Source organism: Rhipicephalus sanguineus, chromosome 2 (genome assembly GCF_013339695.2).
Source record: "Rhipicephalus sanguineus isolate Rsan-2018 chromosome 2, BIME_Rsan_1.4, whole genome shotgun sequence".
Taxonomy (NCBI): domain Eukaryota; kingdom Metazoa; phylum Arthropoda; class Arachnida; order Ixodida; family Ixodidae; genus Rhipicephalus; species Rhipicephalus sanguineus.
In genome coordinates this window covers 54337188-54441516 of record NC_051177.1, presented here as the reverse complement: position 1 = coordinate 54441516, position 104329 = coordinate 54337188, and the positions used below count along the sequence as shown (strand labels likewise).

Genomic DNA, 104329 nt, shown 5'->3' with positions numbered 1-104329 from the left:
CCTACTTGTACTCGTTCAAACAATTAGTCGTGACAGGACTGTAGTTTACATACCAATGTTTTTGTATCCGCTGAGCACTCCTCTACTTTCCCACTTGTAGGTGGTACAGAAGGTGGTACAGTTAGCCCGTCAGTCACAGGTTCGTCCTTATCAGCATAAAGTCCTACGTACGCCTCAGAAAACTTGTCGGTTTTAGAGGTAAGGACAACTGAAAGGAAGAGAAGGAAGAAGAAGTGCAAGATTATAGGGCACTCGACAACCAAATGACAGGTTCAATTCGTAATGCCCATTATCCCCAGGCCTTCATTTCATTTTTCAGGAATATCCCATTTTATGATGCATATGTAAACTGACCTCTCCGTAAACTGTTCACTCATATCTTACTATATTAGTGAAGTCTCTACACCCATGTATACTTCGAATGAACACCATAGGAACAGCAAGATCACAGCTATCGTAGAATAGCTACACGAATACAGTAACGGCACTGAAGGAGTGCCTTTTCGCTTGGGATGAGTAGCAAGAACGTTGACATTATACGGAGTGTTTCGAGAAATGTGTCCGAACATCATCAAAAATGAGCGAAATGGAATATTTGCTTGCTGCCTTCATAATTACATTTTCATAGGGTGTGAGATATCTAAAGGTGACCATGCACAGCACTTACGGAAGTATAATTAAACAAAATAAATTAATTACCTTTTTAATTAGCGGAGACAAGTGGTCGGGTCAAATAGGAGAATTGATGCACTTCCTGCGAAGAGGCCATTGCCGCTTTGAGATCTTGAAAAATCGGCCTCTGGTAAATATTGCGGAGCTATAAAATTCAACCAAATTTACCGGTGAAACCGAAACCGAAGCTGCGATGAGCGCAACTAGCAAACTACAAGAATTACGTCACTGTTCACGACGGCAATTGCAGTGGTGTTAATTGTGCATTTGTTAACGTACGTGTGCCGAATCCGCACAACCGCGAAGCAAAGTCGATCGATGGCTGGTACATCGACGCTCGCTGATTCTGGACGTCTCGAGAGAGTATGGCATTTGAGCTCTTTCGAGTTTCGGTTTCGGTTTCACCGGCGAAATTGGTCAGGTATTATTATTATTCGTTAATAATTGTCAGCAGCTGGTTTCACGAAATCTAAATGCGGTTACAGGCTCTTCGTAGAAAGGGCTGCGATTTTTCGATTTGACCCAACCACCTCTCCGCTAATTAAAAAGTTCAAATAACTTAATTTCTTTCATTACTGTCATGATTGAGGCCTATACTCACCTTAATACCGCCACAGAAAAAGTAATTATGAAGGCAGCATGAAAATATGTAATTTTCCTTGTTTCTGAGGATTTTCAGACACATTTCCTGAAACACTCTGTATAAGCGAAGTGCTGAGGCAGGGGCGTCCGTTGTCCCAGCTGTTATTCATGATGTACACCCACCCAACAGCGAGGGCTTGTGGAACGCGAAATTTTAGAAATGCCTGTATTCCCGCTTTGTCTGGTAACATAGCCTCCAATAAAATGTTCCGGCCTGTTGTAGTTATTACCCCGCTAGATTAGAAGGGTCGTTCACGAACAGCAGAAATTCCCATTTGTAGTGGAACCCACGTCCCGTAAACCTTTGCTGTAGGGCGTGCATGGCGAGGATGGAAAGAGCGCTAGAAAGAAGCAACATTGTTTTTAATCTGCCACACAAACTGGCCGGTGTGGTAGTAGGGTAACCGCTCCAAGGTTAATTTGTTTTATGCTGACGATATTTTCGCTGACAGGCGAAGAATCACAGAGTGTATGGTTGCTATATGCAGGCAAGAAGGGGGACGTTCTAGGATTTAGTGTGAAAATATACGGATTTATGTCTCCAATGACAGCAATGATCAGGCCTAACTAGAGCTGTGCACGGGCCGTATTTCCGAGCCCGAGCCCGGCCCGGGCCCACTGACTTTGTCGAAGGCCCGCCCGAGCCCGACGGCAAAGCGCTGCGAGCCCGCCCGGCCCGGCCCGACGTACGAAAACACAATCCCGGGCCCGGCCTGGCCCGGCTTTTGGAAGGTTCGCTGCGAAAACAAAACATCGTTTTCCGGCAATTTGGCATTTTATCGAGCATATCAAATATGATCAAACGACACACTACGAACAGTCTCTAACTATTGCTATACAAGTAGACGGCCTCATGCCAGCAACAATGGAGTTCGCTCGCCAAAGCCGCCACGTGTATGGGGTATGCCCATGCAAGCGTCAGCTTGCACGAAGGCGCTCTACGTCGGGTCGCTCGTCGCTGTCGCGTGCATTTTCACTCATATGGGATTTGGCCTTAAATCTAGCGCGAACAGTCGCGTGGCGCCGTCACTAGCTCAGGTGGTGTTACTTCTCTGTTTGTCGGAGTGCAACAGAGGCAGTGTTTTACCTGCTCCCCATTTGTTTAATGTAGCGAATGGAAAGGAAAAGCGGTAAAGGGCGGTCGCGGAAAAGGCGCTGTATGCGTGCTGGAAAACAATTCCCGCTCATTCTCTACATTTCGGGCTTGAGTCGGGCTTCGCGCCGGGCCCGAGCCCGGCCCGATAAAACTCCAAGTAGCCCGAGCCCGTCCCAGGCCCGAGGTGAAAATACGTCGGCCCGCCCGAGCCCGGCCCGCGGGCCGGGTCGGGCTTTCGGGCTACCCGGAGCCCGTGCACACCTCTAGGCCTAACATCTTTGTAATGCCAGGGAATATGTAGGGTAAGAAAATGCTTATTTGATTATAGCTTGTGCCTCTATTATCTCTCTCGTGCTTCTATCTTTACCGTGGCTGATTATGCGACAACTTGAAAATACGGGTAAGCAACCACAGTCTTTGCAATGTTTCCCAGAAAGAATGCGCCAACATAAGAACGACGTCAGAACGATGGAAGTGCTAGTCAGCGCTCTTGCAGAGCACTGTGAGAAGCACGACCATAATAAGATCGACTTCGACGGCGCTTCTGTTCTAGGAACAGAAAGGAATCTGTGAAGGAGGCTCTTGCTCGAGTCTTGGCACATTCAGAAAACACCTGCAAATGTGAACCGGTCCCTAGGAGCAATGCCCTCAGTATACGTTCACGGCCTCCGAAACGTGAGGGAAAGGGAAATGGGAGCCGTGGTGAAAAAGACGGGGACCCACGAAACACGAAACCTCTATAAAACGTTTTATAGAGGTTTTAAACGTTTTAAAGACGTTTTATAGAGGTTTTGTGTTCCATGGGGAGGTGCTTCCGTGACCAACCTAGTCACCCCCTGAGGAAGGGACCGAATCGGTCCCCAAACGTCGGGCTCTCTATAAACTTGGCTGGAGCCATTTCAACCCCCTAAATCTTCCACCCAGCCAGACAGATTTCTGTCGAAATGTTTACATTTAAGTCCCTTGTATAAATGTAATGCTCCAGTTAGTTGCTAGAGGGCCTTCTTTTGTGGTTTTGTGTGTGCCTCACTGTGTCCTTGTTTTTCGAGTCCGTCCAGAGAAATACAGTGTTTGCTATTACAGCTAACCCGAGAAACAGCACTTCGTGGAACGTTTTGCACTTACCGTCGTAGGGCGCAGCCGTGCCTGTGATTTCGATCTCGTATTTTTTCGCATCCGGACCGCCATCGGTGACGTGCGTTTTGCTGTTGGTGTTTAGGGCTCCCTTTTTGCAATCAAAAACATCACCGACACCTGCAGCTTGGCTCTGTGCTCCTCTGAGGCACATTAGTAGAAGCAGTTTCGTGTAGATGGCTGCCTGCGTCGGCAAAAAGAAATTCGCCACGCGACCGTTGTTGTATGCCCATGAAGTAACCTGCATAAAGGCAGGGTTTATTGATCTCCGCGACGATCTCTCGCCTTGAGAAATGGCTTGGATATGAATATAGGCTTGCGCAGGTTCTTTCAAAAGGGGGGGAGCAAGTTTCACCGCAGTGCCTCCGCCCCCATTGGTTGAGTCTGGACGAAAATGAGCTCCGCAATGGATGAAAAAATGACAATGAAGCGATGACGTGCTTCTCACAAAGACCTGCCATTAGTCGCCGACTTTTCGGGGTAAAGGTTCGAGTAAACATTTCCTTCAATGCAACATCATGGGTCCTACTGGTCGCCATCATCGTCAAAAGACATGCGTAGCCATAACGCTGCGCATTAAAAAATGACGTGAAAGGTCCGACTGATTAAAGTTATGGCGCAAAATTGGAACACCCCTTTGGATGATTAGGGGGTGCCCACCCACCCCCGGATATACACACTTCCGCACGCCTGCGGACATGACAACCCTTCGATTAAATTTTTTGTATATACATCTCATCATATTGATCGCGCAGTACTCCCACAGTGCTATACCGACGTAGCCATAGCAACGGAGGTTCATCACACAGTGCAGACTTCCCACATTAAATTCTATAGTGTATTATTTTTGTTATTAGACTGTGTCGCGGAGTGCACAATATATAGTTGAAGGGGTACTTACACTAAATTTCGCGGCCGAGATAGCCTGCGGGATTGATTCCCGTCAAAATGTGTATATCTACAAAATATAAACAGCGAATATAGCTTGGAAGGTATTTTAAATGAATTTTGAAGATTGCGTGAGCGACTGACACTCTCGAGCTATTGACACCCTCAAAGGTGACCCTTGGTGACCCCCTACTTCCCTCACGTGACCACGCTGCAACAAGTTATGATGGCGTGATATAGCCACCATGTTTCTTTGCCGCGTTCGCTTACTTCTCGGCGGCTGCTCATGAACCGCGCGGAAGTGCGTCACAGTTCTGTGTGCTGACATGATCGGACGCTGCACCTGCTAGGTGGTGATAGTCGCACCCGGTGGCCTGTCGTTTTTGAAACCGAAACTGACAGTGGTCGGTAATGAGGAGCTTGTAATTAATTATCTGCCGCGCGCTGCAGCAAACGATGTGCGTGTTATGACTAACAGGCCCCCAGCAACACATTGTATCAAAAAAGCGCGAGGCCAAAATTTTTGTGTCAGTACCCCTTCAAGGAGCTCATGTGTGCAAGTATAAACATGTTGGAACGAAGATGGAAAGCAAGAAAGAAAGAACAGAACCCATCTTATTCTTACCCCTATGCTTCGTTCAAAGCAAGCAACTGCTTATTCAAACCTTCAAATTGTTATTACAACGAAAGCTGTTATGAGATCATTTCACCGGCCGTTTTTGGCGCCGTAGTTGTCCGCCGCCGCCGCCGCTGCCGCCGCCGCCGCCGGTGTCCGTAACCAGTATCGCTCGAAATAAGAAAAAAAAAACGAAATAAGAAAAAAATTCCAGGATGGAACGAGGTTCGAACCTGGGCCTCCTGCGTGGGAGCCCAGTATTCAACCTCTGAGCCATGCCGGTGCTTGAAACTGCTTTGCAAAAAGGTCCTATACAGGCTTCATGTCGGGAACTAACCACATTAGCACATGCAATATAGCGTGGTAGAAGAGTAAAATAAGCACCAAGCGTCGCACAACGCGAATTCTGTAACCAGGCGTCACACAATGCGAATTGCGCAACGAGTAGGTTGTTGAATGCTTCCAACCCATTACAAAGGACTCTGCCATAATTCTTCATCGTCATCAGGCACAGCATCAACAAAGTGCGCATAATGCCTTACATGCGTATAGCAGGTACCAACGCTCTCCGTAGAATGACGAAAAATGGCACAGTGCCTGCTGCCCTACTTCTCAAAAATTACGATGATTTATAGCGTAGTGGGTTCCTCGCAAGTGCACTTGTATTGGTTGCCAAGGAAGCCCATAAGCGCATGATCCACTTCCTCGGGGTCTCAGTAAAATTACAATGATCTGGAGCGTAGTGGGTTCCTCGCAAGTGCACTTGTATTGGTTGCCAAGGAAGCCCATAAGCGCATGATCCATTTCCTTGGGGTCTCAGTGAAGTTCTTCGCCCCCCCCCCCCTCGCCGTCTCTCTCCCACGTCAACCATGTTATACAGCATGACGGGAGAGGGAAATAACGACCGGGCATCACCCAATGCAAATTACATAACTGGTGGGCCGTTTAAAGATTCTAACCCATTACAAAGGGCTGAGCCTTAATTCTTCATCGTCATCAGTCGTCGCGTCAACAAAGTGCACATAATGCCTTACAGACGTGTAGCTGGTGCCTCGCTTCTCCGCAGAATGACGAATAATGGCTTAGTAGGTGCTTCCCAACTTGACAAAAATTGTGATTTATGGCGTAGTGGGTACCTTCCTAGTGTACTTTATATTGTAGCACCAAGAGAGCTTAACGGGCTCTAGAAACGCCGCTCTTCCAGCTTTCGCTGTGACTGTGCTGCGGTTTCAGCGCAGGCCTGGCGTTTTTTTACTCCGTTGAACTACCTCCTTGACGTCAGGCGACACCTCATCATCACAAGCTCATCCTCCACATCTTCCCCACTAATCTTCGATCCTTCCTGTTGCCCAAGCCAGTGCCATGTTGAAGTCGCAGGATGCACAAAGACAAGTACACAGTAAAGCAGAGACGTACATAGCCAACACCACCTAGACTTGGTGGTGTTGATGTAGCTCTTAGATTTTCCCGCGTGGATGTGGGGGTCGGTGGAAGCTTATGCAACGGACTATTAAGGGAGGCACCCAAAATACATCATTGCTCTGATGAAATTTCGATGCAAGGATCTTTCCAGCGTTATACTGCATGTGTACAATAAATTTATCCGTGGAACGGAGATGTTAAAGCTCTCGATCTTTGTTAACTTCACTGTGTCCTCGTTCTTGGAGCACGCTCCGCGATATTGACATGAATAGTCGCCAATTCGCCCAGCCTTCAGTTCTACTCCAACGCCATCTATATAGGCACCGTGCGGTGTTTTCCATTGAGACTGCAGCACCAGAATGCACTGCTTAGCGGGGGAAAAAAATGAAGCTGTGGCCGGCCAAGGAGCGAACGCAACGCGCGCTTTTGTCACTGCCATTAGTGGGCGGGCCATGGCTGTCCCGTGCGCGCGTCTCATTTTCTCCATGCCCCTAGCGACAAATGCCAGCGACACTGGGCCGTCAGATGAGAGCTACGAGGTAGAGTAACTGAGCTGCGAAGCAGAGTTACCGTGTATGCTGCCTAAAGATAGTATATAGAGTCACTCTATACCGCGACGCATCGCGCACAACATTCGCAACGATGTGCGATCCCTGCAACTCCTAGGACGGCCACGTGGCTTCCGAATCAGCGCAGCACTCGCGGGCGAGCATAAAGAGACATCGCGGCGTCTTACCTTCATTGCGATCGAACAAGAAGGAATCAGCTTTGGAAGGAACCGTACGGCTCCGCACGATTCGGTAATCGCGCGTGATTATTTTGTGCTTCTTTTTCCTTTACAACCATGCCACAGTTGGTTGGTTGGTTGTTCCTAGAGGAATGGCACAACCCACCACGGGGGATCGGCCACGACTCGTGCCCTGGCCCACTGTGGCCGTGTGATTCCCGTTCAGATTGTCCTCTTTTCGCGCATCTGACGTGTTTCGTGATGCGCAGATATTATACAGTGGCGTAAATTCAGAAAAATCACTGTAGGGGGACACATCTTGCCATGGTGGCCATTTTGTTTTTATAAATATAGGTTTTATATTTAATCACATAAAAATAAAACCGCAATTCGAAATAAAATAAAAAACGAGCATTATTTTTTTTAAATAACATTATTATAGTCGAGCAATCGGGTTTATACTTCAGTGTCAATGGCTTCCGCCTAATAGTCGACATAAATGAATAACAGTGGATGATCGGGGATTCTTTAATTGCTTTACATCTTAAATTCCTGCATAATAAAACATTTGCGGCGTCGACCAGTAGCATTCATAAAGCTTGTGCTTTACAATGCCTTTTGAAACGAAAGGTAGCTTTCAATATTGTACTTCCTGTGTGCTCTTTGCAACGGCTTCAAAACTCAGAGTTTGTTTTACGGAGAGTGCGCTCTAATTAGCGATCAAAGAAATTAAATATGTTTGGAAAACAAATCTCAAGGGGGGCACACTTGCAAGAGGTGTCCCCCCCCCCCACAGCCTGAACATAAAGGGGATCAGGAACCCCCCCCCCCCCCCAATGATTTCCGCCAGTGTACATATACAGTAAAACCTCGGTTATACGATCACGACTCGTACGAATTTCGGGGTGATACGAACTCTCCTGTGGTCCCGGCCAAGGCCCATTAACCTGTTATATATTGGAGTACTGTTGCTGCGAACCGATTTTCACCCCAGGACGTTTGATACGAACGTACGCTAGCGTACAGGTGCGAACAGGTGCTGCTCGCGCTGTCGGGGCAGGCGCGGCAGTCGCGCGCGGGCGCGGGCATGCACGCTGCGCAACCATTAACCATGAGCGTAGGCAGGGGGGTGCAAAAGGGGCACTTGCCCGCCTCAAGCCACACCGGCACTTGCCCCCCACCCAAGCTATGCCAGCTCTCCTCCCCCCCTCCCCCAGCCGCGATGTAACACGGGTTTGCACCCCCAAGGCAAAATCCTGCCGACGCCCATGCCATCAACGGTGCGTCGTTGCCTCTGAGACAGTGCGCGCGAATCTTGGAGACCTTTATGCACCTTCTCGTTTAGATTACAGATGAGGTAGACGTCGGGTTTATAATTTTTTCCCGACACGTTGACGCGTGCTGCTGTGCTCGAGGCAGCAGCGTCTTTGTACTGTGTTAACACGGGCCTGCCACGTCGATGCAAGCCACGTCCACGCAGTCAAACGTTCTATGAAACAAGACTGAAACTTGGGCTACGGGCCCGTCATGAAGTCCTATGAGAGGTGGACGAAGACTCCAAGAGAAAAAGCGGACGGTCTTGGCGAAGGAGCTAGGCCTCGCAACATACGCGCACACCTGCCAACTCTCCGATTTGCACGGGAGACTCCCGAATTATGAGCAAACCTACCTATTGTTCGGGCACGGCCATAAATCCCCCGAAAAGCACCCCCAACACCACCGCGATAATAAAATAACAGCATCAAAGGACAGCGATTCTAAAATTTGCTTTCCTTCATCAATCGCGTGCAAAGCGCTTCTTAAGCCACTTTCGTAGCAGTACTCTGGTGTCATGCAGAAAAGCGTAGTATGATTAGGAAGGGGCTACTAGGGGTCACGGGTCACGACAAATCTGGTTTATTAATTACACACGCGCGCATGCACCATATATTTACCAGTACAAATATGATCGTTGACGTCTAAAAACTTTACTGGCAATCATTCAGCTGTTCATGACGTCGCTGCGGCCCTGAGAAACACTGAATCAAAACGCATGCCAACTTTCTTTTGTCGCATACTAATTTTCCATGTTTTCTGGTGATACGAATTTCGGATGACACGAATATTTTGGTCACCCCGCGAGATTCGTACCACCGAGGTTTTACTGTATATGAAAGGTTTGTCATCCGCCACTCGTCCTTTGAGAACTATATATGTACAAGGTGTCACTCGCTCAGCAGGCTTCGAGCTAGGTGTCGCGCTGCTAAGTTCCAGGTCGCGGGTTCGATTCCCGGCCGCATTTCGATGGGGGCGAAGTGCATGAACAACCATGCACTTATACTTTAGATGCACGTTAAAGAACCCCAGGTGGTCCAAATTAACCCGGAGCCGCCCGCTACGGCGTGCCTCATTATCATATCAATGCTTTGGTACGCGAAACCCCAGAATTTATTGTGAACAAGAAAGGAAGGAACAGGAGAGAGGGTGGGTATGTTAAACCGGTCAAGAAAAACTGGTGTGACAAAAGATGTCCTATCTACCAAGGAGTTCTATGCGAATGAAACCAAGCACATGTCGGTAGCAGCAACCTGAAGCAGCATATAGTATCGCTTATATTGTTCCCAATTAATTGAACTGTGATGATTCTTTAACCAACTCTTTATTACTGTATTTACGGCAGGTTGAGCTCATTGCATGGTGCGAATAAATGTAATGGTCAGGAAAAAAAATCACAGCATATCCACGAAATGAATGATGATGAAGGAGCTTGTTCCAGAGGTTAAATCCGGTAAACCCTGATTCCTCTGTACATCTGCTCAATCAACATCATATAAAGAAGTGACACGAGAGTTGTTGTGGTGTGATTGTATATACACAATGTTTATAATTTACATATCGATGCACTATATACATCAGTTTACATAGTGATGTGATGCAGTATATACATTTTTTTTTCATGAGCTTATTTACGGCTCAGATAAGCTCGGGGGAACGTTTTCCTTTTAGTATAATGGCTTCTTCTGCTTCGCGGGCTCTCAGCTCGGGTTCCGCTTGTGTTTGCGCCCGCTTTGCTGCGGCCTCGCGGGCCCGTGCCGCCTCCGGGTCCGCCTGTCGACAAGTTCGTTTAGCTTCGGCATCGCGAGCCCTCGCTGCTGACGCCGCCCCGGTGCTGATAGTGGCTTCTGCTTGCTGTCGGCGCTGGCGTCTCACTTCGGCCTCGCGAGCTCTCACCGCAAGGTCTTGGCGGCGAGCCCGCGATGCTGCTGCATTGCGAGCCCTACGTGCTGCTGCCTTGGCTTCTTCTTCTTCTCGGCGTCCTCCGCCGGGAGCGGAGCACGCGCCCTTGAATCGTGGACTTGAGCACGTGCTCCGGAGCACGCGGAGTACACGGCAGGAGGGACGAGAGACAACCTCCAGTAAAAGGAGCAAGCCCCTAAAAGAGGTGCCGTACCGCGTGAGGAGTCATCGTGCACGCGGCGAGGAGGTAGTGTATGTATAGCCTTCACAGTTTTCGGACATAACAGCCGGAAGGGAAAACACAAAAGCGTCGGAGAGCTATTTTTTCGATATGGATGGATGCTATGAGCGAGGCTTGGGCTGAAGCTAGCACCTCGCGGTGTGTTAAACGCAATTACACTTCTATTGGAAACGCGCTGAATGCGTTTTTGTTTCGTTTTTCGAGCCTGGTGGCACATATGCCACCACCCAGTTATAAAGGGGACGCTCATAACATCCATCCATGCAAGAGCACTGCGAGAGGAAAGTGTGAAAGATAAAAGGCGCGTTCATGTAGCCTCCGTTAGGCGGTAGCTCTGATCGTAAACCAGGGAACCAGGGATTAGTGTATGAAAATACTTTGTGAGGCAATAAAGAAAAAAAAAAGTTTGGCGGTAGCTCTGTGGGCTAAACGCCCGCTAGCCATTGTCGCGGACCGAGAGGTCATGGGTTCGGCTCGTGTGGACAGAATTTTTTTTTCCTTACCCTTTGATGGCGTTCATTTTGCTGACGTATTTCCGTGACGGAAATACGCCATGAAAATCTTGGCGTACCCCAGCATAAAACACTTTCGTGTAAAAAAAAAAAACGGTATGCTCATACACGTCACCTAGTTGGAATTAAACGGAACTGGCGTGCCGGGGCGTAAGAAGGCTGGAAAAGCGTAACAAACAGCAACGCATCAACGAGATTTGTAGTGAGATATTGGAACCGCAGACATAGAATTATTCGGCAGTGTTCGGGGTGTTCATTGCAAAAGCAGCGCAGCGGGGACGGCGAGACAAGGTATAAACTCACAGAATTGGCAGCTCCGGCGCCCATTACGAATACATCTTACTCTCATGCCCGGCACACTTGCGTCCTGCCCCTTGACACCTAACCAGTCCGCAGCAGTGGGAGGCTGCTTTGGCCAGCACCGAGTCGGATCTCCAACTGTGCCTGGTGACCTGGGCAGAGGACGTCGCGACAAGGCACGGCCTGGACGCCACAACCGGCAACCTGAAGGCCGCCCACAACGCTGCTTTTAACAGCGATGCCGTTTAGGTTGTCGGTAACTTGTGCTCCGTCATAAAAAACTATCAATATCATGAACGGGAACGCGCTCTCTTCATTCTCTTTACAGTGAAGCTGTTGAAGCTGTCGGTAACTTGTGCTCCGTCGTGCAAAACTCCACAGGTGGATATATGCACCACAAGAATCGGGCAAGCCCCATTACCGTGTGCAGCAGGTGGGAGTTTCAAACGAAAACGAACACGTGAAAAAGAGAGATGGATAGAAAGAGGTAGAAAATAGAGAGAAATAAAAGGAATAAAGATATGGGAACATAGAGAGAGAGAGAGAGGGAGAAAGAGAGAAAAAGAAAAAAATCGATAGAAAGAAAGAGGAAGAGAAAAATAGAGAGAAATAAAGGGAATAAAGCAGGCCCGTAGCCAGGAATTCTTTTCGGGGGGGGGGGGGGGCGGGGGGGGGGGCACTTGCTGAAAACCTTGACTATTTGAGAAAAACACCTATTTTCATTATTTATTTTCGGTAAAAACACCTATTTCACAAAAATTTCGGGGGGGGCCCGGGCCCCTAGCCCCCCCCCCCCCCCCTCCCCGGCTACGGGCCTGGATAAAGACATAAGAACATAGAGAGAGAGGGGGGGGGATGAAAGAGAGAAAGAGAAAAAAGCGATAGAAAGAAAAAGGAAGAGAGAGAGAGTGAGTGAAACAACTTTATTCGGTCCACAATAGACGCGAGTAAACTCAACGTCACCTGGCTAAGCCCACTCGGGGACCATCAGGTTAAACCTGACGGCCCTCGCGCGGGCCCTATGGACGGCCAGGATTTGAGAGGTCTGGTCCTGGGCCTTAATGAGCCTCTTCATTTCCGCTTGGGTGAAAGGGGGACCGGCAGAGGCGCAGCCCCACAGGACATGTTCGAAGTCCGCATAACCACCACACAGCGGGCAGTCCGGGCTTGGGAACCGTTCAGGGTACATTGTGTGCAGTGCCGCAGGGCTCGGGTAAGTGCTTGTTTGTAGCAGTCTGAGAGTAACAGCTTGGGCCCTGCATAGCGAGGAGTGTGGTAGAGGCAACACTCTTCTTGAGAGATAGTGGTGCTTGCATATCTCGATGTACGAGCAGAGAGGCTCGGGTCGCCCAGGAGATGACGCGTTACCCGGTACATGGTCAGTCGAACCTCGTGCAGCCGAGTGCGACTCCTCGTTGGGATTGAGCAAGGCACCCTCAATGGTTCCAAGGTGCGCAGGAAACCAGACCAATGAGTGATTTTTGAGGTATTTGACTTTGTGGATGATAGAGAGAAATAAAGAGAATAACGGCATCCACTGGTTACGGACGCCTGTAGATGCCGTTGCCCCCCCTCCCCCATCCCGAAAAAAGTTCCTGGCTACGGGCCTGTTCCCAGAATAGGGTAACCAGCGTGTATGGTCATGCATACAGTATCACACTGCGCTTCAGGAACGCGGGAGGCAGAGGTTCGTAACTTGAGCCCTGAACGCGCGAATGCGTTCCGCTGGCACGCGTCTCGCTCCACCAAGGCGCGCCATTCGCCTGTGGATGCCGTTGCCTTTCTGTGGCGCTTATTGAAGCGGTTCTGTTAGTCAATGCTATCGCACTCGTAGCAGTCGGCGGCGGAGAAACTCGGTTGGTGCATGTGGAAGCTGAAAATATTCTGACACAGCCGTCACACGATAACACGACGCGAAAGGCAAAGCACGTAACTTGAAGTGTACCGCGCATCCTCGATGCCAGCGCGGCCAGCGTTCCTTCGCTTACTCGCGCACACATCGAGGCAAACTACCTTCTCTGGCATCGAGGCGCCCGAACTGCGTCGTCACCGAATCGCTCCCTGTTGGCGCTCGTTAGTGTCACGACGCAGTACTTCACCGCTCACAGACGGCGACACCGCATCGCAAACCAAGAGAACCGTGCGAGAGAGGATGTGTGAGAGATACAAGGCGCGTTTGTAGAGCCTCGTATATGTGCGTCGGCAGCGCAGTGGGGACAGCGCCCAGCACTTATCGTCGAGGACCAAGAGGTTGTGGGCTCGATTCCCAGGTGAATCAAATCAATGAAACTTTTTCTTCTAGTTTTTCTTTATCACCCGTTAGTGTACATTTTGCCATCGTCATATCCGTGACGGAAATCCGTCAGTGAAGTCTTGGTGGACTCCGACATAAAACACTTTCGTGTTAAAATAAAGCAAAACGAGGAAGGCCACCCAGCTGCGCTCTTCCTTCAGTCTTGGCACCCCATGAGTGCGAAGCTGCCATAGTTTTTTTTATTTGCCCTTGGCCTTCTCATCACTAAGCTCTCCACCACCACCGCAGAATTGGCGGCAAGTGGATATCGAAGTGTGGCACGAAAAGATGACGACGACGACGGCGGCGGCGTCGCCGGGCGTGGCGGCAGAGGTCACAGTAGCTGCCCGCGAGAAGCAATGCCGGTGATCCCGCGGCCGTGTTCGCCGCGTCGCAAATCACGATCAGCGTCGGCGGATCGAGAAAAGGGGTCCCGTCTCGTGCAAGCTGCCGCCAAACCCCAGCATGCCGCCACCACGGGTCCCGTGCTCGTGTACCAGGTCGCAAAGCCCGCTAGCTGCGAGTCGTCGGGCCACAGTCCGGTGATCGTGTACCAGTACCCGCGAGGGCCCGACAGCCCGTCCAAATCGCCGTCGCGAACGGCCAGCAGGTACGGCAAACTGCGCCTCCTTTGAACGCGGAAGTCATCAGATGCGGCGTCGGGCGACGTCGTGAACACGAGTGTTACCAAAATTCTCGTGGTAATAGGTACAGATGTAATGGCACCAAATGGTTGGGGGTGCGAATTAAGAGGGACGCCCTCGTGGAAGGCTCCGGAAATTTTGATCATCTGGTGTTCTTTAACATGCATTTAAATCTATAGGTACACGGGTCTCGAGCATTTCGCCTCCATCGATATTTGGCTGCCACGTCCGGGATTCGATCCCGCGACCTTCGGGTCAGCAGTTGAGCACCATAACCCCTTGGCGGGTAAAAATGAATTTAAAGTGAATCAACGTACATTAGAGTGAACCAGGACTGAATCAACGTGCATGAAAATGAATAAAGCGATTCAGTGAATTAAGAGTGCCTCGCAGAGCGTCGGACACGTTATTCGACGGTTGCAGGTTCGGTCCCTGCTGGCGGCACTTATCGTCCACTTTAATTTATTCACATTTATGTCGTAATTACTACAAATAACGTCCCCTATACTCATAGGCATGCGCAAGTTCTTCATCGGGGGTGAGACGGGGGGGGGGGGCGAGGGTTCATCGCAGCGCCTCCCCCCTCCCTACTAAGTCAATGTATGGGGCAGGTTTCGCCCCGCGCACGCCTGTACTTTCCTTGGCTTGATTGTTTGTTAGTTGTTATAACTTTTGAGTTTAACAAAAAAAAAAACGAGCCCTTAAATTCCTCGTCTTTCGTTCACAGAGCATATAACGTTTGCTTGCGATCTCCTTAGCTTACGAACTAAGGGGATCGCAAACGAACGTCACAGATCGCAACGTCACAGATCGAGTCATTGATTCCAAAAGACCTAAAAAAAAGAAGACGAAAAGAAAGAAAACGGGACTTGTGCGAACATAAGCGTTCGCTGATCAAATACAGCTGAGCTATAGTGTTCCTATATTGTGCGATACTTCGGTTTCGGCGGCTCGATGTGCCTGATCTTTCTACACTGCTCGTATGTTACACCACCGGCTACCAGATGCTACGACTAGGGCCAGTGGCGTAGCCAGGGTCAGGGGAGGGGGGCACACCGGGCCCGTGCCCCCCCCCCCCCTTAATTTTTTTTTTTTTTGCCATAGCATATAGAGCGCAAAATTACACTCGACCTCATCTTCCTGCCCAGCCCCCACTTCAGATCAGGGAGGTGCCCCCCCCCCTCCCCGCGAAAAAAATTTCTGGCTACGCCCCTGACTAGGGCACGTAGCTTTCGGGCTGACTCAACGTCGCGTCGCCTTCAACTTTTCCGCATTGCCTTGTGCGCTTACGTACGCCAACGTCGTTCCGCGCCAGTACGATTCGTACGGCGTGGCGGCTCTGAGGTGCAGCCTATGGTACGACATACATTGACATTGCTTTAGGAATATTTTTAGAGGTGGGTGGGGGGTGAGATAGCGAGGGGCACCCGTCGTTTAGGCAGTGGACGCTGCGCAGTGAGTGGGTTTCCTGCGTGCATCGTTTTATGTGGTCTTATGGTGGACAGAAATTTTGGGGAGGGCACACGTGTCTGGTGGCGTATGACATGAGTGTTATCGTCATATTGTCGTCGTGCATCGCGCAGTTTTACGAGGAGGACTTGAAGCATGCGAGCGATGCTTCTTTTTCTGACCAGCAGGTCCTCGCGAAGCGGCCGCGCAAACGCTTCTCCTCACTCTCCTCCATCGCCGCCGAGCCCTCCGACGCCGCCGCGAAGACCGCCCGTTTCTCCGACCGAGGAGCAGCCGGAGCCGAAGTCGTGCTGCATCATGGACCGCATCGAGAAGAAGTACCAGGAGTCGTCGAGCCAGCTGGACGGGCAGCACCTGTACGTAGTGCTCTGCTTCCAGTCGGCCATAGCTACGCTGCTCTTCCTGCTGTTCCTGTGCGTGCCGGTCGCCATGATCACGGTGGGCGCGCTCAACCTGTCCAACTGCCGGCTGAGCTACGCGATACCGCTCTGCTTGACCGTGGCCGGCTGCGCCTACCTGCTCATACCGCTGCTGAGCGCTGCGCTCGACTGGAACGCTAGCAACAGCTACTGCCCGGTCATGATATCGGTGCTGGTAGTGGTGGCCATGGGAGCCTCGACCACGGGCTCTGTGTTCGTGTTTTCGGGCATGTGGCCCTCAGGGAAGCCGGACGACCCCCGGTACTGCCACCCGGCCGTCTACTACTTCTCGTTCGTCATGTGGTCCACCTTCATCGTGTTCATACCCGTCATGCTCGTCGTCTCCGTAGTGGTGTTCCGGAAGTACGGCAAGCACAACGTCCACGCGGCCACAATGCCGTCGTCTAGATATTGACATTCCGCTGCTCCACCCGTTTCATATAAAATGGTGGTTTGGTTTGATTGATGGAGTGGTCATAATTAATGCACAAATCACACATCTTCAGAGCGCAACACTGGCCGTGACAGCGACACTAAAGGCAAATAGGTCCCCCTAAAGCACCTCCGATACCTTATTTTTTTACCTTTCAAGTAAAGGCGCGCATCGAGCTTAGAGTGCCGTCACGATCAACAGTGCCAAACCGGGCGCGCCACACATACACACACGCGCGTGCGCACGCACACACAATCCCGTGCTGCTCATGCTGCTCTCCGGGCCTTTCTGTATCCCCCAGCGTTGGTGGTGACGTCACCAGGAGAATCTAGTGATAGCAGCAGATATAACCTGTTTGTTTGCCTGCAGCCAGGTGCGCGCACTTTCTGCTTATCATCCTCGCAAGGCGCCGAGGAACACTCGGCCAGGAGGAGTGACGAGCCAGCCAACGAACGGAACGTAGCGAAGGAAAGAGCGAAACGAGCGAGGGCCGCATTTCGATCAAGCGCGTTTAACTCCGCTATTACGGCAACATTTTGAAAAATTCTCGAGACTACGTGTTCGTTGTAGATTCGTGCACAACTACAATACAACTAAATTTAGACCTCCGCATTAGTAAGTCGGCGTGGATTGTTTAAACAGCGTTGCAGAAGCCTCGTATAGTGCTTGTTTCATGATAAGGAAATGCTTAGTTTGAAAGAAAATCGAGTATTACTGGTCCTCATACCGCTAGCGCAATTCAAACCGCCCGCCTCCGAGAACGGGCTGGTGACGTAGCATTTACCACGCGCACCCTTTCATGCCCAGCCGCCGGCGTGTACTAGAGCACTGTACCCTCTTCTAGTGCACTGTAGCATAACATGCCTTGGTAGGACGTGATGAAGCACAGCCCGGCGAAAACGGAACTTTTGGACCAGTCGTGTCGTCGGTGTCGTTCTCAAGCCAAGGGTAACGTCAAGAAGTTTCTTTTTCTTTCTTAAATGAAATGCACAAGTTGCATTTTAACGCGATAGCGTTAGAGGTCGTTTCGCAGAAATTCCGGCGTCACTGTCGGCGTGGTTGGTCGTGAGCGAAAAATTGAGAAAGATGCAAATAAAATAAATAATAAAAATCCTCGGTTCGAGTGAGAATCGAACCCAGGCCTTCAGCGAGGCAAGCAGGTAGATCTATACAGCGGAGCCACGTCATTGCTTGAAACTGCTTCGGAAAAAAAAAAAACGCTACATGGATGCCATGCAGTGGGAGTATCCTTAGCGCATGTAATATTGCGTGGCAGAAGCCTATTCGCAATGCCCACGAACTATAGGTGGCGCGCCGTGCTTTTCAAGATATTCAAGATGGCGCCAGGAGGAGGGTCAGTCCGTTTGTTAGCATAGGAACAGATAGGACGCGCGGGCGTACGGCCCGTGCCACTTTCACCGGATGATGTCATGAGCTGCGCTGAAATGGATATGAGACTAAAATACTTTCCGAAACCATGGAAAGTGCTAAGTACTCGCCACCTAATTATTTGCTGCGGTGTGAAAGGTTATATTTCAGCTCCGTTACCGTGCATAACGATGCTTTGCGAAATCCTGTGCGTGCTACATAAAACTGCATGAACTAGAATTGACGTATGAGCTTAACGGCACTCCGAGATAGTACGTACCGAGCCTGCCTGACGGATTTGCGGCAGTAGTAGGCCGCCAGCGAGCAGCAACATCGCTGCTGCACGGGACCGCACATTTAACGTAGTGATCGTTTGCAAACATAATACGCCGTCGTCATTACTTGCGCAGTCGGGAACGCGGAGTTACGTCTTCAACGGAACACAAGCATTTAACATCCCATTCAGTAGCGCTTGTGTCACAGCCATGCTCAGACTAGCCGTGTGCAATTCACTTCACTCGCATTGCAGGTTCGATCAGCACGATCGAAACATGAATATCGAAAATAATGCATATGTATGCTTTTCGCAACGTCGAAGAAGTTAGCCGAGAGGCGTGGATTGTGGCCGGGACTGCACGTTCCATCGCTCTAACCATTTCGCTTCGCTGGTCGAGCTCGAGCGTGTTGGCGGCATGCGGCGCTCCATAATATCCACAATAATTGTGATACATGCAATGCACAAGAGGAACTATGCTTTATTTTGATCTCGCTCAAGGATATTATACATTAAATACAATCAAAGTGACTTACGAGCGTGAAAGAACATTAACGCACGAGGAGACGTCAAGTGCAACTCGCTCTTCGTGAGTTAGCAGCTGATAGTTCATCGTCACTGTCACTCTCGGTGCTTTCACAGTCTTCTACGTCCAGCGCAAAATCCTCGTCGTCAGGATGGTTTCTTTCAACATCACTGCTGAAAGCAATCTGAAGAATTTCCTCCGCCGAAAGACTTCGACCACTCCTCGTCACCACGTTTACAATTACAGAGACGTCAGGGCGCGGAGAACAATTTGCTCTCAGACCACGGTGTACATCGCTTGCAGTGTGCTGCCACCTATCAACAAACGTACAAAAACAAGCGGCGCAGCGGTGGCTATGAAACCCAACACACTGGCGAAGGACGGCATGGAAAGGCGTTCGCTCCACGAAAGGCGTCGAGCAGACGCGTCCTCAATAGACCGATCCCACCAGACCATCTGCGCATGCGCGAGTTTCCGACAGTGGCACTGCCGCCATCTTAGTTGTAGTTCTCGGAGCGCTGCTGGTGCGGCTGCTTGCTGCGTGTTTCATGTATATTGGCGTTTTGCACCAATCCTCGACACGCAAGACGATGGAACGCGGTGGAAAACTGTGTCCGCACCTCCAATGTATGTTATTTTATTTCAGGTTAAACTGCATCCTAGTGCTAAGAGAAAAAAAGAACAATTGATACTGCTTACATGTGACGAGGTCTTCTCGTCGGGTTGATGAGCTTGCGTCGTTTTGCTGAATAAATATTAGTAATAAAAAAAAAGATATCACGTTCCCGTCGTCATGAGAGGAAATATCTTCTTCAGTGAAGGCGAGCACACAAGCGACACAAGCTACAGTATCCGGAAAATAACTTGCCCAAACTGCGTAGAGCTACAGGAGAAAAAATAAAGAAAAAAAGCCGAAGGAACGAAAAAAATAACCTTATTGCGCTTTTTTTTTTTTTTTTGTCGAGGCGACACTTTCCATGTAGACTGTGTTGTCAGCGCAGGACTTCGGTCACAGTAATAAGTCAAACGTGAATGAAGATAAAACGGTCGCAGTGAAGCAGGTTAGAGGCGCGTCCGCTGAACGGTGACTGGCCGCTGGTGCCGTTTGCCAAAGGTTAACATCACAAAAATCTCGTGAATGGCATAATATTTCCTGCGGTACAAGGGATGGATGAGTCAGTAAGAGATTTTGGCGACACACGCAATGCGGCGGATAAGCAGTAGCTCGCTCCGGCTAGCTGCGGCGGCCTCAGCCGGTGGCTCGGCGCCGGTATCGTCGCTAGGCCTACTGCTTCGAAACGGCAGTGTACGGTTAATAGCCCACGCTCATAAAGAAGTTCAGCTTTGCTACCGCTGTTGCCCGCTTTACGATGCGTTCACAATAATATAGGGAAATCACGGCGGCGGAGTTCGCTGCGATGCCGGCACGGCCGAGTTTTCGCCGTGCGCTCCACGGCGCGAGCTGTACACAGCATGCATTTATAATCTTGGCTTGTATTACAGGTCTAGTTCATACTAGACGCTTGACAGTCGTCGTCGCATTTGGTGAGAGGTCAGTGTAGGTCTCCCTATATATTAAAGCGATCTCTGTTGAGCCCGGAAAGGACGTTGTATCCAATCTGTCCTCGCCGGCGGCGATCGCCCCAGCAAGGGGATCGAGCTCGCGTTATATGAACTTTTGCTGTCGCTGATCGGTCCATAGTTCGCGCAGCAAGGTTATTATGACGCAATAGGGCACTGCTAAACCACGATGCATCATGCACAGGGAGTTCACAAACACGTTGAACAAGAAAGTGCACGGTAGTTGCCTCTCTGTCCGACTTCGTTGACTGTCGCACACATTCCTGTCGGAGCTTGAAATCCCTTGGGAACACGTAAAATCCGAGTCCTTTTGCTTCAGGCTCCTGTTGTAGCATCCCAGCACACAGCACGTCAACCCAACCATCGCAATTCATCGAAATAAGGCCGCTAAAGCTCGTTAATCCAGCTCGCCGATGCACCAGCTCTAGGCAGCTGAACGTACCGAGTACTACAAGTACCGGCATGCACTGCGGCAGCGGTGGCGTAGTGCAACTCGCGGTGAGATCGTCGTCGCTGGCACGATTCGTTACAGCGCTTTGCTGACAAAGGATAGAGGCCCTATTTTAAAGACGATAGTCTTTCTTGGGGAACTTAAACGCAGAAATTTTGGTCTGTCTTTCTGTCTGTCTTTCTGTTTGTCGGCACGTCCCTCGATTCAGCCACTCGGCCAAAGTTGAACCACTTGCACAAGGGCCAGCCATCGTGAACGGCTCACTAGGTTCAAACTTGTGTACATGGTTGATCAAAAAGCAAACATTACGCATATCTGAGGCGCAACATCACTAGGTAAGTATCAGGTGGTGTGTTCCTTTAATAGAAAATACATAGATACGTAATTCTAGAGCTGCGCTGAAAATGCGACTGCGCCGAAACTTGGCTTCCTCTGTGCCCTCTGCGCGAGCTCATTGTTGTCAAGGCGGTGATGCGGGCTAGTTGGTTTGAATCACTAGTAATCATATTTGTAGCGCAAGAAAAACCAGACGTAGACAAAAGTAAGGAACTTGTGTCTACGTCTGGTTTTTCTTGCGCTACAAATATGATTACTAGTGACTCATTGTTGTGTTTTGGTTTCAGTTCAGTATTGCACTGTACGAGTGCCATGGGCGCCGCTCTGGCATTCCTGCTTTACCCAGGCGACGTGAATACAAAAGAGTGTGTGGAGAGAACTCGTTGAGTGCGGACGTTTCTTCTGCTTCGGCGCTTCGCGCCAAACCGCGTGTTCGGGCTGGCTGGCGTCCCCGCCGGTCGCGTTGGTCACCGTCGGTCTTGCCTGCTGCTGCGCCGGGACTACCAGCCCGCAACACAGCATTCACGTTTCCCGACGTATTGCCAGATGGCGTTCATATCTCACGCAGCGCCTCTTCTATCGTCTTTAGACGACATTTGCAGCGAAGCGCGCAGATACGCGGCCAATTTTTTAATGTATCGCCAACTTGAGATCGCTCAGTTATACAAGAGCACATCGCGAGCCCGCGCGACCTCCCGCGTACAGTGTTATGGGACTCATGCACTACAAGAAACACTGACCAATGCTATATGCAAGTAAAACAGGGTGAGCTTCAACTGAATATGTCAGACGATAACATTTAACTAACCTACGTGGCTACAGAAAGCCTCGTGAAGCTGATAGTATGTGTACGCTCTGGGCTAGCATTGAAAGCGCGAGTTGCCACGTATTTTCATGAAAACTTCGCGTCTCGCAAGAACGAATCAGATTTCTCGTGTCACGGAGGGCCCGGTTTGTTTGGAACATGCAAAGTCGTAGTGTTCCTTTCTTGCTAACGCGTTAACACTGAGGCTAGCACAGCCGAACAAGGGAGCGACCGTGTAGTGCTGCCATTTTGTCGTCTAATAACCCTCCTCGAGAGGACGCTCCTGAATTCCGCTTGGCGGCGCGACAGTCTATGGGCATTGCGAATATGATCGCGCCAGGCGTCAAAACATGTGAATTACGCAACAGGTGGATGCTTTGAAGGGCCACCCACAAAGCGCTCGAACATATTTCATCGTTATTGTCAGCAAAAGCATCAACAAAGTGAGCAGCTGCGTATATATAGGTTCGCGTGTTGCCTTACGGATGCGTAGTGGGCACTTCGTAACTGTACTAGGAGTAGGTAGGCATTCTAAAATAGTTTGAAACGACAATGTTACGCGCACAGACGTACGTTTCCTTGCGGCGCGGTTGAGGCATCCACCGAGAACCGAAGACAGGCTAGCAATTGAGAAGGCGATGCGCATGGAGCAGGAGCCCGATTTCGCAATCGCGTTCTACTCTTGAAGTAGAAGCTCAAGCGTCCTCCAAGTTCTTTCATGCCGTCTTATATTGCACTACAATGTTATTTTTATTATATAGATAGTTTGGGTACGTGATCAATTGTACTCGAAGCATTTTATGTCATCGGGTTGTAGCAACAGAATGTCCCAATGGTGGCGCAAATCGTGTACCACATACTCAAATTTCTCGATTATTAAACCTGAAATATACTAAAGCGCTGCTGTGAATGATGTTGACGTTTTAGACGTTCTCAAGCACGCCTTTCACTCGGTCATAAGTTACTTGCCTCTATATTGTTCTAAAAGCGCACAGACACGAGCAGCTTTTTCTCTGCGTTTGCGCCACTGGTTTGCGCATGTCAGAATCTGGAAGGCGTGGCCGCCTGAATCTAACTCGCCTCCGACCAAACGGCTTCCTGCAATCTGGCGCTAGTGTCCACGCAAGAGCTGCAGTCAATACGGATCAGTCAACATTTACGTGATCATGAAGGAAGGAAAATGACTAGGAGGGAACACGACACCATCATCAGCGCAATCCAATTAACGCCTTCCCTTCCCTACATATTACGGAGTTTTCGAATGGGGGCCCCGAAGTCCTTTGCGCGCATGTGCTCGCTTTGGGTCAAACAGGAGCCAAGAGTTTTCGAATAGGGCCTGCGGCGCTTTGGATCGACACTCCCCCTATTCTAGGTTACTAGTCTTGGCCAAGATCCGTCGCTTCAGTGGGTGCCGTCATGTTTGCTTGCCGCGAAGCTAAATTCTAGAAATAGTGTCCCCAACGCAAAATCCAAACGCTGTGTGAGTCTCGCGCATGCGTAGTGGCCTGGCCTCGGCGCTATTTCTTTGGGGCCCAGACGTTTGGGGCGCCTATTCGAAAACTCCCCATTGTGTAGTCGTCCAAATCTTTAACTTTGGTGCGCGAGCGGCGAGTTCTTTGTCCGTCAGCGCCATATGATGGAGGCAAGTTGCAAAAGAGAGAAAAAGAAACGCCAGGTCTACGCAGAACGCTCAGCACAGCTGCAGCGTAAGCGGGAGGAGCGGTCTGAATCGTAAAGGCCGTTGTAAACTCTCAGGGCGCCCACTGCTGCAATAAATCATCACACTTTTGCTAAGTAACGAAACACCCACTATGCGTTTCTAACAGGGGCGTAGCCAAGGGGGAGGGGGGTTCAACCCCCCCCCCCGAAAATTTTCAGTTTTGCTTGCGTATATTGTACACGCACGAACATACATAAAGTATGGTTGACCCCCCCCCCCCCCCCCCCGAAAAAAGAAATTCTATCTACGCCCCTGGTTTTTAAGGCAATGATTAAGCGCACCTACGCAACTTGACATCTGCACATTGTCGCTGAGCATTATTAGCAAGCCAGCCCCACCGCAATGGACATTATTCCGACGAGTCGAGTTCCACTGAGTATGCGAACTCTGCGTCCTGCATGCAGCCTAAATTGCCTAAATCGCAGAAATCGCTGCCAGGGTCACGCACTAGACGATAATTCACTCATCGTTTTTTACGTGCACCACGAGCAGATGAAGGATCTGCCGACCGTACGTCGCGAGTTGCTGTCTCCCCGCGACGTCACACTGTGATGACACCTCACTGAGAAACCGCCCCCTCGATATCGAATCCGAAAGTCTGGACGCCGATACTGAAACAGTTTTCTTTTTTCACGGTTATGCTTAAACACATGGCGATCACATGGGGTTCCTCACGAAAACAATGCTTTAGAGCAGTCATGCCTGTGTAGCTCACGAACATACTTATTAAGAAAATAACATGTGGCACGAAGAGTCATGCGCAGGCTGCGTGTTTGAGACCCCTGATGTAACGAGTGGGCAAATTCAGTGACGGTAACACAGGATCGCATCAACTTTGTATTTTTCTATCATTCAAGAGTCTGTGATGATATATAATTGTACAAATGAGAAAGAAATACAGTGTCCAGTTGTATTTCTGCTCTGACATCAAATGCATTCTGAGGCATTATTGTGCCTCGAAAACTTTAAAGTTATATTCTTTGCATCCTATGCAACAACTGAAAATGTTCAAGAGCAAGATTCGTAGTCATGCAGCTCCTTTCATGATGAACATAATTAGAAGAAAAAAAAAGAAAGCTGCATCAAATTTATTTGTCGAAACAACCTGGTGAAAGTTCGTTAAGAGAAACGAGCATAACAATTTTTTTTTTTTTGGTAGGAAATAAAAGCTCAGAATGCTGAACTGTACAATACTACATTGATAACAAAAGCTCTGTGATGCTCTCATCATCGTAAACTTGTATTATCTCTACATTACTTCCACACAGAAAGGAGAGCAGGCAAACAAAAAAATGAATTTATTGAAAACAATACTACGCGGTAAAATAGATATGGAAAGGGGACAAAGTGCAGTGCCAAGCTTTAAGTGTTGCCATTATACTAAATAGCTGGAACTTGCAAATTATTTTCCAAATTAAAGGCGTGTCTCATCTTTCCAAGGAGCCTGTATTTTATGAAAAGCAACAGATGGGCTACAACCGTGATCAGAGGAGACAAATTGACAAGTTAAGTGACTTTGAAAAACAAAACAAAAAAAACATGTATCTAGTGATGAAATGCGGCTGCAATGCCATAAGATGTGACCTTATATATGTCACATGCTGCTGTCTAGAGGCCGGTTTTTATTAAAACAGACAACCCAATGCGCAACAAAATATTTATTGTGCAATATCACAGTGCGCTATAACAATATATTGAGCAATTAATTCAGTAAAATGAGTCTTTTACTGCTGAGACAGATGAGCTAACTAGTAATGTAATGCACCAACAGCATGTTCATATACTTTTTGTTCAATCTGTGCAAATAAGTAAACATTTGTCATGAACTAATGAATACAAGCTCATTGTATCTATTTAAAAAACAATTTCACATAATTGAAATGAGATTTCAAATGCATGGGTTTCCACTGCAATTCAAGAGGAATTGCAATTCAATGACGTTTAACGCACTTTGTTATATTGTCATCAACCGAAGTACCACTGGAAGCAAATTTTTGTGAGCACTTGCCAACGAAAGTGAGCACAGCAGTGTACTTCATCTCTGGCAAATTTTTCTTTCCTTTTGTTTAGACACCAGATTATTTGCACATGTGCACACCTCCATAGGAACATTCAGTTGGCTATGATGTGCGTGAAAGCTCTCCGCTTAACAAATCTTTGATACAAAAATACCCATTTTTTCAAGTAACATGTATTTCAAACACAATATGGGAGAAGTTAAGGTGCGCTGACAGAAACATAAGGGAAGAGAATGACATAAGTCAAACACTTTTAATTCCATTCTGTCACTTCCATGTTGGCGTACCTTACCTTCTTTCACGATGCATCCTTACCAGCTATGTAGCTCAACATTCTCTGTCGTTATCAATTTGAACACAGTGCACACTGCTTTTTAGACTATATCAAGGTCTGTTGCCATTGACATCAACTGTACAAACAGGGTGGCACAACTGTGGAAACAATGACACATGCACATTCCCATCTTCTAACAGGTACAAATATCAGGTAGCCATAATAAACGTGAATGAACTTTTGTACACATCACATTTACTAAGACGATGTAACACTCCTGAGGTAAGATAAAATTATGTAATGTCAGTTGATATCATGAATGCCTTTACATAATTTTATACCCTTTTCCCCCCAAAAATGCACAATGAATGATTTCCTTTCATTATTATTCCAGGGTTTATACGAGCTCAAAGACAAGTTCTTTGAGCTCAGATAAATGTCTGTATGAGCTTAAAGAACTTGTATTAAGTAAGTCTCCGGCAGTCTCAGCGTCGCTAGCGCTTACCAATAACTCCATTTAGGTTTGTATACAAGTTTTTCTGCTTCACACATGTGATGTAATGTTTACAATAAATAGTTTCATGAAACTAATGGCTAGCCTTTTTACCTACGGAAATCCTAAGTCACCAATCCATCCCCATTGGCCACAGGTTGGAGAGGTGGAGATGCTGTAGTAACCGAGGTGGCAGAGCCGACGTGTATGCCGGAGAATTGAGGTGGCGGGCATACTTGGCACGAAATGCTAGAGAGCACAGTCGCTGAAGCTTTGGAACACTGGAGAGCTCTGACGTCATGCTTTCGTTGAATTCGTCCGTAAGACTGTAGCTACCGCCACACAGCACCCGCCATGCATACCAGCGGGGTGCGCCCATAAATGGATTTGCACGGATCATCCACAGGGCCAGCGGCTTGTTTGTGCACATTGCGTATTGCATAACGGTCGTGCCCGTCCTGTCTTGGCCAAACGGGTTGCCCCCGTAGCGCACAAAAGTCTTGACCGACTCCCAGTCTCGACTATGGTTGGCAATGCATATGGCTCTGTGCAGAACCGTCTGATTCCAGCACTTGATGTAGAGGTTGCAGTCTGCTCCATTGCTCATGAGGCTCTGCACCACTGCGGGACTTGCATGCGCCAGCACAGCTAAGCTCAGGGCGGTCATGCCACGGTTATTTTTTTTATTCACCTGTGAACAATGAGCAAAGACGCAAAGACAAAAAAAAAACTGTTAAAAACTAATTTGATTTGTTATTACTGTAAACCCTGCCAGGCTATTGCAGAAGCGGAGACTGGCGCAGACATGGGAATTCAAACACTGCCGAAACTTTTCAGCTTGTATGTGTATGTATAGACCGTAAAATACCTCGGAAGAGCCCAGTAGCACACAAGTGCCCAGTATTAACATTTCCAAAACATGAGAATTCTGAAAATTTTCTGTTGACTCTCCAAAGCCCCACCATTAGCCAAAGTATTCATTCTGCTACGAGACTGCTAGGGTTAACAACAGTGATATTTGCTTCCTTGCAGTGGAAACGAAAAGAAAAACAGAAGTGAAAATAATGCAGAGTGAAAATGATCAGTCTTTGAAAGAGAACCAAGTGGTTGCAGGAATTCGTGAGACACATCTTGACAAAGCGTGCATGCAGCCTCTGTCCCACACTTCTCGTGCAATCCGCTAGCAACACAATGCACTTCTACACAGTCGCCAGGAAGACTGAAGTCGTCGAGTGGAGTAGCGCATCCGGAAAGAATATGACCTGCACCTCTTATAATTTCAAGATAGATAGAAAAAGAATCCGTGAGTGAGACTCCAAGATGATCAAGCGAAAACTCATGGATGGCGGGCTTCAATGAAGAGTTGGACTATGCCCTTTTTGATTACCTTCAAATGGAATGAAATGCTCATTGCGCAGCCAGTGTACGGCTCCTAAAAGAGGAAGCGCTGAGAATTGCTGGAAACCTGAACCTTGACTACTTCCAAGGCCTCAAGCATGTAAATCAACCGGCGGAAGAAGCTATTCAAAGTGACAGTGTGCGTGCCCACCAACAACATTCAGAAGGCCCCTGCTGACTGTAAGGAAGTTGTTGATACCTTTCACTCAAGAATCGCAACTTTGAAGATGTTTTGTGATTCCACAGCCTATAACATCTGAAACGGGGATCAGACTAGAATGGTTAGAATGAACAGTCCAGCGACTCTTACTATCAGCATCAAGGGGACACAGCAGCATACGGATCATCAGCACCGGCTGTACCCACTGCAGTTTCACCGTGGCCCTGGCATCTGGAGTTTGGGGATAAACTTCCGGCTCAGGCATTCATCGACCTTTGCATTCCATGTAAATACTAATGCCATTTAACATCTTTTGCATTACGTGACAATATGGAGGAACACTGGTCGCAAGGCTAGTCCAAAGAATGGCAGCACTGACACTGGGATGTAACACCCGCGACATGAGCACAATAATTGAAGCATACTCGGCAAAAGCCAAAAGCTGTTCACGGTTGTTTCTAATTCTTGTGCCCCTTGTCTTTGTTTTTACAGCAAATGCAACTTAGTCTGAAAATTGCTTGATAACAACCGAAAAATGCCTCGAGTGGTTCCGCCGTACTTGGTGTCCCAACACGGATTACATTCGCCGCTTACTCGTCATTGACCAAGCCCCCATGCAAAAAAAGAAGGTTGTTGTCGATCCAGCAGAAGCCAAGAGAACAGACATCGTATACATACCAGGAAGGTGCACAGGAATCTCGCAGCTTGCGGATATCTACTGGAATAAGTCGCTCATAGACGCCGTCTATATGCCGTAGGCTGAGTTCATGAGGAATGAAGAGAAGACTACTAAAGGGGACCTCCATTAGCCTTTGCGCAAGAAGTGCTGAACTTTGTGTCAACGGCTCGGGCTGCTATGTTTGAAGAGATGGTCGCGCGATCCTTCGAGGGTTGTGGAATCATTGTTGAGTTGGATGAGCACTTGCATAACTGAATTGCAAGCATCAAAGAGCCCGTGGCCTGTTCATGTTGTGCGAATGTCAGCGACGTATGCATTGACCTCATATTGCAACGATTCAGAAGAGCCGTTCACTAATTAAGGGACTATGAATAGGCACTAGTGTGCTCCATCCTTTATTATTTTAATATAAACATGCTTTCCTCGCTTCCATAGCCCTGCCTTATAGTTTTTTGTTGGCCACCATCTGAGTTTTCACTGCTTTGACAGCAGAAGTGCGCATATCAAGATTAAAACAATTTTCAGTGAAAGTGGGGTGGGCACTTCCATGGTATTTTACGGTACACACACACACATACAGACATTCATATGAAGGTGCTGGACACCCCTCGAAATTAGGTCCTGTATACACCCCTGGGACCAGTCATAACAATACAGTCGTCATCATTCATACGGCACCAAAGCAACACGATCTGCTTGTGTACATTCTTTTTAACATCATAAGAACAAACAATATGAGCAGATTTTCAAGATTAAAACCCTCTTATTAGACACATCAAGTAGCAGTACAGTGCACAAAAGTGAGCGTAAGAATAATCACTGAATGAGAATAATCTAAAGTTGGATACAACTTAAGAATAGAAGAGAGGCCTTGCCCGGATGACCGAAGTGGCATTACCGATTGCCTCCGCAACTAAGAAATTGTACCGCTCGTGAGCTGGACGGTGGAGTCACAAGTCGTCTGGCTCATGACACCAGTCTAGACTGTGTGCAAATTGGTGCAGACTGATATTCACCTGCCTTTGATGTGGAAATGTTGCTATCTTCCAAAGTTGTATAAAACTATAGAGCAGTGGTTCCCAAATAGGGGTCTGCAAATTGCACCCACATTGAATTCTAGTGTTGTGCATCTGCAGGCCTCTGCAAGAGTCCATCTGGACACAGAGGCTATTGAAACTTTGCAGCGTTACACAATGCAGCACTTGCCGCCACACTATTGCGTAAAATATATGCACGAACGTAAACATGCATTTTCAAGACTTGCGTACTTGAAAAGTAGGTGTTGTAACCAGCTAAATATCAGGGCCAACAAGCAGCTATGCTTAAATGCAACCATGCCATGAATTAAAGAGTTGGTAAAACCAATGTAAAAAGGCTGTTGGCAAAACACTGTTCCAAGTAATGAACAGGGTTTCTCGTAAAGTTTGACGAAACACTTATAAAACCTAAAAACAAGCCCAAGTTACTAAACTTCTCATAAAATTTGAAAGAGCTGGCAGGTATGCAGATGTGCATACCATGACTAAAACAGTTAAACAAACATGCAAAGTGAGTCTAAAAAACACAAAGAACCAACCATTAACAGATATTGGTGGCACAATTAGTTGAACGTCGTAACAGGTGACAGTAAACAGAACACTCACCCGCACTCCAGCAGCAAGCAACTGCATCACCAACTCCTCGTCATTTGGCAGTTTTGTGCATGCGTGGTGCAACGGTGTGTCTCCCTCATTATCAGCAGCACCGGCATTGGCGCCAAGCGACAGCAGGTACAAGGCCAAATCGCGGTGGCCTTGGCAGGCAAGTGCCAGGGGTGTTGCTCCGCTTCCATCCCTGTGCTCAGTCTTGCTGCCTTTCTGTACGAGTAGCTTTGCGATTTCTGAAAATTAATCGAGAAAATCACTTTTAAACCGAGTAATTTCTCTGATGTGCAGTGAAAATAATTAAAACTAACTAGCAATGCGTGCACGAGCCGCAGCATTACACTCACCTAGTACTCACGGACTGAAACGTGAGAATTTAGGGATAAGCATACACCCACCTACATAGCATAAATATGTACAGTACTCGTGGACTGAAAAATGGTAATTTAGCGATAAGCAACGTGCGTACTTTCGCTTCCCCCTTCTACAGTTTATGCTAAATCAGCGTAATCTCGGCTCGAATACTTATATCAGAGCAAACATTACCTTTAGTGGCAGATTTGTAGTGACATGACGTGCTTATCTCAAGCAATTGCACATACTAGCTGTTACACTAAAAGGTTTGATGCCGCGTTTCAATCCATGAGCGCTGTACATAGTGCAGTGTCCTTTCACCTATTGCTAGTTCCCCTTTCTCAACAGTCCCAAGTGCAGTTTTGAACACTAACCAAAACCTGTGCCCTCGGCATGTGTTGCTTAAGTTTCACCTCATTCAGACAAAACTCGTGGTCCCAGAAAATTGCTTTGCCTGGAACATACTGCATGTCACTCAGTAACAGTCACAGGTTGGTAGAATAAGCAAACCCTCAGAACTATTCACCAGTCCTTCTGTCAGCTGTTTAGTACTCACTCATACGCATGTGTCCTCGTACTCTTCGGTGTTCACTCACGTGCCTATTTGCATTCGCCTACACTTAGTGGCGTTCAGGTTGCCTCCAATCATGTGCACCGGCAGAACTCCAGCTCACCAATATGCATACTTGCTCACATCCACTCAAGCACACCATCAGTGCTTAAAGCGGCTAGCTGGGCTAGTTGAAATACTGACATCTGGAATACTGACTGGCACAGACTCTCTCTTTCTCCATTTCTTTTTCTATTTTTGTGAGGTGGTGGAAATGCATAAAACACCATCACTGACTCCTGTACATGCTTGCATTACCAACACTCAGTCTTGTTTAAACTGACGTCCATTCACTCTCTTTATCACTCATTAACAAGCACTGAAATACACAACAAAATTGAATGGGGGAAGGCTGCTGTCGTAGCACAATTCGTACAGCATTGGACGAGTAATATGAAGGTTGTGGGTTCAGTCTCCACCAATGTCAAGTTGTTTTTCTACTACATTACAGTAAAAAATGACAAATAATGTCCCTTGTGCGTTTCTTGGTTTCGTTAGGTTGTCTGGAACAAAAAAACAAGGTCGTCATTCTCTCTCACACATTTTGAATATAGTTACTTTCAAGACTATTTTTACTTTTGATGCACTGTTTTGCTCTGCGCAAGTGCGTGCACAGTGCCTAAAGAGGATATGTTGAAGCATGAGCAAAATGAATACCCAGGCTGCCGTCACTGTAGTTGCAGACAGCCAGATGATGCAGTGGCGTCCTTCCACTGCTGTCTCTGCAGGAAACACTGGCACCACTCTTGAGCAAAAGGTGCACCATGGCGATATTGTTGCGCATAACTGCTATGTGCAGAGGGGACAAGCCAGTGGGTGCAAATTGGTTCACGCTGCAGCCACGCATGATAAGAAGTTCAGCTGAAACAAATTTAAGTAGAAATGGTATGAGCGTTAGCAGTACAAATAGAATAGCCTGTAGATGAGCACATGTGCATATACAGATAGCTGCAGATTTATCGATCGCACGGCAAAAGCCAATGCACAAAGTGTGAAGAATATACACAAACTGGTGCACATATACACAACACAAATGCAGAAGAAAAGAAAGGACATCAAAGGTTTTAATGAAGCTATTCCCTTCCATGCTTCTTGAAATACCAACTAGGAAAGTAACAAAGTATTAACAAAGCAGTACCACTGGCTAATTCACAACGAACACTATAGTTGGCGTACATGGGAGAAAATAAAGGCCAACTGGCAGGCAATTTCAAGGGTGAATCTAACGGAATCCTCAAGTATGGCCTGTCTGCTAATTAGGTACAGTGTGCTACGATATTCATGAAAGTCAACAGCACTGTTAGGTTTGGTCTACAGCGGCAACAAGTGGCGCCACTGACAAGCTGAAATGCCGTGTAAAGGTGCATAGTCTTGGATTTACCAACAACAAAATGTAAGACGGCGAAGTGGTGTGCAGTATCTTAGTTTTACAATGTAAAAAGCAAACAAACGGATCAGAGAATGAACGTTAAACGTCCAGACGAATACCTCCTCTGCAAGACACATTGCTGCCCTAGGTGACGTCAAGTTAGTCGGCCCCCTTCCCCCCTTAGTGCTAGAGCGTCCCGATAAAGCAAAGTTTGCAGTGGCCTTCCTGGAATGCTGCCTGTTTTCCTATAGTACGAAACGCCATGCCAAAAGTAAAAAAAGTGAACGGAATACAAATTTTAGAAGTGCAGTGACTGCATAAGGCAAATGTAGACGTCAACGGAGACCAAAAGCTTTTCCTAGTGGTATCTGTACACTTATGCAGCACCAGTGGTGAGTGATCAGCACAAAGAATAAATACGCTGAAGATTCACTTTCTTCAGAATTTTTTGGAGCAATAAATTTAGTTAAGACAAAAGCACTAAATGTTTTGACACAGACCACCTCTAGCGTGAATTTTACGTTTATTTTTGGTATAGCGAAAACAAAAAGTTATTTCACATCAGCCGTATTGCAGACACTAGTGCTGTCACATCCATGCTGCACACCCATGTGCAGTCACATGCTGCCATACCTCAGTCAGTAGACCATGCACAAATCTTTTTTTGGCTGTAATCACTGCAAGTCCTGTAATTTGTGTATGATGGGAGTGTCAATGGCACTAAAATGTAACATGTTACTCGCACCACTAAAACATTACTTCTCCTGTGCCGCTCACGGTGCCAGGATCTATGAGTTCGCTCCCTGCATTAGTGCAAGTTTGTCAGCTTTCCAGTGAGATTCTTCACCTACCCTTCCTCGTTTTTTTTACAGCGAAAGCTGTTATGAGATCATTTCAACGGCCGTTTTTGGTGGCGTAGTTGTCCGCCGCCGCCGCCGGTGTCCGTAACCACTATCGCTCGAAATAAGAAAAAATTTCCAGGATGGAACGGGGTTCGAACCTGGGCCCTCTGCGTGGGAGCCCAGTGTTGTACCTCTGAGCCATGCCGGTGCTTGGAACTGCCTTGCAAAAAGACGCTATACAGGCTTCATGTCCAGAAGGAACCACATTAACATATGTAATTTAGTGTGGTAGAAGATTGAAATAACAACCACGCACCACACAACGCGAATTCTGTAACCAGGCGTCACACAATGCGAATTGCGCAACGAGTGGGCTGTTGGATGCCTCCGACCCACTACAAGGGGCTCTGCAATAATTCTTCATTGTCATCAGGCACAACACCAACAAAGTTCGCATAATGCCTAACATGTTTTTAGCGGGTACCACGGCTCTCCGTTGAATGACGAAAAATGGCATAGTGGCTGCTTCCCTACTTCAGAGAAATTATGATTTGTAGCATAGTGGGTTCCTCGCAAGTGCACTTGCGTTGGTTGCCAAGGAAGCCCATGAGCCCATCATCCATATCCTCAGGGTCTCAATAAAGTTTTTCCCCCTCTGCCTGTCTCTCTTTCTCACGTCAATGTATGCTATATTGCATGGTGGGAGCGACCGGGCGTCACACAATGCGAATTACGTAACTGGTGAGCCGTTTAAAGCTTCCAACCCATTATAAAGGGCTGAGCCACAATTCTTCGTCGTCATCAGTCGTCACGTAAACAAAGTGCACATAATGCCTTACATGTGTGTAGCTGGAACCTCGCTTCTGCGCACAATGACGAATAATGGCGTTGTAGGTGCTTCCCAATTTCACAAATATTGTGATTTATGGCGTAGTGGGTACATTGCTAGTGTGCTTGTATTAGTAGCCCCAAGAGAGTTTACAACAGGCTCTAGAAATGCCGCTTTTCCAGCTTTCGCTGTGACTGTGCTGCGCTTTCCGCGCAGGCCTGGCATTTTTTTCCTATTTGTGATTTTATGTAGTGAAGTAGGAAGTAATGAAGTAGATGCTACATTACATGAGAGTGCATTGCACTAAGAACATATAGAGTACCACATGCCATTAAATTCACAATAGCAAAATGCTACAAATCTACTACTGTCAGTTTTCCTGAGGACTCTTCGTAAACTTACCCATTTCTAAGAGGTCCCTCTCAACAGCAATGCATATTGCAGGCTTGTATTCCCCTCCTGTCATGATCCTTATATCTGGATCGACTGGAGGCCCTTCACGCCCACAGAGCAACGTCCAAGCCAGGGATACATTGTCGTCATTAAGGGCAGCCAGAAACCGGCAGTGTCGTTTCCATCTAGGTTCTGTGAAATGGAGTAAAATGTCTGCTGAACACAGAGCAACACAATATTTCGATTACAGCAGTTTCGGAGCAGTGACGAGCATGCCCGATAACTGTGCAAGTGAAGCTCGCAACTGACAGTACCATGAAATTAAACCTAATATGACTATCACGCACCGCTGTTTCAGTCGCAAGGCTACTATTTCAGTCACCAAGCAGTATTGAAAACAAATTTCCCAACAGCAGTTGGTTCCTTTGTGCAAACTGTAAATCATGCAGTGACCCTTTGTTCATATCCACATTTTAGTGTTGGTGTTAGTGTATGAACGAGCATTTTAAAAATGCATTAATCAATCTTTGGGAAATTCCACAAATCAATGCTCTTGAGTGCACAGCAACAGAGGAGAATACAACACAAGTGCTCTGTTCTCTGTTGCCATTGTCCATTCAAGCGCTTTGAATTGTCACTATGTTACACCAAGGCCGTACTTCAGTACCAGCGACAAAAGTCATTCACTAGCTTGGGCCACTATTTGTGCGGGCTGCTATCTTTCTAAGCAGACAACATTAGGTCACTAGTTAAGTCTAAATAACAGAACTTGGGGTTGCACCCCACAGCAATTCAAGTGGGATGCAATGATTACAAGAAATATTGGTTGCATCGTGGTATGTCCCAGAGCATTGTTGCTGCCAGCGGGACGCCTTTAACATATGCTGAATCACAGGTGATATACAGTAATAATCACAGTAATCACGGTAACATAAGCATATCGCCTAACATATTAAACAACGATCATAAAAGAATTGCTCGTTTCTAATTAGCATGGCCAATATGCTCTCAAGAAAAAAAAATCTTATAAATCGTGACCGTGGCTTGACAGTAGATTTTCCGTGCACTTCAAAAGATAAATATTTTCTTGATTACGCCGAACGCGCGCACGCTGTTGGTGCCACTGCATGAGATACAAGGCAGGACTGAAAATTACACGAGCTAAACAGCACAAGGCTCGACAAGCAAGGCGCGATCGCTTTGAATGACATGTTAAAAGCATGCGACACGGGTAAACACAAAAAAAAAACGCGCTGCGCGGATCGGGATTGCGAAGCACATCGCAAACGAACTGCATGGCAAGCGATCGTAGATATAAAGGATACTAAATCCTCGAACAGTACTTACCAGCTTTACTCATGGTCAAATAATCCTGTCTTGGCCTTTGGCTGCGCTAGCAAAGAGTGATCACGTGCAGAATGGTCCACTCCTTTGTCAGTCGGCGAGCCCGACGCGGATACAAATAAAGCCGCCAGCAGTATGCCCCTCGCAACATTCGGCGCAGTCAAGGTCACGGGAATGCCCAGGTAGGCTCCGCCTCGGCTCTCGTTTCGCACGAACCGCAAGGAAGTACCTTTTTTTTTAGTTTTCGTGAATTGAAGCTTTCCGCCAGATCGGCGCCAGCCAGCTGATCGAGTGAGCGAGAGAGAACAACAGACAAAACAGCTGAGTGGCTGAGTTGCATGCGGCATGGGAGAGCGAAAAAAAAAAAAAGAGAGTGAGCGGGATGCCGTGCATGGTTGCCAAACCGCAGCCGCTTAGGCGCTTTCCTTGGCCTCGTGCCGTAAACGGTCAAGGCGCGTCCTTTCATAGGGGCCCCATCAGGGGCGTAACGAGGACTTTATGAGTATTTTACTATAAGGGGATGGGGGACGGGGAGTGTTCTGCGCACTGATCTGTATACGTCTGCGAGTGTGTAAGTGTACACATACATACACGAGGGTGTAAAAGAAATTCTGGGGGTTTCAACCAAGGAGGTTATTCCTTGGTTTCAACCACGAACTGGTTTCGTCAATCTCCCGACATCCTGGTTGTTAGTACCATCCTGGTACGCCAATGGGCCTCAACGCCGTCCATCATATTTATTTCCAGTGATAACTTGAATTAGGACCTTCCAAAATATTCTTTACATCGCTATAGAAAATCGTGATTATACGACTTTCTTTGTGATCACGTAAAGCTCGTCTTTCGCAAATAGTTTCAAAATTGTGACTCACAAAAAACACATCTCTCGCTTTCTTTTTCTTTTTTTTTTGTCTTTTTGCGTGATATGAAGTCTCAGCCAATTCTAACGTTGGTTATATCATCGGCGAAGGTGTCCGAACAATAGTTACTTACGCACATAGGCGTGCGCACAGGGGGGGCGGGGGGGGGGGGGGGGCGACCGCCCCCCTAATCACCTAAGAGGGGCGCAAAATCTGCCCCATACATTGACTTAGTAGGGTGGGGGGCGCTGCGATGAACCTTTGCCCCCCCCCCTCCGATGGGGAACCCTGCGCACGCCCATGCTTACGCATGAATAGCTTTGATGTTCAGTTCATAATCTGTAACAACAAACACGAATCTTCCTTTCTGTTCATTATATATATATATATATATATATATATATATATATATATATATATATATATATATATATATATATATATATATATATATATATATATGGTTCAATGGGCCAGTTCTTCTCGGGTAATGGGTATAATACAACGGAGGCGTTGTCAACAGTGATATAAATATTTAATTAAATATTTATATCACTGTTGACAACGCCTCCGTTGTATTATACCCATATGTGTGTGTGTGTGTGTGTATATATATATATATATATATATATATATATATATATATATATATATATATATATATATATATATATATATATATATATATATATATATATATTGCATAGATTTTGATTTTGTATAGTTTTGTATGTGTATATACACGAACACACACACGAACATACACAAAGGGTAGTTGACACCCCCCTCCCCCCTGGAAAAAAATTCTATAAGCCCCTGGCACAGGAAGTAGTACGCATGCTTCTGTGCGCTTGCACTCAGCTGGGGTTGAAACTTTCGACTCACGCACGTTGCATGCCGCATGTGTTTACTTTAGGCTATGCACTAATGTGGCTAATGCATATTGAACCTTGTAAGAAAATCCAGCCAACGCCTACGATAAGCTTAATTATACTGAAGCTTACACGTGCCTAGGTTGGTGTGCATCCACGAAGGTATATATAAAGGCGAATGCGCTATACATGCATGGCGAAGCGAGCTTGGCCTGCGCCGGGCATTGTTTCTTCTTGTACTTTCTACCTTAATTTTACCCGCATATCAGAAAATATACCACATATGAGAAAATTTGCTGGGAGTACCGTTAACGTACCCTTTAGTTCCTCTATTTCAACATTTCGTGCATGGATTGATTCGTTCTGGCATCTGCAGCTGGCAATATCCTCCTGGGGCGAATGATCTTGTTTCCTGACCACGCTAAGTTCCAACTTGTTTCTGGTCTGATAAGTTGCATGACGTGTTTGCAACAAGGAGAGCGTTGGAAGTCACCGATCCAACGGGGCAAAAATAACGATAGCGCAACGACCGAAGAAACACACGATTAGCACTTTTTCCGCTTTCATTTTTTGAGCGCCTTACTATTAACTTTGCTAGATTTCTTCGAACTATGCGGAAGTATCGTCTCAAGCGACGAATACCACATCGAAGGACTTGCACACCTTCGTACGTGTTTCCAGAACGCCGTGCTCGAGAAGCGCAATTCGCGAACGAACACATTAACATGATCCGTGTACTATTTAATAGTGACGCCATAACACCCTCAACGCGGAAGGCTATCAATTAGATATAAACGGATATACTGCACGTGCACGGTTGGTACATATGCGCGTTTCTTTGTGGGGCTTGTGCGACACGTGCTGTCGGCGTAAGAGTGCATGCGGCTGCGCAATCTGTATTCAGTGCGGGAGAACACGTATCACACGGCTTCCACATATCACACGCATTACAAGTCGTCCGACGCCATATCAGCGCGATGTCCTCTCTCATTGCTCGATTCACGCAAGAGCCCTGAAAACGACGCGGACAATTCCGTGGCTTCGTGCCACGCGGGAGTACTATTACGCATGTCTTTGGTCGATTCGGCGTTTACTATTAATTTTTTTTTTTTTGGCATCAGCGCACAGGAGTACGCGCAGTGGTGGATGGAGGGCGATTGCTCATCGCTGGTGCAAGTTCCTTCTGGGAAACGAAAAAAAAAAAAAAAGGCGGGAGTTTATGTCGACCGGTTTGACGCATTCGCGCTGCGGCGACGCGCGCGGCAGCGCGGTCCCCCGCAGCGCAACGGGTGAACGTCGGTAAACAGTGCAAGCTCAGCGCGAGCGTTATCCTGGTGGTGTGTCCTGCTGGGACCATGCCGTCGATGTCGCCAGCGAGAGCAGCAGCCGTGGCCGCCACCATGGTCTTGATCTGGCTAGCGACTGCAGTAGACGCCGCGGTGAGAGGTGGGTGACCAACAGGGCGACATTTGCAAGCGTATCACGATCGTGCGCGTGCACACTGTGACGACAAGAGCTCGATGACTTAACGCCTCCCGCTGCAATCTCTGCAGAGACGGCGTCGTTAGCGCGACGTTTCCTGGAATACTCTTGGAATACACTGCCCGTTGCAGCACATCCGAGAACGTTTCTTTCGTCACATTCGCTCCCTAGATGAAAGAGCGTTCGAAGTTCATGTAGGATTAAAAAATAGAAGAAAGAATTTGCTTCTTCATTAAACGCAGCGGATATCTGTGTCCTGTCGAGTGTGTATTTTCTGAATAAGGATAGAAAATTGGGTGATATGGATTACGTTCACGGTCTACAGCGCGAATGACACGGACAAAGAGGAGACCAGCCGACGTGCGCGGCGCTGTCATTCAAGTGAATGTTTATTGAAAAGCACATGTATATAAATATGCCCATTCTTGATCACACTTAAGTTCACCACTCACGTGTCTTATGAATTCGTCATCGCTCTTTGGTTTTTGTAACTGCTGGTATATTTATTTCCATGCGCTTTTCAATAAACATATGTTTATATTCAGTTGAAAGGCAGCGCTCGCGTCGTCTGGTCTCCTCTTTGTCCGTTGACGTTCGCGCTGTGAGTCGTGCGTATTATCCGTAACCAAGGGCAGGTTTTATTTTTTTTTCTCGACATTTAATTTTTGTCAGTGTCATTTATGTTCTTGCCCCATATAGCTGCCGTATTCACACCTCTCACTGTTATCTGTTAAGCGATAAACGCGCGAGCGAGCAAGGTCTCGGTCACTGAGCGTGCGATTCCCACTGCTGCAGGACGCGTCACTCTTTGACAAAATAATGTAACTGTTCGAGGCAAAGGGGACACCGCTAGGCCTTACACGAATTTAGTCATGTTTACAAACACGAACACTGCTGAATCAAGGAGGACGCGAATAAAAGAGTAGAAATCGTCTTAAGTACGCATAATCTCGTTTTAATTCCCTCATCGATGCATATACAGATCGCTTCGCAAAATCTGTGCCATTGGAAGACCCGCATATCAAATGACTTAGCCGTTTCTCAACTACTACATAGGCTTCTACATATAGACTTTATGTCTCAGTGAAATAAACCTGTGGCAGCCGATAAACGCAACCGTGGGCTCAGTGCTCCTTCGTTGACCTCACGGAATTAACCTCACTGCGGTTCACCTCATGATCCCTTAGTCACATCCATGTTAGGTTTGTTAAGGCTAAAAGAAATTATTTTAGAGAACATCGAGAACAGGCTATTTACATTAGGTTTGTTCATTGATTTCACCAAGGCTTTCGATTCCATTGACCATAGCACGCTACTTCGTAAGTTAGAAATATATGGTGTTCGAGGCACTCACCTGGCTCTAATAAAATCAAATTTAGCAGAGCGATCACATTGTGTGTGTTTAGGTAACCATCACTCATCTTCATTGCCTGTCAGTAGAGGTGTCCCGCAAGGAAGTGTATATTAGGGCCTCTTCTTTTCAATGTTTTTATAAATGATATTGTTAATATCAACAAGTCGGTAAAATTTATAATATATGCTGATGATGCCACAGTCTCGTTTTCCGGCGCAGATACAGATGCGTTGGTAGAATGTTGTAATCGTTTCTTTTGTAATATTACATCATGGTCACTATCAAATAAACTTAATATTAACCCTAAGAAAACGAAGGTAATAATATTTAGAGCTAGAAATAAGATTCTGAACGTGAAACAAAATATTATGTGTGAAGACCAAAAAATAGATATTGTAGAAGAACATAAAATTCTCGGTGTAACATTTTCATCTCATCTAAGTTGGGACTCTCACGTAAGGCATTTATGCAAGAAACTTTCTTTTACTGCGGGAGCCCTGTCGCGTTGTCGAGAAATTCTCCCTACACAAATGAAAGTCAACATATATCAAGCACTGTTTCAATCACATATAAATTACTGCAGTCTGGTTTGACTTACTACAACTCAACGTAACATCAACAGAATATTGCTTTTGCAGAAGAAAGCTGCCCATCACATTGCCAACACTGGCTATTCATCACCGACATCGACATACTTTCGCAAGTACAGTATAATTAAAATGCAATATATGTACGAGTTCCGCATCCTGCGATCATTTTACATATGTTCTTCTTCATTTAAACAATTTAACGAGTTAACCGCTGTGCTGCAACGCAACAGTCACGCTTTCAATACTCGTAATGAAGGAGGCTGGCTTATACCGCGCTTTCGCACTGACTATAAACTCCAGTCATTGAAATATAACCTCCCATGTATTCTTAATAAGCATACACGTTTACATAAACCTGCGCTTAATACATTACGTGAAATATTTCTGAATTACTAATGTATTCATACATTTTAGTTATTTCATAATGTTGTACTATATTTCACTGTATATTGCAGTATATGATTAGCTACCATGCTTTTTTTATTATATTGTGTTGATATTATTCTTTCGTGTAGTTTAATGCCAGAAACAGGTGTACTATTGCTGTTTTTTTCTTCTTGTACTTGTATTACTACCATTTGTTTTCAGTAAATAAATTTGAGCATTCTGTTAGTGTCGTTTGTTGTTAGAAATGTGTTTATCCAAAAAATCATTCCCTGTTACGCTTACACGGGTATTGTTATATGCATTGTTTTTGTAAATTTTTTTTTCTGCCATGTGTGATATGACTTGTACATTTGGTGCAAATCTTTTTAGCTGTCACTTGTTGCCATGTGATTGGTCTTCCGGGCCCTAGTCAAGCTGTTTCATTACAGCTTTTAGCCCAGGAGACCATCCAGAATGTGATGTTTTCGTTTTATTCTAGAAAATAAAGAGAATGAATTAATGAATCTTTCGCCTTATTGGGAATGAAAAACGAGCTGTGCGTCTTCCGGTCGAATGTAAAAATTTCGAATCAGATTTTCGAAATCAAGTACTGAAATCTTAAAATACTCCAAAACAGATGTACCTTATTAGTGTTTAAATTCTGAATATTCGAAAGCTCTAGACAGTCTCACCTGTGCGTACTTCTGTACTTGAGGTGTATACAGTCCGATCTTACCTTGTTCAGGAAAGCTACCACGCTCATCATGATATTGAGGTAATACCTCGAAAGCATATAATCCTCCGATAGCTTCATTTGTAATGTATAGTGCATTATCTTTTTCTGTGGATAAACAATCAAATAAACCAGTGAAGACGCCTTCGAAATCCACGAGGTAACTGTAGCTGCAGGTGGGGAAATCCAGAGTGACTTCGCCATGTTGAATTATTTTTCCGTAATTTGTTTTTGTTGTCTTCTTCTAACGTGCCGAGCCTCCGCTAACTTCAAGAATGGTCACTTTCCTATTGGCAAATCTTAATTTATTAATACAGCCGAACGCAGTGTTCCTGTTTAGTGTCAGTTCTACAAACGTTGCCTGTAAAAAATAAAGTTGTATGGCACGAAGGCATTCTCAGTCTGCTTGCATTGTACAGGGCCCGTAATCGCAGAAAGTCTTACGCTAGAAGTATTTGTTAAGCAAAATTTCACCCAGTCGCGAGGCTGAACCCAAAGTAGTTCTACCAATGACAAGAAACGCTTACGAGGAAAACGATTTGTGACCTCGACGCATGGACCCATGTTCACGAAAAACCTCTTACTCTAGAACTGTTCATTAGTGCACGCTCCTTTTGCTCGTTAGAGAAAAGACACAGAAAGAGAGAGAGAGAAGTACATTTGCACCTAAACGGTAGCAGTGCCAATGAAATGGTAGAAATGGTGACCCATAGGCCAGTTTAACATGGGCTTCATAGAATATAATCCTCGAGTAAACAATCAGACTGTGGCTAAACGCCAACCCCAAAAAGAAAAAAAACAACAATGTGCAGAGCTTGCACAAGTACATTCGGTGGGGTAACATTGAGAGCTACACGTGCAAAACACAAAAATTAGATAATAGGGCATTTCGGTCGTTGCCTCCGGAGTGACATCTGTCGTCATTGGGCCTCCAAATATTGCAATTTGCAAATGTTTCACACCGAGTCGTGTAAACTGTAGTTTCTGGACAGTCACATAGCATGCGAGGACGCGTATGCTATGCCATACGTGGAGAACTTATTTCACGGGGCCTTAGCTCTGCTTATGATCAATCAATCAATCAATCAATCAATCAATCAATCAATCAATCAATCAATCAATCAATCAATCAATCAATCAATCAATCAATCAATCAATCAATCATTCATCATTGTTTCTGACAAGCATTACAATATGTACTTTCTTTTTATAGACAGGACCACAGAAACCTTGCAAGACACATAACGGCGCCAATAAATGCCATGCGGGAAATAATACAACCGTAACAGATACCATGCGCGAGAAGAAGGAAAAAGAAAGCGGCAGTGGCGTAGAGGTTACTTATCCTGCCAGCAACCCAAAGTCTCTGGCTCGATTCCAACTATGCTCATATCGCTGAGATTGACGGTAACGTTCGTGCCGGTACCACAGTGGAGGAGATCGCCGAGCGTTTGAGGTCCATTCCAAGACGACGAAAATGATCTCCCCAAAAATGGTTGTCTTGAATATAATGGTTTGAAAGCCAGTGGCATGGGTAAAATAAATGTTATATATGTTTCTTCTTTCTCGAGAAAAATGACACTTACGGGACGAAGTCGTATACTATATCCCTGTAAGTTAACATCGAGCACTGTGCTCTACCCGAAGGCATTAGGTTCAGATATGGCAGAATTACTCCTGAGATGTAATTAAATGACATTACTTAGTCGAGATGCGTTTTTGAACATCGGGTCAGAATTTTTCATTATTCTGCTGAACAAGTATATTGACGACGCATTACTTTTCTAAACCCAGTGAACCGTTGTATCTTGACAAGTTGTGAACGTCCGCAGTGAGGAGAGAGTCGTGTCGAGCGAGGCACCTAGTCCGCGTTGACGAGACGACGGACGGCCGCTGCATGCCCGTACACGAGTGCCTCGAGTCACTCAAGGACGTGGGCAGACTCAAGTTCCCCATGTTCTGCGGCGTACGCGGCCTGCTGCCCATCGTGTGCTGCCCGAACAAGGACCCTCCTCCGACGCCTGCCCCGCCACCAGGTTTGTTGCCGAAACGTCGCTCACACGCCTATACCTACCGTATAGCCAGTTATTATGGTTACTTCGTCATCACTGTAGATCATCGTTACTGAATCGAGTTCAAAGGCCTTTCAAGGAAGTACAGATGTCATCTTCATAAATTAAATAGCCAATGCATCGGCGCGTTTACGGTGTATGTATTCCTGACTAGCGGCTTCTGCCGTAATTCCACGGACAATAGTGGTAAGACCCAACCAAATTTGCATACAAGTGACGTTGGCTTCCGAGATTTCAAGGGCTGCGTTAGTGAATAGATTACTTCTTCTTTTTCTTTCTTTCTTTCTTTTTTGCGGCTTATCTTGAACAAGCAATGATGTTCTGTTTCTGTCGCGGTTTTCCCATCTGTTGTTGCAGAGCAAACTGCGAGAGTTTATAAGACCGCAATCAAACCGTCTAGGCGTGTTTCCCTTCAGGAATTCATTTAATTACTCGCTAATACGGTTATATTGTTTTCTGTATCGCGTCGGTTACTATGTAAATATCGCTATATTAGACATAACATTAATGACAACCAAATTCCCCTATCGTTATATTAGATCACACTAGCTTAACGACTTAATCTTTTCCTCCTTTTTCTGGGGGGAAGAGGGGGATAGTCTGTTTATTTGTATTTTGCTAACCACGAAACACTGCCGCAAATCAGCATCATGCCAGACGGACAGACGTACTATCAAGTCTTTGAAAAGAAAAGCAGCATGGGGTGCTTCCTCCGTATTTCGGAATGATGCCTGATGTTCAACAAATGGTAGCGAAAGACGAAACGTTCTGGACAGTTGCATATTCTATTCCACTGAATTCTCTATTTATATACCGCATGCAGCAACTCCTCCACCTCGTCCACAGCCGGTGGTCACCACAGCCCCTTCTCAACCAGTCGTCAGAGAACCACCTGCAGGTATCGTGCCAACTATTACTTTACGAAATATCATTTTACAATTTGACAAACCAAGTAGACACTGCCTTATAAATGGTTCAATACCGTAAACGCTTTTTAAAATCATGGTCACCTTTTTTTTTCGTTCAACCAAGATGCACGAAACTATCAGGGAAACGATACAATCCCTGGCTCCTAAGAATTTCGTCAGGATATAATTAAACGCACGGCCGTGGCCAGAAATGCGGGGACGTGACCAAGCGATCCGCAAAAAAAAAATGGGACATTTTTTTACGGATAGGTTTTAAGTCATATAACAGTGCACACTGGGAAAAACGAGCTTTAGTTATTCAAGTAAACGTTGAAACTGATTTCCTAACAGTTATTTTTTATTGTTAAATATTGTCTTTGACGACACAGAACATGTCATTTGAACACCATTTATTTTACAAACAGACCATATACAACATAAAGGCCTTACAAGCATACACACGGTACACCACACGGATGTATCGTTGTCTACGAGTGAGTGAGTGAGTGAGTGAGTGAGTGAGTGAGTGAGTGAGTGAGTGAGTGAGTGAGTGAGTGAGTGAGTGAGTGAGTGAGTGAGTGAGTGAGTGAGTGAGTGAGTGAGTGAGTGAGTGAGTGAGTGAGTGAGTGAGTGCGTGCGTGCGTGCGTGCGTGTGTGTGTGTGTGCACACCTTGTGAGGTGCGCGTGTTACACAAATCTGTGTGTATCGGCACTGCGCACGCAGTCGAACGTTGGCGACAACACGAAGAGCTATGTCTTATAATTCAGGATGTGAACCAGACTACAGCGAATCCTTGCACAGATTTCTCGGCTCCCAAAGGGATTTCAACACTTCCACAGTGTGTGCGTATGTGTCAACGTTTGGAAAAACTGAGCGCCTCCGCAGGGACTCCGTGCACGGTGTCCGAGTCCGGGCAGCCGGGCGCGTGCGTTCCCCTGAATGGCTGCGAGCCACTGCAGGAGCAGGTTCGCCAGAAGAAGTTCCCGTCCTTGTGCGACCTGAAAGGAGGCGTCGCGTACGCCTGCTGCCCTCGAGCCCAGCCACAGGTGCCCAGTACGACCACGAGACCCCCTCTGGACAGAGCCGTAAAGATCGCCGGACTCAAGTACGAGAACGGGAAATGTACGTCCCGGCACCAATGACGATGATCTACACGGTCGCGTGAATATGCCGCTCGATCGAGAGACTGAATTAATATAATTGTTGGGGTTTAACGTCCCAAAACCACGATTTGATAATGAGAGACGCCGTAGTGGAGGGCTGCGGAAATTTTGACCACCTGGTGTTCTTTAAGGTGCACCTAAGTCTAAGAACACGGGCCTTAAACATTTTCGCCTCCATCGAAGATGCAGCCGCCGCGGCTGGGATTCGATCCCGCGACCTTCGGGCGAGCGACTGAATTACGTCGTTCTTTGAGTGGATGAACCACATGGTCATTTTCAATAGACAATTTCCAGCTTGCTTCTATTCCTCAATTGCGCGATATATGCATTTACCCCCCCCCCCCCAAAAAAAAAAACAATCAAAAACAACAGCAACAAAAAGAGAATGAGAGGAGCCGCAAGTATAAAGCAAATCGGAAGAGGAAACTCAGGACCAAGAGTCACACATCTAGAGTACTTATACAGAAAGGTTCATGATTTATTTATTTATTTATTTATTTATTTATTTATTTATTTATTTATTTATTTATTTATTTATTTATTTATTTATTTATTTATTTAAAATACTTTCAAGCCATTACAGAATGGAGCGAAAGAAAAAAATGTAACGTGCAAATATCAATGAAAGTCTGTTACGAGATATTCTGTAAGCCGCTCTTGAATTGATGGTCATCAGTTAAGGCAGCAACGTAGGCGGTAGGGTTGTTACATGCGACGCCTGTTGCGGGAACGAAATAGTTATTACACAAGTTTGTGCAAATAGTTTACACAAGTGGTAGCAATGATTGGTCCTAGCTGTTACGTAACGATTTAAGGTTTCATTTTCTTTCATCAATTAATTAAGGTTTCACCAAAAGGAACACTGTATCAACCAACTGTACGCGTACGGGATCGACGCTTTTTTACTCTGTCGTGAAAATGTGAACGCTAAAGGCCGCCACCCCAATATGATGAAATTGTTAACTTCGATATTAGCACTTTTAACTAAACCTAGCAGAAAAATGCAACTTGGTGCAGTGAAAAGCACTGCTGTGAAATAGTGCAAGCAGTTGTCGAAAGGCAGGGTCTATTCAAGATTTTTTGCTTGTTTCAGACTGTGGCAAGACTCCTAGTAAACCCGGTCACATTGACTTCAGACCAGTCGTGAAAGGTGGAAAAGACGCCGAACTTGGGTCCTATCCATTTATGGTAAGCAGTTCCCGCAACTCAGAGTTCTGAAAATAACTCCATTTTATTTTTAATGAGATTCTGGTGTAGCGCTAACGCTAAAATTACGTCACTGGGCTTGTTGAATGCATTTCATTGAGAATTTTCTCTTCTCTATGGTGACACTGATTCGTAGAAAACCACGTCGCATTCACATGGCGAAATACTTATCCAATAAGTTCCCCACTTAGCTTCTCTGCGGTCCTTTTCATCTGCGGCAAGAATAGGGAAGCATCTGTAATTGTTCATTTTGTAATAGTTTTTAACTGCGCTATAACAATGCCAAAATAAGATGAAAAGACACCATATGTGCCGCAGTGCGCATGCGCTGTCTTCTCTTCTTCCGTTGCCCTTGTTACAGCGCAGTTAAAAACCGTTACAAAATGAACGTCAACCAACTAGCACAAATTGGCGCTCTCTTTCATCTGTAATTGCTTAGGAGATTGCCATGCAATGCTACAGCTGATGTATACGGTGGAGAGTTCAACGGAACAATGTTGCTTGTGTGAAGCATCTTTATAAAAACAAGGTTGCGGTTAGTCGAGTATTCAATCGAAATGCCATTTTTGTATCTGTGGTTTTATTTATTCGAGTGTGATCTGTGGTTCAAAAGCTATCAGTGGTCTCAAGGGCACTCCACTGGCCCACGTTATGAACGGAATCTGCAGGCTATGAACGGTTAATGAAAGGAGCAGAACAGAGGGTGAAGAAATCCTTATCTCGTATCACCCAGGTCACTGACCAACGTCAAAACAGGCATGCTCCAATTTTATGATAAACGGAGATCCCTTGCTGCAGGGACTTAGGAATCTGAGGAAGCAAATAAAGACATAATAAAACTTGTTTCTTTCGACATTAGCTGGTGAAGTGCCCTTTCAACTGTATAAATGCATGGCGTCAGACGACCAGTAGTCTTACTTCACTGGGCGTTTACTTATCGCTTGACACAATTTTAAAAGTCGAGTAATACTACAAGCTAGTGTGCCTCGTTCGCTGCCAGCTCCGCATGATAGCGTCGTTTGTTTTCACGAGAAGCAGTTTGCACACTGTCTGTGTTTACGAGGCTCGTCTCGTCCTCCACAACAAAAGAGAAAGCGCTAATTTCTGCGAGATACGTCCTTATTCCTGCTCTGTGTTTACGTGACCACGCATGTGCTTTGCCAAGCCACCTTGAAAGTCTCGTATACGAGAAGCTCGTATTGCGAGGGTGTGGTTGTCTCCTTTCGAGGTCACGTCGCGGGACGTCTGTACAAGATGGCAGTTTTGGTGAAACAAAAAAACAACAACATAAAACAACAACACCAGAAGCGAATAGACGGCGAGTGTTCTGTTTCGCGTACGCTCGTTTGTCTCGCCTAAGCGCCGCGCACGCAGGCAGAGGTGCAGCAGCCACTCTTGGTAGCGAAGAATTCTCCGAACAGCTAATGACCGACCGGTCGATTCTCCGCGCAGGCTGATTTTCCACATTGGTGTTCGCCTCCTCGGCATGACCCTATATCGCTATATAAGTACATTTCTTCAGAAAAAACCGATTGGGCCGGGTTATTCTCCTCTGGGTCGGCAAATGCTTCGCGCCAACACCGCTGCACGGTAACAACTACTGTACGCAGTTGTCGAAAGACACGGCCTATTCAAGATTCTTTGCTTGTTTCAGACCGTGGCAAGACTCCTAGTAAACCCAGTCACATTGACTTCAGACCAGTCGTGAAAGGTGTCAACATATCGGAATACCCAGTCTTTTAACTGGGTATTTAGGCTGTAGCACATAAGCAGTTGCGCCTGCTCCGTTTCTCACGCTTTACGTCTACAAGAACGACGAATAATTTTCATTTCTGAAGCTGAGTCTTCCTCTTGTGTGGAATACAGATTGTCGGGCGCTTGACCTTTTTGGTGACTGGCTTAGAGATAACTGGTGGTAGCACTGGCCGAGCTATTGAGCTGTATTGCTTCCTATGTCGGATATCAAATCAGCATACATATAGAAGTTTGTCCCATATCCACTGATTGTTGCATTTTAGGAATTAGAGCTTCCAAATACCTACTCCAATAAAAGTTTATACGTATTTTTGAGTTGGGACGCATCACGCAAGCTCTTCAGCCCATTCATCACTCCGTTTCTCTTCGCAGTAAGAATAGGAATTCGTCTTTCCACAATAAAACACAGATATAACATTCATCAAAGCTCTTCTTCTTTCAATTTTTTAAGGCGGATGAATCATTGATGCACTTATAACGTATTATGCATGAGACAGTCGTCGAAAGAAGACATTGGGGACATCGTGGAATCTATGTGCTCATAAATGAGAGTCAGAAACTAAAGACTGCACACATGATTCCACCATACATACTAAATGTCAGGAAATCTTTGTACGGCCTCTACTGGTCAACGTCTTCAATAATGTACTCGGCAAAAACTACTTATGATTCCTGTACCTATATATGTTTAATTATGTTCACGTTCCTTGTTACATTTCATAACTGGCGGAAAAAGCAGTAGCTATAACTTGAAGGAACGTGAACTTGGACATGTTGGTATTCAATACCAAGACGCTATTGGTTAGAACAGTATCTATAACTTGTAGTGAGGAGTGGGCGGAAAGTGTTTGGGTGTGTATCGGCAAGAAAACGAGTAGCCATGTTTCCGACCACGAAATATGTTTGAGGGTTTTTTTGTGCACTCCTGCGATGCGACTTGGGGATCACTGGAATAATCAATTGTAACACCTGTTAAAATACTCCGGCGTCGTGCTGCAGTGGACCCATCCGTGAGAAAACATTCATAACTGTTTTTGTTTCACAGGTGGCCGTATTCCGGGACAATGTGAGGGTACTGAACTTCTGGTGCGGTGGAGCATTAATTCTGAGAAGGGTGGTCCTGTCGGCCGCTCACTGCTACTATGACACCTTGTAAGTATATACGCCCACCCGCCGCGGTGTTCTAGTAGTTATGGTGCTCGACTGCTGACCCTAAGGTCGCGGGATCGAATCCCGGCCGTGGCGGCCGCATTTTCGTGGGAGGCGAAAATGCTTGAGGCCCGTGAACTTTAGGTGGAAGTTGAAGAACCCCACGTGGTCGAAATTTCCGAAGCCCTCCGCTACGCCGTCTTTCATAATCATATCGTGGTTTTGGGGCGTTAAACCGCAACATGTGTTATTATATTAAGTATATACGCTCGTCTCGAGCCCTTCCTCATTAAAGCTAGTTCTCTGCACACATGTGTGGGGAATGAGTTAGAACGATCGAAGTTTTTGATCGTCGCTGACGACACTTTTCCTTCAAGAACTAAAGAAGGGAAATTTTTTCATGGGGTTCGTTTCTTTGTTAGACGTAACCAAATTAATCCCACAGACAGTTAAGCCAAGAAAAGCAGATGACATTATTTGTTTTTTTTTAAACTGTGGAATAGTAATTATGACATAAATCGAAATGAACTAACGTGGACAAAAAAGCACCCTTTTACGTCGGTGGTATCCGAACCCACAACCTTCCAAGGTTTCGGGCTCGGATCCCATACTCGAGGCCCTATACTCGAGGTCCTTTAGTTCGGCACCATGCCATTGAATGTCACATTAAAGTGCCAGTGAATGTTTTGCATGTTATTGCGTTTTTTTTCTGTCGTTTTAATTGCAGGCATGACACGCGATACGTAGTCCGCGTCGGAGGCGTCAGCATATCGGATGGCAGCACAGAACCGGTCGTGGAGCGCCACGTGGAATCGGTTCACGTGCACCCGGATTACGACGAGCGGTTCCACTACAACGACGTGGCGCTTCTCTTCCTCAACCGATCGGCGCAGCAGTACATCAAGAAACCGGTCGCCTGCCTGCCCGAGCCCAACACCGCGCCCGATGCGCCACACGGCACAGTGCTCGGCTGGGGACACGACGATTTCGGTGAGTGCGCACTCGCATACGCTCAGCCTGTTGAAATTAGAGGGTGGCTGTTCGGACAAGTTGGGTGGCATTCAGTGACGTCTTATAGATGCCTCATTCACACGCGAGAAGTGACCGTCGGCGTCGGCGGCGTCAACACGAGTGATGCAAGAAATCATCGTCATGCGATGACGTCACCACATGGCGTTATCATTAAGTCACAGGCCGCGAATTTTCGTGACGTCATCGTGACGTTACTGTGACGTCATACCACGTCACTTCACATGATGACGTTATATCACATGACATGTTCCATGGTGAGCCGATCACAGAGGCACTGCAGAACGTTGTGAGGTGCAAAAAACTTCCAATTCTCCCGATCCCGGAGGCACTGCAAATCCACGTTGGGTGCGGAAAACTTTTTGGCGGGATCAGTACAATCGACTGAGAAGAGGAAGATGGCTTTCGTCTTCCAGTCGTCTTAGGCAAACGCATAAGAGACCATGTGACTTTCAATTAGTTCAAGTCAGAATGAGCGAAGGAAGAAAGAAATGACAACGACGACAACAACAAAATACGCGGAAGCGGACCCCTCTGTTCGGTCTCTTTTTCTGGCATTATTTCGTTCACTCGGTCTGAGTTGCGCTAATTCAAGGAAAACCTTCGAAAGCGCCCTGACACGTGATATGTTCTAAAAGAATCGCAAACGTCGTGGCTTGACGCGCCATTCATTTATGCAAACCGAATCCTTTCTAAAGTGAGCCTTGACGACGACACCAAGGGAACGCGAACACGAAAATCACCTTTTTTCCACTTTTACTCTTGGGTCACAGCGTGTTTCGTCTACGTAGGGTTGACAGAAATCCGGCAAGCTGCCTTTCCGACCATGGAAGAGCATGACAATCAATGCGAGTGTTTGCAATGCCTCTGATCTTGACGGTTCAGTTCTCTCTCCTTTGTATACATACACTAAGATCTCGGCCGTGTACAATTACGTATACTAGCGGGAAAACTCTCCTCGTTGAAGACAGTTGGGACATTAGCGCTGTCCATACGTCGTGCCACTTCCCTGTACTTCTTAGGTGCTGTTTATTCTGTGCAATATATTATGCAACTGCAATGGTTCTGCGAACTCTACTTGTTTCAGTAAAAAAAAAAATTCTACTCGGGAGAATATTGTTCGAACTTAAAGCGACACTAAAGTGAAACAGTGAATCGGTTTAGATTTATAGGTGTACTTCGTTAACTCTAATGCCGTTAATTTCACCATCATAGGTTTATTAATAGAGGATAAAATCAAGGTCAACGTTTCATTTTTTTAATTTCTCACCGAAATATTCACGCATGACTGCACAGATTTTAAAATGTTTTATTCGTACTTCGGCCACACTGGCTCAACGAAACTTCCTGAAACTTGGTATGCTAAGTCTCTGGCCGCCTCAGAAAGCAATGTACTTCATATTTACCGATTAAGAACTACGTCGGCACTAGCAGACACCGTCAAAATCTATGACGTCACGGCGTTTGGTGCGGGAATTTCAAGGCGGCGTCACCATCCGCATTTTCTTTTTTCTCATTTTCTCGCTTACCAAGAGTCTTCTCGCGGTAAGCGCGTTGTTTTTGATATTGTGAAAGAGTAATTTACTACTATGAGAAAAATCGTCTTTCTCTGTAGTGTCCCTGTAGTTTCCCTGTAGTGCGCACACTAAGGGTTCATTTTACCTTTATTGAGCAATATTGTTCCTAAAGTTCAAGCATATAGTGGCGGCGACACCTCCGATGGCCAATGTATAAGAAGCGCTACGTGCATACCGTGTGCAGGAGGACGGCTGCAGACGGTTCTCCAGGAGGCCATGATACCGTTGGTGGACAATCCGACTTGCGAACGTGCCTACACGAAGCTGAACTCGTTCGAGACCAAGTTCCCCCGTGGCATCAACGGAGACTTCCTCTGTGCCGGGAACATCACAGACGGTGGTGTCGACGCCTGCCAGGTATACACATACTCTGCTAGCTGTATCTTGCTCACTCTCTGAAACAGTGCGATCGCCAAATAGGTTCGCACCCATTAAAGGGGCCCTGCAACACCTTTCTTAGTTATATTGGAATAGTCTCATTATTGACGTATGACTCTTCACGAGTCATATGCCGCAAAAATTTTTCGAATCCGTCAAGTCTAAGTGGTGTTACCAAATTATAGAGATCACGTTCCGCAGCTTTCTCCCTCAACTCAACGCCGCGAGCGCGCGGAGATCTAGGCAGCGAGTCGAGGGAGGGAGCGCAGACGAGCGAGGCTCCGCCCAAGAGCGCCGGCGGAAATTTTTTCTTCATTTTTTTCTCTCTGACGTCTGGGCGCAACCACGTGGTCTGTGCCGCCACTTCCGGTCGGCTTGCGTCGTTCTCGTCGAGCGGAGCCGTATCGCGCGTGCTTGAAAACTGCGCGTCGGTTTGGTAATGTTGGGTGTGCACCTCGAACGCCGTAGTGTTTTCATCGCTTTGCCAACCATGGAAGCAAACCTGCGCGCTCGTTTGGAACGAATGACAGCTGAGATCGGTTTCGGCCCATACTCCGATACACCGCCTCGTAAGACGGCACTGGCAGACGACCCCGAAGCGCCGCCATTACCGGACGCCAGCATTGTTATCGGAGACATGCTGCACGGCTGCCTCGGTCGGTCGTGAGAACGTGCCGACGATGCAGTTCCCAGCTGACGAGGCAACACTCGAACGGCTGCCACTCTCAACGGCAACCGGCGATGGTCAAAAGCACAGAAATATTCACGTTTTCGGCACTGCGCATGGCGAAGAAAACGGAACCACGCAACTACGAGCAGACGAGCTGTCGGTGAGACCGGAAGTGCTAATATTAATGTTTGTTCGGTGTTTTTGACGCGATAACAGAATATAAACATACATATTATCTACTTATTGAACTCAAAATTAACAACGAAAGTAATAATGAGGGTGTTATCGTGATTATAACATCAGCCAATGGTGGAACTGCCGACAATCGCGTCATATTTTGCAGACTAATACATCATTTGTCGAGAGAAGAGGGAGCGATTTTCAGCTGACTTTGAGAATTTATAGTAAATTCCAGGCCGTGCGCATCGCTATAATATTTGGCTCGCGTGTTCTCGGGAGCCTCGACTACCGATCGGCAGCGCTTTTTGAGCATGCTCGAAAAGTGTTGCAGGGCCCCTTTAAAGAAAACTATCCACGAATTTTTTTTACAGCGAAATATCTTATGAGATCACAACAACAGCCGATTTTAGTGGCGTAGTTGTCCGTCGCCGCCACCGCTGATGTCTGTAGCCGCCATCGCGCTGAATGAGAAAAAATATCCAAGATCTAGTGGGACTTGAACTCAGGCACACTGCGTGGAAGTTTAGCGTTCTACCACTGGCACGCCGGTACTTCAATATCCCTCGCAAAAAGACTTTATACATTCAGTAAAGTGAAAAGTTGGGCGAGTTGGTATTTGTTCATGATGACTGAGGGGCGCAAGAAAATGGCGCACAACGAAAATACATTATACATTCGTCATGTCGGGCAAGGAAACACGTTAACGGATGTAATGTGGCGCTGCAAAAGAGTAAAATAGCCAGGCGTCACACAATGCGAATGCGTGACGAGTGGGTGGTTTAAAGCTTCCCAACCGTTACAAAGGGCTCAGCCATAATTATTCATCGTCATCAGTCGCAGCTAGAGCGTGTTCCGAGGGACCATAATAAAGTTTTCCCGTCCATCAGCGGGAGCATCAACTGAGTGCGCATAATGCCTTACAGACGCGTAGTGGGTACCTCGCTTCTCCGCAGGATGGTGAATAATGGCACAGTGGGTACTTCCTTACTTCGCAAAATTATGATTTATGGCGTAGTGGGTACCTTGCAACTGTATACTTGTACTATTCGCCCCGAGAGAGTTTACAACGGGCTCCAGGAAGACTGCTCCTTTAGCTTTCGCTGTGACTGCTGCGCATTCCGCGCGTCCTGACGTTTTTACGGTACAACTGTGTTCATTATTTCTATTATTTTTCCATTGCAGCAAGATTCTGGTGGACCGCTGGTGACGAACTCAACCCGGGACGGACGGAACTTCTTCGAAACCATCGGCATCGTCTCGTTCGGCGTTGGCTGCGGATCCGCCGCTTACCCTGGCGTCTACACGAGAGTCTCGAAATACGTCGACTGGATACTCAACGTCATGGCAGACGCAATACCGGACGAGCAAATATACACATAATTTAATAAAACCGAAGCCCCCGCTTGCTGTACATAGGAAAATAATGTTATGCTGTTTCTTTTTTATGTCCTCCTCAGCCTTTCAGCACAGCAGGTCCGTGCTCCAACCAATTTACCACAAACGCAACCAAAGTGCTATGGGTTTGGGGTTTATTTACAGAAGGCTTGGATGGCGAGACCGCACAGAACGAAGCTGCCGATGAAGATGATGAAATGAGAGATCTTCTTCCAACCTCCACTCTTTTATTACCTCTTCACAGTCCGGCACATACACGGTGTAATACTTCCCCCCTCGCAGACGAAGCGCACCGCGCGCTTTTTGCATCATAACGCCGACTAAAAGGTTTTAGGCGAGCCACATGGGTGACCTCTCTTGGTAGATCGTCTCCCACTAGCTGTCAGTCGTGCTATTCTATAGTCCACTGCACTGAGCCGGTCATGGACAACAACTGGGCCAGTGTAGTGGGCGAGGGGCTTTTGGCACAAGCGGAGGATTCGGAGGATGTAATTGGAATTACATCCTCCGAAGAAGGTTGGACCGCCAACCGAAACTGTTAGGATAAAATAAATATTTGTTTTGTTTCCTATATTGTAGTGCGAAGTTTTTCACTATATATATACATATATATATATATATATATATATATATATATATATATATATATATATATATATATATATATATATATATATATTGCCACGCCCGCTGATTCTTTTATTTTGATGTGTTCGAGTTTGACCAGCAAGGACGGTTATCAACGCTCGACACTGGCCGCGAAGCAGTGTTCGAGAAGCTTCACGATTTTAGTAGATCGTTTAGTAGATCGTTTTTAGTAGATTGCGCGCCGCACGCGAATGTTCCAGCTTTGTCGAGAGATAACGCCGCCACCAGCGATATTGCTGGAAAGTTCCATAGCGCCTGTATAAAAGCGGACGCGCTTGACCGCTTGTCAGTTGATCGACGGACGACGCCCTGTTCGCCGCTATCATTGTACAGCGTGTATTGCTGTAGTTCTAGTTCTCAGTTTCTCGGCCACAAGTTCGGCCAAATAAACAGTTTCATCTCGGACGTGCTGACTGTTGTGTTCGTCGACGTCACGACCACGTGACAATATATATATATATATATATATATATATATATATATATATATATATATATATATATATAATGCTCCCGTATTACAAAATTAAATACGGGTCGGTCTGTTAACCAAAGAATATTGGAACATAATGGATCGGTAACCCGAGGCTCACCACCTAATCTATCTTTACATTGTCGACGAGGGTGTAAGTGCACGCCAAAATTCGATGAAAGCGCGATTTAGTACCGACACAGGAATGAAACACGTTTAATGATTGAGGCCTGTCATATAGATAATAGAAGTAGCGCATGCATGAGCCAACGATCGATCAAACTGCATAAAAAAGAAACCAAGTGTCTGAATAGTTATCTCTCACGTAGACCACCACGCGTGCCAGATTGCATGGGCATGTGCAGATAATTTTTCGTGCCTTCTTTCATTTCCGCCGTTGTGCGCCTTTTCAGTTGTTAGTCGGCGTTTTTGGTGTCTTGACTTCTCTCTTGTGTCCGTGTTTGCACGCCCTGTCTCTTTAACATGTTCTTTAGAACAAAGCGACTGTAGGACAACACGCCCTTTATGTGAGCGGATATATCGGCCGACATAGCGATTCCGGACGTTCGAAGGGATCACTGGCTAAGGGATATATTAACCTGTTTTATCCACAACACGCTTTTTGCTCTTCTCGCTTGATGAAATCGTGCAAACCAGTAAATCGCGTTATATAAACGATTCGACTCAAAATGGTGCACGCCTCGAGATAGTGGTCTAGTGGTTATGGCGCTTCACTGCTGATCCTAAAGTCGCGGGATCGAATCCCTGCAGCGGCGGCTGTATTTTCGATGGAGGCGAAAATGTTTGAGCCCCGTGTACTTAGATTTAGGTGCACGTTAAAGAACCCCAGGTGGTCGAAATTTCTGGAGCCCTCCAATACGGCGTCCCTCATAATCATATTGTGGTTTTGGGACGTTAAACTCCAACAATTATTATTATTATTCAAAATGGTGCACCCATTTCGGGGATATATGACTGTGTTTTAACGTGTCATAACGTCCAATAAAAATAGGCAAATAATTCGTATCACTGAAACGTGCAACAGACATAAGGATGAAGAGCTCGACCCTAGAAAACTTGGCTCACAGATAATATTTCACAAAACAAAAGAGGGGGAACGAGAGTACTTTGAGTGCACCATGTAACGTGCCGTGATATACAATGTGCACTAGTTTCCCGGACCAGATTGCACGCCTAATATGTCTCATTCCTGAAAATTGCGAAACGTTGTGCAAATGAAATGTGCCGACAACGTCTGCAGCACACGCTGCCTTCTTGGCAAATTTCCTTTAATTGCTACGTAGATTCTTTCGTAATCACTATACTGCTACATGACCCCGCTTACATTACGAACCCCCAAGCCACGTTCAGCCTCATATTTCTACCGAGGTTACATCCGAGGACGACACCCTCGATCGTTAGTGACGTTAACAAAATGCTCTAAACGCGTCCACAAGTGCACTCATTCGTCGAAAGGTGTCGCCTGTTACTTTCGAGGCAGGCGAAGCAGATTGGGTAAGATGGGGTAAGAAGGGGCTCGTGACGCGAGGAAGTGGAAAGGAGGAGGCTCTTCCCGGTGCTTGATTACAGGGGCAAATCGTGAGCGCGTCAAAGTAGACGATCTGTTGCTGCTGCCTTGTTGTGCAAGGCCGCGCGCGCGCCTGCGGCCACGAAGTAGCGTCGAGCGTGCGTGGTTGCGGTTGCTCGGAGGGAAACCGTGAACGTTGCTGGTGGTGGTTGTTTAGACGCGGGCAGGCCGCACCTCTGTGTGTGTTCGGAACTGGATGAAACGGCAAGAGGAAACGGTGGAGACGCGATGCATACTGCGGCCTGGAGGATGCGGCGGCGAACCTTTTCCACTGTTTCGCTGATCGTCCTCCTCTCCCACTTGTTCCTGCACCAGGAGGCGGAAGCCGCCAGAGGTAAATGCGTTGATCGCTGCGCGTCTGATGTGACCGTGTGGCTTTGGTTTAGTCGGTATTACAAGTCACAAACTATTCACAATCGGAAACCTCTGAACGTGCTTGAGTGCAGTGCAGAGCGAACTCAATACAAAGAGAATGCTCAGTCAAACTCAAATACGCTTGACTTCAACTATAGATGCTCTCCCTATACGATTCAAACTAGGCGACTTCACTGCCTGTGATATTGGTGTAGCATGCTGTATAAAAGGTCATAATGGAAGCCTGATGGAGTTTTCACTGACAGTTATGTATTCTTCTAGTTCCCATTTCATCTTTATTATAATTTTATATGATAGTCTTTGAGTCCTATTTTAATACCCCCCCCCCTCCCGCTTCCCACTTATAGCCATGAAAGTGGCGTTCATTAGGTGAGCCGATAAACAGCTTTTGCATACCATCGTAAATCTCAGTATTTGTCGCACAGTCAAAAGGTCTACAAAATATATAGCAGTGGCTTTATTAACGGATCGCACCAACGGACATCGGGGCCCAAAGGCGAGCTTGCCCAACGCCGCAGAGTCCTTACGTCACTTCGACTCAACTCGATTAATCCTATATATTGCTGACGTTCGTCAAGTTAACCCTCCATTTTCTCTCGTTTCTAACACACCTCACATACTTCCGCTTGCACAGGAAACAGGGGTGGTGCGTGCCGCGCGAGGCACCCGACGCGCAACTTCGAGCTGACTGACGGTCGCTGCATGCCGCTACACCAGTGCCTGCAGTCTCTGAGGGACGTGGGTCGACTCAAGTTCCCCATCTTCTGCGGCGTCGACATCCTGCTGCCCATCGTGTGCTGTCCCCAGAGGCAGCGTCCGCCCACGCCCGCGACGACGGCGACTCCTGGTAAGGAAGCCGCCACTGTGATCGAATGCGGTGTAACGGGCAAGACCACGCTTGGCCATTTCAACCCTTTGAAGAACCCGCTAACAGAAAAAAAAGGTCATCCAGTTCTATGTCGTGAAAACCGGCACGGAACTAGTTGACAGCGACGTAACAGTGACGTAACACGGCGTGACAGTGCAGCTGTGAGCGCGCGAGTGTATGTTATTGGCTAGCCGCCGCTAAATTTGAAATACCCGCGAATAAACATTTCTAGCATCAACATGATTATCATCTAGCATTATCATCTTCATCATCATCATTCCTTTTTATTTATTATTTATTCACTGCCCCCCCCCCCCCCCCCCCGTTCACGTGACCTGCGGGACGCCTATTACTACTACAACAACGACGGCACAGGGTAGACTAAGACCCGCTTCGGTGTAAAAACTCACGGCAGAAATTGACGTGTCAGCTATCATTGCTAGTGCGACTGACATAAGCAGCGACTCTACGACACTCTGTCAGCGTTGTAAAAAACGCGCCAAGCGTGTGAACGCGATGATTTGCACGAAGGAAATTAAAAATTATTGATGAAACAATCGGCGTTGTGGAAAATTTACGAAGCGTCTGAATGCGCCTGCTTGCACGCAAGACGTTCTTAGAGGCGGTATACTTTGCCCGATGGGGAATCCCCTTTGTCGTATAGTGGTAAGAGCATAAAGATTTTGAGCTGGAGCCCCAGAGTTCAAATCCGGCCATCTGAATACTTTGAACATATTAATTTTCGTATATCCTGTGTACATATGTCCTGCACTGACGTCACTCGTCTGCATGTGACATCACACTTGAAGGTGGATAATCCACTCGTCCGGAATCCCATGGGCTATCCAAAAGGAATGTTATTTACATTTAAGCATCTAAGTGAATTCGTATAGAGTTATGCCGAACACATCACGTTTAGACTTAACTGTCCCCAAAAGTTATGTTTACATTGTATATACGAACAGTGCTTCACTTGTTCAGGCAACGCCTCCTCTAGAAGAGCGGCTGGTTCAGGTGTTCTGCGACCGTCTGCTCATGATATTAACTAGTTTGAGAACGAGGCAATTACAGCGGTTACGCCCGACCTGAGACGGCATTTCACGTATATGAGGAGTTTCTTTAAGTTTTAAAGTTTAAGTGCGAGTGCATTTCTTTTAGCGAAAGAAAATCCGGTAAATATATTTGCACATACGCTGAAGGTCCTCTTAAAAATAAGTTACTTGTAAAGCAGCGGATATATATACGGATTTCGCACAACAGTGCACCTATGTGATTGTCCCTGTTACTAGTATGCAATAAAGTCAATTTGATATGAAAGTAAGTCAAAAACTCGCTATATCGAAGGGAAAGCTCTGCGAAACCCAAAGCCATGCACACCAATAATAAAAAAAGAAGAAATAACAACAATAAAATTTTATAGCTTTCCGTTAAGACGATCCGAATATGCTTTTATAAATGAGCCAGACTCCTTTTTTCTTGCTCATTGGCCACGTTTTCGTACACCACAGATTATTTTTGTTCAGAAGCAGCTAGACCGGATAAACGTGAAGATTCGAGATGTGCCTGCAGCAAATGTGTCCAATCAGAATCTTAAGATAGAATTCGATGAGATTTTCCCCTCTAAGCCTAAATTTCAATAATACAGGGTGTTAAATAGTCGGCTGCAAGATTATCTTACACACGCGAAAACAAAAAATATAGTAGCCACAGATGCTTCAGTAATTGACGAAAAGGCAGGCGTAGGTATTTACTCCCCTTTGCTTGGCTGGTCATTTTCATTAAGACTGCCGGACTTCACCCCTGTGTTTGAAGCGGAACTCTCGGCAATTATACTGGCGCTGCGAAAACTAGATTTGAACGACCATTGCGCAATAATAATAACAGATTCCTTGTCAGTATGTACATCTCTAACAATGTCATCAAAATCAATTGCCTTAAAAACGCTCCTTACGCTAGTGCCTCCACAGTTGAAAATTTTGAAATTATTATGGGTACCTGGCCATTGTGGATTAGAAATAAATGAAATGGCCGACACACTAGCGAGAGCGGCATTGAACGGTCCAATAATTTCGGTCCTCCCTGTAGTAGCCAGCATAACTGCGATTAGGTATAGGAAATTTTCCCTTCGAGCAGACGCCATAGAATCAATAACTTCATGGATAGAATTTAGACATTTAAAATTTCCATGGAAAAGTCAGTGGTGTCAAACTAGACAATTAGAAGTATTATTAACTAGATTACGATGCCGAGTGCCCCCGTTGAATCTATTTGCACACAGGGCTGGTCTGGTGATATCTCCCCTCTGTCACTTTTGTTCAGAAATCGAATCGATAGAGCATTATTTTTATCGTGTCGCCGCTATATATTACAAAGAAAAAGACTTCTTGAAACTCATTGTGCTAAGCTGGGGATAATTTTAACAATAGACGCTATTCTCACCTTCGGTGCTTCGGATTTGGGCGTCAGCCACAGGAATGTTTTTGATGCCGTAATTGCTTTCCTTCAGGAAACAAAACGAATGTGTTTTTAAGTTCTTAAATGCAAACCTGTTCCGATAATAGCAATGAATCAATAAGAAAAAAAATCAATAAAAAAGAAGACGTTCGGTACCACAGTAATTTCATTATTCTAATTTCTAGTTAGGATGAGAAGTCTGGGCTGAATGTAGAAATAATTATTGCACTAGTTCTTTTTATGTGTGCTTGTCTTTTGTGTTAACTTAGTAGTTTTAAATCTTCATATCTACAATTCTTGGCCAATCCCCCAGAGTGGGTATGAGCCATGTGTAGAGGAACATCATCATCATCATCATCAAATCAAAATAAAAATTTTATTCGCAAAGATTCCTAGGCCGAATTCACAAAGCTTTTCGTTCGTGCTTTTCAACACAGCATGGTCGCATTTCGTGATATGGCCAGCATCAGAATTAGCTAAGATTTGTTCTTGGCACACACACATACAACCACGCACATTTCGTACTTTGCACGTTTACATACACGCACGCACCCAAACAAGCGTGTGTACACCGCGTACACAAATTTCTAACAACGTACTCCTTATTACGTCTCTACGGCTTGCTTGGCTACGGGGTTGCAATGAAAGCTCCACTGATGTCCACACCGAAATTTGATACCAGCAAGTGCGGCGATTAGAGTGTCGCGATAAGACACGTGCTCAAAAGTCGGGCTTGTTTTTCTCAGTTACTCTTGCAGGGCTTGCGTGTGGGAAAACACGCAGAAGAGATTTCGAAGTGGAAAAAATGTCAACATGCTTCTCTCTCTTTTTTTTGTATATACAGCCCAATGAGACCAAGAGACAATGAAGCCAAGGAAAACATATAGGGGACATTATCCGTACTATTTGACTCTAGTGAAGTTAATTATGATATCATCATAATCATCATCATCATCAGCCTGTCTACGCCCACTGCCGGGCAAAGGCCTCTCCCATGTTCCGCCAATCAACCCGGTTCTGTGCTTTCTGCTGCCACGTTATACCTACAAACTTCTTAATCTCATCTACCCACCTAATTTTCTATCTCCCCTTCACGCGTTTGACATCTCTTGGAATCCAGTCAGTTACCCTTAATGACCACCGGTTATCCTGCCGACGTGCTACGTGCCCGGCCCATATCCATTTCTTCTTGATTTCAACTATGATATCCTTAACCTCCGTTTGTTCTCTGACCCACTCTGCTCTCTTCCTGTCTCTTAAGGTTACACCTATCATTTTCCTTTCCATCGCTCGCTGCGTCGTCCTCAATTTAAGGTGAACCCTCTTTGTAAGTCTCCAGGTTTCTGCTCCGTAGGTAAGTACCGGCATAAGCGTGCGCAGGGTTCCCCTTCAGGGGGGCGAAGGTTCGACGCAGCGCCCCCCTCCCTATTATGTCAATGTATGCGGCTGCCTTTGCGCCCCTCTTCTCGCCCCCCCCTACAATGTATAGGGCTGACTTTGCGCCCCCCCCTTCTCGCCCCCTTGCCCCCCCCCCCCCCCCCCCTGCGCACGCCTATGAGTACCGGCAAGATGCAGCTGTTATATACCTTCCTCTTGAGGGATAGTGGTAGACTACCATTCATGATTTGATAATGCTTGCCGAATGAGCCCCATCCCATCCTTATTCGTCTAGTTATTTCACTCTCATGGTTCGGCTCCGTGGTTAATACCTGTCCTAATTAGACCTACTCCTTTACAACTTCCAGTGTCTCGCCCCCTATCGCAAAGCGCTACACGTGAATAAATTGTTTAATTTCTCTACTTGTTGGAACTGCCCATCCAACAAGTGGACGCGTAACTCGCGCGCTCACGTGACATTTTCTGTACTTCACGAGTCACAACGGGGCCTCAAAGCATGATATAAATAGGCTCTCGCCTAAGCAAAGTTTCATGGCTTGTGGAAGAGATTGGGGTTTCTATAAAGGACGAATTGCGAGGACTATACTGCCTTGTAGAGATGCGGAAATAATTAAAGCAAGAGGACTGTCAGTTCTTACCAAAGTGATTCGTGGGGAACTCGGAAAAGAACAAAAAATCTGCCCTGGAAGCATACGAGATTCTTGCATCCTCACTAAGAGACCGAGCTAACTGCTTAAACGAAAGGCAAAAACAGCCATTGAAGGCGATCTTGAGATGTGATACGAACGACTGTTCGCTTCACTATTTCGTTAGCTGTAGGTTACCTAAGTGTTGCAAACAATGCCTAGCAACTCACGCTGAGCGCTTTCGCCATTGTCGTACATCAGCAAGATCTGCGTCCATTTCTTTATAGTAGAGTGGGTTGTGACGTCACCTTTAGCGTTCAAAGGAAAAAAGAAATATACGCGAATACACGCGGCCGCTTCTTGGTGTATAAGCGCTCTATTTTTATGGTGTGCGCAGTGACACGTCCACCGGCGGTGCCAACACCGGACCGTTCTGCAGCATTTGTCGGAGGACCACCACAAGGTAGCGTATAAGAGCCGCTTGCTTTCTCTACTTTACGAGGGCGCTGATCGAATGCATGCCTTTGCAATTGCGCCACGTAGTATACAGTACAAGAACAGTGGCAATGGCGTTCTAATTAATAACGGGCAGTACTGTCGATTTAGCAAAAGCCTTTGATGAGCTCAGGCTTAGTCGAATCGTGATCGAAGCAGAATTCCCGAGGTAAACCTGCCTCATATGAGATGATTGCGGGAAAAAAAAGGGGGGGGGTGTATGAGGGAGGCAGAGGAAAGCGTAGGGGAACCAGGGTCCTTTAGCGGTGCCGGTGCCGGTTTACCGTACAGTTAATACGGAAATACCCTACCGCCGTGGTCGGCACGTAGCTTCTTCTTCTTCTTTTTTTTTTTTTAGTCTGCAAGACCTCTATTAGCCACTTTGATTATATCATCACGTTGCCGCACGCAGTGAACAACTCGCGCGGGTAAAAAGCTTTTTAAAAAGCTGCATGCTGACCCCGTAAGTACGGTAAACCGCCGTGCTAAATAACTCTCTTAACTGAGCCTTGGCGTTTGAATCGTTACGATTCTTTTGCAAAATAATGAACATTGGGTGCCAGGAATTTGCAAACCAGGACGCTCAGTCTTGGTACGCAAATAAGCCCGTCCGGGCTAAACTGCAGCACGACATCGCTTAGTAATAATGCTCAAGATGTAGCGCTCTTTGTCTGCTCACATCAAACAACTTGGGCCGTACAGTAATTCCTTTAGCTGAATTCTATTCTCTCGTAAGGGTTCAGTGTTCAAGGCAGTTTCATTCCGTTGATGACGTAGGCGTTACGTGGGTGTTATCACACTGATGACAAGATGGGTAAACTTGAAGCTTATCCGTGCTCTTGTATGTACAAACAAAAATGATGACGTATACGCTTTAACGTATATGTTTCCCCGGATACTTCGCTATCAAGAATTACCGATATGCGAAGAGGAATGCAGTATATGAACAGAACCATTACACTTGCGCAGACCGTGGTTTCTGATCAGTGCACAGGTCTTGATTTCTTATCAGCTGATTTCTTAACAGTTCGTGCGCGTACACGTTGTTAAGACCGCTTTGTTTTACATGTGTAGCGTACGAGTGCACAGTCGCGTCTTTCTTTCCGTGTCTTGCTATCGCTGGCAACAAATGGAGCCTAGCTTGACTGTTTATTTGCCTAAGTAGCTCTTAATAGTAACATATGTCGGCCGTCTTACGAGCAAAACGCCACTCTTTCGAACACTCTTGCTTTCAGAACCACAGCACCCAGCTCAAGATGGTCCACCAGCTATCCCTGTCGTCTTTTCCGAGTCGGATGGTAAGACCACGCATTTTTTTTAATTGCCTTCATAGTAGACACAGTAGACCCACCCTTCGCACGAACTTTGATCATGTTCACTATCTTGCAAGCACTCACGCGGAGGTAGGGAGGTGGCAAACACTTATTTGGGAACTGTCAGTTTTTTTCGTTTGGGATGTCATTAAACGGAAGGCCCAGTATTACCGCAGGAGAATTCTGACAGTTTGTCTGGGTGGTGTTTTCGCACCGTCCTGCTGACGTGTACAACAAGAGCTGCCAGACTCACAAATGTTCTTTTTTCGTAAAAAAGCCCTTTTTTTCCGACATTACTATGTTCGCTATTCATAATGGACATTTTTCATTCTTAGGAACTTAGCACGCGTAAAAAAAATTTCCTGAATGCGGATCCAGATTCACGCCTTTCAATTAAACCCGAGGGCAAGGCCGGCGCATGATACCACGTGCACTGTGTCGAAGTTTGTTCATAGTGCTGATTGTTTGCATATAACTGGTTGTTTGCATATGAGATTGTCATTACGCGATGACACAAACAAAGCTTTTGGAAGCGTTTCATATCAAAGCAAGGAGTAATGACTGTGTTAGTCAGACGTCTATTGTTTTGTTTCCCACGGAACATGCCTCTTTTTTTGGCCATTCATTTGACTTTGTCATGTCTGAGTAACACCCTGTGTAGCCTGCCGGATGTTACCTGTGCACCACCTGCTCGTTGGGAGCAGTATATATTTTGTTTCTCTTTGACCTCCCATTAGAAGTTATGGTAGCGTCTGTGTTGTACGTCTCCGTGTCTGTGTATTTGTGTCTTCGCGCTACGCTACGGCGATCAGCAAACACCAACTAGCCCAACAACAAGCCCTCCTTCAAAATATGTCTATGGGATAATCTTTTCAGACGCTGTCCCAGCTTAACTTATCGCTTCTTTTCGGTAACCATTTCTCAGCCACGGGCTCTTCGTTTGACATCGTATAACGTGCTCGTTGCGCAGAGCCGGCTGTTGAGTGCGAGACCCCCACTGGTCAGCCGGGTGCCTGCTTGCCGCTGGAGAGCTGCATGCCACTGCGCGAACAAGTTCGCCGCAAGGAATTCCCACCGCTGTGCGACCTGCGAGGCACAACGCCGTACGCCTGCTGCCCCGCGAGGCTGTTCCGCCAAGGCTCGCATCACATCCACGACGCGGAGACAACCACGGCACAGCCTGAGGACGATATGCCGAGGGAGGCTCTCAACAGGGCCATTCGCATGACTCAGATCGTGCTCGAGAACAATCGGTGTACGTTGCATGTATCCATTCTCAATGCACGCACTTTTACAGCGGAGCTGTTTATGCGGACCCTGTGCCGTCGATCGTGTGGTCACGCTTAAAGAAGGTCACGTGACCAGGACCGAGAGGATCGAGGGGTACTGATAAAAGGAGGATAGGAATATGTGGGCGATACGTAAGGCGGGTCCCGCCGTGGTATAGCTTAGCACGCAGGGTGTCGCGCTGCTAAGCTCGAGGGCGCAGGTTCGATTCCCGGCCACGGAGGCCGCATTTCGATGGGGACGATGCAAAGAACACCCGTGTGCTTAGATTTATATGCACGTTAAAGAACACCAGCTGGTCAAAATTTCCTGAGCCCCACCACTACGGTGACTCATAATCGTGGCTTTGGGACGTAAAACCCCGACAGTTCTTAATTATTATTACGTAAGGTGGGCGATTCAAAGAGGGAGTGAAAGTGGAGTCGCGTGATGAGGCTTGCGTAAGGCGGGCGATTAAAACAGTGGATTGAGAGGGAATCTGTTGCCACTGAAGTGGCAGAAGGTGAACCGGGGAGACAGAAAAAGACTTAGCAGAAAGAAAGAAGAGTCTAGGGTGACCCACGCCGACCAGAGCCGTCGACTAGAACTGAAGACGGCGTAGACTAAACAACGAAACAACAAAGAAGTGATTTAGGAGTAAGTAGGAAAAACGAAAGAAGAAACTTTCAAGGGACCGAATGAAAGGGGCAACACTGTCCGACGGCTTTCACGGCGTGGAAATGGCTAGGCTCTTTAGACGCTGGTTCCTAAGCGAGTGCTCATGCTCGTCCAGAAGCACCTCGAGAATATTCTTTCACAAATATTTACATGCAGCTTCTGCGACATATCCTAAGCTGAGCGTCACGTTGGGATAAATGAAGCTAAGCTGTGTGATCCTTATACTCTTCTAGCAGAGTACCTAGATTAGGAAGGCCCAAGCACAAAATGGATTTTGTAATTCGCGATGCTTTTCTTTTTCAATAACTACTTGCTTTAGGGTGTCCAGTTTCCTTAATGTATCCAACATTAGTATTTACTGATTAGTTCTTGCTAACAATTTGGCATAATATCTATTTATTTTGTTGTCGCTTATAAGACAAGGTTTTGCTGGTTTTACGCATATCTGTTGCTCGTTCCAATTTGTGAAATGAACGACCCTCTCCGCTTGTGCACTTTTCAAACTTTCACTTCGTGCACGCGTGCGCAGATTGTGGCAGGACCCCGAAGTCATTTCTTGGGCAAAAATTTAGGACCACGCCCACCGTTTTGGGAGGCCGCTCTGTAAACCTCGGAAAGTACCCCTTTGCTGTAAGTATGGTGTTTAATAATACTAACATTCGTTACCTTTCCACGTAGAACTTTGGTTCTTAGTTGTTTTGTTTTGTTCTGCGTAATATATATATATTTTTTTGACGACGTGTATGTACTTTGGCCTCTGGCTTTGTAAACCCCCTTATAACAAAGCCCCTGAGGGCGCTGTAGGCACATGTATAAATAAATAAATAAATAAATAAATAAATAAATAAATAAATAAATAAATAAATAAATAAATAAATGCGAAAAGATGAACAATACGATGCACTTGCCAGAATCTACATATTTAAAAAGACACAAAGAGAGAGATTTTTCTCGTCGAAATAAATTCTCTTTGGCCATACGAAGAGGAACGCCTTTGTTGCTAGAAGACACTTGGTAAGCGAAGAAACAAATAATACTAATAATAATAATTCAAGTACCGACGCCAGCTTGAGGTCCCCACACCGACTCACTGTGACGTCACAGTTTTTGACAGTGTCTACTGGGGCTACACGATTATCATCAAAACGAATGACATTGCGTTCTAAGGGAGCCACTGACTTGCTACGGCAAGTTTCAGGAAATATTATTCAGCCAATGGGGTAAAAATATCAAAAAGAGGTCGTTTGAAATCTGTGACGTCACACTGCGATTCATGGGCTGATGTTAATGGCACTAAATTCAACGATGAAATTTCCTTTTTTTTTCTTTTAGTAATGAACCTATGAATGGCAAATTAATAACACCAGCTTTCTCAAAGAATAATTCATTACTCTAAATTTATGTACCATTTTAATTTCTAATTTTTAAATAAATCAATGCTTTATTTCCGTTTTTCGTATACGAAAAACGAAAATAAACCAATAAAAGGACTCCGGCCATATGGTCAAATGCTTGCAGTGATGTGACTGGTTCTCTTCCACGGTCGAGTGGAAAAACGAAATTGCATTCATCCGACGGAAACCCTCGCAGTTATCCATGGTGGTCCACGAACGAAACGCGAAAGTTATCGCGCATGCCATTGACGTTGTCATGCCTCTGTCTTAAAAGAAAAAGAAAAAAAAAGGGAATCATTATTTACGCCCCGCAACTTTTCAGGTGGCCATATATCGAAATGAGGTGAACATTCTCAACTACTGGTGCGGCGGTACGCTCATCACTTCCCGGGTCGTACTGTCGGCGGCTCATTGCTTCGCCTATTCACTGTGAGTAGGCGGCAGCGATGGTTCAAACTGGTGATATTTTAAAATACTCATCATTTGCACTTGGCTACGCTTAGAGCGTCCGTTTATTTTGTTGTTCATACGTATAGCCACGACAAAACACACGATGTTTACATCCGACGCAACACCGTCTTTGTACTTATTTTGTTCCAATAACTAAAGACACATCGCAGATTTCGGTAGCGCCTCGAATATATCCGGCTGAAGTGTGGCATGCTCTTAGTGATGTTCGCGGTGCCCAGGACTTCGGGACAGGTATACGTAGAGGCATCTCTTGTTGGCGACTGCACGCCACACCGTATATGAATGGAATACAGGCGAAAAAAAATTACACTTAATGAAGAAAACTATCAACATCGACTGAAAGTTTTATATACTAGAAACCAACTGAAACATTCTGGCGAGGTTCTGGTATCATTCCATCATGCACCTAGGTACCCCCCCCCCCATAAAAAAAAATCCACCCCTGTGCACTTCGTCTCATTGCTACAGAAGGTTGTCTGCCAGCAAATCTCTCTCTCTCTTTCTCTCTCTCAGCATCCCGGCCACGGTGGCCGCATTTCGATGGAGGCGAAATGCTAGAGGCCCGTGCGCTTAGATTTAGGTGCACGTTAAAGAACCCCAGGTGGTCGAAATTTCCGGAGCCCTCCACTACGGCGTGTCTTAATTATATCGTGGATTTGTGAGGTAAAATCCCTACATTTATTATTAACGACTGGCCACTGCTGCAGGAACGGCACCAAGTACATCGCACGAATTGGCGGTGTCAACATCTCGGACACGAGCAATACCACGTTCGTGCAGAGGAACGTTGCCTCGGTGCTCGTGCACCCTGATTACAACGACAGGCGTCACTACAACGACGTCGCACTGTTGCTGCTGGATACACAAGCACGACAGAGAGGCGTGTCGCAGCCATTCGCCTGCTTGCCGGATGCCGATTCTGCCCTGACAGTGCAAGGAATTGCCACAGTGCTGGGCTGGGGACACAACTCTTTTGGTAAGTCATCGAGGACGAACAGTGACATAAGAGAAGACACGAAATCTGTTTTCAAGTATTACACGGATTCGAGCCTGACGTTCGACTGTGTCCTGCGCTAAGTTTCTCGTTGAATATATGAGGCTGAATTCGCAAACTTTTTGTTAATATAATAAAGGATTTGACGGAAAGCCGACTGGCCAGCAGGGGCGTAGCCAGAAACATTTTTGGGGAGCGGGCGGTCGAGGGGCGGGGGGGGGGGGGGTGGTAGTGTTCATGTACGTTCGTGCGTGTGTATATATCCACATGCAAAATTCAAAAACTTCGGGGGTAGGAGAAGGGGTTAACCCCCCCCCCCTTGGCGGCGCCAATGCTGGCCAGGTAGTTATTGCATAGGAAATATATATCTTGTTACTGATTAATAGGCGACAAATTTACACATTCTAAAAAAGACAGGCCGTGAAAACACGGACACAAGAAAGTAACGACACCACAAACAACATTTGTGGCGTTTGTGTCGGCGTTTGTGGTGGTGCGACTTCTTTCTTGTGTCCGTGTTTGCACGCCCTGTCTTTTTAGAATGAATACTTACCAACTAGCTCAGCTCTCTGTTATTCGAAGACGAATTTATATGTCGGCTATCAGTAATCGCTTGCATTTCCCCTCACAAGCATGCTGCGTTCAGCGAATAGCGTCCGTACTCACGAAAGGTTCTTACGCTAGAATTGTTCTTAGTAGGGAGAGGGTCTGGGCTATAGTATCGGTGATCCATGACTTCGTTTTGCGCAGAATTAAAGTAGACAGAACACAGAAAGACGCGCTGAGCACGTTTCGTCTTCGTGTACCTTAATTTGGCGCAAAGCGGAGTTAAGGATTAGAAGTTTCCGTAAAAGCACAACGTAAGGGAAAAATGTACCTTGCAGTCCTGTAGGAGGAAGCGCAGCTTTGTCTAACTAAAAGTCACAATAACGCGAGCCGTGACCAGGAAAGTTCTTTAAAAAGAACCCTTTGAGGACTGCAGAAGTCGCAACGCTGGTGCTTTACTCACCCAGGTGGCACCCTGCAGACCGTACTTCAGGAAGCACAGGTCCCTCTAGTGGACAACGCCGCGTGCGACAGAGCGTATCACTCGCTCGGTAGCTACGACCGCGAATTTCCGCAAGGCATCAACGAGCAGTTCGTCTGCGCCGGAAACATCACGGTCGGTGGTGTCGACGCTTGCCAGGTAAGACCAGACGGTGTCATTTTTTTTTTATTGTGTGCTTCTCGGACGATGCTAAAGATTTACTATAGTCCGTTACAACCCCAAGAATAAAAACAAGCTCCGCCCAAGAACTGCGGCGCGCCTGCCGTTCATCTGGGGAAGAGTGTCGTGCTAGGTGGTTTCCCTTCTAACCTTAGTAAGTACTCTTTCGCTGCTAGAGACACTACTACGCATACCTAGAATAAAAAGTTCATCGTCCCTAATTAAAATATTACGTTTGACTGAGCAGCTACGTCGGAATCTTTGCTGAAATTGGGCAGAATGTTCAAGATATCATCCGAGAACCAGCAACATGAACATGCGTCTGTTTGGGAAAATCACCTAATTGAAATCTGTGCAAATTGTTTGACGTCACGGAAATGAGCAAATGTGATTGGATAGAGCCCTACGGAATCTCCGCCCACAGCATCGCTGTGGGCGGAGAGAGAGAGGTAACCTATATTTTGGTTGCTGGCAGATTGTCGGAGGGGGAGGGGGGGGCAGAAGATGGCGGCCAGAAACCCTTGGCCTCTGGCGGCATCCTCGGCCTGCTGGACGGCCATGAGTTGGTCCTCAGGGGCCGTGCTGAGCAGCAAGGTCTCCCACTGCCTCCCATTCTGAACTTTTCGGCCCTCTCGGGGTGCCTGTGGGCATGCCCAAATAATATGTCCGCCATTTCTTGACAAAATTTACATTTGACCGAATATTGTTCTGGATTAAAGCTTACATTTATGCTGAGGTTGTGACCGACTATAGGAAAGAGACAAGCGATCACATGACGTGCACTATTGGTGCCTGAAAGCATACTGAAAAATAACTGCATTTTGTCCCCGCAGCACGACTCCGGTGGCCCGTTGGTTGTGAACGTGGATCGTCTAGGTCAAACTTACTACGAACTGGTCGGCGTCGTGTCCTTCGGTGTTGGCTGCGGCTCGGCTGCCTACCCAGGGGTGTACGCCAGCGTTTCACACTTCATGCACTGGATTCTCAACGCCACCGCCAGTATCGTTCCCGAAGACGCGTACGAGGGTACCAATTTCGTCTGACTGCTCCAATCACGTCTCACTAACTCGGATACTGGCCCTGTGCTGGACGCTGAAGAAATCACCCACAGGTGTCACAGAACCCGTTGCGGCAAGCCAGGAGTTCAGTTCGCCGCCGAATGCAAGACGCTCTTGAGGAAGCAAAAAGGACCTTGACTTTGACCGGTGTGCAAATGCGCGATTGAGTCTGGCTTCCCTGGTCACTGGTACTCGATAAGCGCTTTATATGCCTCGATATCACAGGGAATAAAATGCGTGTTGTCGCGAGCGCTGGCGCATAGCGCAAAAACGTGTGCATGTTTGTGCTAAGCCGTGCCATACGCTCGGCTTCATGTTTCTTGAAAATAAAAACTTGGAGGGCGCTTAAGTTTCGCACGGAATGCGATAGCTTTATTGCTCTGCAAACATACCAAGGCTCACGAACATATGTCCTGAGGGACAGATGATAAACGTTTTTTGAGAAGAAACCTTAACATCTGCGCTATCACCAGAGTTACGGCTGAGAGCACAGGATACCCAACCAGGTCGTGGGTGGCAGCAATGGATCACCCCCGCCTCTGACGGTGTCTGTGGTGCAGGTTAGGTTCGATTTCAGCTCGTACCCTGACACTTTATTCTTTGCATCCATCGGGATTTTTCATTCACAACCAACGCCACCGACGCCGCATTTGGTATGACACGGGCTCTTTAACGCTATTGCGTTAATACGGCCAGACATTCGCAGGACAGAGAGCCCTCTCTTTGTGCCCTCTCTCAGCTGCGCGTGTGTGCGCGCGAGCGCGTGTGTTGTAATACTGTTTTATCCCTATTTTTTTCAACTCAACAGGCCGGTGCTGCCTCCTTTAATCACATGGCACTTTACTGGTATGCGTGTGCGCTCAGGGTACCGCATATTTCACTCGCCAATCTATTCCATCATTTCACTTTCTCTCAGTGCGGTATGCGGTAGATGTTATGCTGCAATAGTTCACCATTTTATTGTTTTTAGACGCAATACGGATTCTCAGAGCGCGAACGTGCTGACTGAGGTATGGATACATTTCGGAAAACCAAATGGAAGTAAGCACTCTACAGTTCCCGAACTCGACTACGCCACGTCTTCGCTCTCCCGTTCAAATGATGCGTCACTGGACATCGAGTTCTTTAAGAAATTCGCAGTATTTCTTGCGACCGTCAAAAACGTTGTTTTCCTTTTTCCCTGAGCGGGCTACGTGAAAGCTGTATCGACCGAAGATGAGTCCGCTGATGTCAGGGATGTTCCTGCGGAAACAAATGGTCGTCAGTACTACCAGAGTCATTCAATGCTTCTTATGGTCACGAAACTGCCGCGTCAGTTTCATATGGAGCCAGCGGCCGCCGCCAGAAGCGCAGCTGTGCTTGAGAGGCGATGCGAACGCTGCTATCGCTGGGGTTGTGTGTGGGAAGCCTCGGTGTTTAAGCTTTCTAAACTTCCGCAACGGTCGCTTTGCTTTCACGCTTTTACTTCTAGCACTCAGCATGCATAAATACACTTCTGAACGCGTTTTCTGTTTTAAAATGAGCACCCGGGAGGAAAAAAAAACAGCTCAATTAAAACATGCAGCTCGCGGTGGTATCAGCAGAAAAAATAGGAAAATTCGGGGGTTAACGACAGAATATCAAGATATATAATTACGAACGCCGTAGCAGGGGACTTCTGTATGACTTTTGCCGCCTGCAGGCACAGCTGTTTCACCATGCTCGTAAGTCGCTCGCTGTACGCCGCCGGCCGCAAGTTGATTCGTCTCGCCTTTACGCTAGATGTTTGACAACAGTTGTGGCATGTAGAGAAGGACACAGTTTGACCTGTACTTTATTCCAGAAGACATTATTCTCTGTGAAGCATATCCTACGCAACGTTTCTTTCACCTGCACCGGCAACGCACTCACACCGGCCGCCGGCCCGCTTGGTGCCGACGACGTAGCGAAGCCTACTTCGTATCGCTTCGTAGTTGTGGCAGGTAACTCAACGGGAATATAACCGCTGACGAACAGTTTACTTTTGTTAACGCTGGTAGTGTTCTTCGTAGTTATTCCTCATTCGGCACATTGAAGCGAGTTATCCGTGGCGTCCGGGCTCGAAGGCTTGCTCTTGTTTGGGTCCGGAAGCTCGATAGTGAAGAAACGTGGGTGAGCGCGCTCGCTCGCTCGCTGCGTGCGCCGGCGACAGTTGCACTTGACTCTCATAACAGCTTGTACTCGTTGTAATAGTGTTTCGCTTTCACTCTGGCGCGCAACCGATATGACTTGTTTTCGTCTAGCCGACAGGGCCGAGCAGTGCAGCACTTAGCAGGTGATCGGCGCGCAGTTACACTCCCCGTTGGTCCCTTTCTTGCCAGGCGTTCCCGCACGACACGCACTACGGTGCGGTCTAAACAGGGCGTCGGCGACGCTCGGAGCTCTTCACAGGGTGACTCACGTGGTCCTTTGCATGGTGGTCGCACTGTAGATGAGCGAGATCGAGGTTTCTGCTTTGTGAGATACCAATGAAGTCCTTCAAAAATCCTTGGAACGGTGTCAGCCTTCAGCGTTCGTTTGTCGCGTTTCTGCGACACGGAGTCGCCGTTGATGTTAAAATCACACGCAGTGATAATGTCCAAGGCGTCGAAATGGTTCGCACACACACGTGTATACTTCGACTCAAAGTTCATTATCACCGCTTTCTTGCAGCGGTATGGCCCGCTTCCATTTCTCGCGCTGCTGCTTGTCTAACGGCAAACAAAACAACGACACCTTTTTGCTTCCCTTGTAGGCGGAACGGCACCCCGGCACGCAACATCTGTTAGGCATCCTAGTCCTGCGACAGCGTTTCCTCTAACTTGAACATATGATATCCAGCAGCTTGTCTCACACTGCGCGAGTATTTCAATACGCGGACGGCGCAGACGATCGCCTCTGTGGCGCAGCGGCGGCGCGTTGCGGCATTTTCGAGCAGCGTATGAAGCTCGCCCATAGCGTGACGGTGCAGTTTCGTGACCATAAAGAGAATTGAATGACTCTGGTACTACACATATATATGGTAACGATTAGACACACACCGAAACAGAGGAAACGATATATCGTACGGTCGTTAGTACATCTATCTGTTCGTTTTACTGTATTCGATATATATGATATAAGGGCTCCTGAAATCAGTGGGGATATCTGAAGCCAGATGCACAAAACGTTTTGATTTTAAACATACTCATTGCCTTGGCCGACCGCCTTGGCAAACGTTATTTGGTTGGTATTTGCGCTCACGAACAACTGTAGCTTAAATGCGTTTTGTGAAAGAAGAGTACTAGTAGCAGGTGTTTGTCTTCCTGGCGACAAAAATAAAATGCAAAAAAGGAAAATCATCTTTTGTGGAGAGTTACATCGTAAGTGTCAGCAGTGAGATATGGGGTTTCAGTGTTAATCTGTGCTAGAGCCTTTAATGGGCACTTCATTTCATATTGCCGCGCATAGTACAACCTTGAATTTTAACAGCAGAGGTGTTAAAGCTTGACAAAACTCCGGGATTGTCCGCACACACGAAATATATATATATATATATATATATATATATATATATATATATATATATATATATATATATATATATATATATATATATATATATATATATATGTATATATATATATATATATATATATATATATATATATATATATATATATATATACGCCAGCAAAACTGAAAATCTTCAGGGGAGGGGGTTGAACCCCCCCCCCCCCCCCTTGGCCACGCCCCTGATATTAAGCGCATCCATATGCAGGGGTCAGCGCTCGCGAGATATTACTTAAAAATAGCAAGGGTGTACATACGCACCTTGCTTTCAAATAGTGAGGTTTAATTTCGCGAACGAGGACACGTAATGGTCACAGCAATACACGCGTCAGGACGTACCCTGTCCTAGCGAAAATCGTCCAAAGGTTGATGACCTGCTCACTGGCGGCTCGCATGCTGTCGTGCTCGAGCGGGTGCAAGAAGGGCTTGCCAAACACCATCCGCAGCATGTCGCCCGCCTTGATCGCTAGACCATTGCCCGTGAACGAGATGAAGTAGCGGAAGACGCGATTATCGCCCGCCGAGTCCAGCAGCTTAGCGAAATCGCGAACAGGGCACGCGACCAGCAGGTCCCCCAGAATCCGCTGCAAAACCTCCGTCGACTCCCAGCGGTATGTCTGCACAAGCCGAATGTGGTGCCGTGAAACTGCGTTACACTAAGCCTGGAACTATACTGCACTGGCGAGATCATGAAATCATGGGTTACGTATGCATTGCCTCGCTCCGTCCAGTACAGTGAACCGGAAGGATATACGGTTCAAGAAAGCCAGTCAGTAATATATGTAATGAACATGTTCAGCGCAAAAAAGAACACGAAAACACAAGGAAGGGCACGACACAAGCGCTGTCTAAACAACTTAAATGTTGTTTTTCGCGCCGGCAAGAAGATAGGAAGCGTGTGCGCGAGAGTTGAAAAAAGAGCGCAGAAGGGGCAGGCCGCTGACAGCACTGAAGGTTGCTCTATAAAGCACTCAAAGCGTTTCACTGAATGCGCGAGCGGAGTGGTGTACTCCATCCCTTTGTCATGCGGCGGTGCGTACATTGGGCAGACGGGTCGTTGTCTTAACGTCCGTCTAAGAGAGCACGCTAGCTCTCTGAAAGGTACACAATCTACGCATCTTTCCCTCCATTGCCGGCAGTGCGGTTGCGCAGCCGAGCTAAACAAAACCGCTGTGCTGATGAGGCACAGGGACCAGCGCACGCGTGAAATCGCTGAAGCGTTTGAAATTATAAAAGCAAGAGACAGATGCGTGAGCCAGCCTTCAGTCGCTCTCACAGAAGCTGAGATTACATATCTACAGCATATGTGATTACATGCCTGGTGGGGGATAAGATTTTTTATTTTTTTCTTTATGCCTATATATGACATGTTTCTTCCATTAAACTTTCAGTTGTTAGACAGCGCTTGTGTCGTGGCCTTCCTTGTGTTTTCGAGTTCTCTTTTGCGCTGAACATGTTGAGTATGTTCCAACTAGCCCAATTCGCCACCTAACTTCAATATATGTAAGGATATTCACAATCAGGAGAGAGAATACCACTATATAACTGAGCTCCCCCTCCCCCCGCTTCCTAACGGTCTCAAAACAGCCGTTAAGCTGCGATCTGCTCTTGTGACTCACATAGCGTGGCGTAACATAATGACATTATTACATGATATCGTCGCTTGGTCAAAGGCGCGCCGATCTCGGGGGCACTGCAAAACCACGTAGGGTGCAGAAAGCTTTCGGACGGGGGGGAGGGGGAAGGGGGGGAGGAAATCAATAGAATCGACTGAGAAGAAAAAGAAGATGGCTTTCGCCTTCGGGTCGTCTTAGGCAAATGCATAAAAGACAGTGTGATTTTCTGTGGCTGAATTTGTTATCTAAGCATATATGTTTAGTCTATTTGTTAGTTCAATCTTGTGGAAGCAAATGCGTTGAAGTCTGAAATCGAAAACAAATAAAAACAGGTCAACAATGAGTTCTGTCTTCCATGCATAAAAAAATATTGCCTTTTTCGTCTTTACACTGTCTTTACACGAATGTGTAGCGTATGCCATACCTCTCCGTATCGCGCCATGACGGCGTCAATCTCAGAACTGTTGAGGCCAAGCGCGTCGAAGAGTTCGGCGGTTGCCACTCTTGCTTCGTTGGACGACGCGACACTGTCCGCAGCGGCGCGCACGGCGTGCACCGTTTCGTCGTTCATGTGGCCGAGCAGAACCTCCACGTCAGTTATACGCGTCTGGGGAGAAGAGACAAGCCGCGGGAGCTTGTGTGAAAAAGCAATATGGAATCCAAAGAACCCAAAGAACACAGAAGTTCGAATTGTTGTACAAAGAATGTAGCTGGCGCCATTGGTGGCGACACTCCGAACGAGAAGTGTGGATGGAAGAAATTGTGAAAACATAAGATCAGTGAGCGAAAGTTGTTTGCGTAAGTTCTTTCCGTGTTTTAGTGTGAGAGACACGGCGTCCCCGCAGTCGTGATAGACGACGTCACGTTTGTGAAACCATGGCCGGTCTGAAGAGACGCGTGAGGTTCCCTGGAGTGCCCGTGCGCCTCTTCAGTCAGGCCATGGTGGTGTTGGTGGAAAACTTTAATAATGAGAAGGTCCAGAGTAAAGGAAATTAAAAAGCTGCGTTGTGGGTGGCATTCAGGCTGCCGGTTGTGGCGTACAGGCAGTGCCTAGTTGCGACGTTCTCCGCCCAAGTCACCAGCCGAAGTTGGCCATGGTGAAACGAAATAGTAAAGCGTCCTTCGCACTCGGGACGCTTCCGGAGACGTTCTACAATTCGAACAGTTGATCTTGCTACAAGAACGTGTATGCCGGAAGAGGATTTTACACGATAACACGCTCTGCGAGACTGAGAGTTATTGCACCGCCATATCCTGCGACGCTCAGACCAAAAAAGCGAACTCGGCAACAACCTAAGAATTCGGTACAAGCTCAGCTCACAAGACCACATGCAGTTTTTGTGAGTTGAGCTTGTAGGCAGAAAGGGCAGATGGATAAGCCACCAAACGCAGCCATTTCAAAAAACGCATTTCCTATATCTGACATACATGGATCATTTCTAAAGGTGATTTCATTTGGTGTCAGAATTCGATAAACATATCAATACTGGTCTCCAGAATGGCTCAAATCTGGACGCCGATTGGGAAATATAGATCTTATGTTCCGCGGTTACATTTTAACCCATGGTGACCGCCTGGGGTGCCTCACAAAGAACAAATGCTTGCGAACAGTCCTGTCTCTGTAGCTCACCCGAATAAAGCGTTATAATCGCGATAGGGCGAGTAAATAATGCGAGTATCATTTAGCAAAGTTGCCAACATTTTATTCCTTGTCAAGCCGCGGGCCGCTTGTTTGAGACACCTGGCGTACACCATAGAGCGGGGGTATCACACTGACCTCAGTCAGCGTGCCCCATGCAGTTACTAAATGCAGTCCCGCAAGGGCCGGGGCAGTGAAAGTGAAGAAGGTTGAAGCATGGGCGGGGGGGGGGGGGGTGGAGGTGTCTTGTGCTAGATGTCAAGTTAACGTTGCCATTTGCAAGAAAGCCGTTCCCACATCTCATGTTATAAGCAATTTCTGAAGGGGACTTCGAATCAGGATTCGAGAAACACCGATACTGGTCTCCAGAATAGCTTAAATCTGGCCACCGACTCTGAAATAGTGTTTTTGTTCCACGGTTATGTTTCAACATATGGTGACCGCATGGGTTGCCTCACGAAAAGAATACTTGAGACCAGTCATGTCTGTGTAGCTCATGGACATACTTATTCAGAAAAAAAAAAAAAACATGAGATGAAGACAGTCATGTATGGGCCGGGCCTCGTGTTTGAGACTGCTGGCATTGAGCCTATAAGCACCAGATTATGTTTACATAAGCATGACGCGGACGTGACTCTGACGCTTGCAACGAAACATGCCGCGTCACCTGCTGTGCATCGATGCAGCGCTAATGTGAGAAGGAGATGGACTATAGATCGTCCTCGAGCATCGACGTGGCATTGTTTATAGTGTTAATTGTAATACTCGCCTCGTCTTTGTGCATCATATCTTGAGGAGGAAATTTAATGAGTCCCGTGAAAGTGGGGAAGAAGAGGGGAGGTAAGGCGGTCTTGACAAACAGCGACGCGCTCGCCTCGACCATGCACTTGAAGTTCGGCTCGCCGTCCTTTAGGCAGCGCATCCTCTTCGCTTGCTCAGCCACGCGAATGCCCGCGAACTCAGTGTTATCGGGATATCTGAAATGCAATTGAGTGAGAAGTTCGCAACTGAGCTGAATTATGGCGTTCTGACGCCGCGTTATGTAGTAACCGTTTTCATTTCCCATTCTTACTGTCGCTGGTCATTGGGGAACAGTAACGCCGCGCCTTACTTATAACGGGCATCGACCAGTCGCTGCGACGATTGTTAAGAAATGAATAGAATTCAACTAAAAACGTGTTACAGTCCACGAGATAGATTCACACTTTCGTTTAGTACTTCGTCTACTCCGTCCGTCCATCTATCAATCCATGCAAACATGCGTGTGTGTGGAACCATCACTGCAGAGCATACGCGGTTAACGAAATCAATACAGTGCAGTAGGTGTACTCGTGATGGAAATGCATTAGATTGGAGGCACGCGCTGTCAGAAAAGCGTCTGTTATATTCGTCCTTTACCCTGCTCCTAAGTTGGAAACAAAGTTTTGACAAAGGTGCGCAGAAAGGCACGGCTGTTTCATAACACACGTTGTATCTTACAATTCCCTCACAAGACTGCATTGTCCACGCGGAATACTGTATACATATCACACAATATTTTATAACCATGCCGTCTTCCCCTTCGCCCCCCCCCCCCCCCTACACCCAGCATCGGAAGATAAAAGTACTTCCTGTTTATTTGAAGCTCTGGAGGTTCCGTAGAGATTGAATCCCCCCCCCCCTTCCCCTCTAGCTTTCTCTGCGTACGAAATAAGCACTTTTTGACCTTTTAGCATGCAAAAGTAAAACTTGCTCGCACAGCATTAGAACGAAATTTTCTACCCGAACCAGCCGAAATATAGACATAATTTAAAGGGGGCAAAATAAGTTTTATGATTGCGTCCTCAGGTGACAACAAAACATTGTGGAGAACTCTTCTTGTACACGAATGTATGCGTCTTGTTTCACAAAGTGGCTTTTGCGGCTAGTTGGTTAAATGCATCAAAAGATGTCATAGTGATAGCAGACACGGACAAGAAAGGCACAATGGGACGAGCTGAAGGTTAGCGCTCGTCCCGTTGCGTCTTTCTCGTCCGTGTCTGCTAGTGCTTCGATACCTTTTGACGTTTCTTTGTTTGTGGCACTTCGACCTCGTCGCGCGCAAATGCCTAGACATATATACCTAGTCAGTGGGCTTCCGCTCATAAGGATAACGCGCCTGGGCACCACGCCTGCTTCACGCACGCCGGCTGCGTGGCTGACCAGAAGGTAGCCGGCCGCCGCCGCGCCGGAACCGTAGCCGACAAGCACCAAGTTTGAGGCGTTGCCGCCAAACCTGCCGATGTTGTGGCGCGTCCATTCCAGAGCCAACAGTTGGTCGTAGAGGCCGACGTTGCCGGGAGCTTCGGAGCTGCCGTTGTACAGGAAGCCCAGCGCACCCAGGCGGTAGTTGGGTACCACGACCACCACATCTCCAAGGCCGGACAGGTACCTGCAGAACTCGAAAGAAAAACAAGAATGCAAGCTCTTTCTTTGTAGCTGTTCATAAGAGAAAATGCTAAACGGTCGTTGAGCTAGAATGTTACAGCGAAGATTACCGGCCAATGGTGCGCAACACTTACGCGAAAACTTTTGTAAATTTCGTGGCCAGCCCTCTATACGCAAATCAGTGCCCACTCTTTCGAGTAATTTTTAAACACAGATGCAACGCACCCATAGCATTGAATGTACAGTGCTCCGCATTTTGCTTCTAAAGAACACCATCTAAATAAGATTTGGTCAGCGCCTATAGTTGGCTTTCTTTTCATTCAAATTTAGCAAAAAATATTGCATATCATACTTCTAGGCAATCATATAACATCGTTGTACTGTGTTCGCCGCCCTTTCTGTTCGTTGGTGCTTCTTGCCATTGGCTGGTCGTCCGCTACATTGACGCAATCAGAGGTTCAATAACGCACCTTCATAGAATTATGAACAGATTAGCCCAACAGGAGCTGTGCAATTGTGGCTCCTACGGCGTGATAAAGCATGTATAGAAATGCACACTCAAATGCTTGCTCTTGTTAGCCCGTCTCCAGCCTTCCGTCAGAACTTCGCAAAAAATGCTGGAAAAATCTTCATATGGCTAAGACTAACTGATAGCGCGAACCTTCGCGTAGCAAAAATAAAGGCGTTAACGTATTGTACCTTCCATCGTACAGCGGGTCCCTGTTGCCTCCTGCCTGGAAGGAACCGTCGTGTAGGAAGACAAGCACGGTCTTGACGGCGCACTCGGAAGAGAGACACTCTCGCGACGTCGTCCATATGTTGAGATGCAGGCAGTCCTCGGACATAACCGCCAGCGGATCGTCGTCAAGCACGCTCTGCTCACACGCGGGCTTGCTTGACATCGCATCAATCTCCAAGCCCTGGGAAGGTCGACACAACGTAACGTCAGATCGTGTCAATCATTCTATAACGCTGTCATAAACAAAAACTCACAGGGTCCCTTATGCATCCGCCTGAGACAACTCGAAAGCGAAAGCCACCTTCATCTGCTTCTTTTCGGCTTTTCAGTCGATCTATTGATGTCAGTGGCGTAGGCAGAAATTTTTGTCAAGGAAGGTGGGCACGCCCTTGGTCCGAAGTGGGGTCCGAGCAGGTAAATGTGGTCGAGTGTCATTGTGTGCTCTCTATCCCATGGCAGAAATAAATTACGGAGGGGGGGGGGCAGCCCTGGCTACGCCATTGATTGATGTCATGGACCTCTATAACACGATAGCATATATCGGCTGATTGGCTGCTACTGCCCTGCTTTGGTCCGTCCATGCGCCATTGATGCACTTAACTACCCCCCCCCCCCCCCACACACACACCCCTCCCTACAAAATGATTTCAGAAGATTTGATCTCCACGAGGAATCACACCTTGGTTATAAGCGAAGCAAATTAGTACCTTTACTCGGCACAACGCCGGCAGTTGAAAATTGCTGTGGAACAAATGGCGACAACAGATGCAATCTCTCTTGGAACCTTCATATTGAGAACACATGCTCTGCTGCATTCCGCAAACTAGCTTATCTGCGACACAAACTTAGAAATTCTCCTTCAAACGTTAAGTTACTCGCCTACCTAACCTATATCCGCCCAAAACTAGAATATGCCTGCGTAGCATGGGACCCGTACACTAAGCTCAATATCAACAAACTTGAGAGAATACAAAGAAAATCGGTTCGTTTTATTTATTCGAAATACAAACGTTCGGACTCCCCGTCACAGCTAATGTTGGCTAATGAGATTCCTTCTCTTGAATCAAGAAGACAGAAGTACCGCTTGGATTTTTTACATAATCTAATTGACCATAAGTTCATCCTCGATCCTTCCCTTTATGTAAGCCCTCTTTCCACAAGGCAAACACGGCACCATCGCTCTGATGCATTAACACCTATCTATGCTAGGACAGACACGTATAAGTTTTCCTTTTTTCCACGGACCATTTCAGGATGGAATTCTCTGCCCGCACCGTAGAACTTGTGACGATCTGGGTGACATGTACTTTTCTGTACCTTTTTTATGTGCATTCTATCGCAATTCTGTTACTTTCTTTTGAATATGTATGTATAGGCATTTATATATGTGTATATATGTGTGTATATATTTGTATGTGTATGTGTGTATGTATATACATATGTATATATTTAGTTGTGTGTACAATTATGTATGCCCGTCCTGCAAGGACCACAATGTGGTCTGCAGTATGTACTAAATAAAAAAAATAAAAAAAAAGCAACGCTCTCGCCGTTTGGTCACAACAGCCACGCGCATCTTGTGCGCACACCTGTCTTGTTGATCTCCAAAGAAGCGGTGTGCTCTCGGCTATAATGGCCACAATGTCAGACAAGCGCACCATCTTGCTCAACAGATCGCAATAGAAATTGAACGAAGGACGTGTGCTGTGTGAATGCTTTCGCATAATTTGGACAATCATGTAGTTTAAATTCTGCCAGAATTTGTTCAAGTTTGCTGTCTAATATTTGGGTTAAGTGAAGCATATGCGTACCTGGCCGATGGTGAAGTCGATTGTAGAGTAGGTCCGGCGGAATCGCAACTCTCCGAGGGGTGGGTACGCGTACGGCACGCCCAGGAAGGCGTACACGTCCGTGTGGCCAAGAACCTTATGGCTGAGTCCCTGGACGCGGCCAAAGCGGCCGCTAACGAATACTTTCTGCTCTCTGATGACGGATTGAGTGGTGAGCACTCCGACCAGGCTCAGGATGACCACTGCGGTGGCTAGGATGGTGGCCACGGCACATGCCAGGTCGGCCACTGTGAAGTATCTCCTGCGCAAAGAAAACACCAGCGCCGATGTACGCAATCGTACATGTTGGCCAGGGTTCACACGAGCCTTTTACGCTAGAATCGTTCGTAAAAGAAAATCTTAGCCAATCTTGATACTGGAGATTAGTGAGTTTTAGTGCTGCGTACGTAAGAACGCCACGGTTTGCATAGAGCGCGTGCGCAGAACTTATGCTCATGCGCATTATGTGGAACGCGGCGTTGTTGTGTAGGCAACGCCTTTACGTACGCTACGTAGGGAGCCCTAAAACTCGCTATCATGCAGGTTTAGAATAAGGCTCGTACGGTTGCATTGCAAGGGTGCGTACATAGGCATAGGGTGCGCACATAGGGGGGAGGGGGGGCGCTGCGATGAACCTTCGCCCCCCTTGAAGGGTAACCCTGCGCACGCCTATGGGTGCGTACAGTATATTCGAAATATAACGTGCATATTCAACTGGTTAGCGAATGGTGCATGCGCAGTAGCAACAAACGTTGGGTAAGCAATTCTAAAACTGCCTATTAGGTAGTTTTATGATTATTGTAGTTTATGATCAAGATACGAATCATATGTGTGTGTCTTTCGTTCCTGTGGTCTTCGCCAATACTTGGCAGCGTGTTATAAGATTATTTCATCCGTAAGTGCGTAAGCCATTCGTAAGCTTTTCTTCGCGATTGGCCGGTATAGCCTTCTCTGTGTAAAGCGTCAGGGCTGGCTTAAATTTTTCTCTTCGCTTTCAGAGTCTCACTGCCAGCATCACAAACGTTCGTAAACTTGCCTTCAGAAATACTAACGAAGCAAGTGGCGTTTATGGGCAGGCGCAATGGTGCTACATTGACCTTGTAAATGACACTGATTTAGCTATAGTGGAGGTGACCACTCACGTGGGTCTTACGTGCGCCGCGACGGAAGAGTACATGCTCCAGAAGCTGAGCGCCTGGGCCGAGCGCATCTGGGCCCCGACCGACTTGGACGAGTCGCGGGACAAGTCGGTTGACGAGGGCACGTTCTTGGCATCTAGCTTGACGTCTACTTTGGCGTTCGCCTTCGTTCTGTACGCAAGGCGACGCTTGTCTCGCCTGCGTGAAAGCGTTAATGTTCGCTGGTTGTAAGTACTGTCGCGGCTGATCACTAAAGGCTCCGATAATTCCACCATTGCTACATTACGTTGTGTATACCGTAAACTGTACGTTGTGTATACCGTAACCCCCCCCCCCCCAAATCACTTGGAGTGACGTCATTACTTCAATTTGCAACAATATGCAGCGTCATATATCAAATACCAGACTTATCATTCTTGGTTATTTATCATTCCAGAAGTAAATTCGAAATCCACGGATTTCAAGTCCCCGAATTTTCAATTCATATGAGATTTAATTATCAATTTCAATTTGCATGAGATAGGGACTCAGCAAACGCGAGTACAGTACTCACAGAGTGAAACGCGAATATTTAGGTCTAAGTAATGCACGTACTTTTGTTCCCGGCGTATACAGTTCGTGTCATATCGGCGTAATTTTGATATAAACACTTACATCAGAGCCAACATTATTTTCAGCGGCTATATTTGCAGCGACATGACGCGGTTATCATTTGCCATTGCTCATAGCAATCGTTATAATAATAATAGTAAAAAACAAACAAACGAAGTCTTGTTTCAATCCGAGAGTACTGTAGATTATATATCATCCAACTAGCGAAGTAAGCACAGTTGGCATGCAGGTTCAACGGCGTAACATTGACGCCGTAATACGTAGTGACTTAGCTAGCGGTGATGACCCCTCACATGTGTCTTAGGCGCGCCACGACCGAAGAGTACATGCTCCAGAAGCTTTGCGCCTGAGCCGAGCGCGTCTGGGTCCCGACAGACTTGGTAGAGTCGCGGGACAAGTCGGTTGCCGTGGGCACGTTCTTGGCATCTGGCTTGGCGTCCGACATCGCTGTTTGCGCAGGGCGACGCTTGTCTGGCCTGCGTGAAAGCGTTAGTGATCGCTGCTCGAAGGTAGAAGAATGGTCGCGGCTAAACACTAAAGGCTCCAATGATTCCGCCATTGCAAAACAAAAAGGGACACTTGATGATGATGATGATGATGATAACCTCTCACTAGTGGCGCTTACCCACAAAGGGGGATGGGCCAAGAACCGGGCGGCAGGATTTTGAGGTAAATACTTGAGGCTAAAGATAAACGTTGTAATTTTTTACTGAAATTGATAAAAAAAAAACCGAGCTAATACTTGAAAATTCTGCAGAGCACACAGTCAGTCTATCAGGTGTGAAGTTTGACGGATGTAACACCGGTTGGAATTAGTACTGAAAATAAGCCAATATAAACTAGCATGGTAATCTTTTGGTTTCCTGTATGTAAGCAAACACTGCAGAGTGGACCTCCCTGTGGCTATAACCTAATGCAATGCCACCAAATGATAAAATTTGCGGAACATTGATTTGTAATCCTAACTTTTGAAGGGGAGCGACGAGGCATCTTTTTCGCTGATTAGAATACCGGTGACAGAATAAAAAGAAATGCTCTATTGTCTCTATTTCACCGCAAAACTGACATAACGGAGACGCGCTGAGTCCAGCTTTGTGTAAATAATAATTCAACTTCGGAATTCTGCAGCGTAGTGTGGTGAAAGTAACTTCTACTTGCCGTGATACACACCACTGCTTATTCCAGCCAAATCTTAGATGTGCGAAGTCGCTGAATTGATCCCATGAAAATTTTCCTATTTCATTAAGCAGACACGCATTTCGAAATCTTATTGCTGTCGCGTAAGCAGTATCGGGTATAATCGGTGTAATGGGTCTTCGTCGTCGTCGTCGTCCACTGTTCATTCCTACTACCACTGTTTATTGCTAATGTTAATTGCTTTCATCGGCGCAACTTGATGATGATGATGACGCTCCTGGGATAATTGGCACATACCCACTCAAGGGATCGGCCAAGAGTGAGGCGGATCATATGGTCTTAAATTTTCAACGCGATAGCGTTAAAGAGCTCGTTTCGCAGAAATTCCCGTGTCGGCGTTATTGGTTGTGAGCGAAAAATCACCATCTTGTCCGTGACCGAAAAATCGGCAAAGATGCAAATAAAAGAAATAATAAAAGTCTTAGGTTCGAGTGAGAATCGATCTCAGGCCGTCTGCGTGGCAAGAAAGTGTTCTAACAAAGAGCGACGCTGTTGCTTGAAACTTTTCCGAAAAAGAAAAAAAAAACAATGTATGAATGTATTGCGTGGCAGCAGCGTGGAATCGCGCCAGGCATCAAAACGTGTGAATTGCACAACGAGTGGGTGTTTTAAAGGCCCGCCCATTACAAAGCGCTCAGACATATTTAATCATCATCAGCTGCAAAAACATCAACAAAATGAGCAGCTGCGTAGATTCGCGTGTTGCCTTACGGAGGCATAGTGGGCCCTTGATTCGCAAAACGAAGAATTATGGCGTAGTGGGCACTTAACAACTGTACTTGCAGTAGGCATTCTAGGATAGTTCGAAACGGCCAGTCATTCGTTTCCTTGCGGCACGGCTGAGGCATGCACCGAGAACCGAAGCCAGGGTAGCCATTGAGAAGGCGATGCGCACGGTGCCCGATTACGCTATTGCGTTCTACTCTTGAAGGCGAAGCTCAAGCGTCCTCCAAGTTTTTCAAGTGCTACTAGAGGTTACGGCGTCAATTAGTCAGAAGAGGGTTTCTGAATGAATTTAACAGCAATTTAGTAGAAACGTTGTTGTCGTTCTACTATAACGACTACTATAACGACGAGTGTGATTGGTCACACTAACGTTAATGAAAAGCGCAAAGTATAAAAAAACAGCAAAATTTCCCAAACAACACGTCAATAAGGAGACATTCAGGAACTGAAGCATGACAACACTTTGATAGGCTCTACTGACAAAACGAAAGAAATGATAACGCTACGGTCACAGCGCCTAGCAGCGTGTTGTTCCAGACGCTTCTAAGCACTTATGCTGAGGAGCTGTAATAGACCTGTTGCTAGGGCCTAACATCCGGGCGCCAAAGGACAATGGGTTTGAGAGTGATATGAATGGGAGCACGAGAAGCGTCCTGCGGGACGAAGCACCAGCAAGAGAAATTGTGAAAGAAAGAGATTATTCATTATTTCCAGAAAGGCCTGAAGGTGCCACTATGTACCTTGCACTAACGTGAAATGCATTCGCTCACGTTCCATGGGGACTTTAGGTGTTGGAAATTATTAAAGAAACTTGGAGAGTATTTATTGCGTTTTATAGAAATACGGTGCCTGAGCCCAGTTTCTTTAATGGACGGAAACTTGGGAAGAACATTAGGAATCGGGGCACTGAGTGTCAATGACGCAAGAGTGTCTACGGACTCACTGGGGATTCTTATGTGTCCGGGGACGCAAGCAAAGCAGACCTCTCAGGAAATACTTCGCTTTGGATACCACACCACATCAGAAAAATTCAATACTGAATTTACAGGGCAGATTTATATATCTTGACAGTCTCTTTGATGGTGCCAGCCGACACCATCGTAAGACACGCTGTCAGCTTTCACAAGACAAAAATTAAGATTGCCAGGAGAAGCCTTTGTCCTGCAGTGGGCGTAAATAAGATCATGAATATTCAGATGACGATTCTCTTTAGAATAATCTAGAATGAGTAAAGTGAAACCCAATACACACACAAATCTATTTCACTAGCGCAGTGTCTTCTTTGATAACACCACCATTAATGTTTAGGTTTTCCGCATACGTTGTCACTGGCTGCAGTTAACGGGGAAAAGACAAATGCGTGCTTGCCTGCACGTATTTTTGCAATACTCGTACCCTTATGCCTCTAAAAAAACATTAAGCGCTGTTGGCAATCTTTATACATACCCGACTTGTTTCAGGGCTTTTTCAATAATTTCACAGCGATGTCTAGTTACCCTGAAACCACACACGTTTTCAAAAGAAAAGCTCGTGAAGTCCAAGTTGTTGAACCTTTTTATTGGTATCTAACTGCGATCGGTGTGCTTTCGAAGATAAATCAGTACACTAATCACATGTCATGCATCTTGGCAAGAGTGAAAACCAATAAAGTTGTGACCGATATTCAATGGGGAAAGCTGCCGCGCATTTGTAAAGTTCGTGAACTTTTGGCACAGTATTGCGAGATGTAAGAATAATAGAATGATTAATGCGCCAAAGGAAGAAAAAGGAGGGGGGGGGAGGAATGACTCTTATAAAGGCTTTTTGCGGGTAAATGCGAGTAGTGTAAACAAAACAAAACAAAAAAAAGTGTCCGCGCGAGCTGTCTTCTGCGCAGGACACTTGAATCGTCAGATGCCAAGGCTGCTGAGCAGTCGGCACTGCTCCTCCCGGATGTCAAGGACGCTTGTTTCCCGTTCTTCAGCGATGCTGATGCTGAATCGGCCTTCTCCTTGCCCGTTCGAGTTCGGTACGTTCCTAGAGATAAAACAAGGCGATCATTATTGATGGCACGAGCAACGAGGGACACTCTTGTTTTTTTTTCCAAGCACTTCCGGTCGAGCGCTTACTTCCGGTTTTCCGAATATTCCGAAAATGAGTTTTGGAAAATAGAACTGGTACGAAATCGATGCTTCTGGTCGAAGTTAAAGGTTATACTGAATACACGTGATATCGGAGCATAAGTGTAAGATTGGGGCTAATTAACTGTCAGGATAATTAATGAGATTCAATTGAACGAGTTCACTGAAAGAGTAGAAGCTTTTCTCGTGAGCAGCTGGGATCGTTGAGGCATCTGGCGGAGCAGATCTCAACTACGCGCGTCTTTCTGCGTGGCCTCTGGGATCCGTTTCGGCAGCGCGACGAAAAACAAGGTTAACCCAGGGCATACACCAGGGCACACGAGAGCCGACGTGCGAGTGCCACTATTAGACACATAAGTCGAGGATTAGGGTCGCTTCCAAATTTATAGTCGGCGTAGGTTTGGGTGAGCTGACTTTGCATTATGACGAAATAGGAAATGCGAGACAAAAAAGAAATACACGAGCGACGTCAGTGATGCTACCGAGGACTTCTGATTTGGAGCAATTTTTGGAGCAGCAAAATTTCCGTTTTGGAGCACTTTGGAGCAGCAAAATTTTCATCTTGGAGCACTTTGGAGCAGATAATTTTGCATCTGGGAGCACTCTGGAGCAGCAAATTTTACATCCTGGAGTGCACTACAGAAGCATATTGCAATAACATTCAAGCACCGGAATATTACTATGGGGCTCTTATGAAGGCTAGAAATATTTCGATTCATTGCAAATCTCATGGAAAAAATAATCTCAAGAGAACTCCATACTTCACTCGCTAATGAAAAAATAAGGGCTCATGCAGTTGAGTGTTCTTGAATTAACCTCTTCGGCGATTCTTTTCGACACTAGCAAATAAACAGAATACCAGATCAATAAAATTTCACTTTATGAAATAACACTCTAAATACATCTATGTGGTTATCAGCAGACATTGTAGACAAACGCCGTGATGTACAGCAGTGCCTCAATGCCAAAGAGCCACACTGTCCCTAATGCATTCCCCTAAGAAAACTCCAAGGCGAAAGCCAGGTTCTTTTTCTTCTCTATCGACGGGTTGATCCTCCCCCACCTTCTCTGCAAGCTATCTGTACCTCACCTGCCTTTGCGCTAGCTCCATGATCGGCGCACCGATTACGGAAGCAGTGTAAAGCGACGATGTCGTGATGGCGTCATCACGTGACATCACGATATATGACGCAATAATGACGTCACAAGTTTTGACGATCTATGACGTGATGATGACGCCATCACATGATTATTTTTTGCATCAATCGATTGACGCCGCCGACGGTCAATTTTCGTGTTTGATAAAGCATCTGATGCTTTCGCATTAATATTGCGTATTGAACGTTAACAACCTGGCCTTAAATACCAAACTGTCCTCCACCATGTCGCCTCCTTGCCATGCGCGAAACAGCTTCGCTTATCATCCACTCCACAGAGTGAAATGGCTCCTCAACTTTTTTTGAATGTTTATTGTGATAACAATTATATGGACGCTCTCCGCGGATTTTTGCCGTCGCCATTGCCGTAATTTTCTGCATAAAAACCAAATTAATAACATCACCACGCGCATTCTAGCCGCGGGTAAAAGCTCGCGAGCGCTGGCGACGAACGCGGCTGAAGCTGAGATTAAGCTAGCCGGCCGTCTGTCTCCGTCGCACGGACAGCGCATGAGATAACACCTTCCTGCGTGCGGGCCTGCCGTTGATTGCTCATCAAACAGAGAGGAAACGCCCCGCCCGTCTTTCGTAAGGAGCATGAAAGGACGCCAGGGGAGCGGGGGGGGGGAGGGTACCGCATCGTTCGAAGGGCGCAGTCGCTTGCGCGCGCGCCATCACGAGGCATCAGGAGACGGCCCGTAAACTTGCTGTGCTCTCAACGCTTAGTTCGTGTTTAGAGAACTCAGAGCAAGAAAACGCTTGGGTTCCTGGAGCGCCCATATTCCCTTAAACCAGTATTTTGTTGAGTTACGCGTGATAGAATCCAAAAGAGTTAGCTGCTAGCCTTACTTCGTTTAACAATACAATTTGTTGGTATCGCATTCATTGTTTCGCCCTTAAGCGAAACTGAGTTTTTTTACCCGTCAGCTATTGACCCCCGAAAGCGAGGGGCGGAAGTGTAACATGGGGTAGCCGCTTCACTGTGGGCCGTCAGCGACGGGCCCGCTACTGACAGCTCCGTATTTGCGGCTGCTCCGACCAGGATATATGCTTTTATTAATGAGATGACATTTTTAAAAAGCAAGCAAAAAATTCGAATTGGAACCCTAGCACGTGAGCTCGAAAGGGCAGGGCCATTTAGGGGGTATTTACCGCAGAGTGATTAAACTCGGACGTGCTGGTATAAGCAATTACGAAAAAGCTCTTCCGAATGAAGATCCATGGATAAAGTATATCTGAGGAAAAGTGTGAACGCGTTTCCACCGTTCGCGTGCTCTTCCATAAACGCGAAGCAAGGAAAATTCGATATTGTTCCATATATATACTGCTAGCGATCCCAGATTTCATTCCGCGATGTCCGGAAACAGAAGTGACAGACATTTTAGCAGCACACATGTAGTAGTTATTACTGAACATTGCTTTCCTTACGTGCCGTGCGACGCTTGAAACGAGCTATCAGCAGCGTTTCTAGAACAGACGACGTCCGCCGATGAATCGCCGTCGCACTTTCTCGCTACCGATAGGCCTAGACGTCACGAGGCTCTGCGGAGAGCGCGTTTTGCTGTCGAGCCGACTTGCAGAACAGAAGCTGCGTCGGCACCGTGCATGGCATCGTGGCTTATTCGGGACGCACGCGCGAGGGCTATTTATTCAGCGGAATAATTCTTGGTCCATGGTTGTGACTTTGGCAGCCCCAAGATCAAGCTGCACATGTTCTGACGCGCCGGCCGTGCGATTGCCGGTGATAGAAGCCCCCAAACCCGAGACTTTGGCGCAGTTTGGCGCAATTTTCGTCGATATTATCAGGATGGCGCAGTAAATACAATTTGGCGCACTTTGGCGCATTTGGCGCAGGAGTGGAATCACTGGCGAGAAAAGGACACCAATCACCTATAACCTTCGTTGATACCTTCAATCGATAATACATACTTTACTTCATTCGAAACTAATGCCACATCTGTAGTAGTGACGAACAAACACTTGGAAGTCCTAATACTATTTCGTACTGTCTTTCCTGTGTGATTCACGTTAGACTCCGATTCGCCATTCGCAATTTGTCGAATATTCTCGATTGTGGCGTAAAATGCCGTTCGTTAAAAGGGGGATAGAAAAGAAAGAAAGACGTGCCAAACTAGTTTGGCTCGTCACTTTCTTCACTTTTGTCTCCCTCTTTTCACGAAATGTATTTTTCGCCAATATCAAGAATACCTAACCAATCTAAGCACTGACTTACCCAACAACATGACGAATATTCATTTCTGTTAGAACGTCCGGAAATCCAATCAAAGCTTCGAAGGCTTGCGGTATAGAGATCTAGCGTGCTATTCTGGACATCGCCAAGTTCTGCCATATTTAATGGCATTTTGAGCTAGTCGGACAAGTCTTAATCAGCACCCTAGGCGAATCAGACTTAACAAGAGAACGAATTAGACATGTTAGAATTAGACAATGATCTGATGATAACGCAATACAAGGTGAGTGAGCCGCGGTTGTTGTGTAGTCGCGTAAGTTTCTGGGCCAAAGCGTTCATGGTCGTATATATACCTTGTTCGGCATACCCACCCTGTCCTGGCGAACTGTGTCCAAAAGCCGATGATGGCCTCGCTGGCTTGTGCCCAAGCGGCCAGTTCGACCGGGCTCAGGAAGTGCGCGCCGAACAGGAGCCGCAGCATGTCGCCCGCTTTGGCCGCAGTGGCGTTGGCCGCTGCGTTTGTAGAGACGAGGTAACGAAAGACGTGGTTGTTGCCGGCTGAGGCGAGCAGGCGTCCCATGTCACGCACGGGGCACATCACCAGCAGGTCCGCCAGGAGTTTGATTAAGGTACCCATCGTTAACCAGTGGTCAACCTGGATGACGCAAGATGTGAGTACACCGCCACGGGAACATTGCACCATCCGGATTTCCTGTAGACTATTTTACGGGTGGGTTTCGATGCCGCCATATTAGGCTGTTAACATTGCCGTTTCGTATCTATAAAAAGTAAACGAACAGTGCTACGGTAGACGTATACGCATGAAACCTGCTAGGGTTGGTGCTTTCGACGCTTCCTGACCTTATCAATTCACGTCGCGATATGCAAAAGTAAGAAAACATTCGTATAACAGCCCAAGGTGGCGGCGCCCATATGTCTTACGTAAAATTGTCTATATACCTTAAAGGGGCCACGGGCCACTTTTAAAAGTAATCATTGAGTGACCTCAGTATCGGAGTTTATTGCCTGACGAATTAATTGCCGCCAAAATTTCTCGAATCCGTTAAGCATGAGCGGAGTTAGAGAGATCTATCGCACGCTTTAAGAGTCTTCTCTCTTATCTCGTGGAAGCTACACAGGGAGGGATGGCACGGGGGAAAGAAGTTGCGTCAGCGCGCTTCATGACCTTGAGAGGTCACTCTACCTTGAGCACGTGTGATGAAATGCGATCGCTTTCTCCTATTGTGATTCCTGCGTGCGCGAGTGTGGTTACTCTAAGCTCCGGCAAGTGGCGGCATCCCGTGCCAAGAAGCGCATATGAGCCAAATCCCTCTCAATTTATGTCGGCTATTCGCCAATGGCAATGCTATCTGTTGTTCGACGTCAAACAGCAGGTGCCGGCAGCTTCGAAGAGAGCGAGCACAGGGCTCTGTATGAGAAGGCGCCTGATAAAATGACACTTTCGCACTCCGCTTCTAGACACATCTTGCCGCGCATGACTGCAAGATCTGGCTGACCTGTTCATAGTATTGTTTGCTTTCCGCAGGACGTGTTTTCTCACCAAGTCCGAGGGGTGGTTCGTGACCCCTCTAACATACCTGACGTAAAACGACGCACTAGAACACCCGCCTATACACCCCCTATCGCCGGTAAAGGGCCCTCCCCTTGTATTTCATTTCTTAGAGAAAAAGATTTTGGTTATGACACTGCATGAAAGTGTTAATGCATAACAGGCGCTGGCCATGTGTGATACAGAAGGATGCAGGACAGTGACACAGTCCAGGGAAAAAGTTTCGCGAATACAGCCTTATGCTGGAAGGGCTTTGGGAAAATGCGTTCCTATTCTTGTTTTTTCGCTCACCTTTGAGTCTGTGTCAATGGCCTTAAGGGCGTCGCTGCTTATGTTGAGTGCCTCGAAGATCGTATCTGACACCTTCGTCACATCAGAAAGTGTTTCTTGCTGTGCAACGAGCAGGCGAACGAACTGCATGGCGAGCGGACTCTCGTCGTCCATGTGGCCCAGCAGAATTTCGGCGTCAGTTATGCGCTTCTGTGAGACGGAAGACTGAGTGTTAATATGGCAATTTAATGCGAAAGCATCAAATTGTCCTATTATAGAGGGGATCGCCCTACTGAGGGGGGATAGTCGCTAGCTACGTCACGTCATGCTCGCTCTCGGAAGCTTGTGTTATACGCCCGTTCCTCGTCCACTTAAGCTCTCGCTTGCATTGTAATTTTGCATCGACATTCGCTATAAAGAACATTATTGCATTCGAGAGGAAAAACGTTGGCGGTAGAGAGTTTCGACCCTCAGATGTTGAATGTCTTACCCATTGGGCTAAATAGTACCTCATCGACAGCAGGATGGTGTGTGCTGCTTTATGGCATCATGCTACTTGGACCGAAACTGACGTCACCGCAGTCACTGTTCTGTCACGCCGCGCTTGGCAATAGAAATTTCGGTCCAAGTAGCATGACGTAATGCAGCAGCGCTTCTACCCGATTCGGTGGCCACTGCTGCTTCTCCGGTCTCTCGTCGCATATATGATGTCGCTGACATCCTGCCTGACTCGCAGCGCAGAATTATAAGGACCATTCGGCGGCAATCATTATGACATTAATGCTCGCGCATTCACAACTAATAATAAATGCTGAGCTCTCCTCGGATTCCTTATCACACCTAGCTACACCTTCGTCGTTATCGCACGTCTGTCACCGTTTAGCTTTGCACGTGTCAACTCACCCGCCTCACGATGTAGGCGTGTAGCATATCTAAACTATACGATATGCGTCATCAGCTTTCGCGATCGTCCAAATGAGAAATCGTTGAATAGGGAGTATACCTACTGCTAGCCTATGGGCTCATCCCTGTCTTCGCATCAAACAACAAACATAACACCTAGCAGTACCACTACAGTATATGAATTATTTAGACGTTATCCCGTTGCCTGTCAACAGTCATAAAAAATGCAGATATAAATTTAATGTCACTAAAATATATTTGTAAGTAGCTACGTCACATATTTCTACATAACGGTGACATAGCACCTCTTTTATCTCGGGTAACTCATCCTCTAGAATGAACGCTCCGATTTGCGGTTGTAATATTACGGCAGTAAAAAAAAAACAGCAAGTGAATATAGATAGCACACCTTTTCCCGCATCCACTGTCGAGGTGGAGACGGAATGATCCCAGTGAAAGAGGGGAAAAACAGCGGTGGCGCGGCCGTCTTTGCGAAGAGCCGGTATTCTGACGAACGCAGGCACCTGATGTCTGCTTTGGAATCATTCACGCAATGCAATCTTCTTGCCTGGTCGAACACGCGGCGTCTTCGAAGCTCGGTGTTGTCTGGGTACCTGGAGCGTGAATGCCACATTGCACATACGAACCCAACAGATAATGAAGCATAAGGGACGTTACTTAGAGTTTTGAATGAGTGTTCAGATATTTAAAAGAAACTTAAAGGGACCGACAACTGCAGAACATGAAATGAGCTGACTCCACTGATGGAAAGATTGTCCGTCGCATCGACTCAAACCAACCCCGTTTTTTTCGTGAGACATGGATTTATATTTTTATTTCTTAATTGAAAGTCGCGAAAAATGACCTGTGGCGCCTCTAGCGGCAAACACATGAACGATACGATGAATCCGGCCACGTGACTGTTCATTGCTGTACGTGGTCAACGACTTTTTGTTAGTATTGAGACATTGTTCGTTTCTTTATATTAAAACGTATTACTCCATAAAAATGTAAATATAGGCCTGCGTTAGTAGTATGCATTAAAGTGGCGCTGCCTTCGCGTGACGTACTGATCCCATGCTCGTCAGCGCGTCTTGAGCAACTTTCCAGCGTGCTCATGCAACCGTGCACGCAGTTTCTAGGTCGCTGAGATTTTGGAGCGACATAGTTTTGCTACCCAAACTACGTCTCAGAAATTACGCGCGCTGCTACTCGGCGCGGCCGCGCATACGCGTAGTGACGTTTTCGATTACTTGGCATGGCTCGTGCATCGAGACTAACGACGCCGGGACAAGCCACCGATAACACAGGCGCAGGCAACCTTGGACGCATGCGCTCAACGCAGTGCAAATGCAGGGAAGGTGTATAATGCCACGTGTTGTCATCGTATGTAACAGCTTGCTATTTTCAAAAATAGTTAAAAAGCTATAAATAAAGGTGGTTAAGCATAGTTACAGGAACTCCTGCGAAAGCAAAACAGCGATAGCTTTGACAAATCGCGAGAAGGGCTGGCGGCATCGCTATCAATTCTCAGCGTTGCTAGAGGAAAGTTGCGTCCGTGTTTAGAGCCTTTCAGATCGAAAAATACTGCTTGTAAAATAACTACGTGCTTTTAGGATTAACTGCTGCAGCTACAAACACTGCGAATGGTGATCTTTCTGTCGCGCCGTAAAAAAAAAATGGGTCGAGAAAAATCAGTTGTCGGTCCCTTTAAACGCATCATTTGAAATCCGAACGTGGACGGAAAAGAAATATAAATAAAAGCTTGCTTACGGTGGAAGCGGAATACGGCATTATGCGGGCGGTGCGCTGTCAGTAATAATGCGCTACAGCAGAGCCTGCTTACACGACCACTTTCCTGGGAATTTAAGTGTGCGTACCGGATTTAACCAATGCCACTCGCGGCTATGACAGTGAATGTAGAACGTTGTGTATGCCAAAAATAATGTGAAACACTTTTTTTGTCTGTGCTCTAGAACTGATGCATGAATGGCGTTTTCGACCAATCGGCGAGAGAACGCGAATTCATCAACGAACGAACGAACGAACGAACGAACGAACGAACGAACGAACGAACGAACGAACGAACGCGTCTCGTTCTCAAAGCAAGCTACTCCCTAAACTAAAATGAAGCGAATCCTTACGAAACGTCCCCGCTGAGCATATCTGCAAACATTTTACGTGAGACATCTAACAGCGTTAATAAAGATAAATATAGCAGAAAACTGCTCCATACGCGAGACGATTGCACCATTTTCAACCGAGTGAGCGGGGTGTGGCGGAGTGTTATTAGCTTTGTTGCTCGAATAAGCAAACTCGGTACGTGTCTTTGGGAAAACTCCTAACCCTCCGTGGGGAAGCCAAGCCATGCATTTGTGCCAATATTTTGACGACACGGTTGTGGCAGTGCTCCTCCATTTATTGGTGGCACAGACTGAATGCCCTTTCTGCAAGGAAGCGTAAAAGCAAGGCTAGGTGCTTGCTTACCACGGCGCAAGCCCCGGTTCGATTCCTGTATGTGGCTAGCGTTAAATTATTGCGATATCAATTATATGGACACTCTCGGCTTGTTTTGGCCATCGGCGTCACCGTCATGTCTCGTATATGTATATGTATGTATATGTATATACAATCCACAAAGAAAGATATTTTCCGAAGCGCGCGACCGGAATTGGAACCTGCGACTTCTCGCTTTGCAGCGCGCGGCGTTAGACGACTCGGCCGCGGAGCGTACATGCGTTAGCATACTAACGGCGAGCTATTTATATACATTTATCGCTGACGGCACGCAGACCTCGGAGGCACTTCAGCGTGTTCTCTGCATCACCATCGAGATGGCGCGAAGGGCGCGCTTTAAATGTCGTCGCCCCGCTCGTTGCGATGCGCGCGCGACTCCTACCTCTACCACCTGTACTTTGCCCGACAGGGCGGGGTCACCCGTGCGCGCGCGCTTATCTCGTGATAGGGGCGGTTTGTATGTCTTGTGCTTTCACCGTAAAGTTTGCGTTGAAGTTACAGAGCGCGCAAAGGTCACTTCGCTCGCTGCAGCGGCCCCTCCTGCGAAAGGAGCGTGCTGCTCAAACACAAAGAAGTAACTGTTACAGTTAGTTCGCGCTCGTCCTGTGTATACCTGTGCGTTCGTTTCGTGGGTGGTTCTTTGTGTTTGAGCAGCGCGCTTTAAGTGTCAAGCTTTGACAGTTGTTCGCGCTCGTCCTGTCTGTGTTCTTTTCGCGCGTCCTTAGTGCTTGAGCAGCGCGCTGCAAGTTTCGAGCTGCTTGTCGTTCTTCGCGTCACATTGCAATTTGTTGCTATCACATTGATTGTTTTGCCCTTGCGGCGAAACGACTTTTTTATGTGGTCATTGTAAACACACCGGACGGACAGACGCATGCATGCATAATGTACATACATACATACATACATACATACATACATACATACATACATACATACATACATACATACGTACATACATACATACATACATACATACATACATACATACATACATACATACATACATACATACATACATACATACATACATACAGAATGTGAGAAAGGCGTGAGGGCCCACCTGCACCACTAATGTATCGCAGGTATACAAACAAAATGGCATGGACCAGAACGCTCCCTCATTAATACCTGGTGTAGGGGCTACCGCTCATCAGAATGGCTCGTTTGGGGACCGCGGCCGCCTCTATGGTGCCGGCCGCCTTGCCGAGAAGCAGGTACCCCACAGCCGCTGCGCCCGCGCCGTAGCCGACCAGCACAAGGTTGGATACGTTGCCGCCGAAGCTGCCGATGTTCTGACGCGTCCATTCCAGTGCCAACAGCTGATCGTAGAGGCCCGCGTTCCCGGGAGCACTGCCGGTGCCGTAGTTCAGAAATCCAAGCGCCCCGAGTCGGTAATTGGGTAGCACGACAACGACGTCGCCGTATGCGGCCAGATACCTGCATTAAATGCGGCATGCGTATACGAAACATCGTCGACAGGTAAGTCCGGCTATTCGAAGACAATGTCTTGATAGGACTCTTCCAGACACTTTCAGTAGCGGAGTATGATGATGTCCCTATGAGATAATTTTTGACTAAATTCGACCACCGAATTTATTTGCATATTACCAGCAGAGGTTAATGTTGGCTGGCGTTGGGCCCTCTTAACGTTGGGCCCCCCATAGGTTAATTCTGGCACGCGTTGGGCCCCCTTAACCGTCATAGGGGGGCGCCAGGTCTGCCCCACACTTTTACACAGTTGTATCTGCCCGTCATTCCATACAGGTTTTCAACGATAACGGTGTACAAGAACCTCTCATACTGCATGGCACGAACAGCTTGCTTCCTAACTTTACCCCCAGAAAGCGGGGGACCAAAGGCAGACCATTGTAAAAGGCAAGTCATCGCTGAATTTTCATTGTTGCATCCATTGCGAAGCCTATTTTCTTATGGACTCGACTAAACCGCTGAAAGGGGTCGGGGGGGGGGCATCTCCGACGGGACTTGCCCCCCTCCCCTAATGGAGAAACCCTGCTCACGGCTATGAACACAGTAACTTCTGCAAACTGCAACTTAAGTGCAACGCACCAGGTGCACACGAAGGCCACAATGGGAGCGTACTTTCCGTCGTATAAGGGCTGCCCGTTGCCGCCTGTCTGGAAGAAGCCATCGTGGAGGAATACGAGCACAGCCTTCTTGGCACAGGAGGGATAGTTGCACTCGCGCGATGTCGTCCAGATGCTGAGGTGGAGGCAATCCTCGGAGATCTCAGACAAAGACTTGTCTACGGAACTCTGCACGCACGCCGGCTTGGGCCCAGTGCCGTCGATCAGCGAGCCCTGTAGACGAGCTCGACAAATGTTTATTGCTGAAGAAGCCTGTTCAGCTTTCGTGAACTACATCTAATGGGTTGTGTACAGATCTGCGTCTAAACGACGTCTCTCGGTGTCACAAAGACAGATCTCAAAGGTCTACTTCCGCAGACTGTATGCTTGGAAGAAAATAGAGAGCCGAAAACACGAAATATGCACCATATTTTAGATGCAACCTGTAAGGGGGTTGTCGGAGCTACGACTGCGTTTGATCAATGAAAATATACGCATTTGAGATAAGAAACCATTGTCGCTGGAAGTCGTGTGAGGTATTGTTGTGGAATAACTTTCAATTAGATAATTAAGAAACTAGCGCTAATAAACGTTCAATGCAGCGCGGCGGACACGTTTCGTACTCAATTGCTACTGAAACCTTTCAGTACTGAATAAATGTTTGGTTAGTAGGAACCGCTACACAATTATCAAGGTATACACCCCTAGTCTTGTGACAACGTGCATTGGCGATCAAGCACTGCTTATTTCTATGGGGAACTTTTACGACGCATCACGGGCAGCAATACTGTGAAACACACCATTTCCTGTCGGTCTTCTAAGTCTGACGTTCATCTATTGGAAGAATAATAGTTCTATTGTGAGAACCCGAGGTATTGTCGATCACGTCAGATTACAAAACGATTTTGTTGTATTTTAACACTAATGGCCTAAAATCCAAGAATATTGGCCCTATCCGTAAGAGAACCCAAGCAAAACGCCATGCAAGTTTGGGGCTTGTGTGTAGGTGCTTCAAAGACGCTACACTTATGCTTACGCCAAGCAGTTTCATCTTGCTTATCTTGAAGCTCTGTTTTCCGCAGTCGCTTTTAAAACGGGAAATCCGCTTTATTGATCAGCAACGAGACCGCAAATAAGTCTAATTCAAAAGAAGCACACCCGTCCGACATCGACGTCCGTGAAGGTACGTCGGAATCGCAGCTCGCCGAGGGGCGGGTGCGCGTACGGCACACCCAGGAAGGCGTACACGTTCGTGTGACCGAACACCGTGTGGCTGAGTCCGAGGACGCGACCGAAGTGGCCTCTCACGACCACGTTCTTCGTGCCGCCATTGGGGGTCTTGTCGACGAACATGGTGAGGCTCAGTATGAGCACCGCGATGGCCAGGACAGTGGCCACGGCACACGCAAGGTCAGCCACGGTGATGAAGCGCCTGCAAAGTCGCACCAAAGCGACTTTTAGTGCGCAAAGTAGGCGTGCGCAGGGTGCTCCATTAGGGGGGGGGGGGGACCTTCACTGCAGCCCCATCTGTGCGCACACCTAGGTTCATGATAACGGTGTATTACAAGATTCAACAACTAAGCATGGGTATATTGAGGATGTCGTAGTAAAACAATTCAGAGTGACTACTCCGAGTTGTTTTGCGCGCACCTTATCTATCTAGAACACTCAACGTTGGTCTAAAGCGAGGAGGTGGTGCGCTCAGGGACGCAGCACTGATATATCAATACTTTTCTCCTTGAGCAAAGCATGTGTCATGCTCACACTGCCTTGTTTCTAGTCCACGGTTTCTCGACAACTACCTCTTAAAATTCCATGGAAAATATCGTAGCAACCAGTCAACCCCCGTTCCACTCCCAGCGTTTAAAATCGTATATATTTGGCTTTGCTGCTGGACAAGTCCATGGCCTACCGCTAATTGAGTGTACTCACGTTGGATTTACGTGCGCCGCAACGGAAGAGTACATGCTCCAGAAGCTGAGTGCCTGAGCCGAGCGCATTTGCGTGCTCCTGACGGCGGTGGACTTGGTCGACTCCTGCGACTTGTCGCGGGCCATCTCTGCCGCCAGCATGGCGTCCGGCTTCGGCGAGTGATCCTTGCTGGCTCCGTGATAGTGCGGCCGCTGTCCGCTCATCTTGCTGACACTGAGCGTCCGACTGCGCGTCGGACTATGCGTCGGACTATGCGTCGTGCTCGCCATTGCGATTCTTGTTCTTGTTCACCTTCACCCCTGGCTCACACCCACTGTGGGGGATTGGCCAAGACTTGAGTGATTTTATAAATGTTATAATATTTTAGAGCGAGGTTACAGAATAGAAAAATTATAAATTTGGTAGAAAATTTTGACGCATGATCAAATATGAAAAAAATAATAATAAATAAATAAATAACACTAATAAATGAAAATAAATCATTGCCCGAATTTTTAATATATATACATGTGTTGACACAGAAGAATAATAATATAGATTATCTAGTTAACCGATTGGTTTCATTGAGGTAATCCCTCACAGCCACGCAAACCTTCGCATTGGAGAACCCAGAAATAGAGGCTCCAAAAGACAAAAGCACAAGCACAGATAAATTCATTCCAATAGCCCGTAAAGGTCTTTCCAAAAGGGTTTTTTGTGCTGTAGTATATCGCCTGCAGGTCAGAAAGAAATGATCAATTGTTTCCAGCTCACCACAGAATGCGCACAGTGGAGAAGGTGCCTGAGCAGACCTGTGTTGATAGAAATTTAGCCTCGGTACACGACATCGCAGCCTCGTAATTGACACTCCCAGTTTACGGGTTTGACAAAATGACCTCCGCCAGGGATATAATAAGT

At 46.8% G+C, this 104329-nt stretch overlaps 6 protein-coding genes across 7 annotated transcripts; 2 read left to right on the top strand and 4 right to left on the bottom strand.

The window, feature by feature from the left end:
- The first annotated feature begins 14100 nt into the window (after window positions 1-14100).
- LOC119381598 (uncharacterized) lies at window positions 14101-16735 on the top strand. 2 transcript variants are annotated; one of them, XM_037649372.2, is made up of 2 exons: window positions 14101-14369; window positions 16041-16735. In XM_037649372.2, exons 1-2 carry the CDS (start codon window positions 14119-14121, stop codon window positions 16705-16707), a joined length of 918 nt encoding a protein of 305 aa, XP_037505300.1. In that variant the 5' UTR covers window positions 14101-14118; the 3' UTR covers window positions 16708-16735. The 2 variants fall into 2 exon arrangements, with proteins under 2 accessions (XP_037505300.1, XP_049269040.1); XM_049413083.1 differs by having other exon boundaries at window positions 16038-16735.
- Window positions 16736-25431: 8696 nt separating this feature from the next.
- LOC119382974 (poly [ADP-ribose] polymerase tankyrase-2) lies at window positions 25432-36529 on the bottom strand. The gene is made up of 5 exons (XM_037650915.2): window positions 36196-36529; window positions 34858-35040; window positions 32073-32276; window positions 30452-30687; window positions 25432-27262 (listed from the first exon to the last, which is right to left on the bottom strand). The coding sequence occupies exons 1-5, from the start codon at window positions 36206-36208 to the stop codon at window positions 26702-26704; spliced, it is 1197 nt and encodes a 398-aa protein (XP_037506843.1). The 5' UTR covers window positions 36209-36529; the 3' UTR covers window positions 25432-26701.
- A 2635-nt stretch (window positions 36530-39164) lies between these two features.
- LOC119382972 (uncharacterized) lies at window positions 39165-73598 on the top strand. The gene is made up of 19 exons (XM_037650912.2): window positions 39165-39370; window positions 44282-44485; window positions 45345-45419; window positions 46316-46552; window positions 47687-47781; window positions 50600-50706; window positions 51431-51693; window positions 53494-53666; window positions 55720-55914; window positions 58730-58973; window positions 59649-59861; window positions 64758-64823; window positions 66091-66153; window positions 67139-67423; window positions 68642-68742; window positions 69829-69935; window positions 70685-70953; window positions 71985-72157; window positions 73012-73598. The coding sequence occupies exons 1-19, from the start codon at window positions 39280-39282 to the stop codon at window positions 73219-73221; spliced, it is 3171 nt and encodes a 1056-aa protein (XP_037506840.2). The 5' UTR covers window positions 39165-39279; the 3' UTR covers window positions 73222-73598.
- Window positions 73599-74342: 744 nt separating this feature from the next.
- On the bottom strand, window positions 74343-87210 carry LOC119381597 (cholinesterase). Its single transcript, XM_037649371.1, has 9 exons — window positions 87059-87210; window positions 86157-86351; window positions 84997-85276; window positions 83146-83366; window positions 82142-82450; window positions 80810-81017; window positions 78826-79008; window positions 77125-77402; window positions 74343-74478 (listed from the first exon to the last, which is right to left on the bottom strand). Exons 1-9 carry the CDS (start codon window positions 87208-87210, stop codon window positions 74343-74345), a joined length of 1962 nt encoding a protein of 653 aa, XP_037505299.1.
- Window positions 87211-90402: 3192 nt separating this feature from the next.
- Window positions 90403-94865, bottom strand: LOC119381190 (uncharacterized). The gene is made up of 2 exons (XM_037649142.2): window positions 94528-94865; window positions 90403-90704 (listed from the first exon to the last, which is right to left on the bottom strand). The coding sequence occupies exons 1-2, from the start codon at window positions 94857-94859 to the stop codon at window positions 90578-90580; spliced, it is 459 nt and encodes a 152-aa protein (XP_037505070.2). The 5' UTR covers window positions 94860-94865; the 3' UTR covers window positions 90403-90577.
- A 5672-nt stretch (window positions 94866-100537) lies between these two features.
- LOC119381189 (acetylcholinesterase-1-like) lies at window positions 100538-103701 on the bottom strand. The gene is made up of 4 exons (XM_037649141.2): window positions 103433-103701; window positions 102659-102932; window positions 101484-101734; window positions 100538-100853 (listed from the first exon to the last, which is right to left on the bottom strand). The coding sequence occupies exons 1-4, from the start codon at window positions 103699-103701 to the stop codon at window positions 100538-100540; spliced, it is 1110 nt and encodes a 369-aa protein (XP_037505069.2).
- Between the last annotated feature and the right edge of the window lie 628 nt (window positions 103702-104329).

Bases quoted from the DNA above. Each gene is read 5' to 3' on its own strand.
- LOC119381189 (XM_037649141.2), bottom strand. From the start codon at position 103,701: ATGGCGAGCACGACGCATAGTCCGACGCATAGTCCGACGCGCAGTCGG. The intron at 102,933-103,432 runs GTGAGTACACTC...GCGACTTTGCAG, and splicing joins GCGGCGCACGTAAATCCAAC to GCGCTTCATCACCGTGGCTG. The intron at 100,854-101,483 runs GTGCGTTGCACT...CATTTAATGCAG, and splicing joins GTGGCCTTCGTGTGCACCTG to GTATCTGGCCGCATACGGCG.
- LOC119381597 (XM_037649371.1), bottom strand. From the start codon at position 87,210: ATGTCGGACGCCAAGCCAGATGCCAAGAACGTGCCCACGGCAACCGAC. The intron at 86,352-87,058 runs GTGAGGGGTCAT...GCTTTCACGCAG, and splicing joins GTGGCGCGCCTAAGACACAT to GCGAGACAAGCGTCGCCTTG. The intron at 82,451-83,145 runs GTACAATACGTT...CGAGTTCTGCAG, and splicing joins GACCCGCTGTACGATGGAAG to GTACCTGTCCGGCCTTGGAG.
- LOC119382972 (XM_037650912.2), top strand. From the start codon at position 39,280: ATGCCGTCGATGTCGCCAGCGAGAGCAGCAGCCGTGGCCGCCACCATG. The intron at 51,694-53,493 runs GTGAGTGCGCAC...TACCGTGTGCAG, and splicing joins CTGGGGACACGACGATTTCG to GAGGACGGCTGCAGACGGTT. The intron at 58,974-59,648 runs GTAAATGCGTTG...CCGCTTGCACAG, and splicing joins GGAGGCGGAAGCCGCCAGAG to GAAACAGGGGTGGTGCGTGC.
- LOC119381598 (XM_049413083.1), top strand. From the start codon at position 14,119: ATGCCGGTGATCCCGCGGCCGTGTTCGCCGCGTCGCAAATCACGATCA. The intron at 14,370-16,037 runs GTACGGCAAACT...TTTTCTGACCAG, and splicing joins CCGTCGCGAACGGCCAGCAG to CAGGTCCTCGCGAAGCGGCC.
- LOC119381190 (XM_037649142.2), bottom strand. From the start codon at position 94,859: ATGGTGCAATGTTCCCGTGGCGGTGTACTCACATCTTGCGTCATCCAG. The intron at 90,705-94,527 runs GTGGGTATGCCG...TTTTATCTCTAG, and splicing joins ACACAGTTCGCCAGGACAGG to GAACGTACCGAACTCGAACG.
- LOC119382974 (XM_037650915.2), bottom strand. The intron at 32,277-34,857 runs GTAAGTTTACGA...AATTTGTTTCAG, and splicing joins GAGGGACCTCTTAGAAATGG to CTGAACTTCTTATCATGCGT. The intron at 30,688-32,072 runs GTATTCATTTTG...ATTAATTTTCAG, and splicing joins CTACAGTGACGGCAGCCTGG to AAATCGCAAAGCTACTCGTA.